At 38.8% G+C, this 144,179-nt stretch overlaps 1 protein-coding gene across 1 annotated transcript; it reads left to right on the forward strand.

Annotated features, from left to right (window-relative positions):
* Nucleotides 1,062-61,665, forward strand: NSUN3 (NOP2/Sun RNA methyltransferase family member 3). The gene is made up of 6 exons (XM_005674810.3): nucleotides 1,062-1,221; nucleotides 2,024-2,133; nucleotides 10,667-11,010; nucleotides 19,285-19,439; nucleotides 20,214-20,335; nucleotides 59,898-61,665. Exons 1-6 carry the CDS (start codon nucleotides 1,207-1,209, stop codon nucleotides 60,166-60,168), a joined length of 1,017 nt encoding a protein of 338 aa, XP_005674867.1. The 5' UTR covers nucleotides 1,062-1,206; the 3' UTR covers nucleotides 60,169-61,665.

A 144,179-nucleotide genomic window follows, 5' to 3' on the forward strand; every position in this document is an offset into this window, starting at 1 on the left:
CTATGCTAAACGTTTTAACTGTGTATTTAAATCAGTTTAATCCTTTATCTTTCCCCGCAAGAGAGATTATTCCACTGAGCCATCTCTAAGAAACACGTGACAATTTTTTTCATCATATCTGTCCTTTTATCTTGAGTCCTGAATCTGGGCTAATGGGAATCTTTAGATTTGGTATATTAGCAGTAGCTATCTTCGCCTCTGAGAACATCTTAAAACAACCATCATACAAGCTGACTAAGACACCTGATTCTGGGAAAGATTAAAGGTAGCAGAAGAAGGGGACAACAGAGGACGAGATGGTTAGATGGCATCACCGACTCAATGGCCATGAGTTTGAGTAAACTCCTGGAGTTGGTGATAGGGCAGGGAAGCCTGGCGAGCTGCAGTCCATGGGGTCGCAGAGTCAGACACGACTGAGCGATTGAACAACAGTGACAAACACTTCCATTCTTTTTCTGAACTTCAAATACAGCGCAGAAACAAATTTTTCAGAGTGAGGCATGGTTTCTGAAGACCCTCTGCCCAAGGCTCCAACCAGGGGCTCCGGCCACGCCCCCGGAGTAAGTAGGCACTGCCTCCTCTGGTCAGGTGGCTCAGATGGTTAAGTGTCTGTCTGGAATGAGGGAGACCCGGGTTCAATCCCTGGGTCAGGAAGATCCCGTGGAGAAGGAAATGGCAACCCATTTCGGTACTCTTGCCTGGAAATTCCATGGACGGAGGAGCCTGGTAGGCTCCAGTCCATGGGGTCACTAAGAGTCGGACATGGCTGAGTGACTTCACTTTCACTTGCTCTTGCCTCTAGCGGGACATGTGTTAGTTGCTCAGTCGTGCCCGACTCTTTGTGACCCCATGGACTATAGCCTGCCAGGCTTCTCTGTCCATGGAATTCACCAGGCAAGATTACTGGAGTGGGTTGCCACTCCCTTTTCCAGGGGATCCTCCCGACCCAGGGATTGAACCCACGCATTCCGCACTGCACGCAATCTTTACCTTTTAAGCCGCCAGGTAAAGCCTCGCGCGATTGGGATCTTTTAAAAGGCGAGATTTCGTAACATGGGCAAAGCAGAATCTCGCGAGAAGTTAAACCGGAAACGTGAGGGATGGTAGAGAATTCCGGCGAACATCCTAAGACTGGCTGTTCATTTGTTCCCAGGAAGCTTTAGATACCCTGTGGAATTGATTTCTTGTTTGATCTCTCCTGACGGGATGGTGTTAACCTTGGTGAGGGCTGGCACCCAGCCGCGTGCCTGAGCCAAAAGCATTACCGACCGATGACGTTGCGAGGGAGGGGGCTGGGATGCGGGGAACTTGGTGATTTCAGGCTTTCTTTAGCTTCAGTCCAAGGCTGTAGAATAATGCTGGGTGTTTCGACGCTTGCTCTTGAGCGTTTTCTGTTTTCTCCCGATTCACCTCCGCTGCTAATAACCAGTCTGCACTCTAGCCTGCAGGCTTTAATATCCTTTTAACTTTGAGCGGAATGCAGGCTCTTGGAAGGCTGAAACTGCCCTTGTCCCCGTGTTATCCTGGGAGATTAGAAGAATGTCTGTTACATAATTGGCCTTCGATAAACTCTTTGGATTAGTAAATGAAATAAAACTGCAGCGAAGTTTCCACAGGAAACTAACGTAACTTTTCTTCTAAATGCACTTTATTTTGGAATAATTTTACATTTACAAAAATATTGCTAAGATGATACATGCTTTTTTCCTGAGTTCCCCTGATGTTAACATCTAGAGTGGCTTATTTAGATTAATTTTGTTCCTTTGACACACATTCCTATGTTAGCACCACAATTCCACTTCACCTTTTGCCTTACATTTGAGCAATAATCATTTGGAGAAACGTTTTTTATAAGTAGATTATGATAATATAGTTTTATTAAGTGTAAGGTATAGCTCCTATATTAACTGGTAATTATCAGGGGGAAGAAAGGGTGTTATCTTAAGAAAAAAGACTGCTAGTAATGTTGAAATTCAGTAAATTTGTAATAGAGTGTGTCAGCAAACTTTTCTTATCATCCTAGCTGAAAGCAAAACCAGAGAGGAAGCTTGCAAAACAGATTTGCAAAGTTGTATTGGATCATTTTGAAAAGCAGTATTCCAAAGAACTTGGAGATGCATGGAATACAGTAAGGTTAGTATTATTAATCTTTTGATGCTTTCTGAAAGAACAAGAAACAAACCCTCCTGGGATAGGGGTACTGTGAAGATAAAAGAATTTAAACCATTTTTTGCTGTAGCTTCAGAAGAGAAGAAGGAGGAGGAGGAAATAGCTTGAATCAGGAAGATGGAAAGGGGAGAAAGAAAACTTTGTAGTCATAATTTTGTTATAAGCAAAAATTGTTATACCTAGCCCTGTTTAATTGCTTTGATCTTTGAAACAGGACTGCCCACCAGTCTGACAAAATTAATTATACTGTAACAGAAAGGTTTTTAAACTTCTGAGGATATTTGACTAGTTTCTGAAAGTTCAGGAGATAACGCGACAAATCTTTGAAGCCATCACTGCTTTATCATGGCTAAAGTCACTGTCGGGTGATCATGTTTCTTCTGTATGTCTTTAGCTTTATGTGTTTTGAACATACATGCCTATGCACACGTGCACACACACACAAATTATTTAAATGTTTTATAGAAATGAGAAATAATGCATAGACATGAGAGAAGTTTGATTTGTATGTCAGTGAGTTTTGCATTTGGTCAGTATGTTAACTCTTATGGGTTCTTTACATTGAGTGTCTGATGCACTATTCCATACCCTGTGAAACACAGGAAGACAGTTCCCATGTCCAGTGTTCTGGTATTCATAGGAGAGGAGGAACATGATTAAAACTATATAAACTGCTAATTCCATAAGTATCCCAATAGAAGCAGGCAGGAGTACCCAGTCCCATGTAACAAGGCCTGATGACAGCAAAGACCTAAGGAGAAGCCAGGTCTTGGTAATTTGACAAAGTATGAGATGGTTCTGAAGTAATCTTAGACCAACTGTTTTAGAAACTTGTAAACACTGTAGCTTGAAAATGTAGTTTATAGTTGGAGATTTATTTCAAAACTAGAGTTTTTAAATGAGTGAAATGAGTGTCTTCTGTCACAGAGAAGAAAAGAGGGATGAACAGTGAAGTGTGTGATTAATTCATGAGGTTTTCAGTATGCAGAGTTAACTCAGATAGAATAAGAACCAGATAGCCAGACATCTTCAGTATGCTTATTATGTGCCAGGCAATAGTGCCTTTATTTGATGCTTGGAAGAAAGCTCCCAGGTTTCCTACTTTTCACATGAGGGAACTGCACATAGTTTGAGTATTAAAATTTGCCCAGGTTCACTCAGCTACTAAGTGACAGAACAAGGGTTTGTGTACCTCTCTGGTTCACAAACTCCTGCTCACTCCTATTCCATCTACCTCTCATACCTCAGATGTAATTAGGCATAAATGGATGATTTAAAAAATATTTCAAGAGGTGTATTGTCTTCAGACTTAACAGTAATCTGGCTACTCAGACCCTGTAATGAGTTATTTTTATATTTAATGTACTCAGGCAGATTTATAAATTATTATTTGACCCTAACCAAAATGAGCAGTGAACCTCAAATCCATTTGATTAGCCATGGCTTCTGCTTCAACTACCTTTTTGTTGGGTTTTCATGGTAATTTAAGTTTTGCATAAACATGTGCTAAATTTGCCGTAAGCAAAATAAAGGCTTTCTCTGCTTAGAAAGTAGCCTGAGCACGGAGCATGGCATGGGGAAATAAGAACAGAAGTGTTTTTGTTTTTTAACTATTTATTTCCAAGACATAATATTGTGCTTGCAGAGGCTATGTACTACCAGGGAAGGGAGAGTGGGTTCTTGTGCTATCTAGAAAGCTAATAATTTGCTCAGTATTCTTAGTTATTGTAGTGAGGAAGATTTAGTGTTTAATTTTATTGCTCCGCAAAAATCTTTCTTGCCATCATTCTTTGAGCAGCCCTTTGAAGTTGAATTTATCCTGATTCGATTTTTGCCTTGTTACTTACATGCTCTTCAGGTGAGCCCATTCATGTCACGTCTTTAAAGGTCCCTCAATATGCTGTTTCGGAGAAGGCAATGGCAATCCACTCCAGTACTCTTGCCTGGAAAATCCCATGGACGGAGGAGCCTGGTGGGCTGCAGTCCATGGGGCTGCGAAGAGTCGGACACGACTGAGCGACTTCCCTTTCACTTTTCACTTTCTCGGATTGGAGAAGGAAATGGCAACCCACTCCAGCGTTCTTGCCTGGAAAATCCCAGGGACGGGGGAGCCTGGTGGGCTGCCATCTATGGGGTCGCACAGAGTCGTACACAACTGAAACGGCTTGGCAGCAGCAGCAGGCCGTCATCGCCTGTGGTGCAGCCCTTACATGGGAGGAAAGCAGGAAACAATGTCAGGCTAGAGTAGGAGACCATCAGCTCATTGTTGAAGTCCCTGAAGACTGAAGGGAAAGTGGCTCAAGAACGTATCTTGAGGCACTTCTGTGAACTGATTATTTCTGGATTTCTAAACCAGACTTTTAAAATGATTGTATGAGCGCTCTCTAGTGGGCAATAATAGCAATAAAGGAAAAGGGATTTCTTTATTTTAACTATGAACTCTGTGGGTTCTATAATCTGTGCAGTTACACAGAACTAAGCTATGGTACTTAGCAATGTCTGGATAAGATAATTTTTTATCCTCATCATTAGAAAGAATGGAGAATAGAATAGTAGAGAAAAGAAATCATAGAAAAGTTGAAAATCATGTTATGTAACAGACTTTGTCCAAATAATATGCAATTTTCAAGGGATATGTGAGCTCAGGCAAGTTATCGTAATTGACTTCCGGATGCTCAGCTTTCATATATGCTCTTTCAGAAGATTATGCTGCTTCCTTTGATTAAGGGGGTGCTTATTCCTCTTTCCCAGTCTGTCCTTCTACAGTTGTCTTTGTCTCGCTTTCACTCTCTTGGCTCTTCCACATTGAATTCCCTCCAGGGTGTCAAAAATCCCTCTGCAAGAAACTATGGGACTGCTGGTGTAAATGACTACTACGGGATTCTTTGACAGATCAGATGGTCTTCAAGTTTTGCTTTCAGCAAAAGTAAAGGACTTGCAATTGAGCTGTTAGCTAACAAATCATTTCAAATATTTCTGAAGATATTTAATTTAGTGATTGGAGACCATAACAGAAAATATTTTAACAAAAGGGAGACATTGCTGTAACAAAATATATTTAATTCTCATCTACTTATATAAGTGAAGGTTTTTCTTACCCCTTCTAAAAACATAAAATAGGAATTGATGTTGAACCCTGGTCATTTGTTGTTGTTATTTAGTCATTCAGTTGTGTCCTGACTCTTTTGAGATCCCTAAACTGCAGCCACCAGGCTTCTCTGTCCGTGGGATTTTCCAGTCCAGAATATTGGAGTGGATTGCCATTTCCTTCGCCAGGGGATCTTCCTGACCCAGGGATTGAACCCACATCTCCTGTATTGCAGGCAGATTCTTTACCACTGAGCCACCACAGAAATTGATGTTGAACCCTGATCATTATAGCACTGGGTAATATTCATTCCTGGATGCATCTAATTTCATTAAGGGAGCCATTTCCTATGAATTTTTTCTTTTTATGTTTAGAAGGAAAGTGAAAGTCGCTCAGTTGTGGCCGACTGTTTGCAACCCCATGGGCTATATAGTCTATGGAATTCTCCAGGCCAGAATACTGGAGTGGGTAGCCTTTCCCTTCTCCAGGGAATCTTCCCAACCCAGGGACTAAATCCAGGTTTCCTTCATTGCAGGCAGATTGAGCCACAGGGAAGCCCCTTTTTATGTATAGATAATTATCAAATGTATAAGTTATTTTGGTCAATTTTGTACTAATAATTTTATTGATAACTACTCTGGAAGCTACTGTTTTAACACTTAGAACTTTAAGGCTACAATGAAAACAAATTTAGTATATGCATGCACATGTGTCTGTGAGTGTGTATGTGTGAGAGAGAAATATAGGGTAATAAAGATTAAAAGCACAAAATTGTATTAGGACTTAAAGTTATAAAAGTTATGTGGGGAAATATAAAGAAAAGGGAAAGGAACAGTGTAAAATTTCCACCTGTTCAAGAAGAGTCAGTCCATGAATTTTTAAATGGACAGTGATGGGTTTTAAAATCACTCTGGTATTTAGGTTCCACAGGATAGATTTAAAAAGTAGTGTAATTTATATTTTAAAATGTCAATTTTTACAGTATGCTGGAAGTTACATCCTTAAACATACGGTGAAGATTTTGATATCAACTTAAAATTTTGCAGAGGGTACAGAGTTTTTTTTCCCAAATGATGTCAGTGAATATGCTAGCAGAAAGTTTGCAGGTCACTGATCTTCTAGGTCCCAGTTCTGCTGATTGCTGGTGTAGTTGAACTTCTGGCTTGGAGACCAGAATCTGGAGACCAGATTCTGAAGCAGCTTCAGAATCTTGAGAGGAGGCCCAAAACATGGCATCTGGCCAGTGTCTTCTTAAGTCTTCTAGTATATGCTCTCTCCACTGTCTGCTGGGCTACTCGCCCATCCATCAGAGCTTTCAAAATGAGTAGGCTCTGAGGCATCATCCCACCAGAGCAGGCACTAGAGTGCCAGGGAGAGCTGAGATTCACATTAATACACAGCTTTTCTTTCTCAGGGCTGGTAAGTGCCACCCTGAGCAACCTTAGCAGTCCCATCATTGAATTGATCCTGTTGTAGCTGCTCCTTAAGGGCCACTTAAGTCAAGCTGTTCCCATTGTTAATTAGACAATAGGCTGCTTCGGAGAGGAAGGGCTCTGGCACTGAGATTTGGAGAACTTCTCTTCCTCTTCCTGTCCTGTACCACTTGTGCTACTGTGCTACAGTCTCACACTCCTACTAGACTTTAAAGCCAGAGGATTTTGAGTCAAAGACTTCTGCTTCAATAGTGATGTGACCTTGGAAGTTGCCAAATCTCTGAAAACCTCAGTTAGCCTGCCCTCTAAAATAAGCATAATAGTTGCCCCTCACAAAAAAGCACATAGCATCTGGTAAGTAATCTTTATTATTATTAATATTGTCAGGGTGAGGTGGAGCCAGTGGATTGGATGGTAGGTAGAAAGGCTTCTCTGGAGAGAGAAGGCTTAATAGCAAATAGAAGAGTTAGCCAGGCTGCAGGTGGGTGAGAGAGGAAAGGTAATTTTAGTGCAGAGGGGCCAGTTAATCCTAAGATTGTTAAAGACTAAAGAAAACTTGCTCCAGGAAATTCAGGTAGTTCAGTTGGCTGGGTATAGATTAGGAGGGATCAGAAAATTGGTTTGTTCTGAACAAGGGCTTATTTTATCTAGTTGTTAGAGAACGAGATAGGATTAATTTCTGAAGATTCCTGCCACATCCTGCTATAAGTAAATCTAAAGAGGTTGTCCCCTCTTAGAGTCTTTCAATGACTTCTCATCTATAGGAATTTAAAATTTATAAGATAAAATTTTAAAACTTGATAATCTTAGACTTGTCTCATGTAATCTTCTGCTACACTGGGCTACTTTTAATTCCCCAAATGCACTGTTCTCTATCATACCTTGGTACCTGTACATACGCTGTGGTGTTTGCCTCGGAACTTGTGTTCTCTTTTCATCCTGCGGCTAATTCCTCATCCTTCAAGATTTAGCATATTGGATAGTGTACAAGAATCTATAGTGTTCCTGAACTAAAGTCCTTGCATACAATAAGGTTAAATAAAATATGCAAGATTAATAACCTTTGCTAAAGGATCTGAAAGAAAATGTGAATAAATGGAGAAACATATTGTGATGAAAGTTAGAAAGAGTGAATACAATAAAGATGTTAATTCTCCCCAAATTTAGTACATTTAATATAATCCTAGTCAAAGTTTTTATCTGTCTAAATCACTTCAGTTTAGTCGCTCAGTTGTGTCCAACTCTTTGTGATCCCATGGACTGCAGCATGCCAAGCCTCCCTGTCCATCACCAACTCCCGGAGTTTATTCAAACTCATGTTCATCAAGTTGGTGATACCATCGACCATCTCATCCTCTGTCATCTTCTCCTGCCTTGAATCTTTCCCAGCATCAGTCTTTTCAAATGAGTCAGTTCTTTGCCTCAAGTGTCCGAAATATTGGAGTTTTAGCTTCAGCATCAGTCCTTCCACTGAATATTCAGGACTGCTTTCCTTTAGGATGGATTGGTTTGATCTCCTTGCTGCCAGAGATCTAACCAGTCCATCCTAAAGGAAATCTGCTAAATATATCTTTACAAATATTTTATGATTTTTTTTTTAACTAACTGCTTTTCATGTTCATCTGAAATAATAAACTTTCTAAAAGAGCTTTGGAAATTATGAAGAAAAAAAATTAGATTTTTCCCTTCCAGATGTTAACCAATTGGAAGTGTTTAAAGCCAGTTGAAAGTGTATAAAGCCAATTAAAAGTGCCCTGCCAGATGTTAACCAATTGGAAGTGTGTAAAGCCATTTGTTGGCTGAGGCATGGACACATGATGTAAACCAAGCCGCTCCAGTCTGTATTAGTAAAATTGTACTTCTGAGCATTATTTCCCTGTTACTACATGACTCAAAACTCTGGATCAATATTCAGCCAGTTTGGAGAGTATAATTAGGATGGACTGACATAAGGTTGCAACAATAGATTTCCTTTTAGGGTCCAATTTAATTCAGTGGTTCCCAAAGTATGGTTTGCGGATCAGCATCATTAGTATCACCTGAAGGCTTACTAGACCTACAACAGAAAACCCCAGATGGGGCCCAGCAATCTCTTACAGTCACTTGATGCACGTTAAAGTTTATGAAGCATGTTTTTAAAGAAAGAGATTGTCATCCTCTGGTAGAGCTGAAATGCTGGGCTTCTGTGATGCACTGTCATAGTAAGTGGAAGTGATAAGAGAAAGCAATTTCACATATTAGCCTCAATTGAAATTCACATGGCACTCTAAGAGTCGCAGGTGTTACATTTCAATCCAGCCATTCCTCACATAGGCAACACCAGGGTGAGTAGCAGCTGGAATTTATTTAATTGACCATGGTTAATGAGGCTCCTAAATAACTCAGCTAGAAAGGTCAGCTCGTAAATAAATATTTCCTGCGGTATCATTTGTCAGTTGATGTGAGCTTGTGATTGTCAAGAGATCTAACTGTTGGACCGAATAAAAAATTAGGATGGTACATCTGCTGGGGAGGTGAGAGCAGGGAAAACCTGCACCATCAGTCCATAAGTGATTTTTAAACCATCCTTGGTTTTGTATCCTCTGAGCCACTGATTGCCTCATTAACTCTTTTACTGTAGTGTTCACTGTAGTTAGCTTTCCATACTTTTATCTTCATCAGAGGAAAACTTGAATACTTGACTCTTTCGAACAGCCTTTAATGTACTACTTTTCCCTTTAAAATTAAGACTCAGGTTTTAAATTTTTTCTTAAACACTTCCTTGTGCAAAGAGTGATAGACTAAAATCTTATTTTGATGGATTTTGAAGTATGCTAAAGACAGGTATGCAGATAACACCACCCTTATGGCAGAAAGTGAAGAGGAACTAGCCTCTTGATAAAAGTGAAAGAGGAGAGTGAAAAAGTTGGCTTAAAGCTCAACATTCAGAAAGCGAAGATTATGGCATCTGGTCCCATCACTTCATGGGAAATAGATAAGGAAACTGGAAACAGTGTCAGACTTTATTTTTTTGGGCTCCAAAATCACTGTAGATGGTGATTGCAGCCATGAAATTAAAAGACGCTTATTCCTTGGAAGAAAAGTTACGACCAACCTAGATAGCATATTCAAAAGCAGAGACATTACTTTGCCAACAAAGGTCCGTCTAGTCAAGGCTATGGTTTTTCCAGTGGTCATGTATGGATGTGAGAGTTGGACTGTGAAGAAAGCTGAGTGCCAAAGAATTGATGCTTTTGAACTGTGGTGTTGGAGAAGACTCTTGAGAGTCCCTTGGACTGCAAGGAGATCCAACCAGTCCATCCTAAAGGAGATCAGTCCTGGGTGTTCATTGGAAGGACTGATGCTAAAGCTGAAGCTCCAGTACTTTGGCCACCTGATGTGAAGAGATGACTCATTAGAAAAGACTCTGATGCTGGGAGGGATTGGGGGCGTGAGGAGAAGGGGACGACAGAGGATGAGATAGCTGGATGGCATCACTGACTATGGACATGAGTTTGAGTAGACTCTGCGTGTTGGTGATGGACAGGGAGGCCTGGCGTGCTGCGATTCATGGGATCACAAAGAGTCAGACACGACTGAGTGACTGAACTGAACTGAAAGACAGGTCATGTTTTTTTTGCAAGATAATGTGCAGGGAGGGACAAGATTGAGAGGCAAGTGAGGCATTCCTCTTTGGTGCAGATTTTAAGGGGCCCCTAAAACTCAGGAACCAAGATAAATACTGTTTTAATGACCAAAACTGATACCAAAGAGAACAACCCATGATGGACAAAATATCAAAGTTTTAAAAACAGGATCAAAACAGTGCTGTGTTGAGTCATTTGGGAGCCTGAGGCAAAGGAAAAAGTAATTCTCCTGGTTCTGAAAATCATAGGTAAATAAAGCGTTAAGACTAGGACCTAGTTCCCTGACTCAGTATAAAATTGTATTACCGTGTATTATCTTAATACCCCTTTGTTTTTCTTTTTCTCCCTAGGGACATACTAACATCTCCATCTTGTTGGCAATATGCTGTTCTTCTTAACAGATTCAATTACCCTTTTGAACTGGAAAAGAATTTACATTTGAAGGGCTATCACTCCCTCTTTCAAGGATCTTTACCCTACTATCCTCAATCAATGAAATGTTACCTTAGCAGAACTCCTCACAGAATGCCTTCAGAAAGACACCAAATTGGAAACCTAAAACAGTACTATCTCCTGAATGCTGCCTCCCTTCTCCCAGTACTGGCTCTGGAATTGAGGGATGGGGAGAAGGTTCTGGATCTGTGTGCTGCCCCTGGAGGGAAATCTCTAGCTCTGCTGCAGTGCGCTTATCCAGGTAATGTACTTTTCTCTCCATAACTGACAGCTTTTAAATATCCACGTTACAGAATATGCAGGGAGAAATGTAAGACTGAATTTTCAGACTTTGAAAGCCTAAAAACCAAGACAGTGTGGAGAAGAGTGGAGGTTTTACTGAGGAAATAGTGTAAATAACTCCACCACCACTCCCCCCCACCCCCGGCTACTTAGTCCTTACAGGTAATTGGGAAACTACAACAAAACTGCAACATTTTGTGAACACAAATCTATCAGATAATATGAAACCTGATGAGATTTTTAAAGTTTTATTGTTGCTATTACACTTCAGAGTCTTGTATTGATGTCCTGGTCATACTTTTATGCAACAAAAACACACATTTAAACTCATTTTTTGTATTATTGGACCATAAGGTTCTAAGAGAGTTCTGTCCAATAGGAATATAACATGAAGTATATATATAATTTTATGTTTTTGAGCAATCTCATTAATAGAAGAAACAAGTAAAGTTAATTTTAATAATACATTATAACCTAACACATTCAAAATATTATTTGAACATGTAATCAAAATAGAAGTTATCAATGAGATATTTGCATTCTCTTTCTTACAGTCTTTGAAATTGGTATGCATTTTACACATAGGGTGCATTTTAATTTGGATTAGTCACATTTCAAGTGCTCACAGCCTCATGTAGCAAGTGGGTATAGTATTGGATGGTGCAATTCTAAAGATTTTTAAAGTTCTTTTGAAATGACTTATCATTGCTATTATTAGTAGTACAAAAAGGATGAAATATATGTAATATACATTTATATATTTGTTAAAAGTAATGCATTCATTGCAATTCTTTTCTTAATGAGACAATGCGACTTTTACACTATTACTTCAGATTTCCCTGGGTGAAAATTACTTATGGGTAGATTAGACAGGGTTCAGCCTCAATTCTATCTGGTTTTTGTTTCATAGTTTTGTTTTCATAAGTGCAAATGCTCTTCACAGAGATGAAAAGATGAAATGGTGAGAACTGTGTTATAGTAATCTCACTAATTCTTTAAACTCCTGAATTATAACCCTAATCACATAGATCTCGTTCACTAAGCGTTATTTTAATCATCTGCTATATAGATATTCTATGTAAACCAATGTAAGAACTATGTAAACCTATGTAAACACTAGGTCTGTTTTTGATTTTGAAGAAGGCAAAGGATTGGAAACCAATTTTAAAAGACTGTGTTGCCTAATTAGGAGACTCATTCACTTTCTCAGCCAAAGCACTAGTGTGCTGAACTGCCTTTGGAGTGCTCTGGGGGGTTTCTGTGCCCTGGCACAACTTGCTGTAATAAGATTCTGGATGGGTAGGAAGTGTGCTCCTTATTTATAAAGTTGGTGAAGAGCTAGGAGAAGCCTTGACCAGAGGTGTTCTTTTTTAAGAAGCTGATGATCTGAAAACTGATTCCTTTGAAACTATCTAAGCCTGCTGCTGCTGGTGCTGCTAAGTTGCTTCAGTCATGTCTGACTCCGTGCGACCCCATAGACGGCAGCCCACCAGGCTCACCCCGTCCCTGGGATTTTCCAGGCAAGAACACTGGTGTGGGTTGCCATTTCCTTCTCCAATGCATGAAAGTGAAAAGTGAAAGCGAAGTCGCTCCGTCTTGTCTGATTCTTAACGACCCCATGGACTGCAGCCTACCAGGCTCCTCGGTCCGTGGGATTTTCCAGGCAAGAGTACTGGAGTGGGTTGCCACTGCCTTCTCCAGAATGTCATACTAAGGAATTTGAAATCGTAATAGTATTGAGGAACCACTGCAGACTTCAAAAAGGAGAATAACATGATTTACGTTTCACATCAGATGTGGCTTTACTGTAGGGAGTGAAGTTAGTAGAGGTCATACCTGGAGGTGAGCAGGGCAATCAGAAGAAGCCAATTGCAGTGATTTAGGTGACAGTTGCCAGGGGTTCAGGTTAGGCTATTAAGAATGCTTATCCCTTAAAAGTTATTATGTATCCCCAGGGCATGCATATCCTAGTTTGAGAACTGCTAATATTTATCTTCCTTCAAGAGCATTCCTGTTGAAATAGTTTGTAAACATTTTTATGAGAACTCTGAATCCAGTTGTACTAGGCACTGGTATAAGTATACTAGTTAAATGTATATTTTAGGTGAAAAAATACTGTGTTTTCAAATTGTGGTTATAACTGTTATTGAAACTTGCTGGTTTTTTTTTTTTTTTGGTAAGAAATCACAACATAAGAGATTATTTTGTAAGTTTATTTTATTATTTTTACGATTTGAGCTGAAAATGAAATTTTATGGAATCGTGTTATAAGGAGTATTTGTTACTACTTTTACCCTCTATTCTTTGATAGCATACTTATTTTGTTTGTAACATCAGTCTTGAATATAGAATTTTTAGTATTGTGAAAAATGGAAGAGAAATGCCAAATTTGGGTACCATTTTGAAAAGAGGGCATTTTAATCCTAGATTATCCTCATTAGTAGGCTATAAATATTTAACATGTTTATGGTAAAGAAATTCAGATTAAGAATCCAAAGGCAAATGGATATATTCTAGGAGTTTGAAGTATAGAAGAATCTTCCTCTTCTTACATCAAGGGCAATGAGTTACAGGCAGTTGTCCAAGTAAAGTAGCTTTTCATCTAAGAAGGGCTAATGATAATGGTTTACTAAGAAGTACAGATGTCTTCATGCTGATGCTCAAATCCCAAATTAGGTTAGCTACAGTGCTTGAATCTGGAATGCAGATGCCATGCTAAAAAAAGCTTTTATAAGCAAAACTTTAAATGATCGCTGCACTAAATGTGCATTTATCCTCTGAATTTCTTCAGATCAGTACTGGCCTTTATTCTGGGTCAGGAGGCTCACAGCTATGAATAATTAAAAAGCTCATATTTTAGGATGATTAAAAACATTAGTCTACTCTTTCGGTCTAGCTGCCCCTACCTGTTAGCATGGTGAGGGACTGTCCAGTGTTTCTTATTGTTCGGTTTTTGTCAGTAGAGGCTTTGTAATGTCCTGGTGTTCACAGAAAAAGAAAAAAAAAAAACACCCCACCTTTGATTCTAAATAGGAAAGCATTGAAAAGTTAAGAATGACCCAGCCTGATAGAGTGGCTTGATCAACTTTCTTGCTGAGGATTGACATGAAATTCTCTTTGCTGTCAGTAATACCCTTTTTACATCTAGTTAGCTTTTGGTGGTAGAAAACATTAATCAGACTCTTTATTGAATTGCTTATGCCCTTCTCCCTCTGAGCCTTTTGCACACCCTGCAGGTACCATTTCCCCCTTCTTCCTCTTTGCTAATTCTTTTCCATTCTTCAGGTTTTCACTCAGAAATCAGCTTTCCTGGAAAGCCTTCCAAGAACTCCCTGCATTAGATGCATCTTCTTTTTGGAAATAATAACAACAGTGATAAATTTGAGCATGTAGTAGAAAAAAGAAAAAGTAAAGCCGAGATTCCAAATGCTATTCCTGAAAAAGCTCAATGACTTTTTCAAGAATTTGTTAAATTTATCCCCTTTTCTACTTAGATGAGAAAAAAAATTTTTTTGGTTTATTTTTGGGAATTTAAGCTTGAAAATTAATTCTTTCTCAATGTAGTGAGTCTGAGTGTATGTGTATGTGTGTGTATGAAACTTGGATTGTAATGCCTTATATTGTATATTTTTTTAAAGTTTAACCAATTCTATTTCAAATAAAATCTGTCTAGACCAAACTGTAATATAGCATAAAGCTGTATTTCAACTGAGAGTTACTTTAAAATGCTGAATTGAGGATCTTGACTTAAGCTACAATTTAATGAAAAGCTGCCCTGATTTTCAGTTTTAGCAATTTAAATATCTTTATTATAATGCCATATTTTACATCAAGTGAGCCACATTTGGTGAGCACATACTATGTGTGAGGCATTGCGTGGTAGGTGTAGAGCTCTGAAGGACAGAGAGGTAACTAAGACGTCTGTTTCCTGTGATATGACAAACTGTGTGTTTTAGCCAACTCTCCTGTTGAAAATAACTTAAAAGTATGGGATATAGTATTAAAGAAAAGCAAAATCTTTTTAAAGTCTGTCAACATTCCCCAAATACTCAGTGGCCGAAAGTTAACAGTTTGAGAACCTGGGAGGTAAATTGAGCATTGAAGCTGGGTTTTCACTTGAGAGCACTTTTTTTTTTTTTTTTTTTGCTTCACCTGGAAAACTTACTGCTTCATGAACATGTGTGGATAGAAGAAGCCAGAGCCTGCTCAATTAAAGCATCGATTAGGAGATTAACTTGTACAAACCTGAGACTCCAAAATACTTTTCCCTCCAATAAGGTAAACTAGGAAGAAATTGTCCTCTCCAAAGAACTGAAAGGAAGATTGTTTTCAGTTTTAGTGGTAGGGGAGGAGTGGACATACCCTCTGAAACTTTGTAACCAGAGTTAAGCCAGTATAGACCATTATAGTGAAGTTGCAGAATTATGAAAATAAAAATCTTAATAGCAGTCAGAGAAGACAGTTTACCTTCAAAGGACAACAGTTGGACTGAGGAATGACCTCTTAGTGTAATAATGGAAGCTGGCATTCAGAGGAATGTTTTCAATGTGCAAAGAAAAGATGACTGTCAATCCAGAAATACATACATCAAAATATCCTTGAAGAGAAAAAGTGAATTAGACTTTTCTTTTAGACAGAGAGCAAGAGTGTAGTTTGTCACCAGCAATTCTGAAGGAAAAGGGAAAGCCATCCTAGGTGGAAAATGGAAGATACAAAAAGAATTGAAGAAAGAAGAAAGTGAGAAATACATGGGGAAAATCTAACAGTCATTGGATATAGAAGACAATGATAATAACATTTTATACAGTTAAAAAATATAAGTGCAAATAAATCCCAATATACAATGCAATAGCATCTTATTTAGGAGGAAATGTTATGAGATTCTTGCATCTTTTAGGAAAAATGGTGTAGATTGACTTATTTTAGGGTTTTCTTTTACATATGCATGTTAAATGCTTTAGGGTTACCACTAAAAGAACAGAAATAGAATATAAGATACCTAAACCAGAAAAAAGAAAAGTGGAATGAAATTTAACTGAACAATGCCATAACCAGCTTGATTATAAACCCTCTTACATTTGTGCTCCCTCCTTGCATGATTTACTTCTTTTTCTCACTGTTGCTTCCCTGGGATCGTACCATTCTGTGATGTAAACTTTTGTCTTAGGCGGTTTTCTAGTGATTTCAGGCTAAGACAAAAGGTTTCAGCTACCTATCCATAAGCTGCATTAGTGAATCCTCCAAAAACCACTCAAAATAAACAATGTAGACTAAATAAAAAAGAATGTTCTACCTGTACAAACGAAGCTTTAAGGTGATTTTCTGTTCCTTTCTGAAACCGCTCCCTAAATTGATGCCTTCCTCTGAGCTCAAAATCCTTCAAGCTAGGCTTCGGCACTTTGGGAACAGAGAACTAAAGATGTACAAGATGGGTTTTGAAGAGGCAGAGAAATCAGAGATCAAATTGACAACATTTGTTAGATCATGGAGAAAGCAAAGTAGTTCCAGAAATAAATCTGCTTCATTGACTATTTCAAAGCCTTTGACTGTGTGAATCACAACAAACTGTAGAAAATTCTTGAAGAGATGGGAGTATCAGACCACATTACCTGTCTTCTGAGAAACCTGTATGCGAGTCAAGAAACAACAGTTAGAGCTGAACATGGAACAATGGACTGGTTCAAAATTGGGAAAGGAGTATGTCAGCACTGTGTAGGGTCACCCTTCTTATTTAACTTATATGCAGAATACATGATACGAAGTGCCAGGCTGGAGGAATCGCAAGCTGGAATCAAGATTGCTGGGAGAAATATCAACAACCTCAGATATACAAATGATACGACTCTAATTGCAGAAAATGAACTAAAAAGCCTCTTGATGGAGGTGAAAGAGGAGACTGAAAAAGCTGTCTTGAAACTCAGCATTCAGAAAACTAAGATCATGGCATCCAATCCCACCACTTCATGGCAAATAGAAGGGGGAAAATGGGGGCAGTGACAGATTTTATTTTCTTGGGCTCCAAAATCATCGTGAACAATGACTGCAGCCATGAAATGACTCAGTTCTTCGCATCAGGTGGTCAAAGTATTGGAGTTTGAGCTTCAGCATCAGTCCTTCCAATGAATATTCAGGGCTGATTTCCTTTAGGATGAACTGGTTGGATCTCCTTGCAGTCCAAGGGACTCTCAAGAGTCTTCTCCAACACCACAGTTCAAAAGTATATTACTATTAATGACTATTGTGTGAATGCCCCGAAATCGGCAATGGTTCAATAAAAGAGGACACGTTTTTGTCTGTATACTATTCATTAGCCTTTAAGATAAATGATAATAAAATTATCTACCCGAGGTTTGTGAGGATTAAATATGTTACTACATGTAAAGTCTTAGAACAGTGCCTAGCCCTTAATAGGGACTCAAGATAATAATTACTACTATAAGAAAGTGAAAATTAGTCACTCAGTTATATCCAACTCTTTATGACTCCATGGACTATAGCCCACCAGGCTCCTCTGTCCATGGAATTCTCCAGACAAGAATACTACTGGAATGGGTTGCCATTTCCTTCTCCTGGGGATCTTCCCCACCCAGGGATCAAACCCAGGTTTCACACATTACAGGCAGACTTTACCAACTGAGCCACCAGGGAAGCCACTACTACTGCATGTATTGTTAATAATCATTATGAACATTTCTTGTTACTACTTTTGCAGTTCAATGCTAAAAGAACTGGTGCCAAAAAAAAACTGGGCTTCCCTGATGGCTCAGATGGTAAAGAATCTGCCTGCAATGCAGGAGACCTGGGTTCAGTCCCTGGGTTGGGAAGATGCCCTGGAAAAGGGAATGGCAACCCACCCACTCCAGTATTCTTGCCTGGAGAATTCCATGGACAGAGGAGCCTGGCGGCCTACAGTCTGTTGATTTGCAAAGAGTCGAACACAAATGAGCAACTAACACTAACATTATGAACATTTCTTGTTACTCCTTTTGCAGTTCTATGCTAGATATGGGCTTCCTGGTGGCTCAGCTGGTAAAGAATCTGCCTGCAATGCGGGAGACCTGAGTTCGATCCCTGGGTTGGGAAGATCCCCTGGAGAAGGGAACAGCTACCTACTCCAGTATTCTTGCCTGGAGAATTCGATGGACAGAGGAGGCTGGCACGCTGCAGTCCATGGGGTCTCAGAGTCAGACATGACTGAGCGACTAAGCACATCACACATGCTAGATGTGTTACTAAACTATCACAGTTAATCTTTTTTTTTTTTCCCTTCTAGTTTCATTATGAGATACAGTCTACATATATATAGTACTGTATAAGTTTAAGGTGTAGCCTTTCATCTTAACAACCACTTTGTAAGGCAGGGGTAGTAAAATTTCTCCTGTATCCTATTAGGGCTTCTGGCAGTGACTGACGTAAGACAGGATGACAGGAGTAAAGCATACATGCATTTTTCTCTTGGCCTTGACTCTCTATCTCTGGTGATAAGAATATTCTTTCCTCTTGGTATAGGGAGAGTATCTTTCACATAGGAGTTCATCTCCTGCTTTCAGGAAGAAAAAGATAGGTCACAATGCCCTTCCCACATCTGCTGTTATTCAAGTGCTTTTTACTCAAAATAATCAGTATGCCAAAGCAGCATATTTTGGAGTGGAGTGTTCTAAACTCCTTCACTATTATAGTCCCCATTTTACAGATAAGGAAAGTGAGACTCTGTAGGAGAGCTGAGTCAGGTTTCCGGAGTCTTACCATTCTTAATTTGAGCCTATGCCTTTCTTATCATAAAGCCACTTAACACTTTGCATGCTTTTTTCCACATGCCACATACCTTCCTATATTTAAAATCAAGGTGTTCTGACCTGGAAGAAACTTTATATATCATTTACTCTAAAGAGCGTTAGGAGAGAACTGTGTCTAAGGTATTGGTTGTATAATATAGCTTTAGGAATCTATAATTTTCTAAAGGTTTTTACCTTCAGAATTAAATTTGAATGAATAATGGTGAGAGCTTCTGAGAGGCTCTGTAGGTATGACTATGGTAAATGTTTTATGTAGTGTTTGTGAGTGTACTTAAGTCTTTAAACACAAGACAATCATACTGTTTACCTCTCAGCCCTGTTCCTGTATAATTATGATGAACCAATGTATTTCTGAAGTTTATTTGATCAAAAGCGGAAATTTAACAATTCTATTGTGTTCATTTTTTAAAAAAAACTTTTTACTCCTTTATATTTAGGTTATCTTCATTGTAATGAATACGATAGTCTGAGATTGAGGTGGCTGAGGCAGACGTTAGAATCTTTCATCCCACAGCCTTTGGTAAATGTAATTAAAGTGTCTGAATTGGATGGCAGAGAAATGGGAGATGCCCAGCCTGAAACCTTTGACAAGGTACTTTTATTACATTGTGACAGACTGATAGACTCCCAGTGATACTACTGTTATGTTGCTTTGTTGTGGTTATTTCCCATCTGCTTCCAGACATAGCTGGATACAATTTCTCAGTACCCTGGGAAATTCTGATAAAGTGAACATGGAAGCAGTTTTTATTTGATGGTCAGCATGTTCAAAGGAAGCGGTAACATTGGGATTGGGGATTATCGAATGCTTTTTATTTCCAGGTACCTCAAAGATACTCAGGAAGAGATCAGATATTATCTGAGTCAGTACACAAGCTTGTGCACTGTATTGCTTTAATTCGGTGACATTTCGTATCAGAGTATGACAGTTGAAGAAAAAGACAGCATTTCAGTAAACTGAAATTGAATTATTAGTTCTTAAATATAAATGCTGAGAATTCAGGAATATAGTAACATCTGTTTAAAATGAGTAACTTAAAAAAATAAAATGAGTAACTTTTATAAAAGTTTTTGCTATAGTCAACAAGAATATGAAATGTTAGTAGACATTAGTAGACTTTTAGTCCTCTCATTCCCCTTTTCCACTGAAAAAGACCTAAATGCTGAAAGTCACAGGAAATTCTTTTGTAAGGTATTAGTGAAGAAATGTTGTAAACAACTTACCAAGGTGTATTTTTAGTTTTAAAATAAATTTACTTATTTAGTTTCTAATTTTTGCCACAATTTATGTAGCTTCCCTGTATACTTTGTGTCTGAGGATATGTTTTCAGTGCATGCTTGCCTTATGTGTCCTTTTTTTCTATAGGTGTTAGTTGATGCTCCATGTTCAAATGATCGAAGTTGGTTGTTCTCTTCCGATTCTCAGAAGGCTGCCTGTAGGATAAGCCAAAGGAGAAATTTGCCTCTTCTACAGATAGAACTCTTAAGGTGAGAGCTATTAATACAGAAGTTTATTTTGGTTTCTAATATAATTTCAGTAGTCATGACAAAACATGACACAGGGCAGTGCCCAAATGGAGAACTTCCCGTGTAGGTGTCAATAATTAATTCTCTGACGTCTGCACCCAGAAGATTCTGTCTCTTCCTTTTGAGTCTCATGTTGTAATGTCACCTCTGCCCTCCCGTTCAATGAAATCCAGTGTTGCTATGCATTGTCTTTTAAAGGACACAAATGATTTTATTGTGATTTAAAGTTGTTCGGTTATCAGGACCATCCAAAGCATAGGGTTCATCACCCTCTTCTTTTACCAGGATGTGAATAGCTGCTCTGTAGGAGTAACTTTGGACCAGGATGTTTTTTTTTTTTTTCTTTTTTTCAGTAAGGACACATTGTTCTGGGTGAGTAAGAAGTTTTAGTTTGTTGTTAGCACTTATCTCCCATCTAAGACTTTTCCAGAAAGGCATGACCACTGAGACAGACTTGGTTTCTTCAGAACAGAGCCATTTGGGGACATCCTGCTTTGGTTTCAAAAGAGATTTATATTTATACCCTAATCCTAAGTAATCCCTAGTGTTTAATGCTGAACCAAAATTCTTGGACTATGTTAAATATACCTAAATGATGCTTTATCACTCATCACTTCTTACATGTTGAAGCAGAATGAGTGACAGTTAATATGCCCTGCTGACAACATACATTACTTCCAAATTCTGATTGATTCACAGCAGGGAATATACACCATTTCCTAAGTGTTACAGCCAATACTAATAAATAGTCTTGTTCTTGTACTGGATTATGTCTCAGCTCATTCTGGTCATTCCAGGTACCACCAACCAGCCGGTCCTTAAAACATTTATCGTCTTGCAATTAGACTATTTATTTGTATTCTTCCAATGTCAGCCCTTCATTTGCTATAACCCTAAGATATTCTGAGAATTCTTTTCCACCTTTCTCTTCTCTTTGGTTATTAGTTTTGGGATGTTGCCTAGATCCAACCATAATAAATCTTTTTTTCTCACTTAAACTTCCTTGATCTGGCTCTTTAGTAAGTTACTCTTGTTATTCCAGACTTTGCTATTGTTATGCCTGACACTGTAACAGGCACCAGGTCTTCTGGTGCCTTATTAGCTTTGTTATCTCTAATTTTTTTTTAACCTGTCAGCAGAGAGACTGCCTGAGAATATCATTTTTCTTCCTTCTCATAAAAAATCCTTCTTTCACTTCTTTTTCTTTCTGTACCGTACCACACTTCCTGTTTTATATTCTGTGTACTGCTTTTCCTTCTGTTTTGTCTCAATTCATTATAATGTGACCTCTATTCCCTTTATTCTTCCAAATCTATGCTTATTAAAGTTACTAAACAACCATTAAATTAATTGTTATTTCTCAATTTTAATTTTGTTTGATCTCTTGATAGCATTTAAAAAAATGTGTTTTATTATGCAACTGTTACATGGAAGCATTTTCACTGTAAAAATTAAAAAAAATACAAATGAAGCAAAAGGTCTCCTTGACCAGAGACCCAACAAAATACCAGCTTTCTTCACAAAATTGACTATTGGACTTTGGTGTATACTCTTCCAACTCTTTCTGTAGTTTTTCTTATATATGCATAGAGAAATATGTTAAAAAATAACTTCTGTTATTATGTATGCATTGTTCTAAAACTGGCTACTTCTTGTATTTAACATTCGTTAAAGTCTTTTTCTCATAAATCTATTTTGTTCTCTTCAAGTTCTGTGACATACTCAACAAGGTTAGTCTATAATATTTGAGTCAATTCTCTGTTTTTGGATATTTACATTCTTTCTTTTTTACTTCTATAAACTATTCTTTGTCTCATTGGATACATAGGATAACATTTTTATTGATTCAATATCAAGAAGTGGAATTAAGAACCAGACATTTTAATAGGTACAGATTATTGAATTGTAAATGACTATAGCAGTCTGCATTTTCTTTTGTACTTGACTTTGTTGACTACTTGTTCCTTCTTAAAATATTCCTTTCCCTGATTTTTGTGATCATGTGTTTTACTGGCTTTTTTCATACTTATTTTCCTAATTGGCTCTTAATCAGGTCATCTCATAAATTTTGGGTTTCCTTGAGCTGCTGATGTTGGCCCTCTTCTCTGTTTATCTGATGGCTTCAGCTGATATAAGATGCTATCTCCCAAACATGTGTCTTTCTTCTTAGGTCTTTCTTAGCCTCACATCTCTATATCCAATCATCTATCAGAGATCACGCTCCTCAGACACATAGAACTGAATTTGCCTAGAGGAACTCATAATTTCGAATGCTCTCCTATGCCTCTCCTCTGTCAGAATCAACAAAAATCAAATAGAAATCCCATCAACCTGCCTCTTTTCCTCTCCTCTCTATCTCAGTAATAGATCGCTTTGCTGAGATACCATAGCATCATGCATTTGACTAAGTCAGGAATCCATCCCCAAATCCTCTTTCTGTTATACCTAATCAATCACTAAGACATTTCAATTCTACCTGTTACATATTTCTCAAGCCCATTGACTTCTTTCTGTTCTTAATAGCCTAACCTGAACCCCTGGCAACTGTCACCTAAATCATTGCAATTGGCTTCTTTTGACTGCCCTGCTCACCTCCAGGTATGAGCTTTACTACTTCACTCCCTACAGTAAAGCCACATCTGATGTGAAACGTAAATCTGATCATGTCATTCCCCTTTTTGAAATCTCCAGTGGTTCCTCATTACTGTTACGATTTCAAATTCCTTAGTATGACATTCCGGAGAAGGCAGTGGCACCCCACTCCAGTACTCTTGCCTGGAAAATCCCATGGACGGAGGAGCCTGGTAGGCTGCAGTCCATAGGGTCGCTAAGAGTCGGACACGACTGAGTGACTTCACTTTCACTTCTCACTTTTCACTTCATGTATTGGAGAAGGAAATGGCAACCCACCCCAGTGTTCTTGCCTGGAGAATCCCAGGGACGGGGGAGCCTGGTGGGCTGCCGTCTATGGGGTTGCACAGAGTCGGACACGACTGAAGAGACTTAGCAGCAGCAGCCGCAGCAGCATGATATTCAAGGCCTCTTCTTGTTTTATTAACTTTACTGTCTCAGGACTCTTCTTGCACTGTGTTCCAGCTGAGCAGTTTCTGAAACTCACCTTGCAGGGCCTCATTTCTGAGGCCTGTGAGTTTCCTGTTTCTTGTGTTGGATTACTAACTCATTCTCCTCTTTCTTTTGGCTGACTTTACTGGGTCTTCAGGGATCAGCTCTGAGGGACTGAAGCCTTACCTGATACCCTAGGACTGGGATTGGTATTCCCTTCATTTAAAAGTTCATCGATTGTCAGTTCTTCTGTTTGACATTTGCCTCATACTTGTTTTTTTTCCAAGACTGTAAGCCCCATGGGAGGAAGGATTGTCTTGTTTTTATTCCCAGTATGTAGTTTGGTATCTGGCATGTAGAAGAGGGAGTGGGGTCAGTAAATAATTGTTTAAAAGCACTAAATTTTGAGGGCTGAATATTTAGAATTTACACATGTAATTAAATTTATAGAAAAATTAATCTGACAAAAATAATCACATAATCATTATTGTGTTACGTGGTAATTAGGCATAAATGTAAAGCAATTCACACGATTTATTTTGATTAGTATTAGTTTTACATAACCCAAGCGTGGTTTTAGTTTGTTTAGAAATGTTTAATACATTTCCCTTGACATCATATAACGTTTTGATCATCATCACAAAGATCATGCGTCTTTGTAAACCTTACATCCACACAGCCTTGTTCCACAAAAGCTGAGGCTCTTCTTTACTGTCTGCCCCTCTCTCCCATCGTCTTACTCCCTAAAGGAAATGGCTTCAGCACCACATCAGTTTAGCAACATAGTAATAGGCTGCAGAATTGACATAGCAATCGCAGTGAATGTTGGTTTTCATGTAATTATACGTGATTGGGAAAGACCATCACATCAGCCCCCTCCCATTCTTTTCCTTGAGCAGCTACTCTGCATTCAATGCCTCTGATGCTGGTCTGCCTGAGAGGTTTCAGAGCCACTTGAAGCAGTTGAAACTCTGAGCCCCTTGGCTTTGTGATTATGATGCTGAAGGGGAAAGAGCGTAATACCAATGCTGTAGTCACAGATAATGGTTCTTGTTCCCTGACGTCTACAAATTTGCAGGTTAAAAAGATAAAGAAAAAAAATGATAATGCCAGCCATAATCTCTCTTTTATTTCCTGCCCTTGCCTCCAAATAATGAAAAATAACTCTAGTAATTTTCTCATCAAAGATAGCTCTTTTACTACTATGTCACGTACAGTGAAATTTCTTTTCTCCCAAGTCTTCCTCATCTAGTTATTGCTTTACCATCTTTTAATAAAAGGCAGTCGTTTTATTCCAATAAGGAATAGAAGGTTTAAATGCAAGCACATGCAAGAGAGTGAATACATTGATGTGTATGAGTTTTAGTCAGAGGTATAAAGGATTGATACGGATCCCCTCATTTGCATTTGCAAAGAACAATTAGAAAGCAAGCAAGCAAACACTGCCTAGCCTGATACTGGAGACAGAAGATGGCACTCAAGAAAGAAAAGAAGTGAGAAGGACAGTTAAGCGGCAAATAAGGAAAGCTTCTTGTTTGTACTGTTTTGTCAAAGATTGGATTTGTACGTTTCTGCATTTGTCTGCTGACAGATACGATGCTCAAAAATATTTTATGCCTTCCGTGGTTATTATTCACTTACCAGAAATCATTCATATTTACATTAAATAGGCAACATGTATAATATTCAGAATTTTAGCTTTTGAAAACCCAATACTCTATTACTGATTATTCTACAGCCAAACATTAATCTTGCACCTATTGTTTATGAATGTGATGCTTCAGTGAAAATCAATATCTTAGTTAAAAGTTTCTTGATGTTAAATTTTTAAAAGGAGTAATATTAGTAAATATGTAGTATTAACAGTTTTTTAGAAATTCTTTTTAAAAATTAATGCATGTATATAATTATACATAATCAAGAAAATAGTAATCTGATTTTTTTTGGCATGAAAATCTTATTGGAAGGCATAGTGATGACAGGAAATCCCAAACCATATTAATTCATTGTACACTTATTGAGGACTCTTCAGTTTATCCATACAGAGGTAGAAAATTTAGAATCTTCTATTAAATTCATACAACATGAATATATAAGATATATACAACTCTCGTACATGTTTCATATCATGAGAATGTGGAATGAAGATATAAGGAATAATTAATTGAGTGGACTGAAGCGACTTAGCAGCAGCAGCAGCAGCAGCAGCAAGCCAGTTCTAGCAGTGAAGTGCCATTTGAAAGAATACAATCATTTCTCAAAATAATTTCTGAGACTAGTCATTTCAGTAACATACTGTGTATGTGCACACTACATAATAAAATTCTTTTGCCTCATTTTTATTTAACTACATTAAGAAAACAAAATGGGAAAAGATACTGAAAGTGATATAGACATAGTCTTTTTAGAAAGCGCCACGTTTGTGCAAAAGAAGTTTACATAATTTTTAGATGCAAAAGCATGAACTGAAGAGTTTGATTTATAACAAAAATATAAGCGTCTTATTGCAGTAATGTATCATGTCACCCATTTCCTCAGAGGAAATCGATCATGTTTAAAATAGTGACCCCTTCTGGTTTTCTTTTCTCACTACTTGACAAGTAAAATCGGATTTGTGAAGTCATTGAAAAAGGAAGCTTAGATTATTTGATAATGTTTTGCCAATTTGTATAAATCATTCAGATAATAGTCCTTAAAAAGTGTTACTCTTGCAGTAAGAGTTGTGTTTTAAAAGAAACATTAAAAAAATCAATAACATCTCTTCTGTCATGCTCTTGAGCTGAGATGAGGGATAGCTTGGACTGTGGAGCATGGTCTTCACCATTCATCAACACAGTGACCAGTGATACGTATACATTAGAAGCACAGTCTCTGGGCATATTGTTCTAACAGAATGGAAGATTGCCAGTGCTGCCTCAGCAGTGTGCATATTTCCTTTTTGAAATTTAACTTAGTTAACTTTGCATCCTATCCCTTATATGCTTGGTCATATATTTGGAATCCAGGAAACAAAAGCTATTTTTAATGTTATTGCTACTATTGCTGCTGCTGCTAATTCTCCTTTTCCTTTCCCCTCCTCCTCCTGTTTTTCTCCTCTTTCTTTTTTTTTCTTTAAGTGAGGTGGCAGGAGTCAGAAATTCTGAGATTAAAAATCTGTAACTTGGGCAAAGTACATGTTTCTTTTTAATAAGAGTTTATACATCAAAATATTCAGCATTGACTGAAATTGTAAAGGGTTGAGGAAATATCCATAGCTATACTTTCTAGCCATTGTACTTTCAATCATAAAAATATGTTTCAAGGGCAGATTGACAGTGTAAAAGACAATCTTGAAAATAGGGTTTTTGTCAGCATTTATTAAATACCTACTTTGTGTCAGGAACTTTGCTAGACATGAAGATACTAAAATACATAGGAAATGATTCTTGTCTTCAAGATCCTCAGGGAAGTTATCATCAAATATGGTATAAATTTAGTGATAGAGGGACTAGTTAGGGTGCAGAGGGTACAAAAGGAGGGACACCTAACTTTGCTCAGGTTAAAGATGGGGTGTGGGCATTTTGTAAGATAACATTTTACAAAATAAGCAACAGATAAATATCAATATTTAAACTGAAGATATTTTTCTAATAATTTTTCCTAATCATGAAAGTAATCAAGCCACATAAAGCACTTAGAATGTACAAAGAAATATAAAGAAGAAAATAAGCCATCCATTGAAAGAAGCTATTATTAGTTGGATTTACTTCCTTTGATTGCATATAGTACTTACAATAATGGAAATCATAGTGATATATAATGTGATATCTTTATCACTTATTTCATTAGGAATATTTTATTTATTTTAGTACATTTTATATTAAGTAGTCTTTGAAAACATACTCTTCAAATGACTACATCATATAAAATCTCTTCATTCAGGTAGTTAAGAGTATCAAAGATAGCTCTTTCTAATGATAGAATCTCATTAATGCAAGAAATAGTTACAAAAACATATCCTAGTGGAGATGAAAACATCAGGTTTTTTTTTTAATGATCCAGGCAAGAGTTTGATAATTCTTTGAGGAGGGAGTTAGCAGCTGGCCTGTGATCCATTTCTCTTTTGATCCAGGGAGATACTTCCACAGAAAGAAGAAGGGAGGTGACCCAGTTAAACATGTTGATAACTGACCTTCTTGGTAAATAGACTAATGAATTTTGCTAAGAGGAGAACTCTTACTTATGGCATACTTTGAACTGAATGTCCCTAGTTAGGATTGCCTGTGGTAAACACAACCTAGAGTCTATAGATTTACGAGGCATGTTTTCCTAGAGGATGTTGTGTAAGCCATTTAACTCCCTAAGGTATACTGGAGATGTGTGACATAACCTAAATGCTCCCCATGTGTGAAGTGACCCATCAACTTTGCTTATAGAAATCATCTGTTATTCTCAGCTAGAAAACATTCTGAGATAGAAGCAAGACTTAAGCCACATTGGATGTCTCTACTTCTTTTGTGCCACTTGATTGCTTATATACTTGAAATTATTTTAGTAAAGCTTGAAGGTAAGATCTCTGGTTCATGAGAATCTGATTAGACAAGAAAGTCCTTTGTGTAGGCTCATCCCCAAACCCCAGCCAGTCATCTCTGATGAAACTAAATTGAGGAACATGATTTAGACCTGAGTCCCAAGTGCAAGGATCTTATTCCAGTCCTACATCTAAGTCTTGGAACTCAGTCAACTCATCCAGCCAACTGTTAGAAAGTAATAGCCCTCCGCCTTATGTCCTCTGCAGGGAAATATGATTAAGAGGATGAAGGGAATTAATTAAGAGATTTCTTAATGTGGAAAAATACTTTATAAGTAGAATAAAAGTTCTTGGCTATAATCTTAAAAAGAGGATGAAGGGATAGGATCCAATGTGCCAGAGCTCAACTAGGTCCAAAAGAACAAGAGAGGTTGGGATGTTCAGGAATTGTGACTTTTTTCCATTTTGCCTTTAACCACTAGTAAAAATAATAAGTGGAGAAACGTCTACTTCTACTTTATTGACTACACCAAAGCCTTTGACTATGTGGATCACAACAAACTATGGAAAATTCTTCAAGAGATAGGAACACCAACCACCTTACCTGCCTCCTGAGGAATCTATATGCAGGTCATGAAGCAACAGTTAGAACTGGACATGGAACAACAGACTGGTTCCAAGTCGGGAAAGGAGTACATCAAGGCTGTATATTGTCACCCTGCTTATTTAACTTATATGCAGAGTATGTCATGCAAAATACTGGGCTGGATGAAGCACAAGCTGGAATCAAGATTGCTGGGAGAAATATCAATAACCTCAGCTTATGGCACAAAGCAAAGAAGAACTAAAGAGCCTCTTGATTAAAGTGAAGGAGGAGAGTGAAAAAGTTGGCTTAAAACTCAGAAAACTAAGATCGTGGCATCTGGTCCCATGACTTCATGGCAAATAGATGGGGAAACAATGGAAACAGTGACAGAGTTTATTTTCTTGGGCTCCAAAAATTACTGCAGATGGTGACTGCAGCCATAAAATTAAAAGACGCTTGCTCCTTGGAAGAGAAGCTATGACAAAACTAGATAGCATATTAAAAAGCAGAGACATTACTTTTCCAGCAAAGGTCCATCTAGTCAAAGCTGTGGTTTTTCCAGTAGTCGTGTATGAACATGAGAGTTGGGCTATAAAGAAAGCTGAGTGCCGAAGACTTGATGGTTTTGAACTGTGGTGTTGGAGAAGACTCTTGAGAGTCCTTTGGACTGCAAGCGGATCCAACCAGTCCATCCAAAAGGAGATTGGTCCTGAATATTCATTGGAAGGATAAATGCTGAAGCTGAAACTCCAGTACTTTGACCACCTGATGTGAAGAACTGACTCATTGGAAAAGACCCTGATGCTGGAAAAGATTGAAGTCAGGAGGAGAAGGGGATGACAGAGGATGAGATGGTTAGATGGAATCACCAACTCGATGGACATGAGTTTTAGCAAGCTCTGGGAGTTGATGATGGCCAGGGAAATCTGGTGTGCTGTAGTCTGTGGGATTGCAAAGAGTCCAACACGACTGAGTAACTGAACTGAAATGAAAAATAATAATAGATGCCATACACTGACTGTATTAGCTATTTCTCCTCTCCTTGTTTGAAGAGGCACACAGATGGAGAGAGTCTTGAATTGTTCACTCCAGCAAACTTGGGGTTAGGTTAGGGGGGCATCTCCTCCTTTATATAAACTTGAGGCAGGATGGTGATAGTTCTTCCCTAACCATTTATTCTTTCTTTAAGTATTCATTGAGTACCATGAGAGTACATCATGAGAAACGCTGGGCTGGAAGAAGCACAAGCTGGAATCAAGATTGCCGGGAGAAATATCAATAACCTCAGATATGCAGATGACACTACCCCTATGGTAAAAAGTGAACTAAAGAGCCTCTTGATGAAAGTGCAAGAGGAGAGTGAAAAAGTTGGCTTAAAGCTCAACATTCAGAAAACTAAGATCATGGCATCTGGTCCCATCATGGGAGATAGATGGGGAAACAGTGGAAACAGTGTCAGACTAATTTTGGGGGCTCCAAAATCACTGCAGATGGTGATTGCAGCCATGAAATTAAAAGATGCTTACTCCTTGGAAGGAAAGTTATGACCAACCTAGATAGCATATTGGAAAGCAGAGACATTACTTTGCCGACTAAGGTCCGTCTAGTCAAGGCTATGGTTTTTCCTGTGGTCATGTATGGATGTGAGAGTTGGACTGTGAAGAAAGCTGTGCGCCGAAGAATTGATGCTTTTGAGCTGTGGTGTTGGAGAAGGCTCTTGAGAGTCCCTTGGACTGCAAGGAGATCCAACCAGTCCATTCTAAAGGAGATCAGTCCTGGGTGTTCATTGGAAGAACTGATGCTGAGACTGAAACTCCAGTACTTTGGCCACCTCATGCGAAGAGTTGACTCATTGGAAAAGAGTCTGATGCTGGGAGGGATTGGGGGCAGGCGGAGAAGGGGATGACAGAGGAGGAGATGGCTAGATGGCATGACCGACTCGATGGACATATGTTTGAGTGAACTCCAGGAGTTGGTGATGGACAGGGAGGCCTGGCCTGCTGCGATTCATGGGGTCTCAAAAAGTCGGACACGACTGAGTGACTGAACTGACTGACCACGAGGTACCAGTGGTAAACAGGGCAAATGCAAACCTTGTTTGACTTGGCTGCATTTGTTGTTGTGAGTAATTAACTGTCCATCATTTCTAATTCAAGAGTTTCATGTCTTCTGCCAACAGCCATGAAACTTGATGGGCTTACTTTTTAGTTTGCACGCAGGGTGAAATATATCAGCCCCTTTATAGTTTTTGACCTTGTAGTACAAATATCTTCTCCCATGTTGTGGCTTGCCCTTTTACTCTTTTGGAGTTTTATGTTTTTGTCTTTTACAGAAAGATATTATTACTTTGTATGTAATTTATTATATCTATGTCTCAAGTTTCTATAAAAGAGATCTCCCCCTAACCTATCCACAAGGTAGCAGGTAGGCCGTTTTCTGGGTGAACAATTCAGGTTGTCTCCACCTATGTACTTGAGCCTCTTGAAACAAGGAGAGAAGCAGCTAATTCAGTCAGTGAATGGTATCTCTTTTCTTCATGATGGGATATGATTTGTGCCTACATATTAGGATACAAATACTATGGTAATTAAGTTAATGTAGCACTAGCTTGAGGATCAGTAAAGCAATTAAGTAGAATAAAGTTTGGTCCATGTTAATGTGGACATTTGATTTATGACAGAGGTCAAATTCAGAGTACTAGAAAAAGGACAGACTTACTAGCCACGACACGAAGACAGCATTAACCATAGGGAAGAGCTGTCGCCATCCTTGCCTCAAGTTTCTGTAAAGATTGCTTGGCTATTTGGGGTCTTTGGTGGTCTCATACACCTTTCTTATATATTTTAGAGTCAGCTTGTCAAGTTTCCTGAAAAACTTGTTGGGATTCTGTTTGGGATTACGTTTTGTAGTGTGTTAGTTGCTTAGTCATGTCCAGCTCTTTGCGACTCCCGAGGAGCCTGCTAGACTTCTCTGTTCATAGAGTTCTCCAGGAGAGAATACTGGAATGGGTGGCCATTTCCTTCTCCGGGGGATCTTCCCGACCCAGGGACAGAACTTGGGTCTCCTGTGTCACAGGCATGTTCTTTGCTGTCTGAGCCACCATCTATGAAATTCCACAGTGTGTGTTTTCATATTTTCACGGCCTGTTGTTTCATTTCTCTGGAATTTCATACTCTGGATGTCCCTTAGAAACATACACTTTTTTTTTTTTTTTTGTAGGCCTTATTTTACCATCATTGGCTTTAATTTGGGGATTACATTAAGTTTACTAAAATTTGTAGAATATAGACATTTTCTATTATTTAACAATATTGGTAAATTTATTAAATCTAAAAATTTGTCTTTAGATTCTTTCGGATTTTCAACAAAACTTACACCATTATGTATTATGTAGAAATATATATGTATATATATATATAATTTTTCTAGAATCTATATGGTAATATTTTGCTTAGGATTTTTCTATTTATTTCATAAGTGAGACTACCTATAATTTTTTATTCTTAAAATAGTATTAGAGCTTGGAATCAAGGGTATACTAGCCACATAAAATGAATTGAATAGTGGGCTCATTTATATACTCTGGAATAGTTTATGTAACATTGCAATTATTTTTTTTTTTTCCATGTATGTTTGGCAGAATCTCCAATTGAAGCCATATGGGCCTGGAGTTTCCTTTGTGGGATGAATTTTGAATGTTGATAGAGTTTCTTTAATGGTTATAAGACTCTTAAGTTTTTTCTTTCTTCCTGAATCAGTTCCATGAGTTTGGGGGTTTTGTTTTTGTTTGTGTTTTTAGTAATTTTCCCATTTCATCCAAGTCTATAAACTTACTGACATAGAACTGTGCACAATATCTCCTTGTTATCTTTTTAATATTTGTAGGATTTATAATGATGTCTTCTTTTTATTTTTGTTAATCAGTCTTTCCTGAGGTTTGTTAAATTTTTATCAGGATCCAGTAGTCAAAACATTGTTCATCTTTTTTATTGTAATTCTGTTTTCTATTTCCAAACATATGGAGATTTTCTGGCTGCCTTTCTTATTATTTTCTTATTTTTATTATGATAAGGAAGCATATGTTATATCTGCTCTCTGAAATTTATTTTGACTTGCTTTAGGTCAATTTTTATGAATGTTTTATGGTGCTTTGAGAAGAATGTGAATTTTATACTTCTTTATTAGTACAGTGTTCTATACTATTCATTCAGTGACATGTTCATTTCAATAAAATGAATATTCATTCAGTGAAATTTGTTAATTTTGTTATTCAGATCTTTTATGGTGTTACTTAAAAAAAAAAATAACCCTGATTCTTCAGTCAGTTATTGAATGAGATGTGTATAATTTGAATTTGTTCATTTTTCCTTGTAGCTCAGTCAAGTTGCACTTTATATATTTGCTTATATAAAGTTGCACTTTATATATTTGCTACATGTTATTGTAGCATACAAGTTTTGTTTTGTTAGTGATTTCCCTACTAACTTTAGAACCCTTAGGGGTCACCCTATTTTGGCTATTAAAAAGTGGGGTTCTAGTCTCCCTACTTAGTCTTTAGCTGGATAGTGCATGCTCAGTTGTGTCCAACTCTTTGTGACTCCATGGACTGTAGCCTACCAGGCTCCTCTGTCCATGGAGTTTTCCAGGCAAAAGTAGGGAGTGGGTTGCCATGCCCTCCTCCAAGTCAGTTAGACAGTACTGCTTCTATTTGTTTTACTGATTTGTGCTTCTGAATGATATTTAATTTGAATAGCTTTGCTAAGTGTATATTGGGGAGCTCCTGAAGTATTTTTAATACTGGAGTGACATCATTACATTTATATTAGAATTATTAATTCCATATAGTAGATGGATACAAGGGTGCAAACACAAAGGAAAGCTAATTAGGAAGTTGTTGAAATTTTCAAGGTGACTAATGATTATCAGTGGGTTATGTTAGGACACAAAGGTATTCAAAATAAAGTGATACTTAAGCATTTCATTAACTCATCATAGTTGATTCAGTTTGTAAAATATCACTGTTAACAAGAATTTATTTTTTATTGATAACTTGAAAAGCCTCTAATGGATATCAAACAAATAAAGCTGAACAAATAAGTTTAGTATAAGTATATGATAAGTATTTGACAATGGGAGCACATAAATTTTTCTATTTAAAAAATGTAAGCTTTTTTTCTCAAGATTTCTAAATAGTGATTGAAAAGTATGGCTGAGGATGACCTGGCTATTTTTGACTTGGGAGGAGGTGCTTCTTAGTCATTTGAGTATTCCTGTCATTTGGTGGTCTGCGTTATTTTCGCCTCTGCTGAATCTTTTGAATCTTCTTTCTGCTGGGAACAATGATTTTTATAATTCAAAGGATTTGACCTAAGGCTGAAGAAGGAAGATTAGACCAGCCTATCCCTCAAGAGTCCCTGTGACTCTTTTTCCTCCCATCAGAATGGTTTTCCTGGCATTTGGCCTCATTCTGACGGTTACTTACAGGTATCTGAACTTGCCATGCCTTTAACCAAAATAGAGTCACTAAAATGCCTTTGGTAAACTTTATGGGCTTTTCATTCTTTTATAACTCAACCACTGCAGGAGTTAAATGATTTCGTTCTTTAGTAGGAGATAGCTGTTTTTTTCCTCCAAAGAATTATTTACAGAACAGTGGTTTTCAGACTCTATTCTGTAACTATATAGGGGTTCTATAGCACTGCTTTTGGAGCATCTTGAGGGAAGAAGGGGGAATGACCGACCAGGAGAGTCTCTTAGTTCATCACAGCAAATCCAAGTAGAACCATGGTATTTCCATCTGATTAAACTGGTGGGATTTTATTTGAAGAAGTTTCTTATTACTAAAAAAAAAATTAAATAAAAGTCTGAAAAACTCTTTTCTAGTGATAAGCAATCTATTTATTCATGGGCCAAAGTCAAGTCAATTCTGGTGGTTTTCTTGAAAGCTTTTTAGTACTTTTTCTTTGTAAGAGTAAACAGGCTATATCTGGTATTAGATAAAAGACCTTATCTTAAAAGTTTGGCAGGCCTAATGTCTTCTGTTGTCACTCTTCTCTAATTTAAGCAACACAAAACTAAATTCCTCATGTTCAGTCTTAGCAGAGAGATTTTAATTCCTAACCCACCCTCCCGTACCCATAATGAGGTAATTAACTGTTGGGAAGATATGCTAAACTTGTACATCTTGTACAAGTAGAAATTGATAATAAATATGTTAGAACTTGTCATTTATAATCTATTTCAGGAGTGTATAGTGTCATTACTCTGCTCTACCAGTATTATATTAAAAATAACTCTTCTTTAAGGAAAAAACTTACTTCGAGTAGAAAGGAGATAATTATCAGCATTATCAGTTTTGTTTCTTAAGCTGACAAAGGAATGGCTTCTGGGTATGGTGTCTCTGAAAATAGCAAGCTCCATCACATTTCTTTATCTTGAATTTACAGAACTTCTTTGATAATAAACAGTTTGATATCTGGATATTTGATTATTTACTCTGAGCACAGTGAAGATTACCCTGAAGGCTTATAAAATAATACTTTGGAAACTGATGATAGCACTGGGTAACTATCAACCTAGAAATATCTTTGTTTTAGGTAGTTACAGTACCTGAAACTTGATTTTGCATCTACATTTATATGATAGATTGTACATGAGCTTCAACTTTTCACCTTAATGCTTTCTTTCACTGTAGAACATAATAATGGTAGGGATTTTTATATTTACTTTCTTGCTGTGGCTGCTGTTTACCAGCAGAAGTAGTAAACTGATACAGAGTGATGTGATAAGAAATAGGCAGTGGGAGAATAAAAGAAATGGGAATTGCTGAAAAGGAACAAAAATAGAAAAATTGGAAAGGAATACTAGAAGCCAACAGTTTGATATAGGAAAAAATATATGAAATGATAAGGAAACGTAAATGAAACGGAACTCCCCAAAAGAAAAGATATGAAATGTAGTGGAATTAAACATTATGGTGGAGGGCAGACAGAGGGAACAACTTAGAGGTACAAGCTTTATGGAGTTCGTAGAGTCGGATACAACTGAAGTGACTTAGCAGCAGCAACAGTTGGTTAAAAGTGTGATTTTATCATTTGTCAAGTATGTTAGTCACTCAGTCATGTCCAACTCTTTGCAACCTTGTGGACTGTAGCCTGCCAGGCTCCTCTGTCCTTGGGATTCTTTAGGCAAGAATACTGGAGTGTGTTGCCATTCCCTTCTCCAGGACCATTTGTTAGATTTTGTAGTAATTAAAGTATTTCTCTTAGTACATCAAATTAGGTTAATATATTTTTTATTTTTTTAAATATATTTTTTAAAGAGTAGGTTTGTTTTCTTCTTTTTAAATCAAATTGCCTATAAAAGATGAGAGGTGAAAAGCAAAGGAGAAAAGGAAAGATACAAGCATCTGAATGCAGAGTTCCAGAGAATAACAAGAAGAGATAAGAAAGCCTTCCTAAGCGATCAATGCAAAGAAATAGAAGAAAACAACAGAATGGGAAAGACTAGAGATCTCTTCAAGAAAATTAGAGATACCAAGGGAACATTTCATGCAAAGATGGGCTCGATAAAGGACAGAAATGGTCTGGACCTAACAGAAGCAGAAGATATTAAGAAGAGGTGGCAAGAATACACAGAAGAACTGTACAAAAAAGATCTTCAAGACCCAGATAATCATGATGGTGTGATCACTCATCTAGAGCCAGACATCCTGGAATGTGAAGTCAAGTGGGCCTTGGAAAGCATCACTACGAACAAAGCTAGTAGAGGTGAAGGAATTCCAGTAGAGCTGTTTCAAATCCTGAAAGATGATGCTGTGAAAGTGCTGCACTCAATATGCCAGCAAATTTGGAAAACTCAGCAGTGGCCACAGGACTGGAAAAGGTCCGTTTTCATTCCAATCCCAAAGAAAGGCAGTGCCAAAGAATGCTCAAACTACCACACAATCACACTCATCTCACATGCTAGTAAAGTAATGCTCAAACTTCTCCAAGCCAGGCTTCAGCAATACGTGAGCTGTGAACTTCCTGATGTTCAAGCTGGTTTTAGAAAAGGCAGAGGAACCAGAGATCAAATTGCCAACATCCGCTGGATCATGGAAAAAGCAAGGGAGTTCCAGAACAACATCTATTTCTGCTTTGTTGACTATGCCAAAGCCTTTGACTGTGTGGATCACAATAAACTGTGGAAAATTCTTTAAGAGATGGGAATACCAGACCACCTGACCTGCCTCTTGAGAAATCTGTATGCAGGTCAGGAAGCAGCAGTTAGAACTGGACATGGAACAACAGACTGGTTCCAAATAGGAAATGGAGTACGTCAAGGCTGTATATTGTCACCCTGCTTATTTAACTTCTATGCAGAGTATGTCATGAGAAACGCTGGACTGGAAGAAACACAAGCTGGAATCCAGATTGCTGGGAGAAATATCAATAACCTCAGATATGCAGATGACACTACCCCCATGGCAGAAAGTGAAGAGGAACTCAAAAGCCTCTTGAAGAAAGTGAAAGTGGAGAGTGAAAAAGTTGGCCTAAAGCTCAACATTCAGAAAACGAAGATCATGGCATCCGGTCCCACCACTTCATGGGAAATAGATGGGGAAACAGTGGAAACAGTGTCAGACTTTATTTTTTTGGGCTCCAAAATCACTGCAGATGGTGATTGCAGCCATGGAATTAAAAGACGCTTACTCCTTGGAAGGAAAGTTATGACCAACCTAGATAGCATATTCAAAAGCAGAGACATTACTTTGCCAACAAAGGTCCATCTAGTCAAGGCTATGGTTTTTCCAGTGGTCATGTATGGATGTGAGAGTTGGACTGTGAAGAAGGCTGAGCGCCGAAGAATTGATGCTTTTGAGCTGTGGTGTTGGACAAGACTCTTGAGAGTCCCTTGGACTGCAAGGAGATCCAACCAGTCCATTCTGAAGATCAGCCCTGGGATTTCTTTGGAAGGACTGATGCTAAAGCTGAAACTCCAGTACTTTGGCCACCTCATGCAAAGAGTTGGCTCATTGGAAAAGACTTTGATGCTGGGAGGGATTGGGGACAGGAGGAGAAGGAGATGACAGAGGATGAGATGGCTGGATGGCATCACTGACTCGATGAATGCAAGTCTGAGTGAAGTCTGGGAGTTGGTGATGGACAGGGAGGCCTGGCATGCTGCGATTCATGGGGTCGCAAGAGTCGGACACGACTGAGCGACTGAACTGAACTGAACTGAACTGATCCTCTCCCCTTGCCCCTACCTCCTTTGTTAATTTCCCGTATGTTACTAGAAGGGGAGTGTCAGGGTCAACATTTGTTTTTAAATAGATCTTAACTGCACTTTTGTTACCACATATTTCAGTTTTAAAATAATGGCCATAGTTTTCTATAAAGACAAGTTCACTTACTACACATTACCTAACTGTTCCAAGTTTTCTATAAAGACAAGTTCACTTACTACACATTACCTAACTGTTCCACTCAATGAGAAATGAGAGCACAACTACTAGGCCGTAACCTTGGCAACCTACTCCAGAGTTCTTGTCTGGAGAATCCCAGGGACTGGGGAGCCTGGTGGGCTGCCGTCTGTGGGGTCGCACAGAGTTGGACACGGCTGAAGTGACTTAGCAGCAGCAGCAGCAACCTTCATTAACAGGCTGTTTTACTTTCTGTAGAAATTTATTTTTGGCAAGAGGAAAAATCTTTGTTACTAATTATAAAAATGATGTAAACTTATAAATCACTTGTTAGCAAAGGTTTTATTATTATTATTTTTCCTAAATAAACCCTTTTGCTTCTATTTTGTCCATCTGTTCTGAATTATATAAGAGTTGTAGATTGCTTGAGCTCTTCCCTCCTCAGAATTTTTGAGTTACTTGTAATTCAGTATATTCCTTTGTTTTGCGCTGAAAAGTTCTCTGGTTGACCCACCTCTTAGTTAAGGTAACCTTCATTCATTCACTTACTTCAAAAAATATATTTTGAGAAAATACTTTCTAGTTGTGCTATAAATAAAAACATAGAAAATGAATAGAGCATAAATCCTGTTTTCAAGGAGCTGAAAATTTATTGCTTAGGAAAAACATAAGAGGGAGGAATTACTTGGTTTCAGAGATTAAGTGAGCTTTGAAGTAAGTCTGGAAATACGAATCAGTGAAGGTTTCAGAGACTAAGTGAGCTTTGAAGTGGATCTGGAAATTTGAATTAAAGTTCACCTGCTCAAAAGCAAAGTGAAAAATAATTTATCTAGGCATTAGGACTCACTAAGCAATAGAGAAATGAGGCAGAGAATCACCAGGGGACTCCGCAGTCATCAGGGATCCAGGCCCTATCTGTCTTCTATCTCATGGTCCAGAGGGGCAATTGCAACTCTTACTGTTTAATCTGCATTGCAACTAGTAGGAAGGAGAAAAAGAGCACATCTCACCTTACTTCCTTCCATTCACATCTAATGGGTCAGACTTAGACATATGACTACCTTTAGTGAAAGACAGTTTAGGAAATTAGCCTTTGCTGTGCCCAGTTAAAAATTTCATTACTACAGAAGGAAGTGAGAACAGATGTTGAAGAACAATTAGAAGTGTCTTTTGCAGGCAGAAATTCCTTGATCAGATGACATTGGCATATGCAAAAAAAAATTCACAAGGAAAATCCTTCAGCAAGAAAATCACTTTGAAGATTTTACAATAAGAAGTAGATGACAAAGGCCTTAACTAAGTGAATGGGAAGGAAATATAGATATGTGGTCAGATTTGCAAGATATTGTCAATGGAGAATTAATAGGATTTGGTGATTCATTGGCTCTGGAGTAGGAAGAAAAAGAACGTATTGAGGGTAACTGTTTAAGAGCATGAGCTGTATAGCACTATTACATGGATTTGAATCCTGGTTTGGATACTTAGACTGGTTTCATACAAGTTGCTTAACTAGTCCTCTTGTTTTAGTTACCTCATCTGCAAAGTGAGAATAGTAACTTAATTGAAAGATTGAATGAGATAATGTATGTAAAACATCTAACTTTAGGGGAGCATAAACCAAAAATAAAGTTCTAGGGAAGACTGATATTTAAGGCATAGGAAGAAGAGGAAAGGTAGATAAGAAAGCTAAAAGGGAACCTCAGAGAAGTAGGAGATGAACAAAAAAAGAACAGTATCCAGGAAGACAAAGTGAGAGCAAGTTTCTCGAAGCTGAGGATGAATGACAGAATCAAATACTATGGTGAGGTGATAGCGAAAATAAACTTCTTAACTTCAGTTCAGTTCAGTCTCTCAGTCATGTCCGACTGTGATGCCATGGACCACAGCATACCAGGCCTCCCTGTCTAACACCAACTCCCGGAGTTTACCCAAACTCATCCTCATTGAGTCGGTGATGCCATCCAAGCATCTCATCCTCTGTCATCCCCCTCTCCTCCCCCATCAGTCTTTCCCAGCCTCAGGGTCTTTTCCAATAAGTCAGTTCTTCACATCAGGTGGCCAAAGTATTAGTTTCAACTTAACATCAGTCTTTCCGATGAACACCCAGGACTGATCTCCTTTAGGATTGACTGGTTGGATCTCCTTGCAGTCCCAGGGACTCTCGAGAGTCTTCTCCAACACCACAGTTCAAAAGCATCAATTCTTCGGCACTCAGCTTTCTTTATAGTCCAACTCTCACATCCATACATGACTATTGGAAAAACCAAAGCTTTGACTAGATGGATCTTTGGAAAAGTAATGTCTCTGCTTTTTAATACGCTGTCTAGGTTGGTCATGACTTTGCTTCCAAGGAGCAAGCGACTTTTAATTTTATGGCTGCAGTCACCATCTGCAGTGGTTTTGGAGTCTGAAAAAGTAGTCTTCCGCTGTTTCCCCATCTATTTGCCATGAAGTGATGGGACCGGATGCCATGATCTTCGTTTTCTGAATGTTGAGCTAAGCCAACTCTTTCGCTCTCCTCTTTCACTTTCATCAAGAGGCTCTTTAGTTCTTCTTCACTTTCTGCCATAAGGGTGGTGTCACCTGCATATCCTGAGGTTATTGATATGTCTCCTGGCAATCTTGATTCCAGCTTAGGCTTCATCCAGCCCAGAGTTTCTCATGATGTACTCTGTCTGCATAGAAGTTAAATAAGCAGGGTGACAATATACAGCCTTGACGTACTCCTTTTGCTATTTGGAACCAGTCTGTTGTTCCGTGTCCAGTTCTAACTGCTGCTTCCTGACCTGCATACAGATTTCTCAAGAGGTAGGTCAGGTGGTCTGGTGTTCCCATCTCTTTCAGAATTTTCCACAGTTTGTGGTGATCCACACAGTCAAAGGCTTTGGCATAATCAATAAAGCAGAAATTGATCTTTTTCTGGAACTCTCTTGCTTTTTCAATGGTGCCTTTTTACTCATTTTATCAGTAAACTTGTGAGGAAAACATATTTTAATCTACCATTTAGAGTTATGGAAACAAAATTTGGTTAAAGGAATTACCAGATTCTCTGGAATTTGGAATAATTACCAAATTATTCTTGGACTGCAAGAATATCCAGTCAGTCAATCCTAAAGGAAATCAGTCCTGAATATTCATTGAAAGGAGTGATGCTGAAGCTGAATCTCCAAAACTTTGGCCACCTGATGCAAAGAATTAACCCATTTGAAAAGACCCTGATGCTGGGAAAGCTTGAAGGTGGAAGAAGAGGGCAACAGAGGATGAGATGGTTGGATGGCATTACCTACTCGATGGACACGAGTTTGAGTAAGCTCCAGGGAAGCTGGAGCTCCAACCCTGTGGACAGGGAAGCCTGGCATGCTGCAGTCCATGGGGTCGCAAAGAGTCAGACATGACTGAGCGACTGAACTGAACTGATTTGGAATTTTAATGAAGGAGTAACTGCCTTTGAGTTTCTAACCATTAAATCTAATTTGTTGAAATTCTTCAGGATGAGGATTTTTGTGTAAATCTGAGATGAAGAGATTCAAATTATATCCCAAATTTGCTTTCATTGATCTCATCATAAATTCAGTTCAATAACACTTTAATAGGTGAAGGTTGTATGCTCTATAAAAGAAACAGGTAGCCAGGATTCTCAGGTCATAGCTTCAGACCTACTAATTCTTAGTTCCTTTTTATTGAAAGTGTCTAAATGTTCATATTTATTCTTTACCTTCAATGAGTATTTGGGACGTTGGGATGATAAAATGTATGCATGTGGCATCCTCTTTCTTACTGCCCCAGATTCCATATTTATTTTAGCAATCATTATACTTTGCTGTGGTGTTGGAGAAGACTCCTGAGAGTCCCTTGGACTGCAAGGAGATCCAACCAGTCCATTCTGAAGATCAGCCCTGGGTGTTCTTTGGAAGGAATGATGCTAAAGCTGAAATTCCAGTACTTGGGCCACCTCGTGTGAAGAGTTGATTCATTGGAAAAGACTGATGCTGAGAGGGATTGAGGGCAGGAGGAAAAGGGGACGACAGAGGATGAGATGGCTGGATGGCATCACCGACTCGATGGACGTGAGTCTGAGTGAACTCCGGGAGTTGGTGATGGACAGGGAGGCCTGGGGTGCTGCGATTCACGGGATCGCAAAGCGTCGGACACGACTGAGTGACTGGATTGAACTGGACTGATGCCTTGCTTCAAGGTACGTAGCGATGGTAAAGCTTGCAGTCCTTCTCGTAGTGCTAGATTAGGGTGGCAGCTTTGTGCTGTGTTAATTAGCTATGTGACTTCAGGCAAGTCCCTGAGTCTTCGTGACGCTTCATTTGATAAATTGGGTCAGACGATTTACCCTGTACACTTCATAAGGTTTTATTAAGACTCCATGTGTGAAATGCTCTTTAAAGTTAAGCACCCAATAAACATAAGGTAACATTATTAATTTGGCTTGTCACTTGTCCTTCATTTGGCTAACATAGGAATCAGCATCTCATTTGATTTTTGGACCAAATCCATGTTCCCATTAATGAAGGAATATTCTATCCTATAGAAAGTGTAAGAATTTCCTCATGGAAGAATACATGTACTCTGGAAGCATTTCGCCTTTTTTTTGGTTTTGGATTTAGTTTTTGTCATTTCGGCAAAATACTAATTTGGGCAAGATACTAATACAATGACTGCCAGTAGTTTTTATGTATTTTTCACATTACTAATTAGATAACTGCTTTTCTTTTTCACATAGGTTGCAAGTAGGCTCATAAAGTAGACTTTTATAGGACTTCTGAAACATTACTTGAATATTAAATGCTTACAAGGGACGAGTTGCAAGATTGATGTTATTTTAAAGTTTTTGAAATTACTGTATTCTAACTTGGTTAAAAAAATGTTTAATGCTGAAGTTTCTAAGTTGAAGGGAACAGGCTTGCTAATATTGTGTCAGTTTAGGGATTTTTTAGGTCTAGTTCACCCGATTGCTTCTCCATTGCCTGATTCTTTAATGGTGATAGAAAGGACAGGAAGAAAGATGAGGAGTAAATATGGGGCTGCCCAGGTGGCGATAGTGGTAAAGCATCTGCCCGTCAATGCAGGGGACGTAAGAGACCAGGTTCAATCCCAGAAAATCCCATGGACAGAGAAGCGTGGCGGGCTATAGTCCATAAGGTCTCAGAGTCAGACACGACTGAGCACATATTCATGTGAGGACTAAATATATTAACCACAGTAGAGTTTAGCTGTAATCTGAATTTTCAAGAATATAGAATCTATGATTGTTTTACTTCTGTACCGGTAGTTGTGGTAGGAGACGCTGTGCCTGTAACTTCAAACCCATTACAGGAAGATATAAAAATATGGTAAATCACAAGGAATTAGTATAAGGGGAGAAAAATCAGTTTTCTGCTCTGGTCAAAAGATGGCAGTATTGCTGCGCTCATTGTTTTCTTCTGCAGTTTGGGCTCAGTTTTTTTTTAATGCAAAAAACAGATTTAGTGATCTAATTAACAGTGACCCTTCCAGCGGAATGCCACATTTCTAATCAAGGACCAGAAGAATAAATCAGAAAAGTGGAATTTATATTTTTAAAATGTTTTAGATTGTTTTAATAGCTCTTTGTAAAAATAACATTCTCTAATACTCAGATTTGCCAGAGAAAAAATAAAACACCTTGTGTCACGGTTTCAAGTTTGGTAGGCTTGAAATACCCTCCCTGTGATACTTGGATGGCTGTCAGGGTTCCAACATGTCTTACAGGGTTTTTTTCTTTGTTTTTAGTTTTTAAAGGTCATCGAAGTTATTTTTTCATTAAGGCGATACTTTTTTCTTCAAATGTTAAAATCAGGTAATCATTTTTCTTTCTATTTCTTTGGTCATTATACTTTACTTGTTGGTAGTCTGGAAATATGAAGGTGGTCTCTCTCTTTTTTTTTGCTGGGAAAGCAACATGTTCTCGCCTTGTTTCTAAGCCGGTATTATAAATGGCTCTCTGGGCTTGATGCTCTGTTTTTCTCTAAGCAGATCTTTCAAGGACAGAGAAATTCAGTGAAAATCACTGGAAAAAAATTGCAAAGTGAACTCCTAAAAAAAGTGGCTTTATTGTTGATTGTGTAAAGTGTTCTTTCAAAAACACAAACATGTAAATCATAATACATTTGGGAGGGGGTGATGGGGAAGAACTGTTGGTGTATTGAGAGAACACAAAATAATCCAGCTTTTTTCTTAATTTACATTAGAATAAGAAAATACTGTTGGATTCTGCATATAGAGTGCAGATTTGCCTATTTGATGCCTTTTAAAGTTAGCATTTAAATGATTTACTTTAAGAAATAATTAAGCTTTCAACAAATAACTCTGTGTCTAGTTTATCATATAGCTATAGTACAGAAAATATTCTAATTAGCTTTGCATTGTACTCACTTGAATCTAAACTACAAGCCCAAAAATCTTATTAAAAATCTTTGAGGCCAGATGTATTTCAGAATTCTGATTTTTTAAAAAAGTGGTATAGTACATATTTGTTGCATCGTATCACCCACCTTTCTCGATAGGGTCTGGGGCAGCACCCTGCAATCAAACTTTGTATGTTTTTAGCAAAACGTTTGAGTGGGTATACCACATGGGCTCAGTCTTACTTCAATTTAGGTCAATTGTGAGGCCAAATGAATCTGCCATCAACTTAAGAAAAAAGCTGTAGTTTACAGAGCTTTTTGGATTTCACCATGGAGTGTAAGAGATAGTACATCTGAAGTGCCAGTTCGGTCTACTCTCTGAACTGCCAAAAATCAATTCAGTTTTCTGTTTGTAAATGGGAAAAATTTAATTTAATGTTATGTTCTACTTAATGGTTTCATTTTTTAAGAATACATTTTACTTTGACTAGGTGGTTTAAGTATAAAATGCATTTCAGCAAAAACCATAATACACTGAAAGAAAACCAAAGATATGGAAAAATTTGTACAGCCATTATCTGCCATGAAGCAACAGGGTATCTGATGTACATTCTGTGGCAAGAAAGCCATCATTCTTTTTCTCTTAGGAGTACTGTGGTAAAAGCATTTCCCACTATTTTATTCTATACTGGTAATCAAGATCAGCTTTATTTCCTGCAGTACAGTTGTGGGATAGAATATTTCATATTTCAAGTAGGATTAAGCCTGACCAGCACTTAGGTGGGAGACTTCTTCCTAAGACTTCCCCTTAGGAGGGGAATATATGTGTTCCGGGGAAATGATAAAGGGATTGTATTATGTGGCCATCCTGCTTCCTTTAGAAGTACTTCCTCCAGCTCTGCATTAGAGCTGGACATTGTGTACTGAATAATATATAAAACCCAGGATAATGTCTACTATTTCCCATTTCAGTTTAAAATATTAGGTTAGCCTTTAACCTCATCTGATCAAAATAATACTTTGCTTCATCTTCTATAATTAGTCATGACTTTTTTTCTGCCTTCCACTGATAAGTATGAGTAGAAAGCACTATTGACCATTTCTCCACCATCAGTTGTAAGTCGATAGTAAAGAAAGCCCGTGTTAATTTAACCTGTTATTTCATGTAATATAGTTAGTGTTATAGCACAAGTGAAAAATATCCCATTATTCAGGATCTTGTTAAGCCATGAAACATAAGTCTTTGAGAGGTCAAGATACATAGCTCATTCGGAAAAGGTTAGCAGAGGATACCATTATGCCAGAATGGATGTCGCTTAGTTGTTTAGTTTTACTTCCTCTTATTAAAAAAAAAAACAAAACTACATGGCATAGAAATTTACACAAGCATAGAGCAACCTTTTGCCTTCTACCAGATCCCAGGTCCAACATTGCTTATTTTTCTTCTCTAGTCCTGACTTACGTTTTTATATGGCCATTACCATGACTTTCCCAGTTTAATTCAAATCTCTAAATAACTTCTAAATCTTTTTTCCCTTTTAGAATTTAAAATTTCTTACTGGGCTTGTTAAGACCTACTAAGCCATATCTTCTGATTGTCATATTTTCTATCTTGAAGTAACACCTCTTTCACACCTGCTAACCAGCCTTTAAAAAAGGACAGTCTTTAAAAAGCCTTTTAAAAAGGTTTCTCTTTTTGATTTGGATGAAACCTATCCAAATCAATTAATTAGTATAATTACTTGGTTCTTACAGGCTATTTCAAAATACATGTGACTGATTATGGAAGTAAATGATTTATCCTAGACACTATGAAAGAAAATAATTCTCAGTATAGAAAAGTCTTGGCTATATGAATTCTATATGAACTTTTTTCATATTACCTGTTTTCTTTGATCTTTGAATACAGAATTATGGTATTTTTGAGGTCTGTAACTACTGTAAGCAAAAGGACAAAAATTGTATTTAAACAGCAATCAGCAGTGGCAAAACAGCAACAGCCATTTGAAAGGAATTCCTAACATTTTGCTCTGAGACATTGAGATTAGCCCAATTCATAAAAATACCTTTGTGCTACCACACACAGTTTCCTTGTTAAGAAATTAATGTGGCCAGTTAAGTTATACCAACCTAATTTTAGAAAGATAAATTATGAAAACTGGAACGAAAACAAAGCAGAAGAATCAGCCGATGTTGGCAACATTCTAGAAATTAACTTAAATTTGCATCAAGCCAGGAACATATTGTTTGTAAGTAATGAGGCTTCTACGTGCTTTTGTACAACTGTCGTGAGAAAGGATCATGCTTACTTGATTAGACATTGGCTTCGCTAACTGTGGAACTAGGATCAAAATAAATCCTTTAAATGGGAGTTTAAAGATACCTTCATTCAAATTTTATATATCCCTTGTACAGTAATCTAGTTTTTTAAAAAAACAATCTTATACCTAATGCTATGAAAATGAGTGTAGTCGTTGCACAGTTGTGGCAAAATCTGCTGATGCTGTGGGACTTCACTGGTGGCTCAGATGGTGAAGAATCTGCCTGTAATGTGGTAGACCCAGGTTTGATCCCTGGGTCAGTAGATCCCCTGGAGCGGGGCATGGCAGCCTATTCCAGTATTCTTGCCTGGAGAATTCCATGGACAGAGGAGGCTGGCAAGCTACAGTCCATGGGATTACAAAGAGCTGACATAACTGAGCGACTAACACTTTTTTCTTCCCATCACTGATGCCTTAGTATGTCACTATAAAAAAAAAAAAATTAAGAAGTCATCAACAGATGTGTTAGTTTCCTATTGCTACTATTAACAAATTACCACAAAGTTAGTGGCTTAAATTAGCACAAATTTTTTATCTTATACTTCTGAAGGTCATAGGTTCAAAATCAAGGTGTTAGCAGAGCTGCAGTTTCTCTTTTGAGGTTCTAGGGGAGTGCTACAATGTTTGTGTCCCTCAAAATTCATATGTTGAAATCCTAATCCCATGTATGATTACATCAGGCCTTGGGAGGTGATCAGGTTATGAAGTTGGAGCACTCAAAAATAGGGATCATTGCCCTTGTAACAGGAAACCCAGAGTGCTCCCTACCCCCTTCCACCAAATGTGGACACAAGGGCCGTCTATGAACCAGGAGGCAGGTATCCTCACTGATACCTGCTGAACCCCTTCCTCTTGGACTTCCCAGCTTCCAGAACTATGAGAAATAACTGTTTATTGTTTGAACCACCTAGTCGCTGGTATTTTTGTTATAGCAGCCCAAACAGACTGAGACAGGGAGAATGATTTCCTTACCTTTTCAGTTTCTAGATTCAGCCCATATCCTTGGTCTTTGGCTAGCATTCCTGTTACTCCAAACTTAGCTTCAGTTATCACCTCTCTTTCTCTGACTCACCTACTCCCCTTTTCTATTTATAAGGATCTTCATAATTATATTGGATTCAATCAGATAATCCAATGTAATCTTCCCATTTTGAATCCTTAATTCCATCACATCTGCTTGTATCCTTTTGCCGTGTGATATGATATGTTTAAAGGTTTGGGGATTAGGATATGGACATCCTGAGAGTCCATTGCTCTTCCTCCCAGATGCTGTTACCCTGTTAACAGTTCATATCTCTGATGTCTAGATCTGAGCCTTTTTAAAAAGTTTCTGTGGAGAATATTTAGGGGGCAGTGACAAGAAGACAGATTAAAAAAACCTTTTTTTTAGAAACTAACAACAAACAGTGAAGATTAAGTAGTAAGCCTATAGTGGTTGTCACCTCCCAAATATTTTTTTTAAATCAATAAATGGGTCCATGAGAAGACTAGAAATACTAGATACCATACAATTTTAGTTATCTGTTCCTGCGACCCCATGGACTGCAGCCCGCCAGGCTCCTCTGTCCATGGGGATTCTCCAGGCAAGAATACTGGAGTGGGTTGCCATGCCCTCCTCTAGGGCATCGTCCCGACCCAGGGATCAGCCCAAATCTCCTGCATCTCCTGCACTGGCCGACAGATTCTTGAGCCATCTGCCAGGCCAGATTATTTGACTACAGTCTAGCTTTCGTAGCTTTCATATGTACCAGGAAACCAAAAAACTTGTGACTTGCTTTGTGGCGACATTTGCTTTCTTGTGGTCTGGAACCAAACCTGCAGTATCTCCAAGGTATACCTGCACTGACTTCTTGGTGGGGCTTTTCTCACTTAGACCTCCCTCACCTCTTCACACCTCTCTGCAACCTGTTTTCTCACCCTATTACACTTTCTCCCTCGGTGAGCTCAGAAGTTTAGTGCCGCACACTTAGATCTACATTTCTTGTTCTATTGGTGGTAGAAAGTATCTTTAAACACACTTTGAAATAATCTTTTTTGAAATAATCAGGGCATTACTCTTGATTTCTCTTTGTAATATAGGAGCATATACACCCCCACCGTGTCTTTCATTTCTCCCTTACCTGCACCTTTATGTTTATGTTGCCAAGGTTGACAGTATTTTTCCTGAGATTCTGTAATCTATTTTGAAGCATTACCAATCTGTGGAGTGATTCTGAACATTGAGGGCCAGTGATATAAATTGCTTAATATTGTAAATATTATTCACCACAGAATGGACTAATATGTTAGAATTAAATTTCCTTCTCTGTTGGTTTTATGTTGTAATCAGAGTGACACTGAGAGGAAAATTTTCTTACAGTTAGGTTAGGCAAATAGACTCTCTCTTTCCCTTCATCTCCTCCTCCCCCACTTCCCGCTTTCTTTTCTCCCTCCCTCTCTCTCTCCCCACCCCATCCCCAGCGCCCCAGGTACATGTACCAGATCTTCAGTGTTTTCCCAGTTATTTCATTTCCTCACTCCCTTCTCCCTGGAGTCTCCCTCTCCTTTAATCTGGAGCAGTTACTCTCTAAGGGCTCCGTGCAGTTATCATTCGGGGACTTCACTCCCTTCACTGTTCTCCTCTGTGGTGTCCACTGGTTTCTGTGTCACCTTTCTCCTCTTTCTTTATTTACCTCCTTCTTTTCCTAGAGGTAAAATTTCTGAGTCATCAAATAGCTGAAAGCTTCTTTCTCCCTCCTGTATATTTATTTGACAGTATGGCAAAAAATAGCACCCACTTTAAACTGCTTTTTCCCCAGGATTTGGAGTGCGCTACTCCACAGATGCCAGTATGATTCCTGGACCATTAGAGGTAACCAGCTTTTCTCTCTGTAGGTGTTTAGCATTTTTCCTTGGTCCCCAAAGTTCTAAAATTTAACAGTAATGCATCTAAGTGTGTATGTTTTTCATTCATAAGTTTGGCATTTTCACTGTGTTACATAAAATCCTCCGCATACTCTCCTCTTAGCTCTCCCTGATTTCATCCTTCCTCCTCTTTCCTCCCTGTGTTACAGCCACACTGGCCGCCCCTCCTTCCTCACACATGTCTGAATGTCTCTGCATTGGCCATTCCAATTATGCAGAATGCTCTTCCTTCAAATATCTATATGGCCCACTTCCTTATCTCCTCAATCTTTGTTCAGATGTCGCTTCCTGAAGTGTCACCCTTTTCTAATTATCCTACTTAAAATTGCAATCTCTGATACAATCTAAGTACTTCTAATCCTCTTGAAAAAAGAAAGTGAAGTCTCTCGGTCGTGGTCATTTTGGAATTTTTGCGACCCCATGGACTATATAGCCTACCAGGTTCCTCCATCCATAGTATTTTGCAGGCAGGAATACTGGAGTGGGTTGCCATTTCCTTCTCCAGGAGATCTTCCCAATCCAAGGATTGAACCTGGGTCTCCCACATTGTAGGCAGACGCTTTACCATCTAAGCCACCAAGGAAGTCAATCCTCTTACCTTGAAAATGAAATCTTATCTTGATTTAATTTTCTTCATAGAACCTATCACTAAGTTAAAAATATATGCAAACTGTGATATTGGGAATATATATTTCATCTTTGTTCCCGGTTTCAGGCCAGAGCTCCTAAAACTCTTGTCATTTCCTAAGTGATGAGAATGATAGGAATGTCTTATTATAATACCTGGCTTTGGTAAGGGTGAAAGGAACAATGTTTGTTATTCATAACAAGCCCATTTCAACCATACCTTAGTTTACATTAATGAGGTGGCTTTTGTGCAGCCCCTAAGGATAGGGGACCAGTTGCCAGGGAAACTGCCTATGTGATTAGAGGTTGGAACTTTCAGCGCCACCCCTCACCCCTTTTAAAGAGAGGAAAGAGGGCTGGAGATTGAGTTCAGTCAAAGTGGCCAATGATTTAATCAACTGTGTGTGTTTATTGAAGCTTCTATAAAAGCCTGTCACTGAAGAGATTTGGAGGGCTTTCAGGATGGAGAGGAGGTGCTGGGAGGGTAGTGTGCTTGGAGAGGGCATGGAGGCTCTGCTTGCCTCTCCCAGATTTTCCCCTGTGCGTCTCTTCTATCTGGCTGTTCCTAAATTGTATCTTTTAATAATAAACCAGTAACATAGTAAGAGAGCCATTCTAGAAAATTATTTAAGGTAAGGAGAGGGTTGTGGGATCCCCCATTTTATAGCCGGTGGATCAGAAGTGCCAGAGACTTGAACTTGCAGTTGGCATTCGAAGGACAGTCTTATGGCACCAGGTGTATAGTGTTCAGTTCAGTTCAGTGCTCAGTCGTGTCCAACTCTTTGTGATCCCATGAATCACAGCACGCCAGGCCTCCCTGTCCATCACCAACTGGAGTTCACTCAGACTCACGTCCATTGAGTCAGTGATGCCATCCAGCCATCTCATCCTCTGTCGTCCTCTTCTCCTCCTGCCCCCAATCCCTCCCAGGATCAGAGTCTTTTCCAATGAGTCAACTCTTCGCATGAGGTGGCCAAAGTACTGGAGTTTCAGCTTTAGCATCATTGCTTCCAAAGAAATCCCAGGGCTGATCTCCTTTAGAATGGACTGGTTGGATCTCCTTGCAGTCCAAGGGACTCTCAAGAGTCTTCTCCAAGACCACAGTTCGAAAGCATCAATTCTTCAGTGCTCAACTTGCTCCACAATCCAACTCTCACATCCATACATGACCACTGGAAAAACCATAGCCTTGACTAGACGGACCTTTGTTGGCAAAGTAATGTCACTGTTTTTTAATATGCTATCTAGGTTGGTCATAACTTTCCTTCCAAGGAGTAAGTGTCTTTTAATTTCATGGCTGCAATCACCATCTGCAGTGATTTTGGAGTCCCCCCAAAATTGAATTAAATTTTAGGACATGAATTCAGTGTTTGCAGAAAACTGGAGGATTGCTTGGCAAGGGAAAAACACATATGCAAACAAACACATGCATACATATATATGTATGTGAGTATGTGTATATATAATTATGTGTGTATGTGTTGATATATATGTGCATATATATATAAACCCTTTGTATTAGTTTTCTAGGACTACCAAAACAGAGTACCACAGACTGCATGGCTTTAAATAACAGAAATTTCTCACAGTTCTGAAAGCTAGAAGTCTGAGATCAAAGAGTCCTTAGGGTTGATTTCTTCTGAGGTCTCTCTGCTTAGATAACAGTCTTTTCCCTGTGTCTTCACTTGGTCTTCCTTCTGTAATTCTGTGTCCAAATTTCTTCTTCTTATAAGGACACTGGACATATTGGATTAGAGCCCGCTCTAATGACCTCATTTTAACTCAGTTGCATCTTTAAAGCTATTATCTCCAAATACAGTCACATTGTAAGATACTAGGGGTTAGGGTTTCAACACATGAATTTTAAGGGAACTCAATTCAATCCATGAGAGACTTATTGTTTATAGTCTATCTCCTCCAGTTGGAATGTAAGCTTCATGAAAGTTAGGGCTTTTGTTGTTGTTGTGTTTTAATGTATATCTAACATCTAGAACAATGCCCAGCACCATAATAGATAATGAATAAATAATAATGAATGTTCTAGCCTTTTGATGAGTTAGTTTAATCTGAACACTTATTTTCATCTCTAGAAAATTCTTTTATGACTGCACTAATTCAAGTCCCCCTCCCCCAATTCTCTGCTATCTTTCCAGTCATCCTACTAATTGAAATTCGGACCTACTTGATTCGCCTCTCCTGTCTCATTTGCAGTCAATCCTTTGTTAACACTTTTTTGGAAGATTTTTCAACCATAACTTCCTTTACTTTGATAACATGTGTTTCATTCCTGAGAGCGCTCTTCTTCATCAGTTTCGTGGCATTCATTCTCTTACTGTTTTTGAGGGTGCTATATTTTTGCTGACCTTTCTGCATTTATCAGGTCTTGTTATTAATATGTCTCTTTTGTCCCTCAATTTTCTGTTTCTTTATAGGCCATTTTTTGTTTCTTTTATTCTTTTTTTCTTAATTCATTTATTTTGAGTTGAAGGATAATTACAATATTGTGTTGATTTTATGCCATACATCAACCTGGATCAGCCATAGGTATACAGATGTCCCTCCCTTCTTGAGACTCCCTCCCACATTCCACCTCACCCCACTATTTCTTTTATTCTTCATCTCACATATTACATAAGCATTTCTTTTAATTATCTGTCATTGTTCATTTTTATTTAATAATGGGACAATAAAGTATGTGGAGGTTATTTTAAGGGGTGATATTTTTGCCTGGTGATGTGACTTTATGATTTGCTGAATGCAGAGGTCTTTGGTTTATGGGGTGCCTTCAGTTCAGTTCAGCCGCACAGTCATGTTTGATTCTTTGTGACCCTGTGGACTGCTGCATGCCAAGCTTCCCTGTCCATCATCAACTCCCAGAGCTTGCTGAAACTCACGTCCATCAACTTGGTGATGCCATCCAACCATCTCATCCTCTGTCATCCCCTTCTCTTCCTGCCTCATTCTTTCACAGAATCAGGGTCTTTTCTAGTGTGTCAGTTCTTTGCATCAGGTGGCCAAAGTATTGGAGCTTTTGCTTCAGCATCAGTCCTTCCAGTGAATATTCAGCAGTGATTTCCTTTAGGATTGACTGGTTTGATCTCCTTCTTATTGAAGGAACTCTCAGGAGTCTTCTCCAACATCACAGTTCAAAAATATCAATTCTTTGGTGCTCAGCTTTCTTTATGGTCCAATTCTCACATCTGTACGTGACTACTGGAAAAACTATAGCTTTGACTAGACAGACCTTTGTTGGCAAAGTAATATCTTTGCTTTTTAATATGCTGTCTAGGTTGGTCATAGCTTTTCTTCCAAGGAGCAAGCATCTTTTAATTTCATGGCTGCAGTCACCATCTGCAGTGATTTTGGAGCCCAAGAAAATAAAGTCTCTCACTGTGTCCATTGTTTTCCCGTCTATTTGCCATGAAGTGATGGGACCGGATGCCATGATCTTAGTTTTTTGAATGTTGAGTTTCAAGCCAACTTTTTCACTGTCCTCTTTCACTTTCATCAAGAGGCTCTTTAGTTCCTCTTCACTTTCTGCCATAAGGGTGGTATCTGCATATCTGAAGTTACTGTTATTTCTCCTTGCAATCTTGATTCCATCTTGTGCTTCATCCAGTCTGGCATTTTGCATAATGTACTCTGCATATAAGTGAAATAAGCAGGGTGACAATATGCAGCCTTGATGTACTTCTTTCCCAATTTGGAACCAGTCCATTTTTCCATAGCTGGTTAGCTGTTGCTTCTTGACCTGCATGCAGGTTTCTCAGGAGGCAAATAAGGTGGTATCGTATCCCCATCTCTTTCAGAATTTTCCACAGTTTGTTTTGATCCACACAGTCAAAGGCTTTGGCGGAGTTCATAAAGCAGAAGTAGATGTTTTCCTGGAACTCTCTTCCTTTTTTGATGATCCAGCAGAATTTGGCAATTTGATCTCTGGTTCCTCTGCCTTTTCTAACTCCAGCTTGAACATTTGGAAGTTCTTAGTTCACATATTCTTGAAGCCTAGCTTAGAGAATTTTGGGCTGTTTTTTCTAGCATGTGAGATGAGTGCAATTGTGTGGTAATTTGAACCTTGTTTGGCATTTTCTTTCTTTGGGATTGGAATGAAAACTGACCTTTTCCAGTCCTGTGGCCAGTGCTGAGGGAGTGCCTTAGGTCTTCCTAAATAATTATTCAACTTTCTTAGATTAAACATTTTCCAGCTTTTAGAAGAGATAAAATTGTCATCATATGCAGGTAGCATGATACTGTATATAGAAACCCTAAAGATTCCACACAAAAATTACTAGCATTGATAAATGACTTCAGCAGTATAGCAGGAGACAAGATCAACACACATAATTTAGTCACATTTATTTATAGTAACAATGGAATGTCAGAAAGGAAATGTAAAAAAAAAACACCCTTGTAAAATCACACTGCTTGCAAAATACTTAGGAATAAACCTAAAGAAATGAAACACTTATACGCTAAGAACTATATGGAACATTAAATAAGGAAATGTGAGATGATTCAAAGAAATGGAAAGATATCCCATGCTCTTGGATTGGAAGAATTAATATTGTTACATTGGCCATACCGCCCAAAGCCAAATATATTTTTAATACAATCCCTATCACATTATCTGTGACATTTTTCACAGAAATAGAAAAAATGATCCAAAAATTGATATGGAACCATAAAAGACCCAGAATTATGAAAGGAATCCTGAGGAACAAAAACAAAGCAAGCATAACCCTCCAATACCTCAGACAATACTGTGGAACTTCAGTAATCAAAATGGTGTGGTGGCACAGAAACAGACATGGATCAGGGAACAGAATTGAGAGCCAGAAATAAACCCACACACCTATGGACAATTAGTCATCAACAAAGGAAGAAAGAATATATAATGGAAAAAATACACTGTCTTCAGCAGGTGATGTTGGGAAAGTTGGACTGCTGCTGCTGCTAAGTCGCTTCAGTCGTGTCCAACTCTGTGCGACCCCATAGACAGCAGCCCACCAGGCTCCCCTGTCCCTGGGATTCTCCAGGCAAGAACACTGGAGTGGGTTGCCATTTCCTTCTCCAATGCATGAAAGTGAAAAGTGAAAGTGAAGTCGCTCAGTCTTGTCTGACTCTTAGCGACCCCATGGACTGCAGCCTACCAGGCTCCTCCATCCATGGGATTTTCCAGGCAAGAGTACTGGAATGGGGTGCCATTGCCTTCTCCCAGAAAGTTGGACGGTTGCATGTAAATCAATGAAGTTAGAACACTCCCTCACACCATACACAAAAATAATTTTAAAATTCTTAAAGACTTAAATGTGAGACATGACACCATTCAGTTCAGTTCAGTTCAGTTCAGTCACTCAGTCATGTCTGACTTTTTGTGACCCCATAGACCACAGCACTCCAGGCTTGCCTGTCCATCACCAACTCCCAGAGTTTACCCAAACTCATGTCCAAAGAATATAATCAATCTGATTTGAGTATTGACCATCTGGTGATGTCCATGTGTAGAGTCTTCTCTTGTGTTGTTGCAAGAGGGTGTTTGCTATAACCAGTACATTCTCTTGGCAAAACTCTGTTAGCCTTTGCTCTGCTTCATTCTGCATTCTCTTGGCAAAACTCTATTAGCCTTAAGACACCATAAAACTCCTAGAAGAGAACATAGGCAAAACCTTCTGACATAAATTGGACCGATATTTTCTTAGGCCAGTCTCCCAAGGCAATAGAAATAAAAGCAAAAATAAACAAATGGGACCTAATCAACTTAAAAGTTTTTGCACAGCAAAGGAAACCATAAACAAAACAAAAGACAACCTTCAGAATGGGAGAAAATATTTGCAAACAATGCAACTGGCAAGGGTTTAATATCCAAAATATACAAATACACAACTGCTCATGCAGTCCAACAACAACAGAAAAATGGACAGCTCAGTCAGAAAATGGGCAGAAGACCTAAATAGACATTTCTCCAAAGAAGGCTTACAGATGGCCAATAGGAACATGAAAAGATGCTCAACATCACTAATTATTAGAGAAATGCAAATCAAAACTACAATGAGATGGCACCTCACACCAGTCAGAATGCCCATCGATAAAAAGTCTACAAATACCAAATATTGGAGAGGATGTGGAAAAAAGGGAACTCTGCCACAGTGTTGGTGGGAATGAAAGTTGGTGTAGTCACTATAGAAAACAGTATGGAGGTTCCTCAAAAAACTAAAAATTAGAGTTGCCATATGATTCAGCAGTCCTACTCCTGGGCATATATCCTGACAACACTGTAATTCTAAAGGATACATGCACTCCCATGTTCATAGCAGCACTATTCACAATAGCCAAGACATGGAAACAACGTAAATGTCCATTGACAGATGAATGGAAAAGAAGATGTGGTGTGTATATATATATATAATGGAATGCTACTCAGCCATGAAAAGGAATGGAATGATGCCTTCATGTATGAAGCTAGAGATTATCATACTAAGTGAAGTAAGTCAGAAAGAGAAAGACAAATACCATGATATCACATATATGGAGTCTAAAATATGACACAAATCAACTTATCTGTAAAACAGAAACAGACTCACAGACATAGAGAAAAAATTTGTGATTGCCAAGGGGGTCAGGAGGTGGGGGAGGGATAAATTGGCAGTTTGGGGTTAGCAGGTGCAACCTGTTATACATAAAATGGATAGACAACAAGGTCTTACTGTATAGCACAGGGAACTATATTCAGTATCCTATGATAAACCATAATGGAAAAGAATGTATAACCGAATCACTTTGCTGTACAGCAGAAATGAACACAGCGTTGTAAATCAACTATACTTCAATTAAAAACAAACCTTCCAACTTTTTACCTGGCTCTCCAACTTGCCATAAATAAGAGTGTGAAATCTGTAGTTTATTATATATGCTTTGAATTAATATCTTTGTTTTCACTTCTTACTCCTGTAACATTTTCTGTGCTTTTCCTCTGTAGTTCAACAGGTCAAATTATGCCCTCTGTGGCTGCAGTTCTCTCTCTACTCTCTTCATTCACTCCTACTCCTCTATCTACATATCATATTTCAGAAAAGTGTTCAAAGTCACTATTAATTAATGAGTTTCTCAGTCCTTTTTACTTTATTGTTTTGAGTTAGTACATTTTTCAACACATTATATTTAAGGATGTCTAAAGGAGAGAGGGAAAAATCTTGTCATCAGTTTGCTTGTCTTGAGTTAGAATTTTTCAGTCCTTTAATAATTGAATATAGAAAACAGAATTTGAACTTACTTTCATAATGTGGATCTTCATTAGAAACCCCAATTATTTGGGATGTGCTCTGTGAAAGTAAGGGCTTCCCTGGTGGCTCAGATGGTACAGAATTCACCTGCAGTGTGGGAGACCTAGGTTTGATCCCTGGGTTGGGAAGATGCCCTGGAGAAGGACATGGCAATCCACTCTAGTACTCTTGCCTGGAGAATCCCCATGGACAGAGGAGCCTGGAGGTCTACAGTCCATGGGGTTGCAAAGAGTCAGATACAACTGAGCGACAAAGCACTTTGAAAGTGAAAGTTGCTCAGTTGTGTCCAACTCTTTGTGACCCCATGGACTGTACAGTCCATGGAATTCTCCAGGCCAGAATACTGGAGTGGGTAGCCATTCCCTTCTCCAGGGTGTCTTCCCAGCCCCGGGACTGAACCCAGGTCTCCTGCATCGCAGGCATAATGTGGGTCTTCATTGCTACTGCTGCTGCTAAGTCACTTCAGTCGTGTCCAACTCTGTGCGACCCCATAGACGGCAGCCCACCAGGCTCCCCCATCCCTGGGATTCTCCAGGCAAGAACATTGGAGTGGGTTGCCATTTCCTTCTCCAGTGCATGAAAGTGAAAAGTGAAAAGGAAGTCGCGAAGTTGGACACGACTGAGGAGCCTACCAGGCTCCTCCATCCATGGGATTTTCCAGGCAAGAGTACTGGAGTGGGGTGCCACTGCCTTCTCCGGGGTCTTCATTAGAAGCCTCAATTATTGGGATGTGCTCTAGTTGTTTAAATATAGGTGTGAGATGGGTCTGTCTGTGCTCTTGAATCCAGTAGAGAGAAGTTCTTGATTAGTAACTTCTCTGGGGTTATAACCACAGCATCAGGGCTAAAACTTTTCTAGTTTTCTCTCTCAGTAGATGACCTTGCTTCCTACTCTGCTTTTAACAAGACGCTCTATTGTGAACTTCCATTTACCTTAGAACATCCCAGTTCCCAGTTCATTCTCCCTTGCTGTTTCAGATGAAGAGCTGGAGTCCATCTTTTCTGAAGCGATCTCCTCCATTTGCAGCCTGAAGTCCTGGGACTGTTCTCCTGGATCTGCATCTGCAGATATGTTCAAATCTTCCCCTTGGTGTGGGGGAAAAACCTTCCTTCCCATCTTTTTCTTGAAGCTACATGTTCAGCTGGAAAAACCTTCTAAATTTTTTTCTAAGTTCTGATTTCTTTGCATATAGGTATTCTCTTGATGTCTGTCTTCAGTCCACTTTTTTCTCTTGTCCTTTTCCTGGGAAATCCTGTTTGTTCCCATAACTTCATCTGTTATTGAGCCCTAACCACTTTCCTTACAGTCAGGTGCTCCATTCCACCTACCCGTTAGTTCATTTCAGTTCAGCTCAGTACAGTCACTCAGTTGTGTCCGACTCTGCGACCCCATAGACCACAGCATGCCAGTCTTCCTTGTCCATCACCAACTCCTGGAGCCTCTTCAAACTCATGTCCATTGAGTTGGTGATGCCATCCAACCATCTCATCCTCTGTTGTCCCCTTCTCCTCCCGCCTTCAATCTTTCCCAGCATCAGGGTCTTTTCTAATGAGTCAGCTCTTTGCATCAGGAAGCCAAAGTATTGGAGTTTCAGCTTCAATATCAGTTCTTCCATTGAATATTCAGGACTGATCTCCTTTAGGATGGACTGGTTGGATCTCCTTGCAGTCCAAGGGACTCTCAGGAGTCTTCTCCAACACCACAGTTCAAAAGCATCAATTCTTCGGTGCTCAGCTTTCTTTATAGTCCAGCTCTCACATCCATACATAACTATTGGAAAAACCATAGCTTTGACTAGATGGACCTTTGTTGGAAAAGTCTCTGCTTTTTAATATGCTGTCTAGGTTCGTCATAACTTTCCTTCCAAGGAGTAAGCATGGCTGCAATCACCATCTGCAGTGATTTTGGAGCCCCCCAAAATAAAGTCACCTACTGTGTCCACTATTTCCCCATCTATTTGCCATGAAGTGATGGGACCAGATGCCATGATCTTAGTTTTCTGAATGTTGAGTTTTAAGCAAACTTTTTCACTCTCCTCTTTCACGTTCATCAAGAGGCTCTTTAGTTCTTTGCTTTCTGCCATAAGGGTGGTGTCATCTGCGTATCTGAGGTTATTGATATTTATCCATTAGAACCACTCAGTGTATTCCAAGAAAATGAGTTACTCCATACTCCACCTCCATCCTCCGGTCCTTAGGAGAACAAAACAAGAAAGTACACAAACATACTGTCTGTCTTCCCATGTGGATTGGTCTGATTATCATTTTTCTAGTCACTCAGGGATTTATTAGAAAGGAATAGTTGTAAGGCTGTTTGTAAGGCTATACACCCAAAGTTGTTACAGTCAGAGTCAGAGTGCAATTAATTTCAAGTACATAGCGTTCTTGCCCTCAGCTTCCATAGTTCTGTGTTCATGTATCTAATCAATCTGCATTTTCCTGATTACACACAGGTCTGCAATTAAGGCCTTACGTCCTGGAGGGCTGCTTGTATACTCTACGTGCACACTTTCCAAGGCAGAAAATCAAGATGTGATCAGTGAAGTTTTAAACTCCTACAGTAACATCATGCCTGTGGACATTAAGGAAATGGCAAGGGCTTGCTCCCACGACTTCACATTTGCTCCCACTGGCCAGGAATGTGGGCTCTTGGTGATTCCAGATAAGGGTAAAGCCTGGGGCCCAATGTATTTTGCGAAATTGAAAAAATCATGGACAACTTGAAATTGGAGATATGCCTTTTGTGAACCATTACATTGATAAGACATGCCTGTATTATTATATTTCTTTTTCTAGTCTCTCTGCATGTTAACATTTAAATAATAATGAAGTCACTTTCGCTGGATATGATTGGAATCCTATTTAGTTAATACTGTGGCATTTCAGAACTTTTCAGGTGTATGTTTTTCCTAGAAATGTTTCTATAGTAATGATTTAAGATGCTGCAGTTGGTGTTTGTTCTATATAATAAATCTACTGTATCTTACTTGGCCTTTTGTAGTTAAATTAATAGTAATATATGGTTTTAGGCATAAAATGTTTAGAAATACATTCTATCCATAATGTTGGTGCTTTGACCCTTTAAAAATGCACGTTTCCTGGCCCTCTTATCATTTTTCTCCTTATCAAATATACAGATTCTCTGAGGTTTTTTTCCCTTTTCTGTAAGAACTGATTGGTATTCTGACACTAACTTCTTAGGCAGCAGTATTTCTAGTTCTAGCAAAATAAGTTTCTTATTTGCCAAGTTGTTTTTTGTTACGAACTATCTTCTGTTTACTGCAAAGGTCAGTGACTCTATTGACACCAGCTTTATTTCTCCCCCGTTTTTTTTTTTTTTGTATTCACAAATACAAATTGAAAGGGTAAATTATGTTGAAAGGCCGTTAGAACAGCAGATTCACACACACGTTTGACTTTCGACATTCAGCTTGTAGAATAATGGAGTCTATCCAGCAGGCTATAAAGCAAGTACTTGAAACAAAACCAGAATGATTAATAACCGCAATAACTGAACTATATTTGGAGAGTTTTGCTACATAATTGCAGTCATAATGAGCACTACAGAATCTGATTATCTTACAGTTGCAATCTGGAGGGGCTTTTTATTTCACTCTGTTATGAAATGTTATCTGAGAGTATGATGTCACATATTAATGCACAAGAGGGAAATGCCTAATGAAAGTGGATTATACTATTACCAAAACTGAATACCATTTACGAAGCGGCTCTCCTTGTTTACACATATCCTGGGAATGTTGTGTACTTTTCTGTGTATGTACTTACAGTTTTGGCCTCAGGTTTGGATCTTCTGTTTTCTCTAGAAATTGCTTCACTCAAGAGTCCGAACATCCTTTTCCCACTATTAAGAAAATTTAGGTGGTGTATTTTGAAAGATTCCATCTATTTAAAAATAGCTTAAAAAAACTGTATAGATACAAAATTTTGTTAAATCTGAATCTTTTTGAATTATTACAGTCTGTGCATTTACACTAGAGACTGTTTACTCATTTACTGTTTTGTTGTTGTTTGATTTGCAAACCTGTATAACTGGGTTGCTATAATTGAGGAGTCCTAGAAAGAATTATTTTTGTATATTCATTGCATTAACCATTTTGTTTTCTCTGTATCTAACCAATATATTTGAAGAAAAGCTGGATCTCTTGGACTCAATCAGATATACCAGATAAATGCAGAAGAGTAATAATAATGGAAAAGATATTTTTTACGTGTGTGTGTGTATGTGTGTTTAGTTTGTCCTTATTGGTTTGTGTTTTCAGTTTGGAATCCTGCCTTCACTCACTGTGATGTTTAAAAAGTCCATTTTGTGTAGATTAATCGCAAAGTAAGTTGTCACAGTGTACTTTGTTGAATGTCATTGTTTTCCCGACACAATGCCTAATTTGAATACTTGGTATACCGTTGGATTAGGCCTTTCTATGATTCCTGAAAAATGCAAATTTAAATATACCTATGAGAAGGAAATGGCAACCCACTCCAGGGTTCTTGCCTAGAGAATCCCAGGGATGGGGAAGCCTGGTGGGCTGCAGTCCATGGGGTCGCACAGAGTCAGACACGACTGAAGCAACTTAGCAGCAGCAGCAGCATAGCTCACTATTGTTAGCAATAATTACAGTGAAGCATCTGACAATTCATTGAGCATTAAATATTTTTCTTCATATAATACTTTTTTTAACTTTAAAACAACTCCAAGAGTGAGTATCATGACTACCTTTTCTGAATGAGAAAACCCAAGTTTAGTGGTGTTCCTAGATAGCCAAGTCTATGCTGGTAAATAAAGAATGGAACCAAGGTTAAAATTAGCTTCAAAGTCCAGCTCCTTCTCACTATTCTGCTGTGTCTCATGGGATATAGTTTATAGGAACCCTAAAGATTATCAACTGGCTTTATCCTTATTCTTCATTGCTCAGCCTTCCCTGTATATGCAGTTCCCTATTCTCAGGGCATGAAAGGGTTAAGTAATACTTGGGGGAAGAACCCCAACTTTGAAGTGTTTCAGGCCATGTTTGAAGGAAGTACCTCTTGTGATTGCAATGCCCAGAAATCTCCCATGGAGGTATTCTGTGCCTTCCTTTTCTTTGCAGGTGCTGAATTGAAGAGTAGGAGTTTGGAGCAGCCTGGCAATGTCAACTGAAAAGCAAGGAGTAATTGATATTACTTTCTTGGCATTGAGTTACTTTCAGAATAGCTTTATAAAAATTTAGGTTGCTTACCAACACATTAACTTCTCTGCCATCAGCACGCTGAACAGCCCATAGTTTCAGAAATAGACTGTGAATAAGTGTAATGCATTTAAATGGTTTGTACTGAATTTTTAAAGCATCAGATATTATCTGTGGCTAGAAATCAAGGCAGCCTCTGGTTCTTTATACTATTACATATCCATATAGCCTTATACTGAAGATTGCATGCTACTCCCTTAACAGAATTATGAAAAATATCCTTTTATACAATGTCAGCAGGCACAAAATAATAGATACCACAACACTTGCTACATGAAGTAATCACAAATCTAATAGGCCCTTATCCAAGAAAGACTTTATGTCTAGAGATAAGCATCAGATAATCTGCATAGGCTAATGCAACTCATCTGAAATACAAAAGAAAATTGGAACCAGTACCAACAATTTTATTAGATGCCAAGAAGTCCTTTGATGCAGTTGAATGGGAGTACTTGTGTTATATGTTAGGTAAATTTTGCATTGGGGACAAATATAACAGATAGCACAATTTATGTTCATCTCATTTATATGGTTCAAATCAATGGTTTACTATCTTCTTTTCCTTGCCTTATTGCTGTACTGGGGAGGGAAGTAAGGATGATGCCCATTACTGATGTTACTTTTCAGGCTGACATTGTAGCTCTAATAGCACCCAGATCCCCTGAGTATCTGGAGGATATTCAGATGAAGGTTCACAAGTTAACTAATGTCTGCTGATTATCTACTACTTGTGCTGAAAGCCCTAACAGCATCTGTCCTGAAAACATTAAAAGTGATGTCAGAATTTGGAATGCCTTCAGGCTGCAAAGTCAGTAGGAAAGAATCATAGATGCTATATTGACAAGAGTCATTTCTATTAATATTACTTAGGCAACATTTAAAATAGAGTGGAAATTTTAAAAGAATTGATTTGGGATTCTCACTAGGGAATGATTAAACTATAGAGTGGAAAAACAAACTTAAAAAATTGACCTGTTAATTCAATGCTAAGATTTTGTAAAAAGAAGTTTCACTAAATCTAAGGGGGAAGAAAGCCTCGTGGAGCATATTCCTCTTGAAAATTTAATTAGCTCAATCAAATATTAACTCCATACCTTTCTGTAACGTTTCATAAATGAAGAAAGTAATTTTCTTGGTCATGTGATGTGATATAGCCATGTTGAAACTGGGTGAAAGCATATGCTACCTTAGGAAAAAGACCATTTGCCTCATTGGAAGCTGTTTGATGGCGTACGTCATGACTCAATTAAACTTGCTATGGCTTGTCAAAAGGAATTTTCTGCTGCATATTGCTGTGGAAGAGCCCATTACACACAAATAACTATATAACCTAGCAGAATCAACAGACTAAAACTGTATAACCTATTGAAAAATAAGAAACATCCAGCTTCTTGAAAACATCCTAGTTCTTAAAAACAAGTGAAAGTAAAACTGCAGATACTAACAAGAATGGGCAAATTAAGATGGGATTAGCAATGGTGATAGGAGAAAAGAGGGACTGGGCTTATTTTAGCTTATAATTGCTAAGTGATGTGATTGTTCATTTACTCATCCAAAGTGTTACTAACCTTAGTGAAATGGTAAACTTGGCCCTCATTCTGGTACTACAGTAATTTCTGGGGTGAGGGACTGAGGAATGAGAGGACCGGAGTGCTTGTGCTGACTCGTTAATTGATGTTAGTAGGGCAGGATTGCTGTGGCTTTGTAGCTCACTGCTGCCAATGCTCAAGAAAAGGGAAGGCTGGTGGCACCTAGCTCATTTGCCACTGGAAATTGTTTTGTGTGATATTTGTAGCCATGAAGAGCTAGTATAACTAGTTTTATTGATAGCCACCCCTCTTGATCATAAAAAGTGTTAAGTGTAAATCCTAGATTATGACAAATGTTTTTAACAAACACAATGTGTGTGCATGCTAAGTTGCTTCAGTTGTGTCCAACTCTTTGCGATCCTATGGACCGTAGCCCACCAGGCTCCTCTGTCCATGGGATTGTTCAGGCATCACTCATTATTAGAGAAATGCAAATCAAAACCACAATGAGGTACCACTTCACACCAGTCAGAATGGCTGCGATCCAAATATCTGCAAGCAATAAATGCTGGAGAGGGTGTGGAGAAAAGGGAACCCTCCTACACTGTTGGTGGGAATGCAAACTAGTACAGCCACTATGGAGAACAGTGTGGAGATTCCTTAAAAAATTGCAAATAGAACTACCTTATGACCCAGCAATCCCACTTCTGGGCATACACACCAAGGAAACCACAATTGAAAGAGACACATGTACCCCAATGTTCATCGCAGCACTGTTTATAATAGCCAGGACATGGAAACAACCTAGATGTCCATCAGCAGATGAATGGATAAGAAAGCTGTGGTACATATACACAATGGAGTATTACTCAGCCGTTAAAAAGAATTCATTTGAATCAGTTCTGATGAGATGGGTGAAACTGGAGCCGATTATACAGAGTGAAGTAAGCCAGAAAGAAAAACACCAATACAGTATACTAACACATATATATGGAATTTAGGAAGATGGCAATGACGACCCTGTATGCAAGACAGGAAAAAAGACACAGATGTGTATACCAGACTTTTGGACTCAGAGGGAGAGGGAGAGGGTGGGATGATTTGGGAGAATGGGAATTCTAACATGTATACTGTCATGTAAGAATTGAATCGCCAGTCCATGTCTGACGTAGGGTGCAGCTTGCTTGGGGCTGGTGCATGGGGATGACCCAGAGAGATGTTGTGGGGAGGGAGGTGGGAGGGGGGTTCATGTTTGGGAACGCATGTAAGAATTAAAGATTTTAAAATTTAAAAAAAATTAAAAATTAAAAAAAAAAATTAAACACACACACACACACACACACACACACACACACACACACAAAGAATACTGGAGTGGGTTTCCATGCTCTTCTCCAGAGGATCTTTCCCACCCAGGGATATAACCCGCGTTTTCTTGCATCTTCTGCATTGAGAGGCAGATTTTTTACCACTGGTGCCACCTGGGAAGCCCAATAAACACAACTGACATACCCAAACTACCTATCTTCTTCAGAGTGATGACTTTTTGTCGTATATCCTAGCACAAATAGTTTTTGTTAAATCTTGCATGTGAAGCTATGCCGTAGATGCATTATTTTCAGCTACTTAGTTAACCTGACAACATAGAGTTAGCAGGTTCTTTTTTCACCCCACAGTATTCAGTTGGCTGAAGCTACTGTTGATATAGTTTCAACAGAGGTGATTTTTGAACCAGGAGAATGGGTCAGGAGAGGTTTAAGTGGGGTTTGGAACATCACTCAGGTTGGGTCTAGACTGAGTCCATCTAGCATGTTTCAGAAGCAAAGGACACTTTTACAGTCCTGAAGGGTTTCAGATACACTATTAGGAAAAACATTACAACTCTTAGCAGAGTTTACACATTCATCTATCTGGTCACGCTCCCAACATTTGATGAGGACTTTAGCATCTAGCTCATGTCTTCCTCATTGGAGTTCCTACCACAGGCTGAATTCAGTATCACTGTGGGAAACAAATCAAATATTCCACCTTCCTGATTCCTTTACTGCCTCTTGCCCAATGCTTTCGTCTCCATTTGTCTTCAACTTACACTCATGGAAATTTCCTAGAATTTGGCATTATCTAGAGCCATACTCTTCCAGTGGACTTTTCTGTATGATGGAGATGTTTTATTCACCCTGGCCAGTACAGACAAGATGGTAGCCCTGCATGGTTATTGAACACTTGAAATGTGGCTAGTGTGACTGAGGAACACAATTTTTAATTCGATTGAATTTAAATGTAAATAGCCACATGTGGCAAGTGGCTACCATATTGGACAAAACAAATCTAGAATTTTTCCATTGAGGGAAATTTAATCTCAGTACCTTCTGTTCTAGCTTTCTTACTCTCTCATTCTCAGTAAAGCTGCAGTCCAATTTTCTTGACACCCCTGTTCTTAAAAGCTTACTGTCTTTTCTCTCCTGGTCTCTTTTCCTTACCCATCCTCGACCCAATGGTTGATAACTTAAAATTTTTCTCACAGTGCTTTCACCTCCTTCTTGCTTTTGCATTCTGTCTGGTATTTAAACTTACAACTCTAGGTAAGTTCAGTGGTCCATGCTTATACTGATGTATGGAGATGGATGATCATTATTTGGGAAAAAAAGAAAATCATATAGTAGTGCAGAGTGATGTTTTTTGTAAATTCACACACCTGTGCAGATTGATTTCACTACAAATGCATGCTCACTTGCCTCTCCTAAGACCTTAACTTGCTTTTAATAACTTTGACTGTTCTTTGGCCAGCTTCCTTTTCCATTCTCATTAATGAGTTTTCCCAGCTTCCGCTGTTCTCCACAGCTCATCTGTATAAACACTCTGCTCTTTTCTCTCAGAAGGTGCTCCCACCTCTTAGTTCTCTGAGAAAAATTACGGCCATCAGAGTGAATGTCCTAAATCTTTCCTATGCATACTCCTTCTCATTCTGTTTAGAAGCACCTCCATCCTTCTGTCCTCACAAGTTAGAAACCTGGAAGTTAATCTTTTCTCTCCTCTTCCTCACTCTCACCTCTTGATAATAACCAAATCTTACCTTTTTTATTGTTCTCTCTTGGTATTTTCGGCATTGCCTCAGTTAAGGTCACCTGAACTATTGAATTTTCTTCACAATTCACCTTTCCACCTGCTGCCTCACACCACACCATCCATGCTTTCTATTGCAGCTGAAGCAACAAAAAACCCTACAACAAAACCCCTGCTTAAAATTTTCTCAGTGACTCCCCATTGCCTTCAGGATGAAATCTGAGTCCTTCTAGCATTTAATACTAGGTTCTCCTGCTTTGAGATCTCTCACACACAGATATACAAACACAATTACATCCTCTTTAACCTCATAAAAATATGAATAATTCTACTGAGGAAGTCTGTTATCACAGTGTATAAAGTGTTCCAGCTTATTGATTGGATACTTAAAGGATACCCTTAAAATAACTTGTATTTCCCTCTCTATAATTATCTAGAATTCTTCTAGAAGATATGTTGTAATTTTTTTCAAAGTGATCTAGACATTTTAAAATAGTTTTTTTTATTTTTGTTTTTTTTTTTTTTTGCTCTTACACTCCTATCTGAAAGCTGTATAAATATATTTTGGGCTGCAATACTTAGTTTTTTTTTTTTTTAACAGCAAATGGAAAGAATAGTGAAACCATTTTTAAAAGCTTGTGCATTCAACTGAGAGATGTAAATTAAATAGAGAATCCGCTATATTATGGGCATGCTTAGGCATGCATACAATATGGGAAAATCTCAAAATGAAATAGGCTCAGTAATAAGGTTGGAATGCCAATGGATAAATCCATAATTGTCTTCTGGAGGATACTTCAAACCTATAAGGAATATCCAAGGGCAGAACAGTAGATGAGAATGTCTTAAAATAGAAGGAAATTGTACTTCAGCACATCAAGGACAGTAAAAAAAAAAAACAGATTATTAAAGTAGCACTTGCAGAATGATAGAAAAATCTTATTCTCTATAAACTTATCAGTTACTCCAGGTTTTTTTTTTATGTGAAAATTATTGTTATTTGGAACTACTTCTGCCTTTAAATTGATCTGTGACAGTAAATAGGTCTTATACTTTCTAAACCTTGGTTACCTAAGTTTTCAAGTAAAATAGATTATCTCTATGGGAAGTGAAAATGTTTTGAGTTATTACTTTATCACAGACATTGTTCCAAGTATTTATTTAAGTATTGTTTTATTTAATCCAATCTCTTTTTAAAAAAAATTTCTCTGACTATAGTTGACATTGAAGTTAAAGACTAATATTGGGTATAAAAGTCATGGGCAGAAAGAGACAGACAGTAGTAGAGAACTAACATAAATCTAAGAGACGTTGATATACAGAAGAGGAAGATCCGAGTAGGCAATGGAACCGTCCCAGGGAGAAGCAGGCAAGAGAGTCCAGTTGACAAGTACAGCTGCCCATGTTGGCTCACACTCTTTGGAATTATATTCTGTTTTGCTCACATATCGATGTACCAGAGAGTCTGATTGTTTCTCTTGCTTTTTTGCAGAAAACCAGTCTATTTCCAAGCATGATATTTTTCACTCTTATCAGTCTCAAACTTTGGTAATATAAGTACCCCCTTAAAGAGAAAAAATTCTCTGCAGCCCCAGTGCTTTTATTAAGTATTTATTTAGCTACAAACAGAACTGTATGTAATATTCTGTATACTTATAGTTTTATACAATTTTAAAATCTATAACACCCTATAAAAATTTTAAAAGTTGAAAAAGTTGAAATAAGTAGCATTCATTTAAAATTTCAGAGGATGCTGTTCTGTTGAAAAACTACATTGCCACTTAAAATCTGTGTATGATATCTGTTATTAAGGTATAGGGCTCTGGAGTTCATTGTCTTGGCTATCATGCATCCTATCATTTTTCCATTCTTCCACCAGTTTTCTCTATTTGGACTTCCAAAAAATCTTTATTGTTTTTGGTGGTGTCTTAGGATGCCATTTTATCTCCAACTGTCCATGAATCCAGATTTGTTTCTTAAGAATACTTTGAGGTTTGTTAGGTTATTTTCCCACAAATATTTAAAATAGTACTACTTGGTTTTCACTTACTGATAACAGAAACACCATAAGCACTGGAGCGGTCAAGAATCTGCCTGCCAATGTAGGAAATGCAAGAGATGCAAGATTGATCCCTGGGTCAGGAAGATTTCCCTGGAGAAGGCAATGGCACCCCACTCCAGTACTCTTGTCTGGAAAATCCCATGGACGGAGGAGCCTGGAAGGCTGCAGTCCATGGGGTCGCTGAGAGTCGGACACAACTGAGCGACTTCACTTTCACTTTCCACTTTCCTTCATTGGAGAGGGAAATGGCAACCCACTCCAGTGTTTTTCCCTGGAGAATCCCAGGGACGGGGGAGCCTGGTGGGCTGCCGTCTATGGGGTTGCACAGAGTCGGATACGACTGAAGCGACTTAGCAGCAGCAGGAAGATTTCCTTGGAGATGCAAATGGCAACCCACTCCAGTATTCTTTCCTGGAAAATACCTGGGCAGAGGAGCCTGGTGGGCTGCAGTCCATGGGATTGCAAAGAGTTGGACATGACTGAGCATGCACATACACACATGCACATTATTGTGACTATCAATGTGGAGCATCCTCTGACAAATGTGGCTCAGAGAGTTTGCCAGGAGAGAGAGAAGCATGTGGACATCATAATTTAAATAAAAGGATAACATGTCTTTGGTCCATAGCCCTTCCCTACAAATATTTCTTTGCAGACCAGGGACTTTTTTTTCTTTTTGCTTGCTGAAAGGATGGTCATGTAATGTATCATCCAACCAGGACAGGTTTGAGAGTGGAAGGGTAAGCTATTAATAATTATACCAGGACAACTGATGTAACTAGGACTTTCGTGAACACACCAGTCACATGGTCATCTTGTGGATGGGGCAGGGTCAGGGCAGGCACTCAAGCATTTGAATAGAGCAAATAGACCTCCTGGTTCATGAGAAATACTTCTGTCCCTTCGCTACCCATTCCTGCAGTCCCCACTGTCTGCAGAAATGAGATTCTCCTTTATCTAAGCACAAATAGAAACATCTTTGCTAACAAAACAACTTCGTGTCCACTTTTTTGCCTGAAATCTAAAGCATGAGGATATCCCTTAATCAACAACTCAAGCTACATTCCAAACACTCTCTAGTGACTTCAGTATGGTACGATTGTTTATGGAGTTTGACAAGATCCCAACTGAGATAACTAATAGTCAAGATGAGCTAAGCTGAGGCGGTGGCTCTCAAATTTTGTAAAGAAATGTGAATTCCATATATAAGATGACACACACATATACACCCATAGACACAGAAATTTTATTACAAAATATTTATCTCTAAACTTGAGATGTGCCAAGTTGTATGTCCAAATGGTATGTCCCTGACACATACAATTAAAAAAAAAAAACCAAAATAGACTGATTCTGACTTAGTTGGTTTCATGACCCACTAATGGTTTGTGACCTACAGTTTGAAGATAATGCTAACCAGTCATTCCCTTCTTCATCAAGTAAAAAGGTACATATCAGACTATGTTAATTCATTTTCATATGACTTCCCAGAATTTCCTGCCTTGTTCTTGGCTCAAATAACAGTTTTGGGACATTTAAATAAATCTCATATAAGACATTGTATACGGTATCATTCAAAGTCATTCCCTTGTAAGGCCTTAATTATGAATTTCTCTTAGTTTTTAGTGAATATTTTAAGATTAGGAAGTCAATGTAAATCAAGTTATTTCCCATTTTGCCTTGGGTACAGAGAAACATATTTCAATTCCATGTTCAACTGCAGCAAATATCTCTGTTTATCTCCCTTCACATACCCCATTCTCCGCATGGCTTTTATTCACCCTTTATCCTCTTTTTTTTGTTTAATAAAATGGTTATATTATTATGTATACATAACCAGTATATATACACTGGTTAAATATATATGTATCAGAATCAAACTGCAGAGTTTGTGATGTCAGGCATATTATTAACCTCTTTGTATCATAGTTTCCTTATATTATCAGTAAAATGATAATATAACCATAATAAGATCCACAGTTATAGATTTTTATGAGAGGTAAATAAAATGATACTTTTAAGTACTTAGAGCAATGCTTAGCCTATATTAAGAGGACAATAAGTAAAATTTTAGGAGCAAATATAAAATTAGTTAAGGATTCCTTTATTTCTCAATCTTAGGGACTAGGAAGCTCCCATAAATCTAGTGTCATCTGAAGTGAGTATGTAAATGTGTTTCTGCATCTTATTGCATAAGATTACTCCTTTGTGATACTATGTATGAGTTTGTTTTCCCACTAGTATATAAGAAACTTGAGGGTCAAGGGCTATCTTATCAATCTTTGAATTCCCCCATCTCTTCATTCGGTGCTTTCCTAGCATACGTGTTTCATAAATGTTTAATGAAATACATTAAACAGGACTTTTCAGTATCAATGAAGTAAGAAAGTTCTCAGTAGAAAGGAGTAAAAATCCACACAGAGTTTGATGAAAACACTGAGCTTGACTTTCAGAACGTTAGATGAGGCGGTGAGGCCAAAGTAGAATGCCCAACTTTCCTGTCAGTGGTGGTTCAGAACATGGGCATTGTTAGTAAATCTGGATGTAAAATCCTGTCTCAGTTACTTCCTACAAAACTTGGGCAAGTTATGTTCTTTTGATGATTTTGTGGGGGAGTAAGTGGTCTCCCCGTCCTACTCCTTAAAAAACTGGAAATAGAACTGCCATATGACCCAGCAATCCCACTGCTGGGCATACACACTGAGGAAACCAGAATTGAAAGAGACACGTGTACCCCAGTGTTCATCGCAGCACTGTTTATAATAGCCAGGACATGGAAGCAACCTAGATGTCCATCAGCAGATGAATGGATAAGAAAGCTGTTGTACATATACACAATGGAGTATTACTCAGCCAATAAAAAGAATACATTTGAATCAGTTCTAATGAGGTGAATGAAACTGGAGCCTATTATACAGAGTGAAGTAAGCCAGAAAGAAAAACAGCAATACAGTATACTAACCCATATATATGGAATTTAGAAAGATGGTAACGATAACCCTGTATGCAAGACCACAAAAGAGACACGGATGTATAGAACAGCCTTATGGACTCTGTGGGGGAGGGCGAGGGTGGAATGATTTGGGAGAATGGCATTGAAACATGTATATTGTCATATGTGAAACGAATCGCCAGTCCAGGTTCAATGCATGAGACAGGGTGCTCGGGGCTGGTGCACTGGGATGACCCAGAGGGATGGTATGGGGAGGGAGATGGCAGGGGGGTTCAGGATGGGGAACACGTGTACACGTGTGGTGGATTCATGTTGATGTATGGCAAAACCAATACAGTATTGTAAAGTAATTCTAAAAAAAACAACAAAAAACTTGGGCAAGTTATGTAACCTCTTTAAACTTCAGATCCCTCAGCTCTGGAATAGGATAATTGATACGTTGTGAATTTAAAGTACTTAGCACAGTGTCTGATATACGGAAAGCAGATGTATTAGGTTTTCTTCTGCTGTATCACAATTCACATATTTTTAAAATTTATTTATTTATTTTAATTGGAGGCTAATTACTTCACAGTATTGTAGTGGTTTTGTCATACATTGACATGAATCAGCCATGGCTGTACATGTGTCCCCCTGTCCTGAGCCCCCCTCCCACCTCCCTCCCCATCCCATCCCTCTGGGTTGTCCCAGTGCACCGGCTTTGAGTGCCCTGTTTCATGCATCGAACTTGGACTGGTGATCTATTTCACATGTGGTAATATACATGTTTCAATGCTGTTCTCTCAAATCATCCCACCTTGCCTCCTCCAAAAGAGTCCAAAAGTCTGTTCTTACCTCTGTGTCTCTTTTGCTATCTCGTACATAGGGTCATCATTACCATCTTTCTAAATTCCATATATATGTGTTAATTTACTGTATTGGCGGTTTTCTTTCTGACTTAATTCACTCTGTATAATAGGCTCCAGTTTCATCCACATCATTAGAACTGATTCAAATGTGTTCTTTTTAATAGCTGAGTAATATCCCACTGTGTATATGTACCGCAGCTTTCTTATCCATTTGTCTGCCAGTGGACATCTAGGTTGCATGTCCTGGCTATTGTAAACAGTGCTGCGATGAACATTGGGGTACACGTGTCTTTCTCAGTTCTGGTTTCTTTGGTATGTATGCCTAGCAGTGGGATTGCTGGGTCTTATGGCAGTTCTCTTTCTACAATTCACCACAAATTCAACAGCTTAAAAAGAGTACAAACTTCTCTCACAGCTTTCATGAATCATCTTAATGGGGCCCTCTGATTATAGTTGCATCGAAAGGTTAAAAATCAAGATGTGAGCCAGGTGTGCCGTCATCCAGAGCTCTGACTAGGGGCAGATGTGTTTCCAAGCTTGCTCAGCTAATTTTCATACTAGCTCCCAACACCTGTAAGGCACTGGTAGGTCCTGTCCCATGGCTCCCTGTTTAGGCCCGCTCGCTTTGTGAATCTTTTGATCTCTTTTTTCAGGAAAAGCCCTTTAACCAGGAAGTCCCCAAACTGGTCTATGGCCTGTTAGGAACCGGGCCACACAACAGGAGGTGTGCGATCGGAGAAACCCAAACCATTCCCCCTCCCCTCCCCCAGTGGAAAAATTGTCTTCAGTAAAACTGGTCCCTGGTGCCGAAACAGTTGAGCACCACTGTCTTTAACTGTTCACTTTATCAGGTCAGGCTCATCTAGGGTAACCTCCCTTTTGATGAACTCAAAGTAAACTGATAAATAATAATCAATACTAATCCAAACATGGGGGTGATATTCCACTATATTTATAGGCCTGGCTCTATAATTCGTAAAGCTAGGGAATTCTACAAGGGTTTGGGTTACAGAGGGTGGGATTCTTGGGGGCCATCTTAGAATTCTGCCTAACAAGAGGTAATTTCAGATCCCCTATGAACAAGCATTTAAGTTTTGGGAAACTGGTCTCTAAAGAGGAGAGTCACAATTCATTCCATATTCAGTGAGTGTGAGCATGGCAGTGAGTGTAAGATGAGAGATTCGTGGCTGATGTACCCTCACTGTGTGCCTCTGTTGCTGTGAGCATCGTCTGATGCTGAGTCTGATTGTACTATTTATATACACATATTAATTATACAGTGTGGCCCTTTACTCTTTTATCAGGTGCTAAAGTAATTGTTTTGTGATGAGAGGAAAATCTGACTGTGTTAAATTTATTCACAGTTGGTAAATTTACAATACCATCAGCTCTCCGTATTAATGGGTTTTGTATCTGTGGATTCAACAAACCACAGATTTAAAATATTCCAAAAAAATTCCAGACAGTTAAAAACTCAAAACTTGAATTTGCCACACTAGCAACCATGTATATAGTATTTACCTTGTATTAGGTATTATAAGTAGCCTGGAGAATCCCAGGAATGGGGGAGCCTGGTGGGCTGCCGTCTATGGGGTTGCACACAGTCGGACATGACTGAAGTGACTTAGCAGAAGCAGCAGAGATGATTTAGAGTGTATGGGAGCCTGTATGTAGATTATATGCAAATACCATACCATTTTTAATGTTGGTATTCATGGTGGGAAGGTGGAGAGGTGCTGGAATCAATCTCCCACAGATACTGAGAGACAGCTGTATAGCCCTTTCCTAAGAGATTTTTCTAAGGGAAGTTCGATTATATGCTATATTGTTATCACCATCATCTGGGACACTTTGATACAACTCGAAAGTATATCGAGTTAGGAAGGTATTGGTTCTCTTTCTTATCCTCCTGTACCAAGTAATTTAAACAGAAAATTTGTTATAAATTTCACTTGTATGTGATATATTCAATGTTGAATGGAGTACAGAGAAATATGAAATTATATGTATTGTTGATAAATTTTCAATCTAGTTGCAAATGTAAGACACAAATATGAAATTAAGTCACAGTAGAAGGCAATGCGTAACTATAAGTAAAATGAATAGTGAGTGTTAAGTGATGTCATAATTATAAGCTGGAGATGCCAAGAATGGCTAAGGGAAGTAGGAGACCACAACTAAACTTATACAGAAGGGAAAGGTGTCACCAGATGGAGACATTTGAAGAGGACATTCTAGGAGGCTGGAGTGGCATGAACAGAAATGTAGATTCATACTCAGTGAAATGTATTTGTATATGTGTGCATGCTAAGTTGCTTCAGTCATGTCCAACTCTTTGTGACCCTAGGGACTGTAGCCCTCCAGGCTCCTCTGTCCATAGGATTCTCCATGCAAGAATACTGGAGCGGGTTGCCATGCCCTCCTCTAGGGGATCTTTCCAAACCAGGGATTGAATCCATGTTTCCTGCGGCTCTGTACTGCAGGCAGATTCTTTACCTCTGAGCCACCATGGAAGCCCTGAAATGTATTCATGGAATGGCAGTTTGGCTGTATTACAGAGTTCAATATACTGTATTGGAAGACATAAAATTGACAATGTAGGTATTACATTATTTGAAACCTCAAATATGAATCCAAGGAGTTTGGACCTAAGAGACAATGGCAACCCATTAAACCTCTTTGAGAAGAGGAATGCTGCACAGAGTACGTATTGAATAAGTATCTGTAGAAAGAATGAGTGAATGCATAAAAATATACTAAGGAGAGTAATAGTTTGAGGAAGGTTAAACTTGCAGAAAAATAATATTGGTCTAGTCCGTAAAACGGAGAAGGCACTGGTGACCCACTCCAGTACTCTTGCCTGGAAAATCCCATGGACAGAGGAGCCTGGTAGGCTGCAGTCCATGGGGTTGCTAAGAATCTGACACGACTGAGCGACTTCACTCTCACTTTTCACTTTCATGCATTGGAGAAGGAAATGGCAACCCACTCCAGTGTTCTTGCCTGGAGAATCCCAGGGACGGGGGAGCCTGGTGGGCTGCCGTCTCTGGGGTCGCTCGGAGTTGGACACGACTGAAGTAACTTAGCAGCAGCAGCAGCAGTTTGTAAAATACTGAATAATAAAGATATGAGACATGCTTATGTAGTCATGGGATCAGGGTTAGATTATATCATAACAGTGGGGCTTCAAAGGGAGGGATAAATGGAAAGGAGGAATTAATAGAATTTCAAGATTAATTAGATATGGGGGGAAGAAAGACAGGGGAATTAAAAATGATTGGTGTTTTTTAAAATGATGATAACATTTTACAGTTTTCCGACATATGAAAGTTGCCCAGCTGTGTCCGACTCTTTGTGACCCCATGGACTGTGTCCATGGAATTCTCCCAGCCAGAAAACTGGAGAAGGTAACTGTTTCCTTCTCCAGGGGATCTTCCCAACCTAGGGATTGAACCCAAGTCTCCTGCATTGCAGGCGGATTCTTTACCAGCTGAGCTATCAGGGAAGCTCCTATATATACAAAGAGGCAAAAAAAAATATATACTTCAAATACTCTCTTATTTCTATTGTTAGGTACATAAATGCCTAACACAATGCTTGAATGATGGTTGGTTTTCAAGAAATAGTTGATAGTTAAATATTGTTATTTTCATGATTAATAGTCTTTAATTCATAACCTCCAAATTCAAAATGCTCCGAAAAAAATATTTTTCATAATTTGTTCAGTAACCTGAAATCTTTTAGGAGCAAAAATTTACCTGGACTGAGAAGTTGTTTGTATCTTTATTTACCATGTAAATAACCATATTTTTGCTCCCTAAATAGTCATATATTTATGGTGAGAAAAGATACTTGGTTCAACCTTATAACCCAGCTTTTCCTGTTTCCCTGACTCAGCTCCTCAGCAGATGTATAAATATGACAGTAGCCTTCGTATTGTTATCTAGTTCAATCAAAGAGCTACTGACTGAGATACTCCTGAAAGCCTTAAAAAATATATAGCACATGTAACACATTACTCTCCTAATAACTGAAAATATCTAATTTCAAATTACATCCAGCTCAAGGATTTTGGGTATAGAAGAGTGAATGTGTACTATTGTTGATGGAAACAAAAACATAGAGAAAACTATTTTGAGGGAGAAAAAGAATTGCTTTAAATATGTTGGGCGTAATTTGTTTTGTTTTGGGTTTGTTTTTTTTTTTTCACATCTAAGTGAAACTATTTTCCAGGCAATTGGAGATACCTGATTGGAATTTCAGCCAAACAAGTGGGAGTTATATATAAGTGAAATTTTAAGCCATGGGAAGGATGAAATCTCCTAGAAAAGTTTTGTGGAGGATGGGAAAAAGCAGTGGATTATTGATACTTGGGATATGCACACAATACATGTCATGAAAAGTCCTGGTGGAGCTATATCACAGTGGAGATGGCCAGTCAGGGCTGAAGTCAGCGGGAATAGTTTGAGATGGAAGAGAAGCAGGACAGTTAAAGAGCTGCCAAGGAAAGACTTAATTTTAAGAAGGTGCAGTTGATCACCGGAGTCACAGGGTACAAAAAGATCAGAGAAAAGAACAGAACAACATTGGATTTGGTAATTTGGTGAGTTCAAAGATGATGACTGTGTACACTGAGTTGCCAGCAGAGAGGAAACAGAAACCTTGTGGATGTCAGGGGGAATGGCAGTGGCCACACCTGGATCTTACTTCCCCTTGATTATCCTCTAAGAACACAAGAGGCAAAGAATCAGAGAATGTCCCAGCTAAATCTGAGCATATTTTCTATCCCTCACCTGGAGAAGGAAATGGCAACCCACTCCAGTATTCTTGCCTGGAGAATCCCATGGACGGAGGAGCCTGGTGGGCTACAGTCCACAGGGTCGCAAAGAGTCGGACACGACTGAGCGACTTCACTTACTTACTCACTTACTTGCTCTGCAGGTAAGGATGCCGATATTCTAAAGTGATAAGGCTTACCACTTCAGATAAAGGTTCTGATAATGGTTGCAGAGTTAAGACTGGAACATGAGTACTGAGACTCCCAGTTTAGTGCTGGGTCTGCTGGGCCTTAGTATCCAAGCAGGGTCAAGCAGCACCTAAGGGTGATGTTTGAATGACACCTTTAGTCATTCAGCCCACAGAGTCCTGCAACCCACTTAGTACAGAAGAAAGTACTAAGCAGCTCCTCCACCAAGCAGCTCAAGTATAAAAAAGCAGTATCTCTTACATATATGTTCATGTACTTTTGTTATAAAGCATTTTTCTTTACACTAATTTGCCTCACACAATTAGTATTTTATGAGAAATTGAAAATCTTACACTTTCATATATTATCACTTTCAGTAAACCCAATGAACTTTCCTCTGCATCAGTATCCATTACAGAAGATTAGTCACGCTGTTCTTAAATTTTGAGTAGTTTCATTTTTCTTAGGCTTAATGTCTATAACTTGCAGAATTCCAAATGTTTAAGAGGTTTAAGAGGAAGGAACACCACCTGAGAGGAAGCTCCTTCAAGGCAGGGATTTTATCTTATCTTTTATTTCTGACACACTGTAACAGTGTCTGGAGCAGAGTTTTGTTGCCAACACTCCGTAATGCAGCCCTTCTGCGCCATGTTGCTTGAGCCCATCAATAATTGAAGGAGAAAACTGGGTTCAGAAGTAAAGGAATGGAGACGCGAAAACCTGCTCTAAATCACACGCAGCACACGCTCTCCCCACGTGCCTTGGGCGGGGCTGCTTTATAGGGAACTCGGGGATCTCCAGCAGGTGGGGCAGTGCTCTAGGGTGAGCACAGCTGTGCAGCTCACGCTCCAGACGGCAGCGCTAGGTGCAGCGTATCTGTACACCGCCTGCCGCCACCATCTTGAGATGAGCATCCTGCAAGGCATTTCTGAACACAACACCAGAGCTGAGGGGTTGACACAGCCCTTTCGAGCAAGGAACGCTGGTGTGAAGGGCTAGGTGTGAGGCCTCTGCTGCCGCACTCTAGGAGCAAGTGAAATGAGGAAACACCAAGGAGAAAAAGGTTAGATTTATTTCATACCCAGATTCTATTTTTATTTCCCGGGAATTGTCAGCGGGCCTTGCCCATGACAATATGTGTTCAATAAATGTAAATGAATAAGGGAGTGTTCAGTAAACCTCATCCAGGAACAGTGCTGAGAAAAGATATTTATATTTGGCTCAACCTCCTGACCTAATGTGGGCTTGTTTTTCTGACTCAACTCCGATAGAAATAGCCCTCAGCATATTTTTAAATCAAGTGGTAGCCTGCAATCAAAGGAATAAATTCGAATTCTTTCTCAGAAATATCCTTAGCAGATTTTACTCCTTGGTAGCAAGTAGTAACCCCAAATAAAGATTTGAGACTTGGGAAGGAGGTCATGGGGGTGGTGGTGGAATGCATTGATCCTGGCCTCTAATATTCTGTTATAATTTTCTTTTTCTGTCCTGTTATATATTTCTTTGTCTCCTTTGGACTTTTTTGTTTCTTCTGAAATGCAATCTAGAGGGCAAAAAGATATACCAGAAAGTCCAGTTTTACTTGGAAAGTCTCTGTTGAAAATGGCTTATCAATACTTACCACTTTTTCAGATAGACTGCACAAACATGCCTTATTTCAAGAAATGTGTGAAGTACTAATCATATTTTCCGCCCTGTGCTATAAGAATTTTTTCTTTTTTCCCTGAGTATGATATGCTGTCAACCCATAGCATTCTAATGTCACATATTTCTAGCACAGCGAGATTAAAATACCTCAAAGGCCTAATGACTCCCACATGTCTCACCAAAAGCCCGATATTGCTAAGCAAAGGCCCATGCTTTGCTAGGGAACCATGCATTATGCTGGCAGGCCACTTCACTGGTGAGTTACCTTGGAAGAAAAGCCTTGGCAACAGTGAAACACTTTTTTTTTTTTTTTCCTCCTTAAAACCCTTTATTTGCTCACTACCCCAGCGCCTAAGTAAACCTGTATTTCTAAAATAGCAATCACAAAGTACCTAGCTATTTCTAGATAAATTAGCTTAAACAACTACATTGGTGAAAATATATCTTCCTGACTTCTCTGCCAGTCTTCCCTGAGGATGTTCTGACTTAATTCCTATCTTTAACAAGACCAAGAACATAGTCTTTTGCATCTCCGTGGGCAAAGTATTTACATATTCGGGAATCAGCTTGGCAAACCAGAGCTAAGAATATGGGGAATAAATATTGTCTTCGTTTTTTTCCCCTCCACTGTCTGCCCCCCAACTTCAAAGCTGAGAATTTAATTCTTGAATATGATAGGAGCCAAAAATTGGAAGAGGGAAGATGACAATGGGGAGACGATGCCTATCAAAAACTTGTGCTGATCAGCGAGGCCTCTCTGCCTCTCCTGTGCACCCTTGGCCTCTCAAGGTCTTGACAGGTGTTTCCCTTCTTCCCCTTTCCATCCCCTGGACTGGCTTCCTTGGGCCTGACAGGGGCAGAGGCAAGCAGTCCTCAGCTCTGTATCCTGATTTAAAATGCACAGTGGGTAGAAATTAAAATGAGTTGTTTTTAAAGCAAAAATGTCACCATTCTCTTTCAGAGATGAAAACCCAAGTAACAACTCTCAAGAGGAAAGATTGGTGTCAAATTATGAGGCTGTGCTTAGTGAGCTTGTGATTTATGTGTAGGAATATATAATTTTTTGGGCAAAAAACAAGATGAGGTTGAACTTGTATTTATTTGACAAACTAATATTGACTCTTATACTTTCAAGCCATTGGCATGCATTTTATATGTCATGTACCTTTATTTAACACCACACAGCAAGGATATGCGTGTTCCTGTACAAAGTTAGGGCAGGTGCTCATCTACTGCAGGAAGTTGCCAAGGATTCCCTGGGATGAGGACCGTCCCTCCATGTTATGCATATTCGATGCCATTCATTTTGTTCCTAGGGGCATGATTTCTTTAGCTGTGTCTCTCCTACTTGACTTAAAAAAAATTTTAATTTTTTTATTTTGACTCAGCTGAGTTTTCATTGCTACGCAAGGGGCTTTCTCGAGTTGCAGTGCATGGGCTTTTCCTTGGGGTGGCTTCTCTTGTGGAACACAGGCTACAGGGTGCATGGGCTTCACTAGTTGCAGCACAGGGGCTCTAGAGTGCTGACTCAGTAGTTGTGGCGCACTGGCTTAGTTGCCTTGCTGCATGTGGAATCTTCCCAGAGCAAGGATTGAACCCGTGTCCCCTGCATTGGCGGGTGGATTCTTAACCACTGGACTACCAGGGACGTCCTCCCTCTTGTCTATCAATGCTACAAACAGTAACCTTTACCTCTGACAAGTGGAAAAATTGATATAAGGATCACTAATCTTTAGAAATTCCTTAGAAATATATATTCAAGCTCTCTTTATCTCTTTCCCCATTATGGCACACTATTTTAGCAGTCAAACTACTTGTCACAAATAGGAATTCTGAATCACATGGTCTACCTTTATTAACTGATAATCATGAATATGATAGCATATGACATTTTCCAATAGAGTATTAAGGACTAGTTTTATTCTGATTGTCAAAAGAGCTAAGTGAGAATCATTTGATCCAAATTCATGTTGATGGGGTTCAGAACATGATACCCCAAAATATGGCACGTTGGCATGTATTTTAAGGTGAAGAAACTTGACAAAGAGAAGGTGCAGGAAAGAGTCTCAGGACTCCATCTTCTCCGCCACACTCTCATGTGACAGGTCCCCTGCCTAATCCCTAAGTAAAGCCTCCTTATCTGTTGAGGAGCTTAAAGAAGAACCTGGCGAACGCTTCTGTTTCCCTCAGTTTACTACTCTTAGCCCCTGCCCTTTTGTCCTATGACATTTCCCCATCATTTCCTGCCCTTTATCAAACTTAATATAAAAATTTGCAAGGTTAATAATTTCTTAAGGTCTTCTCTTACTCTCTGGTCTTCTGAAGGAGATCAGCCCTGGGATTTCTTTGGAAGGAATGATGCTAAAGCTGAAACTCCAGTACTTTGGCCACCTCATGCAAAGAGTTGGCTCATTGGAAAAGACTCTGATGCTGGGAGGGATTGGGGGCAGGAGGGGAAGGGGATGACAGAGGACGAGATGGCTGGATGACATCACTGACTCGATGGACGTGAGTCTGAGTGAACTCCGGGAGTTGGTGATGGACAGGGAGGCTGGCGTGCTGCGATTCATGGGGTTGCAAAGAGTCGGACACGACTGAGTGAGTGAGCTGAACTGAACTGAACTCTCTTACTTATGAAGGCTTCCGTGTCATGTAAAACATATTAAATAAATTCATATGCATTCTCATGTTAATCTGTCTTTGTCACTTTACTTTTCAGCCCATCCAGGGATCCTAAGAGAGTAGAGGAGAAGTTTTTCTCCCTGATATCAGCTCCCACTTCTATGTTGAGTTCAGGTTGTTCTAGGGAGTGTGGCCCTCCCTCTATACATGAAGGGAAGTCTTGAAGTTCCATGTGTGCAGAGTAATCTCTCTGTTTTGCTGCTTGTCATTTCTATTATATTTCCAGATCCTTTGGGAAAAGACAGCAGTTCTGAGTCATGTCTAGCATGGTGCCTCATGAGGCTTAAGAAATCTTGTTCGAGATGTTAAAGGGAGATCAACACAAACACTGCCATACTGTACTCATAAAATTTAAGTTTGTGGTTCCTTCTTGAGTCCCATGTTCCAAATCACAAACGATGTCTTTGTTCATTCAAGTCCTTTACTGATGCTGTTCATCTCCCATCACATGTACACACATGTCCAAGAAGATCTTGGAGAAGAACTACCCTAATAAAGAACACTCTCTTTAAAATAGTCAGATGTTTAGTAAAGCTCTTTGACTTCTGAATGCTGGTTTCATCTTCTGTGAAATGGAGATGGTAATGCTGTCTTTGCAGGTTACTACATGGTTTAGAAGTTGGATTCCCTAAGCAGGTGGACTCTTCCCAGTCCTTCACCCTTTCTCTTGACTGGACTTCATTCACAGTGGCCTGGCTCCCCTGGATAATTGCTGGTGGCCACACACACACAGGGTCTGGCACGTTGGCCTTTGTGTGCAGTCCCTAATGTGTTCTGAGGCCCAGCATCCCCAGCCCCTGTAAGCTACTGCTTTCAATTAGCGTTTTAAGCTATTTTTCATCAGTATGTATAACTTGAAGCTCTCTCTACCAGAGGCTCCAGAAGTAGACCTATAACTTGTTCATTCATTCATTTAACAAAGATTTAGTTACAGTTTGCCCCCTACTCCTTACCAACATTACAACCCTATGGCACACTGTGCACTTTTTCTTTTTCTCACTTATTCTCAGTATACCACATAATTTATTGATTTTTATTGCTTCTCTCTTCATCATTTTATTTTCACTTTAGCCAGCCTTCTTTTTAAAATTGGAGGATAATTGCTTTACAGTATTACATTGGCCTCTGCCATGCATCAGTGTGAATCAGCCAGAGGTATATACATGTCCTTTCCCTACTGAACTCCCCTAAAATCTCCCACCCACCCCACCCCCTGGGTTGTTCTAGAGCATCTGGTAGTTCTCCCTGTGTCAGATTACCCCTTGCTATCTATTTTACATATGGCAATTCTTCTCCATTAGAGGGCAGACAGGCTGGAAACAAAAGTCACAGAAAACTAACCAATCTGATCACATGGACCACAGCTTTGTCCAACTCAGTGAAACTATGAACCATGCCATGTAGGGCCACCCAAGATGGACGGGTCATGGTGGAGAGTTCTGATAAAATGTGGTCCACTGGAAAAGGGAATGCAAACCACTTCAGTATTCTTGCCTTGAGAACCCATGAACAGTATAAAAAGGTAGAGAGATAGGACACTGAAAGATGAACTCCTCAGGTTGGTAGGTACCCAATATGCTATTGGAGATCAGTGGAGAAATAACTCCAGAAAGATTGAAGAGATGGAGCCAAAGCAAAAGCAACACCTAGTTGTGGATATGACTGGTGATTGAAGCCAGGTCCAATGCTGTAAAGAGCAATATTGCATAGGAACCTGGAATGTTAGGTCTATCAATCAAGGCAAATTGGAAGTGGTCAAACAGGAGATGGCAAGAGTGAATGTCGACATTTTAGGAATCAGTGAACTAAAATGGACAGGAATGGGTGAATTTAACTCAGGTGACCATTATATCTACTACTGAGGGAAAGAATACCTTAGAAGAAATGCAGTAGCCATAATAGTCAACAAAAGGGTCTGAAATGCAGACTTGGATGCAATCTCAAAAATGACAGAATGATCCCCGTTCATTTCCAAGGCAAACCATTCAATGCCAGAGTAATCCAAGTCTGTGTGCCAACCGGTAATGCTGAAGAAGCTGAAGTTGAACAGTTCTATGAAGACCTACAAAACCTTTTAGAACTAAAACCCAAAAAAGATGTCCTTTTCATTATAGGGGACTGGAATGCAAAAGTAGGAAGTCAAGAAACACCTGGAGTAACAGGCAAATTTGGCCTTGGATTACAGAATGAAGCAGGGCAAAGGCTAATAGAGTTTTGCCAAGAAAATGCACTGGTCATAGCAAACACCCTCTTCCAACAACACAAGAGAAGACTCTACACATGGACATCACCAGATGTCAACACCGAAATGAGGTTGATTATATTCTTTGCAGCCAACGATGGAGAAGCTCTATACAGTCAGCAAAACCAAGACAGGAAGCTGACTGTGGCTGAGATCATGAACTCCTTATTGCCAAACACAGACTTAAATTGAAGAAAGTGGGGAAACCCACTAGACCATTCAGGTATGATCTAAATCAAATCCCTTATGATTATACAGTGGAGGTGAAAAATAGATGCAAGGGATTAGATCTGATAGACTGCCTGAAGAACTATGGACAGAGGTTCATGACAGAGGTTATGTACAGGAGACAGGGATCAAGACCATCCCCAAGAAAGAGAAATGCAAAAAAAGCAAAATGACAGTCTGGGGAGGCCTTACAAATAGCTGAGAAAAGAAGAGAAGTGAAAAGCAAAGGAGAAGAGGAAAGATAAACCCATTTGAATGCAGAGTTCCAAAGAATAGCAAGGAGAGATAAGAAAGCGTTCCTCAGAGATCAATGCAAAGATATAGAGGAAAACAACAGAATGAGAAAGGCTAGAGATCTCTTCAAGAAAATTAGTGATACCCAGGGAACATTTCATGCAAGTTCAGTTCAGTTCAGTCGCTCAGTCGTGACCGACTCTGCGACCCCATGAATCGCAGCACGCCAGGCATCCCTGTCCATCACCAACTCCCGGAGTTCACTCAGACTCACGTCCATCGAGTCAGTGATGCCATCCAGCCATCTCATCCTCTGTCGTCCCCTTCTCCTCCTGCCCCCAATCCCTCCCAGCATCAGAGTCTTTCCCAATGAGTCAGCACAGGAACCAGAGACCAAATTGCCAACATCCGCTGGATCATGGGAAAAGCAAGAGAGTTCCAGAAAAACACCTATTTCTGCTTTATTGACTATGCCAAAGCCTTTGACCGTGTGGATCACAAGAAACTGTGGAAAATTCTGAGAGAGATGGGAATACCAGACCACCTGACCTCCTCTTGAGAAATCTGTATGCAGGTCAGGAAGCAATAATTAGAACTGGACATGGAACAACAGACTGGTTGCAAATAGGAAAAGGAGTACGTCAAGGCTGTATATTGTCACCCTGCTTATTTAACTTATATGCAGAGTATATCATGAGAAACGCTGGACTGGAAGAAACACAAGCTGGAATCAAGATTGCCGGGAGAAATATCAATAACCTCAGACATGCAGATGATACCACCCTTATGGCAGAAATTGAAGAAGAACTAAAGAGCCTCTTGAAAGAACAGAGTGAAAAATTTGGCTTAAAACTCAGCATTCAGAAAACGAAGATCATGGCCTCTGGTCCCATCACTTTATGGGAAATAGATGGGGAAACAATGGATACAGTGACAGACTTTATTTTGGGGGCCTCCAAAATCACTGCAGATGGTGACTGCAGCCATGAAATTAAAAGACGCTTATTTATTGGAAGAAAAGTTATTACCAACCTAGAGAGCATATTAAAAAGTAGAGACATTACTTTGCCAACAAAGGTCCATCTAGTCAAGGCTATGTTTTTTCCAGTAGTTATGTATGGACGTGAGAAATGGACTTTGCTGAGTGCCGAAGAATTGATGCTTTTGAAATATGGTGTTGGAGAAGACTCTTGAGAATATCTTGGACTACAAGGACATCTAACCCATCCATCCTAAAGGAAATCATTCCTGAATATTCATTGGAAAGACTGATCCTGAGGCTGAAACTCCAATACTGTGGCCATCTGATGCGAAAAACTGACTCATTTGGAAAGACCCTGATGCTGGGAAAGATTGAAGGCGAGAGGAGAAGGGGACAACAGAGGATGAGATGGTTGGATGGCATCACCGACTCAATGGACATGGGTTTGTGTGGACTCTGAGAAGGTGATGAACAGGGAGGCCTGGCGTGCTGTAATCCATGGGGTTTTGCAAAGAGTCAGACATGACTGAGCAACTGACCTGAACTGAACTGAATGTATATGTTTCCATACTATTCTCTCAGTTCGTCCCACCCTCTCCTCCCCTCACTATGTTTACAAGTCTGTTCTCTAGGTCTGCATCTCTCTTCATTATAATAGAAACTCCACCAAGAATCTTTGTTTTGTTTACTGACATATATCAAACTAATAGAACAGTTCCTAATACTATTTATTTCAAATATTTTAATATTTGTTGAAAGACCTTACAATAAATTTTATGAACATGGGAACTAGTAAATTATATAGTTCTTCCAATGAAAGACCACTCAGGACTTTTCTTGGCTCTCCTTAAAATGATCAGAGTTTCGCATTGAATATTCAACTTCTTCTGTACTCTGAGGCAAATGGAGTGTTGCTCACTTTCTCTGTGGGCTCTTGATCTCCTGGGATCTATGCCATCATTAGCATCACCATCACCACCATCGTCACCGTCATCATCATGGTAGCTAGTCTCCAAGATAGCTCTTACTGGTCCTTTTCTACTGGGATTCACACTCTTCTATAGTCCTCTTCCATGTTAAACAGGGATGACATAGACAACCCATAGGACACTATGAAAATAAATATGTGCAATTTCTGAGGCTATGTTACAAAAGACACAGCAGCTTTAGTCTTTCTCTCTTGGATCATTTCTTTTGGGGAAAGCCAGGTATCAGAGTATGAGGACAAGCCCACATGGCAAGGAAGAGAGAACTTCTGTCAACATGCCTGTGAGTGCATGCTTCCTCCCAAGTCAAGCCTTTTGATGACTGCAACATTTTGTCTACACTTTCATGAGAGACCCTGGGCTGGAACCATCTGGTTATGCTTCTCCCAAACTCTTGATCCATAGGAACTATGAGACAAAGAAGATTTTTGTTGTTTTGTCCTATTACATCTTGAAGTAATTTGTTACACAGTAGTGGAGAGCTTATATAATCATCACTACACTTCCTGAATGCCTTCCATGTATGAGAAAGTCTATGATTTCATTCTTACATGAATGAGTTGGTAGCCATAGCCTCATACAGAGGAGAAAATGGAGGTCCAGAGAGGTTATGTCATACTTCCAGTGAGTGAACGTATTTGAATAAAGGATTTGAATAAAGGCTTTTATTTTTAACCACAGTGCTGTTTTGAGTAGTATAATCTTTAGAGTATAAAGCAATTGCTAGCAGTGTCTGAACATGGTGCCCGGGAAACTTGGCAACCACAAACCACTTTCTATAATGTTCCTTTTAAGGCAAAAGGCAAAAGCATCCAGGTACTGTAGTTTCAGGTATTATACAAAGCTTCCCAGAGTCCCCAAAGATAAATACATAGATTCTCTGTAATAACAATCCTTAAGTTTTTAATAAACTAGCTAGTCAGCTAACTGGTTCCCAATGCAATGGAACACAAGGTAGGCAAGTTTGGATGATAGAAGTAGATCAGGGATAATGAACGATCCTGAGAGAAGAAACAGATACACTGAAGTCATGATTTTAAAATGTGATATTCCATCATTTCACAAATTCTCCACCAAGTCTGGCTTTCAAAGAAAGGTGTGTCTCTTTAAAAGTAAGTGTAGCCTCTTACAATAGCTTCCATTGGTTTCCTGGATTTGCTTCTCTAATGTTTCATCTTAAAAATGGTTATATCTTGAAATTCCCTGTCAACCTAGTGGTTAGAACTCTGTGCTTTCACTGCTGAGGGTCTGGATTCAAAACCTGGTTGGGGAATTAAGATCCTGTATGCTAGTGGAGTGAAGAACATTAAAAGATCCGTGACCTGAGCTTTCTCCATATGTAGTCTCCCTGTTATAATGCCTATCAGTCCAAAATAGGATTAAATGTAATTAAAGTAATTCTCCCAGTGGAGAATCTAGACACATATTCTAATTGTTTAATATGTTTACATGAGATTTAGACACAAAACTATGTGAAACAGGTGCAAGCTTCAGATCTAACCAATGAGTGCTTAAAAATGACAGTCTAATTTCCCTAAATATATGAACCACCCCTTACTGCCATTTTTTGTGCTCGATACTCTCATTGTCCTTTGTGTTTTAAATTCTTTTGCTGACTTATTTCCTCTGTCAGTTTTCCACAGTCAGCATCCTTTAAAATTGGCTTAGAATTTTGCAACAGAAAATGCTGAAAAATCACTTGATGATTGTGTATGGCACGTACCCTACATAAAATATGCCATATCCATTTTCTTTTTGAACAATGCCTCTTACAAACATGAGATTAAAATAGAATTGGGAAAAACATCTAGAAATAAGCAAATGGTTGTAATAGAATGTATAGTCGACTGCTTTCTATGGTCACTAACGCTGTATAAGGCGTTGAACCTAACTTCAGAAATACAAGGACATAAGTATAGAGAAGAGGAGGTTGGGTGTCTGCACAAATAACCAAATGGGGTGGGAGGAAGTGTTCAGCAGGAAACTTAATGAACCAGCAGGGTGTTGTGGCAGCCAATAAAGCTAATGGGCATTAACGGAAAAATTCTATCTGGAGTGAGGGAGGCAATAGTGTGCTCTGCTCAGACCGTTGTTAGGATATTACATTGTATTTTGAATAGCGAATTATTAAAGGAACAGAAGCAAATAAAGTCAGTACTCAGATAAGAAAATTCAAGATGTTGGAGTATTTAAAATTTATATCATATGAGAAGTGTATTCAAATATTTAATGATCTCTGTGGATTCAAGGATTATATTTTCAGTTAAGTTTTCAAAATATGGACCTGGAACCTATGCATGGAAGAAAATAGGCTGAATCAAAAGAAGAAGAAGGTAATTAGCTGCTTCAGGAGGTTTGTATTTGCAGTTACTGAAGGTGCTCAAACATAGAAAACTACTTGAGAGAGTGCACACAGATTTATATAGCACTTATAATATTCCAGGCACTATTCTAAGCATTTCCAAATATTATATTAATATCATGAGTCTTTACAATTTTGTTGTAAAGTAGGAGCTATTCTGACCTCATGATTGGGGAAGATGCTAATTAATTATCAAAGGCCACTGGTCAGTACAAGCAGGGAATGGTTTTACTCTGATTCAGTATCTTTTTTTAAAAACAAAAATTATTTTTGGCTGCACTGGATCTTTGTTGCTTTGCATGACCTTTCTCTAGTTGCGTCTAGCGGGGGCTTCCTTGTGGTATGCAGGCTTCTCGTGGTGGTGGCTTCTCTTGTTGCAGAGCACAGGCTGTAGTGTGTGCGCTTCAGCAGTTGCAGCACTGGGGCTAGTAGTTGCGGCTCTCGGACTCTAGAGTGTAGGCCCAGCAGTTGTGGCCCATGAGCTCAGTTGCCCTGTAGCATGTGGAATCTTCCTGGACCTGCAGTCCCACCTGTATCCTCTGCATTTGCAGGTGCATTTTTATCCACTGGGCTACCAGGGAGGTCTTAATTTTGCCTTAATCATGTGTGTTCTGCCTCTTCTTTCCTAGGCCCTGTTTGGGCACTGGAGAGGGAGAAAAACACACAAATGGATGCCTAATAAAAGTCAGGAAAGACATATACCAGATATTAATATTGATTTTTCTGTGTAGGTAGAAATGTGCTATGTGCTAAGTTGCTTTGGTCATGTCTAACCCTTTGTGATCCCATAGCCTGGAGCCCGCCAAGCTCCTGTGTCCATGGAATTCTCCAGGCAAGAATATACTGGGGTGGGTTGCCATTTCCCTCTCCAAGGGAACCTTCCCATGGGTAGAAATCAATCATATTATTTTACATACATTTTCCAAATATTCTATACTAAAGACATATTTAAAATGATAACTTTAATGTTATATATTTGTAAGTAGTATAGTGTCTTTTACTATACTTATAATAATAAAAGCATAAATAGTTAAAGCTTGAAGAAAGAACTAGAACAAGACTTTGGTCTCCCTTATTTTAGGATCAGTTTTTCTGATACATAGTATAGTCAGCATGGAAAAACATCTATTTCTGCTTTATTGACTATGCCAAAGCCTTTGGCTGTTTGGATTACAATAAACTGTGGAAAATCCTGAAAGAGATGGGAATACCAGGCCACCAGACTTGCCTCTTGAGAAACCTGTATGCAGGTCAGGAAGCAACAGTTAGAACTGGGCAGGGAACAACAGACTGGTTCCAAATAGGAAAAGGAGTACGTCAAGGCTGTATATTGTCACCCTGCTTATTTAACTTATATGCAGAGTACATCATGAGAAACGCTGGGCTGGATGAGGCCTAAGCTGGAATCAAGATTGCTGGGAGAAATATCAATAACCTCAGATATGCAGATGACACCACCATTATGGCAGAAAGTGATGAAGGAAGCTAAAAAGCCTCTTGATGAAAGTGAAAGAGGAGAGTGGAAAAGTTGGCTTAGAGCTCAACATTCAGAAAATGAAGATCATGGCATCTGGTCCCATCACTTCATGGGAAATAGATGGGGAAACAGTGTCAGACTTTATTTTTGGGGGCTCCAAAATCAATGCAGATGGTGATTGCAGCCATGAAATTAAAAGATGCTTACTCCTTGGAAGAAAACTTATGACCAACCTAGACAGCATATTGAAAAGCAGAGATATTACTTTGCCAACAAAGGTCTGTCTAGTCAAGGCTATGGTGTTTCCAGTGGTCATGTACGGATGTGAGAGTTAGACTGTGAAGAAAACTGAGCACTGAAGAATTGATGCCTTTGAACTGTGGTGCTGGAGAAGACTCTTGAGAATCCCTTGGACTGAAAGGAGATCCAACCAGTCCCTCCTAAAGGAGATTAGTCCTGGGTGTTCATTGGAAGCACTGATGCTGAGGCTGAAACTCCAATACTTTGGCCACCTCGTATGAAGAGTTGACTCATTGGAAAAGACACTGATGCTGGGAGGGATTGGGGGCAGGAGAAGAAGGGGACGACAGAGGATGAGATGGCTGGATGGCATCAATGACACGATGGACATGAGTTTGGGTGGACTCCAGGAGTTGCTGATGGACAGGGAGGCCTGGTGTGCTGCTATTCATGGGTCACAAAGAGTCAGACATGACTGAGGGACTGCACTGAACTGATCTGATGATAGAAAGACAGCTCTAGTGGAAGCCAGGCTCAGGTTCTACCTCTGACACTAACACAGTCTGCACCTCCAAATGAGTCCCTTAGCCAGTTGGGGTTTTGGTTTATTTCTTTGTAAAATTCAAAAATTGGATTATTTTTTATCTAGTCCTTTCTATTTCTGACTTTACATGATTCTATGCAGTTTATCTGTCTTATCCTAAGTAAAAGGCAAATGATTCTAGGATAGACATGAGAGTACCAGTTTATTAGCCTGAAAAATAAATAACATGTGAACAAATATCCTCACAATCTGTGTTATTAATTCATTTTCTTAATGTAGCCAAGCTATGAGAGTATTGTTTTGTAGATCAAAAAAGTCAAATATTAGCACATTTATAATATTTAATGTAATACATGGAAAGACAATAATAATCAATAACCACTCTACTCATTAGTATTGAAATTACTGTCACCTGCACAGATATACTTGAGGTTCTAATAGTTAGAAAATTCTACCATATAGCCTGACAAGCTTTGGAGTTGGAAATTTACATTTTGAATGTGAAATCAGAATAAGTAAGGTATCAGAAAAATTAAGCTGTCTAATGATATCAGAATAAGGTAGCCTGAATTATCTATGTACCTACCTGGAGATTCAAACTCTGTTGCTTATAACCTCTGTATAACACCTCCACCCAACCTTACCAGTTGGACTAGGACTCCCTGAAATCTGTTGATGTGTTGAAGGCTCCCTTTTCTTGTATGTTGCACAGTTGGGTTCTGCCAAAATTGAAAACCCTGTGCCTTTCCTTTATCTTTGCTTCCAGACTGGATCCAAATCCCTTTCTCTAGAGCAATGGCTCACTTGAGTGTCTTTGCATAGCTATGCCCTCATCCAGCTTACAATGAAAAGTCTAAGGACTTTTTTATTTTACCAATTTCCTGATAGTTCAGTTGGTAAAAAATCCACCTGCAGTGCAGGAGACCCTGGTTCAATTCCTGGGTCAGAAAGATCCTCTGGAGAAGGGATAGGCTACCCACTCCAGTATTCTTGGGCTTCCTGGTGGCTCAGCTGGTAAAGAATCCACCTGCAATGTGGGAGACCTGGGTTCAGTTCCTGGGTTGGGAAGATCTCCTGGAGAAGGAAAAGGCTACCCACTCCAGGTTTCTGGCCTGGAGAATTCCATGGACTGTATAGTCCATGGGGGTCTCAAAGAGTCAGACACAACTGAGCGACTTTCACTCATTCACTTACTCAAGAAGGGGATAAATTCACAATAACCCCCAAGTATGGATGGCACTTTTTCCTCCTTCAGTGCAGTATGAGATTCTTTTGGGTTAGAAGAAGCTTTTTTTAAAAAAAAGAAATTCCAGGCTGGAAATAAACTAAAGTTACCTGTGAAACCAGGCACCTCTACAAAGTTGTTACTAGCAACTTTGCTGCCCAAGAAAAGAAGCACCCAAAGCACCTGCAAATCAGCTTTGTAATTCACAGATGGGCGTTATTAACAATGTGTGCCATCTGGCAGCTTCCCTTTTTTGACTAATTTGTCTTGCTAACTAGGCTCAGTTATGCTTTGTGCTGCTGAGGAAGTGCATGTGCTGTCAACATATATATATATATATAACAAATATATGTATATATATAACAAATTTTAAGATTTCACAACCTTAAAATCATTATTTTAAAAGTTTTTTTCTCTGAGTTTTGGCTACTCAGCCCTAGATATTGCTTTGCTTTCAAGTACTATGTATCTTCAGTTTTTATATATCCTATATTGACAGGGAACTTCTCAGAGATTTTCCTTATAATCAATATGGAGAAATGTCTGTTGGGCACGGCAATGATAAACACTAGAAAATTACAAAAGCCCCAAATTCTGAAAATTCAGAAAAATTATTATATCAGTTATTGTCTGTTTTATAGTTTCAAACTCATCTTCTATGAATTCTGTAAACTTGTAAGGTTGTCTGTATATCTAATATTATTCTATGGTGTTTCTATTCTGAAGATAGCCATCATTAATCTTCCCTTTCTTCCTGCTCAATATCCTTTTTATTTTGACTAGGAAAGTGCACATTATGCTATTCTCTGTATACAGTTGCTGTGGAATTGATTAAATACAATTTCAACAACTTTCTCATTATGGCTAGATCTTGCACTCTTTATGAGAGAATATCTTACCTATTGATTATAAGGGACAGAAACGCAACTCAAACCAACCCAGGCAAGACAGTGGACATTATTGATTCACCACCAGGTGAATTTCTCAGGTGGAGAAATAAAAAGGAAATGGCAACCAAGCATGACCAGATCCAGGACACCAATGTTATTTTCAGATCTCTCTCAGCTTTTCCTCTCTCTGTGTGTGAGCCTCAGTCTCTCCTGTTTTGCAGTTTTCTTCTGCTGGCACCCTCATTCCTTTAGGTGCCAGCTTAGCATCTTCAAAGAAAGGAGAACCAACCCTTTCCCCTCAGTTTCCACACTGCAAACCCAGGAAGGGACTCTGCTGGGATTTGCTTATTCACCTACTTGTGAATGAATCATGAGGCCAAATGGTATTGTGCACCATGACGGATCCTGAGTCATTCTTTTGGTTAGAGGATGGGCAATCAGGCAATATTTATCAACTGAAAATGAGAAAGGCATGCTTGCAGATTAAGCAGACAAATATGGTAGCTACCATGGTTTACCACACTATCTAAGAATAAAGGAATGTTCAATATTATATTTAACTTTTCATTACAGTTACCAAACATCCTGGATTTTCTAGAACAATCCTGATTTCAAACAGTCTATCCCACTGAGTAACCCCACGTTCAAAGTTTTGGATTGGAAAATTAGATATCATTCTACTCCAGGCATACAGTGATTGGCTCTCACAAAAGGAAACCTGAACTGAACTCTCTTACATTGACAATCTAGGTATTTTTTTAAAAAAACCTTTAATTAAAATGTGCTAGAATATAAACTCAAGGGGAACATGGTTAATCGTAGGTGGTAATTATATAACAAAATACTTTCACAAAAGAAAAAATATCTTGAAGTTTTGGGTAAGCCTCCAGATCTTGCCAGCTAATATCTCTTGCCATATATAAACTTGTGTAACTCTCAACACTGACATTTAGGCTACCGTTTTCCTGGCACTTTTCACAAGCTTATTAATTATGCTTTCAAATTTTGCTTTACAAACTATTACTTTTTTAATGAGAGAGCTCATTATTTTTCATTGGAAGTACTTCACTGCCAACTGCTACCATTTTGTAGAAGGTACGCAGACTTCAATTTAAGTGGCAGCAAAAGGCTCTATTATGCTTTTCTGTTCATATTGGCCCCAATCCGCCATCCTTTCCCCTCCCTGCCAACACAAACATTTCTCCCTACAAGGCATACATTTTTAACCCTTGGAACTTGAAGCAGCTATCAGGAGTCTACAAATTAATCTGTTCCACCTTTGCTAACAGATGCCACACTGGCGCTAGGTACACACAGGCTGAACTCAGGGGATTCGCAACATTAAAAGTAACTGCGAAAACTATAAGCATTCAAAAGGCACTTATTTAATTCACCAGACTGTGGCATTTTGTTAAAAAAAAAAATGGAAGCATGAACCCCTTCCTCATTACGCTTCTCAAGTGATTTCTCCTTTGTTGAAAACAGTGCTCATTTTAATAAACTCCCAAAGGAGCACAACAAACAAATGTGACCAGAAAAACTGCAAGAGGTCGTGAACACTAATTATCATCAAATGCCACCAAAATCTCCTGGACCCAAGGGCCTTTTCTTAAGTCACTGTCCACAGCACTGCTGTGATATGTGCCTGTGTGACGAGTGGGAGAACCAGCAGTCGGATGAGAATAAGATGCGGATAATGGTGTGCCTTTCAGTCCAAGCTACTCAAGAGGCACTGCCAGTGTGGCTGTTTAAAAGTGACAACATGTTTTGGAAAGTGAATTTAAAGCACAAGAATACTTTTTGCCATCTTAACACCATAAAAGAGAGAGAGTACACCACAGGCTTTTAGGAGTCATGAGAGAGTTGGGGCATGCCGTGTTCTGATTTAAAATCCTTTTAAAGACTGCCCGTTTTTTCTTACTCTTTTTCATTTCCTGACGATAGAACAGAAAGCACTCTGTGGTATGCAAGTGACACATCATTTTATGCATCCAAGTGCTTTATTCGCTTAACCATTTTTTCCAGCAATTTAAATAAATCACAGAGATGGAATTAGATTTTCCTGAAGAGCTGGAGAAAGGCAGTGAGAGGCTGAGTCACAGTTAATTTCTACTGAGCTGATAGGAATTTTACTCCCTCCATTTAGGTGATCCTCATGTAGTTTGGAGAGTAATGTCTGGCATCTTATCAGCCTACTATAGAGGCTGCTTAAGCTCCTGACTAATGAGTCTCTGAAATATTTTTAATGAATGATAGAGGGAGGAGTATGAAATGCCCTCATGTTTATTCATTTCCTCCTTGTAATGCTGGCAGATAGATGGACTAAAAGATTGAGCGCTTAAATAATTAACTCATTTAAAATGTGAATTATATGCATGATTTGCCTGACATGCTACTTGTGAAGTGGAACACACACAAAAACCTCTCCACACAGCAGTAGAGGTGGGGAGGAGAACAAGGTATTTTAGGGATGGTTAATCTGAGAAAATTTAGAAAAAGTATGAGACATTAATGGGAATGGAGAAACAGAGGATCAGACACTCAATTTTCTTCCTCCAAAACAGGGATTTGGTGATAATTTTTGATAAAGGGCCAAGTAGTAAATATTTGAGGCTTTGCAAGCCATATGGTCTCTGTTACATCTACTGAACTCTGCCGGTGTGGTCCCCAAAGCAGCCATAGACATTAAGTAAATGAATGGATGTGGTTGTACCACACTAGAGCCTAATGTATTGGCATTGAATTTTGAATTTCATATACTTCTGAAATGCAACAAAATTTTCTTCTTCTTTTCTTTTTTGACTTTTGCAACCACTAAAAACGTAGAAAACATTCTTACTCACAGGCAGGACAAAAATAGTCAGTGGACCCACGGATGGTTGTTTGTGATCCCACTCTAGAAGGCTGTATATGCGTCTCCATTTAGTTATGGAATGAGTGTGTAGGGCTTGAGTAGGACAGAGTGTTATATAATTGTGGGATGCTTGATTGAAATGGTCTTTCAATATGGCCTAGTCCAGAACTCTTACTTTAATAATTATCCTTAGCGTTTCTAGTTTATTATTAAGTATGCTAGGACATATATGTCATAGTACAGTACAAAGAGTGGCAGATCCCTGGTGATTTCACTTGGTTTAGGATCTGCTTCTAGGCTCTGCAAGTCTAATAACATTTATCAGTGCTTTTGATTTTATTAGACCAGATGAAGCTGGCTCATGTTTACTCAGGATATTAACTTTTTTAAAGCCCTTTTTCACCTTTGCAGTTTTATGAAACCTAAGGATCACTTTTTCAGAATAGTTGTTTAAAGGCTTAAAATAAAATACAATATCCAGTCATTGTTGATAATGAAAAAATGTTATGATACAGTTATAAAAGTATAAATAATTTGTGCTATGGTAATATATACTTTTTTGTTAACTCAGTAAATAACAGGATCTAGTAAAGTAGTGATGAACATAAATGCTATTTTATAAATAATACTTCACATCACAATGTCATATGAGAAGATCTGTGATTTGTTTTGGAAATAAAGTCTTAAATACTGTTAAAATCTCACAGGATACTGAAGTATATAAGCTAGAATGCTAATGTAGTAATATTCAAAGAAGAATTACATAAGTATTCAGCAGACCAGGTCTTCGTATTGTCTTTCCTGTGTTGTTCTCTCTATGGGCCAAATATATAAGAAGTTAGAGCACAGGGAGTTTGCTTTATGAGCAGGAAATTGAGTAAAGATAGTTATGATTCAAATAACTTGGTACTTCCATCTCCACAGGTGTTGATATAGTCAACAAGAGGGTCCGCTTGCATTTTCTTGCTGACCTCTCCCCTAGGCAGTACTTAAATGCCAGCGTTTGCTCTAATGGAAGCTTTTCTGTTTCCTTTAGAAGCAGCAACTCTTGATGGCACACTTTCTATATAACGGGTTTTTCTCTGGTTCATCTACATCTTTAGTAAGCCTCCAAACAATTTCTGGGATCCTTCAGTGGATACCTTGCAGATGCTTCCAAACAAGAACCCCTCCTGTGTTGTACTGCAAACATGGCCATAAAGATCCATCCGAATACCCTTCTAGCTATGTCCCAACACCCAACACCTCCCCCAACACTGCTTCTCAGCTTGACGGTGTGATTTTCTTTGATCAATGGGACATAAGCAAAATGACAAAAGCAGGGCCTCGAAAAGCACTTGCACTTGGGAGTTTGCTCTCATGTTTTTATAGAAAACTGGAAAAACCCAGTGAGAAAGTGGGGGCTCAGCTGTTGGAGGATGAAAGACACATCCCAGACTGTGCAGCTCCTGTCTAAACCACACATGAGTGAATCAAGAGGAATCTGTCCTGGCTGAATCTGTCCCAAATCAGCAGAACCTCCTGTTCTGATGCATAGATTCTGGAGTATGAGAAATGTTTACTGTTTTAAGTCTCCTTGCTGTATGATGGTTTGCATGTTTGTGTGCATGCTAAGTCGCTTCAGTTGTGTTTGACTCTTTGTGACCCTGTGGACTGTAGCCCACTAGGCTCCTCTGTCTATGGCATTTCCCAGGCAAGAATACTGGAGTGGGTTGCCATGCCCTCCTCCAGGGGATCTTCCCAACCCAGGGATTGAACCCTGGCCTCCTGCATTGTAGGCAGATTCTTTACTACTGAGGTACCTGGGAAGCCCTGTGTGATGGTTTGCACTGCAGTCAAAACTAACTGCTTACAATACCATGCCATTTACTTTCCTACTTAATCCCTTTCCAGTGATACTATCCTCAAAAATCTGTGGAGATTACTGTGGTGCTCTGAAAACACTCTGCTGAAGTACATTTTTTTCCAGCCTTTGCTTAGCATCTCTCAGTAGTACATTTTTTCACCGAGATGTAGAGAAGTTGCCTCAAGCATCCCATATCTAACGCAGATATTGAGTGCAAGTAACTTACTGGTTTGATTCCAAATCTCATCTGTTCTATTTCAAAGAAGGAATGTGATAGTGTAATAAACTCTCTCTTAAGTTGCATCTGAATGTAGAAAAATATATCACAGAGAGGAGACAAGGCTTTACTCAAAGAAATAAACTGTTAATGATGGAATTTCAGGAATCAATTGAGGTATTTATAGGCAAAACAGATTTCCTCACATACCTTACAGCTATGTCCACAGCTAGCATCAGGACTAGGATGAAACCAGCAAAGTTTCTAGGACACTAAAATTAAGAAGGCATCTACTCTCAGGGTCATGTTGGTACCGAGAGTGAAAGCCATCCAAAATTTTGTACCCCAAACCTGTTTCAGCCCTGGTTTGCAGTGTTATGCAGGCCATAGTACTTACCAACATTTGCTATGAGCGTGGCAAGACACTGTTGGTTGCAACCCCAACAACCATTTCTCTCCGTTTGGTCACGCTCATAACATACCAAGTTTTGTTCAGTTGCCTCCACAGATTTCTGTGTTCACAAAGGTTCCCTGCCCTCCCCTTGGGGGTGAGTCATTATCTTTCTGAGGCAGGATAAGTCTAAGGCAAGCATGCTGCCCACACCTCTTCCCAATGATTGAATCCCATGAGCATGTGACCCAGTCCTGGAGAGTGGAACTTAGCAGAGTTCTTCTGGGGTACTCCAGGAACGGTACTCTCCCTAATCAAAAGGAATATACAGGAGGGAAGCCTCTTTTCTTTTCTAAACATACCGGTAAATGATGCCTAGCCTTGCTACAACCATTTGCAACCATGAGGAATAGATTGTGGACTTGCTAGAGATAACAGATGAAAGTAACGCCAAACACCTAGGTCCTTAATGACAAGGCTGACATTTGAATTAATCACAAATGAGCTATACCTTGGAGAAGGAAATGGCAACCCACTCCAGTATTCTTGCCTGGAGAATCCCGTGGACAGAGGAGCCTGGTGGGCTGCTGTTTATAGGGTCTCACAGAATTGGACATGATTGAAGTGATTTAGCATGCATGCATGAATTGGAGAAGGAAATGGCAACCCACTCCAGCATTCTTGCCTGGAGAATCCCAGGGACCGAGGAGCCTAGTGGGCAGCCGTTTATGAGGTCTCACAGAGTTGGACACGACTGAAGCAACTTAACAGCAGCAGCAGCAGCAGCACCAAAGCTATACCTCTGGACTTCAAATATACGAAATAATGTTTTAAGCCATTTTTAGTCAAGTTCCTGTTAATTGAAGCTGAAAGTATATTTGATGCAACCAAATACTCTGAATTTGCAGAGAGTTTGGCCTGTGGGGGAGACTACCACTTCCTTAATGCTTTAATTAAACAATGCATAGAATATCTCCTTTCATTTCAAGCATGGTTAAAGAAACTATAACAACTTAGGAGACCTGAGATCTTATGAATCAATGTAATTTAATTTGTGAGGTAAGCTGAATAGTCACAGGCTTGGTATTAATAAATACAGCAAGAAACCTGCAACTTTTTGTTACAGAGATGGAATCTCAGGACACTGGGGTGAGAAACACAGGTAATAATAAGCAGAGTACCTTTGTTTAACAATGTGAGTACAATAGGAACAACATAGAAAATTGGTGGAGAAAAGAAATCTCACTTGTATTTAATATACTGAGATACACCTCAGTAGTGATTTAGAAAAGTTTGCTAAGTACACACTTGATGGCCACTTTGCCACAGAAATAAAAAGAGAGACTTTGTGTTCATGGAGACTTTATTTTTGGAAGAAATAAGAGATGTGAGAAGAAAACAAAGATATTATGACTGGTACATGTTTAAAAATCTAGGGTTTTCTCCATTGCTGGACTATCTGCACTGGGAATATGAATTCAGGGAGGAGTTAACAAAGGGAGAGAAGGGAGGCTAGAGAACTGAATGAGGAAAATAAAACCCTAGAAAATATGAAAGCAGAAGGACAAAAATAGCATGCATTATGAAGAAGAGATGAGAGAAAATGAAAGAGACAGGGCAACTGAGAGCCTGGAATGTGATCCAGGCAGAGTTGTGGAGCCCATTGTCAGTGTGGGTGTGGTGACTGCAAGTTCAGCTTCTGCAGACATAGCATGTGCACCAGCTGGCACCACAGGAACATGCAGCGGTTAGATGCTGAATCTTGGCAGTTAAGTCCTGGGCAGGAGTACATGGTGATTTGTTTCCCTGCAGGAGTGCCCCAGCTCTGCCCACTCCACACTGCAGCTTAGCCCCAGATCAGGAGCAGACAGGTCCTGGGAGAGCCAGGCACACAGGTCCACAGAGCCAGGCACACAGGTCCACAGAGCCAGGCACAGCCACCTTGATTCCTGCAGCCACAATGCCCTGATCCCCAGCTCCAGTCTACTCCATACCACAGCCTTGTTATCTGGGATGAACACAAGAGGGAGGGATGTGATCTGAACTGCTTCTGAGAATTGCATGAACATATACACAGGTCCTCCTTAGGTTCACTATGACTGTAAGCGTTTCACTTGCTTCAGCAATCACTGCCTTTAGGGCAGATTGCCCACTCAAGGACAATGGAACCTGATCAGATCTGACTCTTAAGGCTCATTCTCCAGCAACTAGGGAGAAGACCCTGCCTCTGACAGCCACAAAGCAAAGAGGAGGCCCAACCTCAAATATTAATACAACACAGGCTTTGGACACCACACCAATCACACCCCCTATCAAGGGGATAATGGCCAGAAGACTGAGGAAAGATGTGGATGGCATTCATACAAAAGACAGTCCTTGCCACAAAAATATTGGACACACACATTTTGCACAGAGATGCTCCCACATAAAAACATACCTTCAAGACTGTGGTAGATGTTACTTATAAATTCATAGAAAGAGAGAAAAGTAAAATGAAAAATCAGAGGAACGTCTCCCAATTAAAAGAACAAGAGAAATCCCCTGGAAGCACAAATAATAAAACAGACCTTACCTGTCTGCTAGACCCCAAGTTCAAAAAGTAGGCTATAAAAATGCTAAAGAATTGAGGAAATATTTTTGATAGAAGTGCAGATCAGTGTAACAAGGACCTAGAAGCTATGCAGGTGAGCCAATCAAAATTAGACAACTCAATTACTGAGATACAAACCAATGAGTAGCATACTAAATGACGCAGAAGAACAGATAAGTGATCTGGAAGACAGAATGATGGAAATCACCCAATCAGAGGAGCAAACAGAAAGACGAATGGCAAAAAGAAAGGAACATAAGAGATCTATGGGATAATATAAAGTGTGCCAACCTACACATAAAGGGACTCCAGAAGAAGAGGGAGAAAAGGGGATTGAGAATATATTTGAAGAAATTATCGTTGAAAACTTCCCAAACCTAAAGAAGGAAACAGATATCTAGGTACATAAAGGACAGAGAGTCTGCCAAATGCTGAACACAGACACACAACCAAGACATATAAATAAAATGGCAAAAGTTAAAGAGTGGATTCTAAAGGAAGCAAGAGAAAAACAGTTTTTCAAAGAAAGGAATCATGCCTCCTCTTTGCTTTGTGGCTGTCAGAGGCAGGGTCTTCTCCCTAGTTGCTAGGGAATGAGACTTAAGAGTCACAAACAAAGGAAACAAGGGAACCGACCCCGCCGCCCATCCCCCGCCACACCACCACCAATAAGGCTCTCAGCTGATTTTTTCTGCAGAAATTGAAAGGGAAAAGCCCACAACCTAGGACCACCCAGCGAGATTATAATTTCAAATAAAAGAAGAAATTAAGACCAAAAAAAAAAGAAATTAAGACAGACAAAAATTTAAAATTCAGCACTATTAAACCTACCCTATAAGAAATGGCTGTTGGGGGAGGCCTTACAAATAGCTGTGAAAAGAAGAGAAGTGAAAAGCAAAGGAGGAAAGGGAAGATATAAACATCTGAATTCAGAGATCCAAAGATAGCAAGAAGAGATAAGAAAGCCTTCCTAAGCGATCAATGCAAAGAAATAGAGAAAAACAACAGAATGAGAAAGACTAGAGATCTCTTCAAGAGAATTAGAGATACCAAGGGAACATTTCATGCAAAGGCGGGCTCAATAAAGGACAGAAATGGTATGGACCTAACAGAAACAGAAGATATTAAGAAGAGGTGGCAAGAATACACAGAAGAACTGTACAAAAAATATCTTCACGATCAAGATAACCATGATGGTATGATCACTCACCTAGAGCCAGACATCCTGGAATGTAAAGTCAAGTGGGCCTTAGAAAGCATCACTATGAACAAAGCTAGTGGAGGTGAATGGAATTCCAGTTGAGCTATGTCAAATCCTAAAAGATGATGCTGTGAAAGTGCTATACTCAATATGCCAGCAAATTTGGAAAACTCAGCAGTGGCCACAGGACTGGAAAAGGTCCATTTTCATTCCAATCCCAAAGAAAGTCAATGCCAAAGAATGCTCAAACTACCCCACAATTGCACTCATCTCACGTGCTAGTAAAGTAATGCTCAAAATTCGCCAAGCCAGGCTTCAGCAATACGTGAGCCATGAACTTCCAGATGTTCAAGCTGATTTTAGAAAAGGCAGAGAAACCAGAGATCAAATTGCCAACATCTGCTGGATCATCGAAAAGGCAAGAGAGTTCCAGAAAAACATCTATTTCTGCTTTATTGACTATGCCAAAGCCTTTGACTGTGTGGATCACAATAAACTGTGGAAAATTATGAAAGAGATGGGAATACCAGATCACCTGACCTGACTCTTGAGAAACCTGTATGCAGGTCAGGAAGCAACAGTTAGAACTGGACATGGAACAACAGACTGGTTCCAAATAGGAAAAGGAGTATGTCAAGGCTGTATATTGTCACCCTGCTTATTTAACTTACATGCAGAGTACATCATGAGAAATGCTGGGCTGGAAGAAGCACAAGCTGGAGTCAAGATTGCCGGGAGAAATCTCAATAACCTCAGATATGCAGAAGACACCACCCTTATGGCAGAAAGTAAAGAGGAACTAAAAAGCCTCTTTTGAAAGTGAAAGAGGAGAGTGGAAAAGTTGGCTTAAAGCTCAACATTCAGAAAATGAAGATCATCTGGTGGGCATCTGGTCCCATCACTTCATGGGAAATAGATGGGGAAACAGTGGAAATAGTGTCAGACTTTATTTTTGGGGGCTCCAAAATCACTGCAGATGGTGACTGCAGCCATGAAATTAAAAGACGCTTACTCCTTGGAAGGAAAGTTATGATGAACCTAGATAGCATATTGAAAAGCAGAGACATTACTTTGCCAACAAAGGTCCATCTAGTCAAGGCTATGGTTTTTCCAGTGGTCATGTATGGATGTGAGAGTTGGACTGTGAAAAAAGCTAAGCACCAAAGAATTGATGCTTTTGAACTGTGGTGTTGGAGAAGACTCTGGGACTGCAAGGAGATCCAACCAGTCCATTCTAAAGGAGATCAGCCCTGGGATTTCTTTGGAAGGAATGATGATAAAGCTGAAACTCCAATACTTTGGCCACCTCATGCGAAGAGTTGACTCATTGGAAAAGAGTCTGATGCTGAGAGGGATTGGGGGCAGGAGGAAATGGGGACGATAGGGGATGAGATGGCTGGATGGCATCACGGACTCGCTAGACGTGAGTCTGAGTGAACTCCGGGAGTTGGTGATGGACAGGGAGGCCTGGCGTGCTGCGATTCATGGGGTCGCAAAGAGTCGGACATGACTGAGCGACTGAACTGATCTGAACTGAAGTGACTTAGCACACACACTCACAGTAGAGTCTTGGGTTAGAGTCATGCTTCACATTTTGGGCTTCCTTTGGTGGCTCAGATAGTAAAGAATCTGCTTGCACTGTGGGAGACCTGGTTTCTGTCCCTGTGTTGGGAAGATCCTTTGGAGAAGGGAATGACTACCCATTCCAGTATTTTGGCCTGGAGAATTCATTATGAGATATTATGGGGTATGAGATATTATGGGGTATGAGATATTACTCACACTGGTCAGAATGACCATCATCAAAAAGTTTAAAATTAATGCTGGAGAGGGTATAGAGAAAAAGGAACTCTCCTACACTGTTGGTAGGAATATAAATTGGGTATAGTTGCTATGGAGAACAGTATGGAGGTTCCTTAAAAAGCTAAAAATAGGGCTACCCTATAATCTAGCCATCCCACTCCTGGGTATACATCCAGAAAAGGCAAAAATTCCAATTTTGAAAGTTACATGCACCCCAATATTTGTAGCAGCAGTATTTACAATAGCAGACACATGGAAACAACCCAGCACACACACACACACAATGGAATATTACTCAGCCATAAAAAGAATGAAATATTGCCATTTGTAGCAACATGGATAGACCTGGAGATTATTATACTTAGTGGAGTCAGAGAAAGACAAATATTATATGATATCACTTATCTGTAGAATCTAGAAAATACATGAATCTATATACAAAACAGAAACAGATTAACAGACATAGAAAACAAATTTATAGTCACCAAAAGGGAAAGGGAGGGCGAGGAATAAACTAAGAGTATGGGATTAACAGATATAGACCACTATACATAAAATAGGTAAGCAGCAAGGATTTACTGTATAACACATTCAATATATTATAGTAACCCATAAGGGAAAATAATCTGAAAAATAATATATGTGTATGTATATATATATAACTGAATCACTTTTTAAAAAAAATTTCCTGCCCTTCTACAATTAGTTTATTCAAACTAGGATCAAAATAAGGGACACACAATTCTCTCCATCTGCTAAACTATGAATCACTTTGTTGTACATCTGAAACTAACACAGAATTAAAAATCAACTCTACTTCAATTATAAAATATGGTAGGATGGGAAAGAATGTTTATTATCTACCTACCACATGCTAGGCCCTTTAACATGCTTCTTCATTTAATTTTCATAGCAGTCTTGGAAAGAAAGTGTTTTAGCCTCATTTTACAGATAAGGAAATGAAGATTTATCAGCTTATGTGACTTGCCAGTGGGTGATAGGACTGGCAGTTAAATATAGATCTGTCTACTGTGTCACTTTGCCTTTGAGTTTATGAAATGGGCTGCAGAGTCTTTAAATGGGAGGAGAAAAATTAAATCTGTTACTAAATAGAATCTATATCTATAATCGTTCATGTTGTGAGTGAAATCCAAGACCAAACAAGCTGACTGATCTGGGGCAGTGGGATAGGCCAAGGCAGAAGAGGGAAACAAGCGGGGAGGGAAAGCTGGGCTTCTGGGAGATGCAAATTTGACCTGAATGATCTCGAGTAATTCAATTCCATCAGAAGGGATTCTGTTATGACGTAGGGAGACAGGAACACAGGAGAGCCCAGAGATGTGCTGTAACTGAGAGTATGATCGGCAACCCCGTTGGCTCAGTACCTGAAGCTCTCCCACATGCAGTAGAGATGGGGGGACTGAAGTAACTGGGTATGACAAGCGGTCCTGGGAGGCACCGCAGTTTATCTGCAACACGATCTTACTGTCCTCTCTTGGTCCCTGTCTACAGCCCAGGCTTCTATCAAAGGTGGAGGATGCTTCCTAGAAGGAAATGTATCAAATGCAAAGGGGATGAATTTCTGTTTTGGATTCTCTGGGTTAGTTCTTCCAGGGGCAGGTAACATGGGAGAGTTGCCATGAGCCATCAAAACAGGAGGAAGATGCCCTCAAGAGAAACCCCAGAGCATCAGTCTCACATAACCTCCATCTGCCAAACCTTTTATTTTGCATGTTTCACAGGCATCTTACTTTCAACATGTCCCCAACTGACCTCATTTTCTTCCTATTTGCCCTATTCTTTCTTGTCTTCATAATCATAGGCAGTCATATCAAGGCATACAATGCCCCAAACCATGGCTTCATTCTGGACTCTTCCTCTCCTTGTCTGACACATCCAAAGTCCCTCCAAGCTTCTCTCTTTAATCACTGACTCAGCTGTTTAATTCTTTTCATGGCCACTGCCCTTACCTGGCATCAGATCTTACCATATTTCACCTGGACCCTTCTAGCTGGTCCCATCCTTTCCATACAGTTCCTTTCAAGTTCACCCCATCACCCCACTGTACCCATAGTGAACTTTCTACCACAGATTCCTGCTTTGATTAGCTACTTGTGACCTACAGAATCAGGACCAAACTCTTTAGCTACTCAGCATAGTACATAAGTCTCTCCAATATCTGGCTTTTAAGTACTTCTTAATCCTTATTTCTTCCCACTCTCTGCTCTGAACTTTACTATTCTAGCTATATGTAACAGTTGTTTTTCTCGGAATTACTATATTGGCTAATGTCTTAGGGATATGTCCACACCTGGATGCTTTTTCATCATTTTCTGCCTTGCTAATTTAGTCATCCTCTCCAGCACGTTAGTCATTTTCTTTTGTAGGAATCCTGAACCAAAGATGCGGCTAAGTAATGCCTAATCCTCCTTCGTGTCTGTGCTCCAAATACCACCCTCATTATATCTCTAATTTAACATATTGAAATTATCTTTTTATGTGTCTGCTTTTCTCAGGAGATGATAGCTTAGATGGCAGGGCCTGAAACTTGCTTAGGTTTGTTTCTTCAGGTACCTAAAGTGATCTGGCACATGGCAGGCAGATGATAATGAAAACAAATGAAAATACTCTTATCCTGGCCAAAGTTCACCACACACATGACACACACACTCCATAAACATACTTTGAGCTAAAAGGCTGCTCCTAGGCTAGAGGCTTGGGTAATAGACAACAGTACTGGAGTAGGTAGCCATTGCCTTCTCCAGGGGGTCTTACTGACCCAGGGATTGAACCAAGGTCTCCTGCATTGCAGGCAGATTCTTCACTGTCTGAGCCACCAGGGAAGATGTAATACTTGTTACACCATCCAAGTAGCAATCCTCAACTTCTTATTGTTTAAAAAGAAGCCAACAGAAGTGTTCTTTTTATAAATAGTTTTTAAAAAAAACAAACAAAATTTGAGGGACTAACATCTAAATCATTATAAGAGAACATGCTAAAGTTATTTCTTTGCTAAATTATCATCTGCAAATTAACTCATCCATGGACCTCCAGGGAACATCACTTGGAGGTTGCTCCATATTTCTTTATTTCTTTTTCCTTGTTCACCTCAGAAAACTAATTTGAGTCATACCACATTGCAGGCTAAATGTCAGGTCTGTGGGCTAGGCTCAAGGTCTTTAACAATCTGGAAAATATATTTTTTCTGAATTTTCAGTGGACTAATTTACATCATTTATGCCTGTTGATAAGGCACAAGTGCTCTTGGGAGTGAGTTTTAAGAGCTTACAAAGTGGATGACTTATGGCCATCGTGCTTTCCTTGATATCAAGGGCAGTTGAAAAATTGATGTTTTTCTCTTGCAAAAATAGACTGTTTGCAAACTATGATACTGGAGGAAATGAATTTTGTACAGTTGATGCTGCAGGCATAGGTATAAGGTGTTTTTTTTCCCCATGTTATTTAGAAAGATTGTCTTTTTGCTGATCTACATGTATACTTTTGATTGGTTTCCTAATGTGTGAAATTACAACAAATAATGATTATACACCCAGAGTAGTGAGTCCCCTGAGTATTTGTGGACCCAATAAATGTTGGCTATTGACAGTGCAATGTTTTCACCTCCCTCATCGCAGTGAGTGGAAAGACACTGGAGTTAGAAGACCTAATTTCTAGCCTTGGCTCAATAGTCAATACGCTTTGCACTCTTAGAAGAAGAAAAAAAGACGGATGCTTGCTGAGTCATATCCAACTCTGTGTGATGCCATGAACTGTAGCCTGCCAGGCTATTCTGCCCATGGAAGTTTCCAGGCAAGAATACTGGAGCAGGTTGCCATTTCGTACTCCAGGGGATCTTCCAAACCCAGGGATTGAACCTCTCTTGAGCCTCCTGCATTGCAGGCAGATTCTTTACCACTGAACCACCTGGGAAGCCCTGTACTCTTAGAAAGGCCAGCTCTATTCTCAGGGCCTCAGTTTTTTCATCTGTAAAATGCAAGGATTGAACCTTTTGGCCTACAATGGTCTCTTTAGTTATACAATTTTATCCTTGGTACTAAAATAAAAGTTTTAATGCTTGCTTGATGGATTTTTGATCACTTTTTCTTTTCTACTTTTCTGTGTTTTCCAATTTTTCTTAGTATTTTTTACTGGCTTGTTTTAGAAAGCAAAAGTAATACATGGAATTTCATTGCTTCTGTGAAAAAATTTAAATAACATTATTTGAAAATCCATTATACATGCCATTGTATCAATACATAAATTATCCCATTTAATTATCACATCTACACTGAGAGTTAGAGATTATTATCCCCATTTATGATAAGTAACTTAAGGCACAAAGAGATGAAATCACTTTCTCAGTGCACTAGTCAAGTTACAGAATCAGGATGCTAAGCTCTACATAGAAATTCCTAGTAGACCATGCAGCTTCTGTTTAACACATTTTAAGAAAATGACAATTCCTTATACATATTTAAAAAGAAAATATATGAGGAACTGGGGAATAGGAAGGACTGGTCTAAGGAAGTTAGCTGGACTATTAAGGACAATGCTAAAATAAGCTTTCGTTAAAGCACTCTAGGGTATTTTCTGTTTTCTAGTGGTTGAATTTTTAAAAACTACCAGTATCATAGCTAGCTGAAAGTACATTTGCCATCTGTTGTTAAAATCTCCATCTTCTGGCTGTCCTTTTCGAATCGAGTCGTGTATGCAGGTCTCATCATTAGTGATGTGCTTTCTATGAGCCACTGAGCTGCCATTAATCCAGCTCCTCTACTAGCTCTTACCCAGCATCAGTGACAGATTTCAGGCAAAACTCTACATACTTGGCCTACCACCAGTTCACGCTGTCTGACTTTAATTGCTTCTTAATCCTTTCATTAATCTCTTGTTGATCCTCTAACACCGTCTGCACAACAGCATTCCAAACCTTCACTCACTCCAATTCAGGGTCCAATCATTCCCCCTCGTTTTGAAGTGGACAACTTTCCTTCTTTATCAAGAAGTTAAGAGACAATTCTTTGTGAGCTTCTTAAAATGTCTTGTCCTCTTTACATATCCTTTATCTTTTTTAACAACAGTCTGGGAGTAAAAAGTGCCTTTCTTTAGGACTGATGCTTCCACTTGAGCCCCAGGTGTCATGCCGTAATCACTTCTCCTTAGAGCATCCTTATTTAGTCTTTTTCTCTCCACTTCATCCTTACTTGAACCATGTGGAAATATGCATTTCTTAACCCTGCACTCTGCATCACTCAATTTCTGTTAAAATATCTCTTCTGTCTTTAAATTCCAAAATTGTTCTATTTATCTGTATTCATTATCTCCCAGCTTTGCACCATTTATCCCCTCTCCAGTTCCTAACAATACTGATTTTGAAGTTCCATATTGTTTGACTTTTCATAGTTCTTCTTTTTGACATGTCTTAAGCATCTGACCTGGTTTTTTGTTCTTTTTTATTATGAGTTTTTCCTCATTTCCAAGACTTCTTCATTCTATCCAAAAATAATTTTTATTCTCGCACAAGTTTTTCCCTCACGTTTTGCGTGATAGAAATAGCATCACCAGTGCTCCATTTACCCAAGTTTCTCTTCCTTTGTATCCAAGAAACTATCACCTGTCTAATTGGACTGGTTTTCTATACTGAAAATAAATGATCACACATTTAGCAGCTTAAAACAACATGCATTTATTATTTCACATCTTCTCTTAGTTAGGACTCCAGGCCTGGCTCAGCTGACTCCTCTGCTCGGAAATCTCATAAGGCTGCTGTAAAGATCCTGGCTGAGAGTGAGGGCTCATCTGAGAAATGACCTACTTGAATATTCTCACAGATTACTATAATTCTGTTTCTTTTGGTAGTTTTAGAATTTATGGTGGCTGGGTTCTTCAGCATCAGTATGAAAGTGAATTTTATAGGAGATCTATTATCTGTCTATCTTAATCAAGAAAGTGACATCCAATCACTCTTACCATATTCTTTTGGCTAGAGGCAAATCATAGGTCCTGCCCCCACTCAAAGGAGAGAGAAAACACCAGAGGGATACTTGGAATTTTGCTTACCACGTTGCTCTTTCTACGGTACTTATGGGAGGAAAAGAAATGGCTTTTATCCATGTTACAGGAAAATTTTACTGTCAAGTTGGATAAACATACAAAATACACAAAAGAAGATTTAATTTACTGTTGAGATCCCTAGGAAGGGAATAAAGTTGGATTTAGCAAAACAGGTAAGAAGGAAGGGTTTTTCCTGTGGTCATGTATGGATGTGAGTGTTGGACTGTGAAGAAGGCTGAGCGCCGAAGAACTGATGCTTTTGAACTGTGGTGTTGGAGAAGACTCTTGAGAGTCCCTTGGACTGCAAGGAGATCCAACCAGTCCATTCTGAAGGAGATCAGCCCTGGGATTTCTTTGGAAGGAATGATGCGAAAGCTGAAACTCCAGTACTTTGGCCACCTCATGCGAAGAGTTGACTCATTGGAAAAGACTCTGATGCTGGGTGGGATTAGGGGCAGGAGGAGAAGGGGACGACCGAGGATGAGATGGCTGGATGGCATCACGGACTCGATGGACGTGAGTCTGAGTGAACTCTGGGAGTTGGTGATGGACAGGGAGGCCTGGCGTGCTGCGATTCATGGGGTCGCAAAGAGTCGGACACGACTGAGAAACTGAACTGAAGAAGGAATGTAAGAGATGAGAATGAGTCAAAGAGGAACTTCGATAAACATTGTCTTTAAATGGTCTAATTTGATGCTTAAGATTTTTGTTTGGTTGTTTGCTTGCTTTGATATTTCCAATCCACTGCAGACAAACTTTTCTAAAAGTGAAAGACCAAAGCAAAACCCAAAAAACCAAAAAAAAAAAAAAAAAGAAGAAGAAGAAATAAAAGCATATAAAGTGAATCTAATTTCCTCATATTTGATTTAAAAAAGAGATGCAAAATTACTGTTACATTGCTATAAAACTTCCCAAATGCTTACTTTTAGTATCTGTACTTATTCCATTAAGGACAGGTAACAGTTTGAGGACAAGCTGTGTGTGCAGTGCACACTTTGAGCAGAACTGATCCAATTTATTCCTGGCACATATTCCCCTGGGTATATAGTATTAATTCACTTTTCAAGATCTACGTCCAGATCTGTTTTCTGAGCTTCTTTTGTTCATTCATTCACAAATGACTTATTGTGGTCCAGGCACTACACAAGACCAGACAAAATGCTAAATAAATTGATGGCTTCTCTTTGTATGTCTTTATCTGAGGATTCAAATGATCTCAAATATAGCATGTCAAAGAGGGAAGTTACTATCTTACCTCTAGCCTGCTGCCCATCCAATAGCTTTTAGCTATGCTTGGCACTTCCACCCACAAGATGCCAAAGTCAGAATGTTACTTATCTACTCCTTACTCTCTCGTATTTTCTTTCCAAAATACCAAATCTATTTACATACATCTCCAGTGCTCCTGCATTCATTCATCCACCGTTTCTCGCTGAAACCACTATAGTAGTCTCCTGAGCGCTCTCCTTGACTTCCTTACTGCTCCTCTCCATTAACCACCACAATATATTTAGGAGGGTCTTTCTAAACTCTAAACCTCACCATGTTACCACTTTGCTATCTTCTCATTCCCTGTCTGTATTTATCAGCACTGTCAAATTGGGTCATATTACAGAGAGCAAGATGGCTGAAATGTTTTCTTGAGTAAATACTTGCAGTTAGAAACCCTATCAGGTTTTATTGATATTTTGAAATGGATAGATGGATTCTAGAGCATGAGTAAATACATTCTAGGGGCAAGCCCAGCCCATTTAATGGAACCATATTGGTCTGTACTTCCTCTTCTGTTCTTGCTATCACCATTCCAGTTAAGATCTCATCATAGCATATCTGGAGTAACACTGCTGCTGCTGCTGCTGCTAAGTCACTTCAGTCGTGTCTGACTGTGTGACCCCATAGACAGCAGCCTACTAGGCTCCCCCATCCCTGGGATTCTCCAGGCAAGAACACTGGAGTGGGTTGCCATTTCCTTCTCCAATGCATGAAAGTGAAAAGTGAAAATGAAGTCGCTCAGTCATGTCTGACTCTTAGTGACCCCATGGACTACAGCCTACCAGGTCCTCCGTCTATGGGATTTTCCAGGCAAGAGTACTGGAGTGGGGTGTCATCACCTTCCTCCTGGACTCTACTCACTTCTTTGGAATCCAACTTAATGCCTTTTCTGAGGCTTTAACTCTGGATTCAGAGATAATCAAATAAATGTTTGGTTAAATGCATTTATTTTGTCAACAACAGCAAAACACTTAACTATCTACTCTGTACCAGTCATTGTTTCTGATGCTTGGGCTACATCGGTGAACAAAATAGAAAAAAAAAAGAAAAAAAAAATATATATATATACACCCTTATAGCACTTACATTTCTTTTCATGAGATTTCATTTATTTTTAACACTGAAATATATATACAGCTCAAGTTATACAGATACAGTAGCATGATCCTAGTAGAGAAAGCCATGGTTCCCCATGCATTTTCAAATGCTATGTCCATAATTCTTTATCAATTATATATCATCATAGCAATGCCTTCAGAGAAGACAATGGCACCCCATTCTGGTACTCTTGCCTGGAAAATCCCATGGACGGAGGAGCCTGGTAGGCTGCAGTCCATGGGGTCGATAGGAGTTGGACACGACTGAGCGACTTCACTTTCACTTTTCATTTTCATGCATTGGAGAAGGAAATGGCAACCCACTCCAGTATTCTTGCCTGGAGAATCCCAGGGACAGGGGAGCCTAGTGGGCTGCCATTTATAGGGAGTCAGACACGACTGAAGCGGCTTAGCAGCAGCAGCAGCAGCAGCAACAATGCCTTATAACTACAGGTAAACCATCTCAAGTTTAGTGGCTCAAAACAATAAGCTACTTTATTGCTCATGCGTCTAAGTCACCTAGATAGTTCTGCTGATCTGTATTAAGCTCAACTGATCTCAGCTGGGCTCCCTCACACATCTGTTGAAACCTGGCAGATCAGCTAGAGGCCGCCTCATCTTGAATGGCCTTATTCGTGTGTGTTTGTGTGCTGTTTGCTAGTTGAGGTGACTGAGCCAGATGTATCTCACAACCTAGCCATCTAATTCAAACTTGTTCACATGCTGGTGGCAAGGTTCCAAGATAGAGAGCAGAAGAGATCAAAGTCTTGAAACCTAAGCTCACATCTGGTATGTGGACTCTTTTGGCCCTTCCTGTTGATCAAAGCAAGTTGTAAGGTCAGTCTAGATTCAGGGGGTAGAGAAAGTGTTCTACCTTTCTAAGGGAGGAGCTGGGCACACTGTACAGGGAATGAACAGGGGCTGAGGAACTGGGGACATTTTGGCAATCAATCTACCACTATTTCAGAGAAGGCAATGGCGACCAACTCTGATGTTCTTGCCTGGAGAATCCCATGGACGGAGGAGCCTGGTGGGCTGCCGTCTATAGGGTTGCACAGAGTTGGACAAAACTGAAGTGACTTAGCAGCAGCAGCAGCTACCACTATTTCTATCCTTGCAGATTCAGCATCTGATAGAATGAATGCTTATACAGAGATTTTTGCTTGTCAATTATTTTACATAGTTATCTATTTCTGTATATATTTCATAACTATTGTGATGCATAAGATGAAAAGATAAACCTCTAGGTTTCTGTGAGCTCCTTGAAGACAAAGAGCATACTTAATTCATCTCCTCATCTCCATGGCACATAGCACAGCACATTGTACAGAACAGACTATCAAAAACATTTGCTGAATCAAATGTTATTCACTGATTCATTTACATGAATCTGCAATAAAGAGCAGAGAGCAGTGTCATGTTGAGATGTCCTTTCACATCTATTTGGCTTAAAAGGAACATGAATATGTTGTAACTTAAAGTGCTTTCCCTGTATTATTTGGATAGCTGATTTACTTCCCTATTTGATGGAGAAAAGAGTTGAAATACATTAAACTAACCGCCACCTGGTGATTCTGAGAAGATGTAAGAATTGATTTCTTTCAGATAGTTAAAATGCTGGCTAAAGAAAAACAAAACAAAACCAGATCTACCAGGAAGGGAAGTAGAAGAGGCCAGAGGTATTGTCCTATGCCCAGTCAAGTTAAACTAGGTCCAGTTAACCCATTTAAACCTATGCTTGGGGAGGAGATTGAAAGGGTGGTAAAAAAAAAAAATTATCAAACACTTGCCTCAGGTGAACCAAGTTAAGCATGTTAGTAAAGGGTGAAACAAATCTTTCAGGAAAGCATCTAAAATAGTCTCAGGAGGCCCTAACTATCTGGACATAAGCTCCAGGTTAAGAGGTAAAATAGAGGTAAAGTATAAAGACCAGCTATTTTTACTCATAGAATTTGAGAGAATGTTACTGCTGGAAAACTCCGATATTAAAAAAGGAGTTTTTCTAAACTCATATTTTCCAGGGATATTTTATTTAAATATATTCACTGAGAAGATGAAAAACAGAAAAGAAAAAAAGAGGAAAGCTTTTTAGCTGTATTTCCTTTTTGCATTTGTAAATGTAATTCTGTCAACTTTGAAGAGTTGGAAGGAAATGAGATAGATATGTATGTTTTAAAAAAGTAACCTCAGAAAAATTGTAAAGATGAGGAATTTTAGTTAGATTTTCGTTTATTAAAGAAATTCTCTTTTTTAAGGATAAACTGTATTTTCTCATATTCTCTTTGCTTTATAAGGAAAGATTTGAATTGTTTAAATTAAATTTGAATTTTATGACTTTGTTTTAAATGAAACAAACACCAAGAAATATTAAAAAAAAGAGGTTAGAATCTCTAACATGGGTAGTATAGTATAATTACTACAGTTTTAATTTAATCACAATAATCTATAACATAAATTGAATAATGTGATAATATTGATGTAAACAATTGTATTTAAAAAGTACACTTTCTTTTTTTAATAGCATGTGCAGTCAGCCTTAGCTCTTACAACTGCAACTTGGTGTTTTCCTCAAGCAGTCCAGATCTTATTACATTCAGTTCAGTTCAGTTCAGTTGCTCAGTTGTGTCCGACTCCCTGCAATCCCATGAACCGCAGCACGCCAGGCCTCCCTGTCCATCACCAACTCCCGGAGTTCACTCAAACCCGTGTCCACTGTGTCAGTGATGTCATCCAACCATCTCATCCTCTGTCATCCCCTTCTCCTCCTGCCCTCAATCTTTCCCAGGATCAGGGTCTTCTCAAATGAGTCAGTACTTCCCATCAGGTGACCAAAGTATTGGAGTTTCAGCTTCAACATCAGTTCTTCCAGTGAACACCCAGGACTGATCTCCTTTAGGATGGACTGGTTGGATCTCCTTGCAGTCCAAGGGATTCTCAAGAGTATTCTCCAACACCACAGTTCAAAAGCATCAATTCTTCGGTGATCAACTTTCTTTATTGTTCAACTCTCACATCGATACATGGCTACTGGATAAACCATAGCCTTGACTAGACAGACCTTTGTTGGCAAAATAATTTCTCTGCTTTTCAATATGCCATCTAGGTTGGTCATAACTTTCCTTCCAAGAAGCAAGCATCTTTTAATTTCATGGCTGTAATAACCATCTGCAGTGATTTTGGAGCCCCCCAAAATAAAATCTGACACAGTTTCCACTGTTTCCCCATCTATTTCCCATGAAGTGATGAGACCGGATGCCATGATCTTCGTTTTCTGAATGTTGAGCTTTAAGCCAACTTTTTCACTCTCATTAACAGGCTCTTTAGTTCCTTTTCACCTTCTGTCATAATGGTGGTGTCATCTGCATATCTGAGGCTATTGATATTTCTTCTGGCAATCTTGATTCCAGCTTGTGCTTCCTCCAGTCTAGCATTTCTCATGATGTACTCTGCATAGAAGTTAAATAAGCAGGGTGACAATATACAGCCTTGACGTACTCCTTTTCCTATTTGCAACCAGTCTGTTGTTCCATGTCCAGTTCTAACTGTTGCTTCCTGACCTGCATACAGGTTTCTCAAGAGGCAGGTCAGGTGGTCTGGTATTCCCATCTCTTTCAGAATTTTCCACAGTTTATTGTGATCTGCACAGTCAAAGGCTTTGGCATAGTCAATAAAGCAGAAATAGATGGTTTTCTGGAACTCTCTTGCTATTTCAATGATCCTGTTACATTAGGCAAACACTATTCAGGAGAACAGTGGATCATGTAAATACCTTTAATATTATTCATGAATTTTATTTCCACAGTAGGTTGGAAATATGCCACAGATACTCTCTTAAGAATGACCTTATTTAACTTTTGCTTTTGCAGTTCTGCATTTTTCATTACAATTTAAAGAGATTCTGATATACTTCCTTGCTACAGATTCAGTGTCATTTTGTTACTACTTTTTGCTTCAGTTTTCTTAACTCTGTTTCTCCTCTTTGTTTACCTTCCTGCTCTTTTTTTCTCCATCATTACAGGCCTCTTGGCACCAATTCATATCAGCATTAGGAATGCAGGCTAAAGTTAATAAGTTTAGTGTTAGAGAACGTATAGACTTTAATGTGTGTATGTATTTTTTAATCAGCCTATAATTTATGACTACTTCACAGTGTGTCATCCCCTGGCGGAAATGAGGCCATTAAATACTTGAGCTACAGGACAGCTTTGCTAAACATACAGCTCATATCATGTGATATCTGTGGGTGTATTATGATCTCAGAAAAATGAAAAAGAACATATAGCATCAAAAACTAGATGAATCTACCTTTGTGCTTCACATATTAATGTCTTTCCTAATCCCTGTAGATAATATTTCCATTTTAGCAAAAATAATATTGTTAAGCTGAAGAGAAAGTAGAGAGAGCAGATGGGAAGAATCCTACTTCCCTCTTGACTTTTAGGTTAATATAAGAGACAAAAGGATAAAAAGAATTCCAAAACCAGAATTTTTTGCTTAATGTATAAAAATATTCAACATAACCATTGAGGAATATCTTAAGTGTTTAAAGTGTGTGTGTGTGTGTGCATGCTCACACTCAGTTGTGTCCAACTTTTTGCGACCCCCATAGACCGAAACCCACCAGGCTCTTCAGTTCATGGAATTTCCCAGACAAGAATACTGGAGTGGGTTATCATTTCCTCCTCCAGGTGGTCTTCCCAACCCAGGATCGAACCCATGCTTCCTGCATCTCTGGCATTGGCAGGCAGGTTCTTTACCACTGAGCCACCAGGGAAGCCCAAGTGTTTAAAAGCTACCGGTTATTGTCTCAAACTATTCAATGAAAAACCAATTATATGCAGCTTGAGATTTTTTAAAATGGCTATTTGTGACATGCCGCTTTCCTCCTAGGGCCACGAGAGATGCAATGGAAAGGTACATGGCCTCTTAGGCTGTGCTTCTCTTCCTGTGTCATCATGTCCTATCTTTGCTTGATTGACAAGAGGACACTGCGTATATGTCAAGGAGCTAGCTGTGTGCTCTCTGTGTGTACTTTTTTTTGACCATTCTTAAAGCATGTCAGGCAGAGTTTTGTAATTAGCTGAAAAGACACGCAATTTAGTTTCACTTTGCTGAACCCAATCTGTAGGATTGACAGCAGGCCTTTAATAGATTCCTTCAGTAGATAATTAGACCAGTTTAACGCAAGCGTTGCATGAATTAACATTTGCACTTGGGTATGAATATTCAGGGCTTTCTGCAGGGTGAGTTTGTTTCCCTAGAATTTGCAGGAGTGCCTATTAGGTGCTGGTAATATATTGATTAGTACAGAATAGAACCAATTAGAGGGTGTGGGAACATCACTGAAGTCAGAGATGATATGCTTATTGGCGATCTTTATGCTTTTTCTGTAATCTCTGACCCAGACAACAGATAGCCTGCTTCAGTTTTGATGTGAATTTTACTCTAAATTGCTATGCAGAGAGCATACCAAGATTCCTAGCCTTTCCTGGAATTATGCCATCTGTTCGCTTCTCCTCTCTCTATGAGGCTTTTCATCTTTAAGATTAACTCAAAAGATCATATGTTATAAATAAATAATGGAACAAATACATAAACAAAAGAGTCATTGGGCCATTGAAACTTTGCCTTTTGTAGTGATAGAAACTGCTTTGGCAGTTAGTTCAAAGTTTTATGTGCATTTATCAGGGAATTTCAAAGAACTTAATGCTATATGCAAAATCATCTCTGAAAAGATAAAAATTTAAATTAAGTACCTTAAGGATAAACCGTGTCAGGGAACTTGGAGGTGGGGGGAGGGAGGGATTGTGTAACTGAGAGTAAAGCAAGCTAATGTCTCTATATGTAGATTTAAAAGAAAAAATTTGTTTCCTGAAAACTGAAAGAGGTTGTGTAATATGATGGTTAAGAGCATGTACTCTGGAGCAAGAATGCCTGGGTCTGGACCAAGTTTTGCCACTAATTTACTAGCTGTGTGACCTTCGGTCAGTTACTTAACCTCTCAGTTCAATCTGTCAATAGTATGATAACAGTAGTACCCACTTTGTAGGGTTGTGAGGATTAAGGGAGTTTAATATATGTGAAGCGCTTAGTGCCTAGTATTGTGTAAGTCCTATGTGTTTGCTCTTTATATTTTTAAATTATATGTATATATATACACACAGATATTTCAAAATATCTACATTCAGTTCAGTTCATTTGGGTTTGGGTGGACTCCAGGAGTTGGTGATGGACAGGGAGGCCTGGCATGCTGTGGTTCATGGGGTCACAAAGAGTCGGACACGACTGAGTGACTGAACTGAACTGAACTGAACTGATGGGACCAGATGCCATGGTCTTAGCTTTCTGAATGTTGAGCTTTAAGCCAACTTTTTCACTCTCCTCTTTCACTTTCATCAAGAGGCTTTTGAGTTCCTCTTCACTTTCTGCCATAAGGGTGGTGTCATCTGCATATCTGAGGTTATTGAGATTTCTCCCTGCAATCTTGATTCCAGCTTGTGCTTCTTCCAGCCCAGCGTTTCTCATGATGTATTCTGCATATAAGTTAAATAAGCAGGGTGACAATATACAGCCTTGACGTACTCCTTTTCCTATTTGCAACCAGTCTGTTGTCCCATGTCCAGTTCTAACTGTTGCTTCCTGACCTGCATACAGGTTTCTCAAGAGGCAGGTCAGGTGGTCTGGTATTCCCATCTCTTTCAGAATTTTCCACAGTTTATTGTGATCCACACAGTCAAAGGCTTTGGCATAGTCAATAAAGCAGAAATAGATGTTTTTCTGGAACTTCTTGCTTTTTCCATGATCCAGTGGATGGTGGCAATTTGATCTCTCGTTCCTTTGCCTTTTTGGCATTGAAACATGTATACTATCATGTAAGAAACGAAGTGCCAGTCTATGTTCGATACAGGATACAGGATGCTTGGGGCTGGTGCATGGGGATGATTCAGAGAGATGATATGTGGTGGGAGGTGGGAGGGGGATTCAGGATTGGGAGCTTGTATACACCCGTGGAGGATTCATGTCAATGTATGGCAAAACCAATACAGTATTGTAAAGTAAAATAAAGTAAATGTTTGTTGTATTAAAAAAATAAATAAAAAATAAAACCAGCTTGCATATCTGGAAGTTCACACTTCACATATTGCTGAAGCCTGGCTTGGAGAATTTTGAGCATTACTTTACTAGCCTGTGAGATGAGTGCAATTGAGTGGTAGTTTGAGCATTCTTTGGCATTGCCTTTCTTTGGGATTGGAATGAAAACTGACCTTTTCTAGTCCTGTGGCCACTGCTGAGTTTTCCAAATTTGCTGGCATATTGAGTGCAGCAGTTTCATAGTGTCATCTTTCAGGATTTGAAACAGCTCAACTGGAATTCTATCACCTCCATTAGTTTTCTTTGTAGTGATGCTTTCTAAGGCCAACTTGACTTCACATTCCAGGATGTCTGGCTCTAGGTGAGTATGTATATATATATATATATATATATATATATATATATATATATATATATATATACGCACACATATAGTGTAGATATTTTGAAATGATCTTTTCTAAAGAATATGAAACACTGAATGTAAACTAAATATTTCAAAGAACCTCTTACTTACAAGACGTGACAGCTATTCACAATAGAGTCAATCTTAGATCTCCTTACTTTTCAGAATTAGGAAATCCCTGAGCCTCCTTCTCTGCTCCTAACCCTCCATGCAAGATCAGAAATGCATTTTTTGGAGTATAGTTGATGTACAGTATTATATTAGTTTAAGGTGTACCACATAATGACTCTGAAGGTTAATATCAGGTCTGGTTGTATATTCATGGTCTGGAAAGCAACCAAATTATTTGAAGTGTGCACTCTCCATGATTTTCAATGTTCCAATCTTAACATTTTCATAACTGCAGCAAGGGTGAAGTGAATATATAGATTGTATATGAACACGAGCTTCCAATCTGTGTGTTGTCCTATCCTGGGTTAGGGCATTTGGATCAAGAATTGCAAGAAAGTTAAACAGTTCCTGTCTGCTCTAATTGAAAATGCCCCCAGGCATGAATCTCAGTCAGAGAAGAACCATGCTGCTGTGAATAAAAGTGAGAGGGAAAACAGACACCCTCGGTGGAAAAGTGGATTCCCTACCCAGCAGAAATGAAGAGCCCTGTTACTCCTGGGGTAATTTAGGAATAGCTTGAAGGCCACCTATTCTTTCTTTATGGGCTTTCTAAGTGCTTTGCAAATAAAAGTTGCTAAAATTAAGTCAGTGAGAGACCCCAGTTCTCAGAGTTCTAATGAACCCTGTCTGCCAGTGAGAGCAGGTGTCCTTCTTCTTACATGTACTTCGAATTACAGAATTCTCACTTTTTGAAACACTGCTTCTGCCGATAGGTGAGCTGGTTAAGACTATGTTCCCAATGTGTCGAAGAGAATTGAAGGGAGCTGTTTGACCAATACAAATTACATTAAAAAGAGCTTATCTGTGGTTTTTAAAATTGGGGTCATCAGATGAGTATGCTCATACATTTTTTTTTTCTTTTAATAATGCACAAAGAATGACAATGTTTTGTAACTGTAGGGAAGTCATTCATTTTAACCAGCATACTGCCAATTGCTAAATCTAAAACTCCTGCTCCTCAGGAAAAATAGTATTATTTTATTCAGGTGTCTTTTTCAAATATTTATTTAATTTATTTATTTGGTTGCTCTGGGTGTTAATTATGGCATGTGGGATCTAGTTCCCTGACCAGGGATTGAACCTAGGCCCCGTGCATTGGAAGTATGGAGTCTTAACTACTGGACCACAAAGGAAGTCCCCAAGTGTTTGTTTGTTTGGGGAGATTTCTTTCAAGAGAGTTGAAATCATTGATTTTATATAGGAAGTGCTTCAATTGAGATGAGTGCTGTGATAACACAGGATGAATGCCATGGAGTATTCTAGAGATTTTCTGTGAGAATGGTGCAGAGGGACCCTCTGTGTGTGGTGGGGAGGAACAGGGAGGGGAACACTTTAAACTTGGTCTCAGAAGATAACCATCATCAGTGTCAGGATTCTGGAGGATGTCTTTTGTCAGAGCCTGGTTAAAACTGATTTCCCACAGCATGGATAAATAAGAACGATGATTTGCTTTTCAAATACCTATCAGATGAGATGAGAATGTCAGCATCACTTCTCCTCCTAAATTTTTCTCTTTAGTCTTATATGTGCAAACAGAAAAAGAAAAAAAGTTCTGTCTCCCATGCGTAAATCAGCTAGGATTTTTCTAGTTTCTTTCTTTTCTGACTTTAATTGTGCCATTTTGTAAATTGAAGTTGTGAAATATAAAACTTGATTAGCATTCTATGAGTTTCCAGAATTTCCTTTAAGAGTTAGGGTACTGCATATATTTGAAGAGCACATTGTTATGTTGGAGGAAAAATAGGAAATATATTGTTAAAATAAAGAAAGATGGGGATTCATAATCAGTTGATTTAAGATTTGGAATTTGTCAATGCTGCCTTACTGTAGGGGGAAAAAAGCTGGAAAAAAACTTGCAAAATTTTTATGTTGCTCTGCCCGTTTCATTCAAATGTCAGGTTAGAGAGTAACCATTTTTGTAGGAAACTTAACTAAATCTGTACACTTCAGCATGATACTGCATTGAATGTTATGAGGGGATAATTCTTTTTTAAAAATGATGACTTTATGAATAAGTTCCAACATGAAAAAAATTTGTAAGTGTAATCAACAAAAGGAATCTAAAAAGTTGGAACAAATGAAGCTATCCATTTATTTCTAACAAAAATATGTTCATTCTGCTCCTGCTGCTCCAGTTTCATTAACACTAAGTATGAGAACAGATATTATAATTGACAGCTAAGTGTATTGCTTGAGATTTTGTCTTTCATATGGGCATGTAGGGTGCAAGTTATGCATTAGAAACTGTTACTTTTGTTAAATGCATATTCCCGAATGTACTGCATTGCTTTTTAAGTTCTTATTCTGCCTTTCATTTTTCTCTACTGTTTATTTCTCTAGGTACATACTCATTAGTAAGTTAAAGTTGTGTTTCTTTTTTTAAAATTTTAAGGCAAAATGTGTAGCTGAAAATATCTTTTCCTTAAACCTATTTGAAAGTTTATGTCTGAAACTTTCAGATTTACAGAGTATGAATGGCCTCTGAGCTGAAAATTATGTGAAAATGTCACAAAACAATGTCCTCGTTTCCTTCCTAATTGCTTCATGTGTTTCCCTGTAAAAGAAGTAAGTTTTGAACCAGGTGTTTCTTCCATAGAACCTTGCTTGATAAGGACCCTAGCAAGGTTGTGTGTCATTTACTTGTGGAAATCTGGTGGGGAACCTCAAACCAGAATGATAAAAGAGACCTGGCACAAAAGAAAGCTGTCTGTACTTTTCAGGGTCAAAATTCATTATCTAGGTAACCTTGGTCAAGATACTCAACTTTTATGAAACTCAGCTTTTTCTGTGACTTGAAGATGATAATATTTGCCTATTTCCTAAGATTTTTATTGCAGACTGAATGGAATGCCTTCTGTCAAGCACTTTAAATAGTGATGGATCTGTTTTAGGTACTCAGTAAATGGTAGTTAGTCCCTTCTTTCCTCTCAAAGGAAAGAATTTGAACAAAGTGGCTTATGATGTTAGTAACCCTAACTCTTGCTTTTTCTAGCTTCTATTATTATTAATTAAAATTTTTTTCTTTTGTTTTAATGGAAAAACTGGAGAACCATATAAGTGACTGGTAACTTGACTATATTGTGAATAGGAATACATACTGATTCAAACTTTGAAATGAAACTCTGGCAATATGTAGTAAGAGAATTAAAATTTACATATTTTTCAACCTCCTTATCCTAAGGAATTAATCAGAGAATCATATAAATAATTATGTAGCATTGCTTATAATGTTGAGAAATTGGAAGCAAACTATGTATTATTAAGAAATTAGTGAAAAATATTTAATGGATCTCCATAATGAAATATTTTCTGGTCATTAAAAATGTTGCAGACATTCATAAATTTATATGGAAAGGTGATATTATGTATTATGAAGAGAAAGAAATATACAACAAAACTATATTAGCTAAGTTAAAAATATTTTTATAATTTAGTTCAATAAATATGTACATACTAATATTCTTAATTACAATCTGTAGATGGTAAGATTTTTATTTTGTGTTTTTTGGTATTGTCTGAATTTTTAAAAAACAGTAAGCAGATATACCTTTTGTTTATGAAATAATATTCATCATTTAAAAATATTTCATAAATATATAAAATTACTAAGGTAGCACATGCTATTTGAAAATTCAAACCATAAAATATATAAAGAAATGAGAATTAATCCCACTTCTCCTACTGTATTTAATTCAGAAACAGTAACAAAACACTAAAAATTTCCCATTAATAAAAATAACCAGGGCCTTACTAATCTAAATTTCTGTCATGAGAGCAAGCACCAGAAACAGAGCACAGAATAGCAAGTTACCTCCCTAAATGATTTGGTGGATAAAGCCAAGATATTCTGAGAACTGGGACTGTCACTGTTAACTTTTTCCTCCATGATATTTACCATCGTAGCCTCATTTGAGGCTTTAAATGAATTCAGAACAAAAAAACCTATTGCATTGGAAAAGAAGAGCCTTTCCTAATGTGCAGAATGCATATGCCCACTCATTGTGTGAAACTACACTGACAAGATTCTATTGGAATCTCACTGTGCCACAGTAAGCTGCGATGTATGCCAGTCTACCTAGACCAGACTGAACTGAATAGTGCTTATAGAAAGGGTCTGCAGCAGATCTGGCTGAAGCAGCCAGGAAATCACACCTGGTTTCAACAGCCATAATCTCAGTTAAAGTTGCTTTCTGTTAATTGACCCAGAACCATCTGAAAGATGTCTGTTTTATAATCCTCCTGAAGAGCAAATTCTTCAAAGCACACAAGTAGGGAGCAATGTTTATTTTTGCTATTAGATTACATTAAGTGTAAATGGGTCTCAAGTGATTTTAATCACACAGGAATAGAAAACTACCTTTTTTTTAAAAAGCAGTTTTGAGAAGTAAGACAACAGAACTTTCATCACTAGTTTCTTTGATCAGGATGCTATCACTGTCAGTAAATGGTATTTTACCACGTCATCCCATTAATTATGTGTCACTCTCTTTGAGCCACTTTCATTTGAGGAATGTGAGAAATCTGTAGTCTTCATAGAAAGCTGCCTAACAGGAGAATGTGATCTCAGGACCCCTCCATGTCTTAACATGGGAGATGGCAAGGGGACTGCTGAAGTCACCAGGGGTAGGATTTGCTTTTACACCTTGCACACACACCTCCACAGCACTTTGTTAAAAAAAAATAAAAAACAGGCTAACTTGTACTAGAAATAGTATTCAAACCCATAAGGATATAAATCCATGGGATCTTAAGTCCAACACCTTAACCACTCAGCCATTCTGGTACCCACTGCTCCTCCACCTCTCTGAACCTCAGCTTTCACATTTGTGAAATGTGGAGACTGTTATTGTAATATTTATGAAGCTCCTACTGTATACCAGGCACTACACTAAGCATAAGAAAAGAAATCGAATCCAACAACCATAGTCTTGCAGAATGCATGGGGACAGTAAATATAACTCCTTAGTCTATCATTCAAGATGGGAATGGGAAGAACACAAGTGCTTAAAGCATCAGTGCTTTTTTATCCTCTTTCGATAGAAGCTGTTAAATAACTGACAACATAAGACAGCATGCTATTGGTGCTTCATTGCTTAGAACTTAAGAACTTCTCATAAATTTTGTGATACGCTCTGTCTTGAGGTTGTAACTGAAATCTAAAAAAAATATATTGTTGGGAAAATTAACTTCCCATAATATCAAAGAAATAACTCCAGAAAGAATGAAAGGATGGAGCCAAAGCAAAAACAATACCCAGCTGTGGATGTGACTGGTGATAGAAGCAAGGTCCGATGCTATAAAGAGCAATATTGCATAGGAACCTGGAATGTCAGGTCCATGAATGAAGGCAAACTGGAAGTAGTCAAACGAGATGGCAAGAGTGAACGTCGACATTCTAGGAATCAGTGAACTAAAATGGACTGGAATGGATGAATTTAACTCAGATGACCATTATATGTACTACTGCGGGCAGGAATCCCTCAGAAGAAATGGAGTAGCCATCATGGTCAACAAAAGAGTCCGAAATGCAGTACTTGGGTGCAGTCTCAAAAACAACAGAATGATCTCTGTTCATTTCCAGGGCAAACCATTCAATGTCACAGTAATCCAAGTCTATGCCCCAACCAGTAACACTGAAGAAGCTGCAATTAAATGGTTCTATGAAGACCTACAAGACCTTTTAGAACTAACACCCAAAAAAGATGTCCTTTTCCTTATAGGGGACTGGAATGCAAAAGTAGGAAGTCAAGAAACACCTGGAGTAACAGGTAAATTTGGCCTTCGAATGCAGAATGAAGCAGGGCAAAGACTAATAGAGTTTTGCCAAGAAAATGCACTGGTCATAGCAAACACCCTCTTCCAACAACACAAGAGAAGACTCTACACATGGACATCACCAGATGGTCAACACTGAAATCAGATTGATTATATTCTTTGCAGCTAAAGATGGAGAAGCTCTATAGAGTCAACAAAAACAAGACCAGGAGCTGACTGTGGCTGAGATCATGAACTCCTTATTACCAAATTCAGACTGAAATTGAAGAAAGTAGGGAAAACCGCTAGACCATTCAGGTATGACCTCAATCAAATCTCTTATGATTATACAGTGGAAGTGAGAAATAGATTTAAGGGCCTAGATCTGATAGATAGAGTGCCTGATGAACTATGGAATGAGGTTTGTGACATTGTACAGGAGACAGGGATCAAGACCATCCCCATGGAAAAGAAATGCAAAAAAGCAAAATGGCTGTCTGGGGAGGCCTTACAAATAGCTATGAAAAGAAGAGAAGAGAAAAGCAAAGGAGAAAAGAAAAGATATAAGCATCTGAATGCAGAGTTCCAGAGAACAGCAAGAAGAGATAAGAAAGCCTTCCTCAGCGATCAATGCAAAGAAATAGAGGAAAAGAAAAGAATGGGAAAGACTAGAGATCTCTTCAAGAAAAATAAAGATACCAAGGGAACATTTCATACAAAGATGGGCTCAATAAAGGACAGAAATGGTATGGACCTAACAGAAGCAGAAGATATTAGAAGAGGTGGCAAGAATACACAGAAGAACTGTACAAAAAAGATCTTCACGACCCAAATAATCACGATGGTGTGATCACCCATCTATAGCCAGACATCCTGGAATGTGAAGTCAAGTTGGCCTTAGAAAGCATCACTACGAACAAAGCTAGTGGAGGTGATGGAATTCCAGTTGAGCTCTTTCAAATCCTGGAAGATGATGCTGTGAAAGTGCTGCACTCAATATGCCAGCAAATTTGGAAAACTCAGCAGTGGCCACAGGACTGGAAGAGGTCAGTTTTCATTCCAATCCCAAAGAAAGGCAATGCCAAAGAATGCTCAAACTACCACACAATTGCACTCATCTCACATGCTAGTAAAGTAATGCTCAAAATTCTCCAAGCCAGGCTTCAGCAATGTGTGAACCGTGAACTTCCTGATGTTCAAGCTGGTTTTAGAAAAGGCAGAGGAACCAGAAATCAAATTGCCACCATCCACTGGATCATGGAAAAAGCAAGACAGTTCCAGAAAAACATCTATTTCTGCTTTGTTGACTATGCCAAAGCCTTTGACTGTGTGGATCACAATAAACTGTGGAAAATTCTGAAAGAGATGGGAATACCAGACCACCTGACCTGCCTCCTGAGAAATCTGTATGCAGGCCATGAAGCAACAGTTAGAACTGGACATGGGACAACAGACTGGTTCCAAATAGGAAAAGGAGTACGTCAAGGCTGTATATTGTCACCCTGCTTATTTAACTTCTATGCAGAGTACATCATGAGAAACACTGGACTGGAAGTAACACAAGCTGGAATCAAGATTGCAGGGAGAAATATCAATAACCTCAGATATGCAGATGACACCACCCTTATGGCAGAAAGTGAAGAGGAGCTAAAAAGCCTCTTGAAGAAAGTGAAAGTGGAGAGTGAAAAGTTGGCTTAAAGCTCAACATTCAGAAAATGAAGATCATGGCATCCGGTCCCACCACTTCATGGGAAATATATGGGGAAACAGTGGAAACAGTGTCAGACTTTATTTTGGGGGACTCCAAAATCACTGCAGATGGTGACGTCAGCCATGGAATTAAAAGATGCTTATTCCTTGTAAGAAATGTTATGACCAACCTAAATAGCATATTCAAAAGCAGAGACATTACTTTGCCAACAAAGGTTCGTCTAGTCAAGGCTATGGTTTTTCCTGTGGTCATGTATGGATGTGAGAGTTGGACTGTGAAGGAGGCTGAGCACTGAAAAATCGATGCTTTTGAACTGTGATGTTGGAGAAGACCCTTGAGAGTCCCTTGGACGGCAAGGAGATCCAACCAGTCCATTCTGAAGGAGATCAGCCCTGGGATATCTTTGGAAGGAATGATGCTAAAGCTGAAACTCCAGTACTTTGGCCACCTCATGCAAAGAGTTGACTCACTGGAAAAGACTCTGATGCTGGAAGGGTTTGGGGGCAGGAGGAGAAGGGAACGACAGAGGATGAGATGGCTGGATGGCATCACTGACTCGATGGACGTGAGTCTGAGTGAACTCCAGGAATTGATGGACAGGGAGGCCTGGCTTGCTGCAATTCATGGAGTCACGGAGAGTCGGACACGATTGAGAGACTGAACTGAACTGGATCTCATAAGTAGTTATTAGCTTGTTCTCTGCCATATTATCCATTTGTTATTGCAAAAGCGTATCTGTTATATAGGTTAATGTGAAAGAACATCAAACATAGGACTTAAAAATAATTTATGTAGAAGACCTCCCTAGTATATGACGCTTTTCATGATTAAAGTGTATAATATCTGGTTGAGTTAATGTCTGTGAAGGGTGTAAGGTCTGTTCCTAGATTCATTTTCTTTTGGTATATAAACTTCCAATTGCTGCAGCACTATATGTTGAAAAGACTTTGCTTGTTCTCTTGTATTTCCTCTGCTCCTTTACAAAGTTCAGTTCATGGTATTTATTTTGATTTATTTCTGGGCTCTCTATTCTCTTCTGCTGATCTGTTTATTTATGCTTTAAAGTATACTGCATGGTGTTGATTATTGTAGCTTTTTAGTAAGTCTTGGTGGCCAGTAGTAAAAATCCTCCAACTTTGTTTCTCGTTTTCAATAATGAGTTGGCTATTCTGAGTCTTTTGCCACTGCATGTAAACTTTATGTTTTGTTGACATGTCTAAAATAGCTTACCTGCATTTTGATTCTGTTAAATCTATAGATCAAGCTGGGAAGAAATAACTTCTTGATAATATTGAGTCTTCCTGTCAATAAACATGGATTCTATCTCCATTTGGGGGCTTCTCAGGTGACTCTAGTGGTAAAGAATCTGCCTGCCAATGTGGGAGACAGAAGAGACACAGGTTCGATCCCTGGGTCGGGAAGATCCCCTGGAAAAGGAAATGGCAACCCATTCCAGTATTCTTGCCTGGAGAATCCCATGGACAGAGGAGCCTGCTGGACTATGCTTCATAAGTTTGCAAAGAGTCAGACAGGACTGAAGTGACTTAGCACACATGCACACGTCTCTCTATATAATTCTTCACTGACAGCTTTCATTTTGTAGTTTTCCTTATAAATATTTTGTACACATTTTTTAAAGATGCGTAAATATTTCTATTTTCTTGGGAAGAGTGCCAATAAATGGTAATGTGTTTTTAATTTAAAATTCTACTTGTTCATTGCTGGTGTATAGGAAAGTGATTGACTTTTGTATATTAACCTTGTATCCTGAAACCTTGCTATAATAGCTTGTTAGTTCCAGAAGATTTTTGTTCATTTCTCTTAGATTTTCTACATAGACCATCATGTCATCTGTGAATAAGGACACTTTTATTTCTTCATTCTCAATATGTGTATCTTTTACTTCCTTTTATTATCATCACGTTAGCTAGGGTTTCCAGAATGAGGGTAAAAGCAGTGTTGAGAAAGGACATCCTCACCTTTTTTTCTGATCTTATCTGAAAAACTGAGTTTCTCAGTGTTAAGTTTGATTGTTAGTTGTAGGTTTTTGAGTAGATGTTTTTGTCAAGAAAGTTCCCTTCGCTTTCATGAATGGGTGTTTAGTTTTGTTAAATGTTTTTTTCTTGCATCTGTTGACATGATTGTGTGACTTTTTTCTTTAGTCTGATGATGTGATATACATTAGACTTTCAAATGTTGAATCAGTCTTGCATTACCGCAGCTAAATCCTGCTTGGTTATAATGCATAATTCTTTTTATACATTGTTGCATTTGATTTGTTAATATGTTATGAGGACTTTTATACCTAAGTTTATGAGAGATATTGGTCTATAAATTTTTTTCCTGTAAAATCTTTGTCTAGTTTTAGTATTAGGATAATGCTGACCTCATAGACTGTGTTGAGAATATTCCTTCTGCTTTTATCTTCTGAAAGAGATTGTAGATAAATTATACCAATTCCGTCCATAAGTATTTTATAGAATTCACCAGTGAATCCATCTAGTCTAGATGTGTTCTCATTTAAGGGTTATTATGTATGGACTCAATTTCTTTAATTGATATAGGTCTGTTCTGATCGTCTACTTTTTCTACTTCTGAGTTTTAGCAGATTGTATCTCTCGACGTATTGGTTGATTTTTAATGATGTATTTAATTTAAATATAAATTAGAGAATAATTGACATAATTATGAGTGTTTATATCCATCAATATAGTGTATTTTTCCATTTATTTAGGTCATGTAAAAAGCCTGTAGTCATAGATTGTATTATTTTTATGGTGGCCTTTTCTATTTTGTTACATTTAGTCCTAGAGACTTAAGATCTTCATGAGATTTTTAACATTTTAAAAAAATGTATTTTGTTATTATTGAATTATGAAATGCTGCTAATTCTATATATTATGTTGATATCCAGAAAACTGATTGAGGTTTCTTAGTATTTCTAAGAGTTTACCTGTTTATGCTGTTTCTTCTTGTATGTTGACTGTTATGTGGTGTCCAAGGAGAAGGGTCTCTCCCCTTTAGCTATTGTTTTATTTATTTATTTTTCTCACTTTGTTACATATATTAAGATTTTTAGGCAATGAACCAGTTGCACTGTACCTGGCTTTAATGTTTAAATTTTCATAATTTATGTGTTTGTTACAGGGTTTTGTTGTTGTTGTTAGATGAATGTCTGCCTTTTTTAATATCTGAGAATTTTTAAAAAATCATGAATAACTTTTAAAAAATATTAATTCAATTTATTTAATGTTTTGGTGTAGTTTTCTGATTTAATTATTTGTAATAAGGAGAAAACAAATATTCCATCTGATGAATGTTTTAAAAACCCATAAAAAGAGTATAACTGTTAGAGAGAACAATGATTATAGCAGAGAATAGATGTAATGAAGAACCCACATGTTGAAGAAAGTTCAGGTAGATTGGTGTTTTCTAAAATGTAGGAGGAGGGTAACTGAAGCCTTCAGGTGATTCCAGCTCCTGTAACTGATCTTAGCCACATGAAAGACTGAGTGTGAGAACTATCTAGTCTAGTTAATCACCTCCAGAAACATGAAACATAATAGTAATAGTATTATCATATCCATGTGCATTTTTTGAGGTCATTAATTGTATTATGGTTACATGAGATTAACATTAGATGTTCAGTGAATGGTATATAAAAGCTCTTTTTAGCTATTTTTGCAACGTTTTGTAAGTAAAAGTTAGTTCTAAATTAAATCTCCAGAACCTTGAGACATAATAAAAAATATTGTTGTTTTATGCCACTAAGATTGGAACAGTTCATTTCACATTAAAATACATAACACTAAACTATTGTCAACTGAAGCTCATGGAGATAGGGATGAAGGTGGATTTATTATAATTTAAGTGTTAATTTCAGATATATCTTGTTGCTATTCAGTCGCTAAGTCATGTCTGACTCTTTGAGACCCCATGGATTGCTGCACACCAGGCTCCCCTATCCTTCATTACCTTCCAGAGTTGTCTCAAATTCATGTCCATTGAGTTGGTGGTGCTATATAACCATCTCATCCTCTGCAGCTTCCTGCTCTTTTTGCCTTCAACCTTTCCTAGCAGCAGAGTCTTTTCCAATGAATCAACTCTTCGTATAAGGTGGCCAAAGTATTGGAGTTTTAGCTTCAGCATCAGTCCTTCAAATGAATAGTCAGGGTGGATGTCCTTTAGGATTGACTGGTTTAATCTCCTTGCAATCCAGGGGACACTCAAGAGTCTTCCCCAGCACCACATTTCAAAAGCATCAATTCTTCAATGCTCAGCCTTCTTTATGGTCCAACACTCCACATCTGTACATGACTATTGGAAAAACCATAGCTTTGACTATATGGACCTTTGTAAGAAATGTGATGTCTCTGTTTTTTAATATGCTAAGTTTGTCATAGCTATCCTTCCAAGGAACAAGCATCTTTAAGTTTGGCTGCAGTCTCTGTCAGCAGTGATTTCATCTTACATTATTGAAAGTTGCCAAAATAGAGCAGAGAACTTTTACACACCATTTATCCAACTTTCCCTAATGTTAGCACCTTGTATAATCATAGTAAAAATAATGACATCAAGATATGAACATTTATATAGTAATAATATTAACCTAGAAACTTGGGATTTTGCCAATTGTATCAATCATGCTGATTTTCTAGTCCAAGATTCAATGCAGAATCCCTCTTTACTTATAGTTGTTATATTTTGCTAGCCTTCACAGTTCTATTATAATGCCTCTTTGTTTGTCTTTTATGACCTTGACATTTTGGAGAGCATGGACCAGCTATTTTGTAGAATGTCACTCAATTTGGATTTAGCTGATATTTCCTCATGATTAAATTCAATTTATGCATTTTTTAGCAAGAATATCACTGAAATAATGTTGTAGCCTTCTCAGTGTATCATATCAGGAGATACAGCACAAGGACACATCTTAAGTCATGATGTCTTATTATGCAGTTTTTATTTTTATCACTTGGTTTAATTTTTATCAGTCTAAGGTGGTGTCTGCCAGGTTTCTCCATTATAAGGTTATATTTTCATGTGTAATTAATATGTATCTTGTGAGGAGACATTTTGTAACTATGGAAATATCCTGTTTCTTATATTTTTGTCTACTAGTTTTAGCATCCATCTGTGACTCTTGCCTGATATAATTACTACTGTGGTGTTTGCTGACTGGTGATTTTTCTATTTTCATAATTCCTTCCACATTTATTAATTAGAATTTTACTGTAACAAAAGCTGTTCCTTCTCACTTATTTATTCACTTATTTATTTATATCACTATGGATTATAATCCAATATATCACTTATTTTATTGTTCAAGTTGACTGAGATTTAGCCATTGAAATTCTCCAAGTTGTTTTTCCATTTTCTCCCCTTATCTTCCAGCATTTCTTTCTTTCTGCCACTACAATGTTATCCACGATTATCTAGTAGTTTCTCTGCCTCAGCCCTGGAGTCCATCATTCCTCCAAGAACTCTGATTTCTTTTGATGGAGGACAGTATAAGCTAAGGTCTGGGAGTTAGGTGTTCTCATTACTAGTAAAACAGTATTGCTACTTGGGTCTCTCAGTGACAAGAGCTGCAAAATATACATGTTTAAGATGTTTCATATAGACATATCTGTATTCGTTTCCATGTCTACCTATTCATATTTATGTTACAGACATGTCTGATTCCAATTCACTACCACCAAAAATTTCATTCTAGCTTTCTTTCTTTGTAAGCTCACTTTTCTAACAATGAAAAAATTCACTCTCATTTCCAGAGTATCCTTACATATGAAAATTGATTTTTGTTGGCATGGTCCTCTTTTGGCTCCGTTTTCCCTACTTCTAACTAGACTACTTTCCATGCATTTCTGATCTCACAAAGGTAATTTTGGCAATAGAGACAAATGGAGACTATCAGTTCTGTAGAGTCATGCAGTTAAACAGTGCATGGGGGATCAGGTTGACAAGCAAGCACAGCCATTTAATTAATGTTATTAAATAGCACTATTTTACCAGGCTAATTTCATAGTTTAAGAAAATCAATCATTTGATGGATTTTGTTGAGTGCAATGCTAACATCCTTCATCAGGATTTACAGTAAAAACAGCAAATTGAGACTGAATATATTCAGTAATACATGTCAGACATGTCCCAGAAAATGAAAACAAACAAAATTAATATTATGCATTATTTTAATTTTGTAAGGGATGTTGGAACGTTCTTTCTGTGAATAATGCCATACGAAACTAGTTTTTACTGTTCTGGTTATACAGTGACATGAATAAATGAATATCAATTAGACACTTGTTTTTCTTTTATTTTAAGCTTAAAAAGTTAGCCATAAAATTTGAATAATGTATGTGCCTATTTTAACTAATAGTCTTTTTTTTTTCTGCTACTTAGTTTAGAAATGATAATTTTAACTTTAGAGCATGTTTTGATTTGCAAATTTGTTGCCCAATCTCTTTTCTTTATAAATAGATATCTAACTATCCATAACTTTAGAAGTAAAGTAATTCTACTATGTTCATGAAAGTCCTCATTATTGAGTTAGATATCTTGAATGATATTTATTAAATATAAAAAAAATAGTTGTCTTGGCATGTGTGGGTTTTAGACTCAATATTCCTATGAAGATCATCTTAGGAACTGTCTTCAAATATATAAAGGGTGAATGTTGGACGAGTCATACCAGCTTTTTACAGACTGTTAAAAGTATGCACGAGGGCCAGAGACTTAAATTAGGGTAAGGAATTTAAATTCCATTCTGAGGAGCAATTTTCTTATAGTGAGAACTGTTAAACCTCAGATCTGCTCTTGAAGTTGAGGATTTAAAACTTATTCTCTAAAGGTCTTTATAAACTAATAAATTTGTAATTCCGGGATAGTTAGGTGTGATCTCACCTTAATATAGAGATATAGACTTAACAAGTCCCCCAAAGGCCCCATCCAAGCCTTAAGATTCTGAGACTACCATCTGCATTTAGAATTTACATTAGGTTGGGACCAAGGGGCCTGTCTGATTCTACCTGTCTATGGAGAAGTGATGCCTACAGAAATGATGTGAGAGAACTTCCATGGACACACCCACATATCAGTCAATTTGGGACTAGAGTCCCCTCTGGTATGACTGAATAATAGTAACAATAAGATCTTTTATGAAGTATGCTGCATAATTCTTAGGATTAGTTTTTGAGGGGTGTGTATTTCATTAGGACTTTCCTGTAGCTCAGATGGTAAAGAATCTGCCTGCAATGCAGGAAACTTGGATTCAATCCCTGGGTTGAGAAGATCCCCTGGAGAAGAAAATGGCAACCCATTCCAGTATCCTTGCCTGGAGAATCCCATGGACAGAGGACCGTGGTGGGCTGCAGTCTGTGGGGTTGCAAAGAGTTGAACATGACTGAGTGACTAACACTACCTCATTCACCGTTATAACAACTGTGTGAAGCACAAAATAGGTCTTTACTATGCCTTCAGGGAAACAGGAGCAGAGATTTTAAAATTCTTGTCTGAGATCAAGAAGCAGAGTTGGGATTCTAATGTTTATTTTTGATAAGAGGCATTGCGCTTTCCAGTTTCCTGATACCTTTTGTTTGATAGTGTTTGGAATGAAACGTAAATACCAGACATGAATTAAAATTTCACATTGTTGTTTGTTCTGTCGCTCAGTCATGTTCGACTCTTTGCAACCCCATGGACTGAGGCACACCAGGCTTCCCTGTCCTTTGCCATCTTCCGGAGCTTGCTCAAGAAGATTTCACGTTTGGACTCAAAGATGCACTTGGGAGTGTGGGAGAGGCCTGACTTTCTAGTGGCTGAATTTAGACCAGCATATCTCAAAGTTTCTTCTGAAGAACACTGTTCTATGAGATGATGATAGGTATTTGCACTGTATTAGTTAGGGTTTGCTTTAGCCTTGAGAAATAGAAAAACAAACAAACACCCTAAAGTACCAGTGCTATATACGAGATTGAAGATTATTCTTCTCACTCTGGAGTCTGGAGGCAGGCACTGTGTGGGCAGTGTGGTGGTACCACAATGATGCAGAAGCCAGGCTCCTGCCATCTTGCAGGTATCTTGTCTTTACTGAGTCTCAAGCTGCTTTGACTGCTCAGGCTGTAGCCATCAGTCTGTGTTGCTGAAGGGAGAAGAGATGGTATAGAGAAAGGAGTGCTCCTTACCTTTGAGACTCTTTCTAGGTCATCACACATAACGTTTCCACATACATCTCATTGATCAGAATCTTGTTACAAGGCCAGGACTCACAGCAAAGGGCACTAGGAAATAAAGCCTATTGGCTAAGTAGCAGTGTACCCATGCAAAACTGAAATTCCTACCAAGGAAGAAGGGATGAATGGATACTGGAATCGATCCTATCAATGACTGCTGTGCGTGTGTGCATGCTAAGTTGCTTCAGTCCTATCTCACTCTTCATAACCTTATAAACCATAGCCCTCGGGCTCCTCTGTCCATGGGATTCTCCAGGCAGGAATACTGGAGGGGGTTGCCATGCCCTCCTCCAGGGGACCCAAAGATCGAACCCATGTCTCTTTACATCTCCTGCATTGATAGGTGGGTTCTTTACCACTGGTGCCATTTGGGAAGCCCCTCAATGACCTACATGTACCCATAAAATAGGTTCTTTTTTTTTTTTTTAAAAGAGAATTTTGTGGTCAAATAAGCTTCAGAAATACTAGGTTGAATAATTTAGGCAGATGCTTTTAACACACCAGGCTTCTCAAAGATGCTAATGCATAGTGTGGCAGTTTTAGAGTAGGATGTACCATGTATGGTTCCCACTCTTTTTTGACTTTAGAACTCTTGACTCATGGAGAACCTGTTGGGATGAATGGTCCACAAATATATATTCCCCAAATATACTTCAAGGAAATGTTGCTGTAAACTATAGAATCCAGGATAGGTAATTCTTATCTGTTCCCTGCTGCCAAGTATGGGGTTGGCCAAAAAGTGTGTTCAGGTTTTTTCTGTAAGATGGTATGGAAATTTTTCGTTCTAGTTTTGTGAAAAATGCCATTGATAATTTGATAGGGATTACACTGAATCTGTAGATTGCTTTTGCTAGTATATTCATTTTCATAGTATTGATTTTTCCAAGCCAGGAACATACATAGAGAAAAGATTTGTGGACATGGGTTGAGGGGGAAGGAAAGGGTGGGACGAATGGAAAGAGTTGCATGGAAACAAATACACTACCATATGTAAAATAGTTAGCCAGTGGGAATTTGCTGTATAACTCAGGGAGCTCAAACTGGTGCTCTGTGATAACCTAGAGGGATAGGATGGGGTAGGAGGGAGGCTCAGGAGGGAGGGGGCATAGATATACCTTTGGCTGATTCATCTTGATAATTGGCAGAATCCAACACAATATTGTAGAGCAATTATCCTTCAATTAAAAATAAATAAAAAATTTAAAAGATGCTATGGAAAAAGCCAAACGAACTTTTTGGTCAACCCAGTCCAATACCAGCTGAACAAAATATTGCGCCTTCTCTGAGTTACTTAATTTTATTCTATGTGTAAGTCAGGAGTGGTGCAGCATACATAATGAGCATGACTATAGAGTAATTTGCAAATATAAAGGATTATGGAAATGCCAAGTAATTGTATGTTAAAGAGGAAATTCTTAAATTTTTGCCTAAAAATATGTCAAGCAATTTTTGGGTAGGTAATTCAGTGTTCTCTAATACCGCTATTAAGAGAGAGGGTGTTTTCAAATAGCACAATAGTAATTGCTACAGTGAACCCTGGACTGTGGATGCTCCCACGGCCCAGGACCAGGCAGAGCCAGTATGTCTTTAAACTTACCCTGACAGTCATGCTGTTTTTGTCTAGCCCATTCAAACTCTCCATATTTTACATGACTGTTTAACACCACCCTCTCTCACTTCTAACTTCCAGCTCCTCTTCCTCATCTTCTCTTTCTGCGTATTACCTGTTCCCTACCTCCCTGCACCGAGCTGACACTGTTCCCTCCCTTCCTGACACTCAGAAGTAGCCAGAGAGAACTTACATGCACTGCCTCTCATCTACCTGCCAAGCAGCCTCTGTGTCTGCATGCTTTATTTTCTTACCCGTTACACAGAAGAACTGCACACATTTCATTCTACTGTGAGTCCATCCCCTTGGGCACTCAATTCCATCCCTCTTGCCCACTCAAGGGTGTTATGTTCGTGATTTTTACTGTTATCTCCTATGGTGCTAATTCATTTCTCTTTACTGAACTGCCCCCAACAACATCCAAACCTGCTTTCCCCCATCTTAAAAAAAAGAAAAAGAGAAAAGGAAATATTACTCTATTATTCTTTATTTTTTTGTAATAAGCAATTTGTAATAAACTTCTTGTTTTCTCCAAATTTTCTCTTCTTCAGGTTTAACCTCTCCAGACCCCCCACCCCCACCCAACCCCGCTACTCTGAAATTGCCTTTTTCTAGGTCCTCCATGATTGTCATGTTGCTAAATCTAATGATCGATTCAAGTCTTAAGACTCATTCGTAACACAGATGGCAGCATTTGGCTCAGGAGATCTGCTCCCTTCTTCATTTGGCTTTCAGTACATTGCTCTCTTCTGGTTTTCCTCCTATCCCACTGAGCATTTTTCTCACTGAAAAATGTAGTCCATTATCCATTCAACATTCCAGAATGAAATCTCAATTTAAAGTCTTTTGGGAATTTCCAAAAAATTTCAAAACCCCAAATGGAGTCACACAGAACAGGTTACTTGGACTCTCTGAGTTAGTTTCTTCACATGAAATGTAGAAGGTTTTGAACTGCATAATCTTGAAGTTATCTTGCACTAGTCTAATTCTTAGAAAGCATTATAGGGTCTAATATATAGATCCAGAGACAAAATACCCAGTGTTGTAGTGTACACTCTATTCTAACCACATTGGGGACTTCAGTTAATCTCATAGCTTTTCTGATCCCTGGTCATCTCATCTGTTTCATAGGAAATAACAATATGTTTTCTGCCTTTCTAAAAAATGGTTGTAAATATAAAAAAATGAAATTCCATGTATAAATTTACTTCAAGAATGCTGCAATGCTATGTGACAGGAAGGGAGTGGTTACTATATGTCTTGGAATCAAAGAGGTGAGTTTAAAACACAGTGGACTATTTCACTATACAAACTTTATGATGTGAAGCTTACTCCCTCTACCAGTCTTCCACCTCACAGAAAGTGACAAATTCACCTTTTCAGTTGTTCCAGCCAAGCCAACATTGGGAGGATATATACTTTTATATCCCTCTTACAACCAACTCAATCAGAAAATACTTTTATTTCTTCTTTCAAAATCTGTCTGCAGTCCAGCTACTTCTTATCACTTTCACCACAACTTGCTACCACCTTCTGATATATACCACAATCATGTTTCACCAGGAGTGTTGCAATAACTTCCTGGTCTCTGGTTTTTGTCTTTACCCCATGTGGTATATGCTCTACACATCAGCCAGAGTGATCCTGTTAAAGCACCTTGGAGATTATGTTGCTTCTCTGCTCAAAACCCCTCACAGGCTTTCAGTTTCACTCAGGGTAAAAGTAGAAATCCTCACAATGGCCTCCAAAGGCACGTATCACTCTCTTACCTCTTTGAACTCATCTCCTACTGTCTGCCTCCTCCTTCATGAGACTCCAGACACACTAACCTTTACACAGTCTGTTTCTCCTGCCAGAAACACCCTTTACTACACAATCAGTTCCTCTGCTCCCCTTTTTTTCCTCAAATGTCATCTTCTAAATATGATCCACCCTCCCCTCCCTATTTAAAATCGCAACCCATTCTGTTACTGTGACTCTTCTAATCCTCCTCCCTGGTTCATAATTTTCTGTGTCATGTCATCCTATGACATACCATGTCATGTGCATGTTTATTATGTTTATAGTTTATTGTCCCTATCCTTTTTCCAGTTCAGTGATACAGGCATTTTTGTCCTGTTTTCCTCCGTCATCATTTTCCTCCCTCACCAATGGACTACCGGATTCAAAGTATCTAAAATAGTGCCTGGTATTAATATGTAGTAGGTGTTCAGTATTTCTATCTTTTTAAATATTAAGTTATTTTTAATTGGAGTATAATTGCTTCACACTGTTGCATTAGTTTCTGCAGCTATAGTGAATCAGCTATATGTATATATGTATATACCCCCACCTTCTTGAGCCTCCTGCCCTCCGTCTCCCCCACTAGGTCGTCACAAAGCATCTGGTAAAGCTACAAAAGGATGTAGCATACACTACCATATGTGAAATAGATAGTTAGTGGGAAGTGCCTATAGCACACATGTATGGATGTGAGAGTTGGACTGTGAAGAAGGCTGAGTGCCGAAGAATTGATGCTTTTGAACTGTGGTGGAGAAGACTCTTAAGAGTCCCTTGGACTGCAAGCAGATCCAACCAGTCCATTCTGAAGGAGATCAACCCTGGGATTTCTTTGGAAGGAATGATGCAAAAGCTGAAACTCCAGTACTTTGGCCACCTCATGCGAAGAGTTGACTCATTGGAAAAGACTCTGATGCTGGGAGGGATTGGGGGCAGGAGGAGAAGGGGACGACAGAGGATGAGATGGCTGGATGGCATCATTGACTCGATGGATGTGAGTCTGAGTGAACTCCGGGAGTTGGTGATGGACAGGGAGGCCTGGCGTGCAGCGATTCGTGGGGTTGCAGTCGGACACAACTGAGTGACTGAACTGAACTGAATGTATGCTACTCTCATTTTGTCCCACCCTCTCCTTCCCACCTCTGTGTCCAAAGTCCATTCTGTATGTCTGTGTCTCTATTCCTGCCCTACAAATAGGTTCATCAGCACCATTTTTCAAGATCCCATATATACACATTGATATACGATATTTGTTTTTTTCTCTCTCTGACTTTACTCTGTATGATAGACTCTAGGTTCATTGACATCACTACAAATGTCCCAATTTTGTTCCTTTTTAGGGCTGAGTAATACTCTATTGTATGTATGTACCACATCTTCTTTATCCACCTGTTGATGGACATCTACATTGCTTGCATGTCCTGGCTATTGTAAAGAGTTGCAATGAACGTGTAGGGTATATATGTGTCTTTTTGAATTATGGCTTTCTCAGGTATATGTCTAGTAGTTGGATTTGTGGTCATATATTAGGGTTAGAATTTTTGTTCATTTCTCCTCCCTCACTAATGGATTAAAGGCTCTCAAAATAGTACCTGGTATATAGTAGGTATTCAGTATTTCTTAAATTTTTTTTGGGTGTGACTTGAGGCTTGTGAGATCTTACTTCCCCAACCAGGACAGGGATAGAACTCCTACCCACTGCAGTGAAAGCACAGAGTCCTAACCACTGGACCACAGGAGAATTCCCAGTATTTCTTAAAGGTTAAAGGTTTGAGTTATGAAGGCAGTACTAGTAAGTGGGTATTATATCTGTTTGCAACTACATGAACTGAGGTTGGAAAGGCTAATAGCGTCTCTAACATCACTCAGTTGGAAAATTGCATGGCCGGGATTCAGGCCACAGTCTTTGCGTAGTGTCCACTAGAGCGTCCTCATTTAGTATGTTTTCTGATTGCTATGTCCAAAGTCAGAGGATGAGAATGTCTCAAAAGCAGGGGATTGCCAATGGGCTCAAAAGCTTCAAGAAATACCATAAAGAAGACAGATTGAGAGGGTAAAGGCTATAATTCTTTGTAACTAGGTGATAATGACCTTTGCAAAAACTATTCAGTAGCAGTGGAGCCAAAGCCAGAGAGCAATGGATGAGGGAGTAAATGGACTGTAAGTAAATCATCTCTTTTTTAAAATGGGTAAGAGTTGAGTATATTTATGGGAGAAGGAAAAGAGGTAAAGACAGGTAAAATTATTGGTATGAGTATAGAGTTAAACAGAAGGAATTGCTTTCTAGGAACAAACAACTCAGTGGGTAAAATGATGCATCAATATTCGTGGAATTTTCTGGCCATGTTATTTTGGCTGTGTTATGGGGTATGGCGCCTGTGGGAAAGTAGTTGTTAAATAATCCCTCCAGTTCACTTCTCCTTGTCTCTTGAAAGAAACTTTCCCATTTTTCTCAGAAAGTTATCACTTTCTTCAATTCTCCTGCCTCAATTCCAGATACCTTAGTCTTCTTCTTCTTAAGCAGATGAACTAAACACACTGCATGATGTTTTGGAGAGAAAAGAGAGACCAGCAGGTATAAGCTCTCTTAAGTCATCTCCTGACTTCTGATCTTGCTTCATCATCTCTGACTTTACCTTCTTCCTTCCTCTCTCAATAGAAAGGCATCCCTGTTTTTCCCCAAGTTTCAGATATAAGTCTAGAATCATTACATGTTCTTAAAGACCATCGTCATCAATTTTTCTTTTATTCTGAAATTCTAGTCACCAAGTTCTTTATCAGTACCTAAAAGCAAGATCTCCTATGTATATAATATTCCCTCTAGACATCACTTCCCTAAATTTCCAACCATAATATATTTGACTTTATATGAAAAGGATATTTTCAACTTCTACCTCTTTGACACTGGGAAATCATAAGATGAATGACTTCAGGCATATAGACCAAGGAAGACAGACTCATAAATAGATTATAATACCATGTACTAAATATAACAATGCAGATTTTTTACAGTAAAGTCTTCCCATGGGATGATATTTCTATAATTTGTTGTTGAGTGACATAGCTTTTCTTTTTTTCCTAAGCTTTTCAAATTGGGTTTCTGTGGCTTGGAGAAAACGAATATTGATTAATAGACTCAAGTTATCTAAGTGGTAACAAGGAAGGCTTCCAGGAAAAAAATTATGCAAGAAGTAACGTGTGAGGTGAGTAAGAATTAAAAGAGTAAGAATCAGACTCGAACCAGAGGAAGTGAGGGGACAAAGGTGAGTGTGAGAAGGCAGTCAGAGTAGGGAATGGAGAGGGAGGTACATGGTAGGGAGTGGAAGATGAAGGACTGGAGAAATGTCCAGGGATCAGTCCATGCATGACCTCAACAAATCATGCAAATGACCTTGGACATTGTCTTTAGGCAATGGGGAGCTGAGCAGGAGAGTCACATGACCAAGACTGTGGCTGTGGAAGACCAACATGAAGAAGACAAGTCTTGAAATATCCATCTTCAGTCTTGAACCCATTTTCTAATTTCCTGCTCCCTTAAACTTCCTTTTGCTCCAATTTCTTTCTTTTAAAATAAGGTAACATTTGTGGCTCGCTGTTGCTTAAAGTTGGTGATCTATCTTCTTCCTCCCCCTTGACATTTCACATCAATATTTTATGTTATGTTCATGGAGGTTTTTATTTGTAATTAGAAGGGGAGGAATAAAACTTGGGATGAGAGAAAAGACTGAAAAGAAGCAAAGCGAAACAGGGTAGAGGACATTTGTTTCCCTCCAGTTCCACTGAGCTGAGTTTGAACCCCATTTTGAGAGTGAAAGACATCACCAGAGTGATGAACAGAGATATATAAAACATTTTGTCCAAAATGGTTGGGATTGTAGTGGCTTAATCAAAAAGTTTTCTAGAATAATAGTTTTAAAAGAAGTATAAACACCTTGATTTCTATTTTAACCCTAATAAACATACTGTACACAAAAATGATTTGTCAGTCCTTTAATTTAGGACTAGCATCTAATTATTTGCATTGATTAAAAAATTTTTTTTGTCCTTTTTTCCCTCTATATATCACAGTCTCAATTGGTTACATTTAAGATTCATGGGGTCGCAAAGAGTCAGACACAACTGAGCGACTCAACTGAACTGAACTGAAGTTTCTTTAAAGTGAGATAAAACTTAAATTAATTATGAAACAACTTGAGTATAGAATTCTTCTAGATTTTCTCCAGTGTTTTACAGTTGCTTCCATAGGTCTCATTT

This window comes from Capra hircus, chromosome 1 (genome assembly GCF_001704415.2).
Source record: "Capra hircus breed San Clemente chromosome 1, ASM170441v1, whole genome shotgun sequence".
NCBI lineage: Eukaryota > Metazoa > Chordata > Mammalia > Artiodactyla > Bovidae > Capra > Capra hircus.

Coding starts and splice junctions, on each gene's coding strand:
- NSUN3 (XM_005674810.3), top strand. Junction 2,134..10,666: donor GATGCATGGAATACAGTAAG/GTTAGTATTATT, acceptor TTTTCTCCCTAG/GGACATACTAACATCTCCAT. Junction 11,011..19,284: donor GCTGCAGTGCGCTTATCCAG/GTAATGTACTTT, acceptor CTTTATATTTAG/GTTATCTTCATTGTAATGAA.